The 144,179-nt window shown below is 37.1% G+C and overlaps 7 protein-coding genes and 1 pseudogene across 16 annotated transcripts; 3 read left to right on the top strand and 5 right to left on the bottom strand.

Annotated features, from left to right (window-relative positions):
• The first annotated feature begins 1,120 nt into the window (after positions 1–1,120).
• On the top strand, positions 1,121–1,600 carry LOC142606337 (uncharacterized). The gene has a single exon (XM_075777704.1). The coding sequence runs from the start codon at positions 1,121–1,123 to the stop codon at positions 1,598–1,600; it is 480 nt and encodes a 159-aa protein (XP_075633819.1).
• Positions 1,601–31,851: 30,251 nt separating this feature from the next.
• Positions 31,852–35,210, top strand: LOC142606880 (G2/mitotic-specific cyclin S13-7-like). 2 transcript variants are annotated; one of them, XM_075778244.1, is made up of 9 exons: positions 31,852–32,117; positions 32,996–33,116; positions 33,222–33,276; positions 33,368–33,616; positions 33,709–33,834; positions 33,915–34,163; positions 34,258–34,419; positions 34,518–34,699; positions 34,823–35,210. In XM_075778244.1, the coding sequence occupies exons 1-9, from the start codon at positions 32,072–32,074 to the stop codon at positions 34,965–34,967; spliced, it is 1,335 nt and encodes a 444-aa protein (XP_075634359.1). In that variant the 5' UTR covers positions 31,852–32,071; the 3' UTR covers positions 34,968–35,210. The 2 variants fall into 2 exon arrangements, with proteins under 2 accessions (XP_075634359.1, XP_075634360.1); XM_075778245.1 differs by having other exon boundaries at positions 31,923–32,117; positions 33,374–33,616.
• A 657-nt stretch (positions 35,211–35,867) lies between these two features.
• Positions 35,868–50,186, bottom strand: LOC142607761 (molybdopterin synthase catalytic subunit). Of its 8 annotated transcripts, XM_075779375.1 has the most exons (5): positions 49,832–50,186; positions 44,604–44,657; positions 38,575–38,672; positions 38,286–38,379; positions 35,868–36,861 (listed from the first exon to the last, which is right to left on the bottom strand). In XM_075779375.1, the coding sequence occupies exon 5, from the start codon at positions 36,725–36,727 to the stop codon at positions 36,119–36,121; it is 609 nt and encodes a 202-aa protein (XP_075635490.1). In that variant the 5' UTR covers positions 36,728–36,861; positions 38,286–38,379; positions 38,575–38,672; positions 44,604–44,657; positions 49,832–50,186; the 3' UTR covers positions 35,868–36,118. The 8 variants fall into 8 exon arrangements, 7 of the variants coding, with proteins under 7 accessions (XP_075635490.1, XP_075635494.1, XP_075635491.1 ...); XM_075779379.1 differs by lacking the exon at positions 38,286–38,379; XM_075779376.1 differs by lacking the exon at positions 38,575–38,672.
• Positions 50,187–54,448: 4,262 nt separating this feature from the next.
• Positions 54,449–67,061, bottom strand: LOC142607732 (stomatal closure-related actin-binding protein 1). 2 transcript variants are annotated; one of them, XM_075779337.1, is made up of 13 exons: positions 66,807–67,061; positions 65,741–66,045; positions 65,103–65,231; positions 64,605–64,697; positions 63,026–63,166; positions 62,569–62,637; positions 61,942–62,025; positions 59,921–60,101; positions 57,638–57,754; positions 57,174–57,232; positions 55,707–55,841; positions 54,920–55,069; positions 54,449–54,816 (listed from the first exon to the last, which is right to left on the bottom strand). In XM_075779337.1, exons 2-13 carry the CDS (start codon positions 66,020–66,022, stop codon positions 54,772–54,774), a joined length of 1,485 nt encoding a protein of 494 aa, XP_075635452.1. In that variant the 5' UTR covers positions 66,023–66,045; positions 66,807–67,061; the 3' UTR covers positions 54,449–54,771. The 2 variants fall into 2 exon arrangements, with proteins under 2 accessions (XP_075635452.1, XP_075635453.1); XM_075779338.1 differs by lacking the exon at positions 66,807–67,061 and adding an exon at positions 66,658–66,782.
• A 6,695-nt stretch (positions 67,062–73,756) lies between these two features.
• Positions 73,757–76,849, top strand: LOC142605635 (uncharacterized). The gene is made up of 3 exons (XM_075777067.1): positions 73,757–74,675; positions 75,390–75,553; positions 75,657–76,849. Exons 1-3 carry the CDS (start codon positions 74,057–74,059, stop codon positions 76,749–76,751), a joined length of 1,878 nt encoding a protein of 625 aa, XP_075633182.1. The 5' UTR covers positions 73,757–74,056; the 3' UTR covers positions 76,752–76,849.
• Positions 76,850–115,544: 38,695 nt separating this feature from the next.
• LOC142607144 (uncharacterized) lies at positions 115,545–117,917 on the bottom strand (annotated as a pseudogene).
• Positions 117,918–132,530: 14,613 nt separating this feature from the next.
• On the bottom strand, positions 132,531–134,867 carry LOC142606935 (uncharacterized). Its single transcript, XM_075778312.1, has one exon. The coding sequence runs from the start codon at positions 134,865–134,867 to the stop codon at positions 132,543–132,545; it is 2,325 nt and encodes a 774-aa protein (XP_075634427.1). The 3' UTR covers positions 132,531–132,542.
• A 2,319-nt stretch (positions 134,868–137,186) lies between these two features.
• On the bottom strand, positions 137,187–143,936 carry LOC142606715 (uncharacterized). Its single transcript, XM_075778052.1, has 6 exons — positions 143,804–143,936; positions 141,625–141,984; positions 141,029–141,523; positions 138,940–139,398; positions 138,255–138,752; positions 137,187–137,832 (listed from the first exon to the last, which is right to left on the bottom strand). The coding sequence occupies exons 2-6, from the start codon at positions 141,973–141,975 to the stop codon at positions 137,269–137,271; spliced, it is 2,367 nt and encodes a 788-aa protein (XP_075634167.1). The 5' UTR covers positions 141,976–141,984; positions 143,804–143,936; the 3' UTR covers positions 137,187–137,268.
• Positions 143,937–144,179: the final 243 nt, after the last annotated feature.

The following is a 144,179-nucleotide window of genomic DNA, read 5'->3' as shown; positions in this document are numbered from 1 at the left end:
CTCTTTTATCCAAAAAATATGTATATACAATGCTCTAGAAAAGTTTTTCTTTTTGGCAATAAACGGTTCATATCAAATCATCAGAACAGTCAAAGCAAAGTATCCCATAATATATGCCAATTGATGGGACTGACGAAGCTAAATACGGACGAGTTCGCCTCCACAGACGAACCTGGCCGAGTATCTGCATCATTGACGAGAACGTTAAGGTCATTCAATGCTGCGAATGATGTCCTGGACCGTTATAAGACTAGCTGGACGAGCCGTTGGGAACGTATTAAATCTTATTACTCTGCCGGAGACATTATCAAGGGGGACATTAACACCACAATGGCTATAGTCCAGAGGGATATATATAAAGCTCCCACAACACTAATAGAAGGTACACACAGAATCACAAGACATACTGAGCTATTTTTGATATTTTGACTGTTACCTTCTTCCATACTAACTTTGGCATCGAAGGCGTTGTGGCAAGCACCACACCGGTGACCATTTGAGTGAGTTCTTGCTTCCATCACGCCGCCGAAGCGTGAAAGGCACTGTTTGGACGAACCCATAGCGACTGACGAGCTTCTGCTTCATCAGTTTGGCGCTGTCTGTGGTAAACGAGATTCTCGTACTACGGTTCGAAAATGCGGTTCCTACCAGCTCCGATATCCAGATGGAATCTAACCAAGATTCAGCGGCCTTGGCACAGCAAGTTCAAACTCTCGCGGCCACCATTGAAGAACTCACCAAATAGAATCAGGAAATGAGACAAAGGCTACAACAAGAAGAGAACCGATCAAGAGCTGTCTAAGAGGACGAAAGGGACAGTCACGGGAGAAGTGATCGACGAAGGACCATTACTCTAGAGGAACAACATTCCAACCTCCTCCAAGAAATGAGAAAGGAGATGGACGAACTAAGAAATGCCATCAAAGAGAAGACGGATCGAAGCCTAGATAGAATGGTCAGGGCGATGGATTTTCCCTTTAACATGGCAGTCTTAGAACGACCAGTACCAGCAAAATTTTGGTTGCCTCAACTTTAGCCTTTCGATGAGCTCAAGAATCCCTAAGATCACCTTAATACCTTCAAGACGACCTTAGGCCTTCAACAGCCCCCTGATGAAATAATGTGTCATTCCTTCCCTACTATGTTGAGGGGAGCTGGAAGAGAGTGGTTCACGAGATTGCCCACTTCATCCATTGACAACTTCGAGCAGTTAAGTAGTGCCTTTCTGCGCCATTTCATCGGGGGGCAACGTCCCAAGAGACCAGTGGATCACCTACTCACTATTAAGCAAGGGGAGAGGGAGACCTTGCGGTCGTACGTGAAACACTTCACTCGAGAGACCCTAGAGGTGGACGACGCAGACAAAAAGGTGCAGCTAACAACATTTAAAGCAGGGCTTAAGTCCAGAGAATTTGTCGTCTCGCTGGCAAAGAATCCGCCTCGGACAATGGCAGAGATGCTACTGAAAGCCCAAAAGTACATGAATGCCAAGGACGCACTAGCAGCCATCGTGGACGAGGAAAGGCCAAAAAAGGAAGGAAGGAAGACGAATGCAGGGGACAAAAGAGGGAGTGTCCAGGCAATCGAGGAGGTGACGTAGACAAACGAAGAGATGAGAAAGCTCCACGACCGGTAAAATTCACCCCTCTAATTATGCCTGTTGACAAAATTTTGACACAGATCTAGGATCAACACTATCTTCAGTGGCCGAGACCTTTGCATTCGTCCCCTAACGTGCGTGACAAGAACAAATACTACTAATTCCACAAGGATCATGGCCATTACACAGAGGATTGCCGAGACCTGAAAGGACAGATAGAGGAGTTGATATAGAAAGGAAAACTACAAAAGTATGTGAAGAAGGGGGAGTCTAGCAGGTTCATAGACGGCAACAAGAGCCAACGCGAATCCTTTTCCAAGAATGAGATCCATCCATCCCAACCACCACAGGATGTGATCGGGGAGATAAGTACGATCGCAGAGGGGCCATTCTTGAGGGGATCATACAAGTCTCTTAAGAAAACATGCCAGAGACAAGTAAACATCGTCCATGTAGAGCCCCCATTGAAGCAAAGACGGACAAACCAAGATATATTTTTCAACGAAGAGGATGCTCGGGGAATAAGGCAGCCACATAATGACCCCCTAGTTATAACGCTCACAATCGAAGGGTTTAACACTAAGAGGATCCTCGTAGACAACGGCAGCTCCGCAGACATCATGTACTTACTGGCCTTCCAACAGTTGAAACTAGATCCTGGAAGATTGCGCTCGTTCGATTCCCCCCTCGTCAGCTTCAGTGGAGACAGGGTATAGCCCAAGGGCATAGTGACGCTAAAAGTCATAATAGGGACCTACCCGAAGCAGTTGACCCATCAATTGGACTTCCTGGTGATAGATTGCCCCTCCTCATATAACGTAATCATTGGGAGACCCGTTCTTAACAAGTGGAAAGTAGCTACATCCACCTACTACCTAAAGGTAAAATTCCTAACCGAGGACGGAGTCGGCGAGGTGAAAGGGGATCAAGTCTTGGCCCAGGAATGCTACCAAGCTGTACTGGCTGCAGGGGAAAACCACACGTGGACGATTGAGGAAGAAAAAGAAGACAAAGTGGAAGCTTTGGAAACAGTTGAACCCGTCGAGGGGGAAACTGCAAAGGTGACGAGGATAGAAACAACCTTAAGCCCCAAGATGAGGAAGAAACTCGTCCAATTCCTCAAGGAAAACTTGGACGTATTTGTATGGAGTCACGAGGATATGCCCGGCATACCACGTTAGGTAATCCAACACGAGTTGAACATAGATCTTGGGAAAAAGCCAGTCCAACAGAGACGACGAGTCTTTGCCCCCGAACGAAGCCAAGCAATCACCGACGAAGTTAACAGGTTGTTGCAGGCTGACTTCATCCGAAAGGTTTATTATCTTGAGTGGCTAGCCAACGTTGTGCTGGTAAAAAAAGCGAATGGGAAATGGAGAATGTGCGTGGACTTTACGGACCTAAACAAGGCCTGCTCAAAGGACAGTTTCCCCATGCCTAGGATAAACCAGCTGGTAGATTCTACGGCCGGGCATAAGTTACTGACGTTCATGGATGCTTTTTCAGGATACAACCAGATAAAAATGGCCGAGGAAGATCAGGAAAAAACTGCTTTCATCACAAGCCGAGGGCTCTACTGCTATAAAGTGATGCCCTTCGGACTGAAGAACATAGGAGCAACATACCAAAGACTAGTAAACAAGATGTTCAGCAAGCAAATTGGCAGAAACATGGAGGTGTATGTGGACGATATGCTCGTCAAGAGCAAAAAGGAGTTGACTCACTTGGACGATCTGAGAGAGACGTTTGATACCCTCCGAAAATATCAGATGAAGCTGAATCCTAGTAAGTGTGTGTTCGGGGTAGCCTCAGGAAAGTTCCTAGAGTTCATGGTGTCCCAAAGAGGAATAGAAGCAAATCCGGAGAAGGTACAAGCAATACTCAACATGGCATCACCGAAGACCGTCAAATAAGTCCAAAAGTTCATAGGAACGATCGCTGCACTCAATAGGTTCGTCTCTAAAGCAACAGACAAATGTATACCCTTTTTCAAGACATTGAAGCAAGCTTTTTCCTGGACTAACGAATGCGAAGTAGTGTTTCAAGAGCTCAAACGTTACCTGAGTAATCTGCACCTCTTGAGTCCGTCAAAGGTAAGGGAAAACCTTTATTTATACTTGGCAGCATCAACCACGGCCGTCAGTGCGGCCTTGATTCGAGAGGAAGATAAGAAGCAGCTTCCAGTTTACTACGTCAGTCAAGCCCTCCAGGGAACAGGAGCCAGGTATCCCAGAATTGAGAAGATCGCATTCGCCTTAATAGTAGCTTCACGGAAGCTACGACCATACTTCAAAGCACATCCTATCCTGGTAATGACGGATCAACTAATCAGGAAATCCATGAACAAACTTGAGGCAGCGAGGAGAATGGTCCAGTGGGCAATCGAACTCAGCCAGTTCGACATCGAGTACTATCCCAAAATGGCTATCAAGGCGCAAGCTTTAGCAGATTTTATTGCCGAGTTCACCCTTCCAAAAGGTGACGACGGCAAAGACGAGGCGGAACAATGGACGATTCAGACTGATGGCTCATCAGCCCAAAAGAGGGGAGGAGTAGGGGTTATCATAAACACCCCCGATGGAGAAAAACTCAGATATGGAGTCCAATTAAAATTCCCGGCAACTAACAACGAGGCCGAGTACGAAGGGATATTGACGGGACTGAGACTCGGAAAAGCACTTGGGATTAAGAACCTGCTTATTCAGAGCAACTCCAAATTGGCAATAGGGCAGATCAGGGAAGAGTATGAGGCAAAAGAGGAGAGAATGAAGAAGTACCTCAAGCTGACGAAACATCTAGCCCGCGAGTTCGATAAGTTGGACTTCGTTCGGATCTCGAGAGACTAGAATATGGCGGCAAATGAGGTAGCGAAGATGGCCTCGTCAGAAGAAGAACCGACGAACAGGGAATTACTCATGGAGATTCAGAAACACCCCAGCATCGAAGAAGTCCCAATATTTTCCATCCAAAGCATAAATAGCTGGATGGCACCGATCGTGTCATTTCTTTAAGATGGGCATCTCCCTCGCGACGCCCGAGAAGCCAGGAAGATTAAAACAAGAGCGGCTAGATTTACGACTTTGAATGACACCTTATACAAAAGGGGCTTCTCCCTACCCTATTTGAAGTGTGTCAACGAGGAAGAAGCCAAGTACATCCTTCGAGAAGTCCATGAAGGAATTTGTGGAGACCACGCTGGGCCTAGATCTTTGGTAAGCAAAGTTATTTGAACAGGATATTTTTGGCTGACCATGCAGGTAGACGCTACAGAGCTTGTCAATAGGTGCGATAAGTGCCAGAGGTTCAGGAACGTCCAGAGGCTGCCAGCAGAGAAGATGACGACGATAACCTCCCCGTGGCCGTTCACACAATAGGGGATTGATATCGTCGGCTCACTGCCCCTGGGAAAAGGACAGGTAAGGTTCCTGCTCGTTGCTATTGATTACTTCACAAAATGGGTCGAAACAGAAGCAATAGCAACTGTCACAGAGGCAAGGATCCGTAGCTTTGTGTGGAAGAATATAATTTACAGGTTCGGGATTCCAAGAACAATTATATCAAATAATGGTCATCAGTTCGACACCCAAGGATTTAGAGACTTTTGCTCGGGACTAGGTATCGAGAACCAATTCTCGTCCCCAAGACACCCACAGGTGAACGGACAAACGGAAGTAACTAACCAGACACTACTCAGAATTATCAAAGCCCGACTGGACGAGGCAAAGGGTGCATGGCCCGAAGAATTGCCCAATGTCTTGTGGGCCTACAGAACAACAGCAAGAACCCCAATAGGAGAAACGCCTTTCAAGCTCACTTATGGTACTGAGTCGGTAATCCCCAGTCGAGGTGGGCGTGGCCAGCATCAGGTGAGAAATATTCCGCGAGAAAGACAACGACGACCTACTCCGAATCAATCTGGATTGCCTAGACGAAATAAGAGACAAGGCCTCCAGCAAGACGATGAAGTACCAGCAGAAGATGACCGAGTATTATAACAAGAGGGTCAAGCTCAGACGACTTGGAATTGGCGACCTCGTCTTGCGTAAAGTCACCACAGCAACCAAAAATTCCGCCCAAGGGAAGCTCGGTCCTACATGGGAAAGACCTTATAGAGTCGTCTACTATTCCCGGCAAGGCAGCTATCATTTGGAGATCCTAGACGGGCGGAGGCTTCCACGACCCTAGAACATTGAGTACTTGAAGAAATACCATCAACAGATGTAACACAAGAATGTACTCATTCCTGAAAATTAATGAAATAAAGATTCAAATAATATCTTCATACAGGTCTCGTCAGTAGCAAATTCCGAAAACCCGATACGTCTAAGTAATAAGATTTCGCCTAGACGGATGTACATTACTGACGAAGGCTAAAAAGAAAAAAAAAAGTCTAAGTAATAAGATTCCGCCTAGACGGATGTACATTACTGACGAAGGTTAAAAAAAAAAAAAAAAACCTAAGTAATAAGATTCCGCCTAGACGGATGTACATTACTGACGAAGGCTAAAAAGAAAAAAAAAAGGCCTAAGTAATAAGATTCCACCTAGACGGAGTTACATTACTGACGAAGGCTAAAAAAAAAAAAAACCTAAGTAATAAGATTCCGTCTAGACGGATGTACATTACTGACGAAGGCTAAAAAGATTAAAAAAAAAAAAAAAAAAAGCCTAAGTAATAAGATTCCGCCTAGACGGATGTACATTACTGACGAAGGCTAAAAAGAAAAGAAAAAAAAAAGCCTAAGTAATGAGATTCCGCCTAGACGGATATACATTACCGACAAAGACAAAGAGATGAAATCGAACCCTGACGGATACGAAGAAGTTGACATGCTTTGAAGGATGCACACAGGGACAACATATGTAAGTAAATACAATATTATAAAAGCCCAAAAACCAAGGGCAATTACCATTGTTTTTACATGTAAAAACCCATAAACACTAGGCTAAAGATATACTTATCAAAAAAAAAACCAATTAAAGATGTTCTGGAATTTGAGCCTTAAACATGTCAGGCACCTAAAAAAAAAAGGGAAATTTTGAACAAGTAACAGGATCAGACATCCGGGATGGCATCGTCGTCGGCAGGGTCACCAAGGGCAGGAGCTTTGACGACTGGGACATCAACTGCAGGAAGGTCTCTGGGAACATCAGCAGCCGTTGCTTGGGCAGCTTCGTCAACAGAGATCTCCCTGTCCACTTCCTCCATGTCCAGCATCTCCAAATCTATTCCAGAAGGGTGCTTAATGCAGTATCTCCTCAAAAGCTCGAACCCTTTGAAATACCAGCTGAGGAGCACAGAGTTGTACTCCTCAGTCAGCTGGTAACCCTCAATAGCCCTGGAGGCGACGACCTTGATCTTCTCCTTCGCAGCTGCAAGCTGCTTGTCCTTTTCGAAAACCAGCTGCTACTCGACCTTAAGCTCGTCACTCAATTTCTTGACCTCCTCCCTGGCATGGTGAACATCCTCCATCGAAGCTATCAACTCCCTCTTCAGCTTCGAGTTCTCTATCTCCAAGATCTTGATCCGAGAAAGCGAGGACTCAACCTGAGCCCCCTGAGCAAGGTACTCAGAGGAGAGATGAATGGTCTCCCCCAACACCTAAAAAAAATAAAAATAAAAAAGAGAAAAACACGCGAAGGAATTTAACCTTAGCACACCTATGTATAAAAAAAAATAATAATAATAATAATAATAATAATAATAATATATAACTTAACACGAGCAGGTTACCTAGACGAGCTTATGGAGATGACGACTCATCAACTCATTTGGGGGCAAACCCGAGAACACCTTCAGGTCTTCCGCGGTCATGACCCCATGAGCTCGGTCCGTCGCCAACCTCTCGTCGTCCCAAATGGTGGACGAGCAAGTAGCCTCTTTCTCCCTATCTGACGTACGAGGCCTTTTCGAAGCAGGGGTCGAGATCTCTTCAACCGAGGTGGCAGGAGAAGCAGTCCTCATCGTCTCGGCACCGAAAATCACGGGAGTGGCCGAAGTAGTTGGAGTGACGGAGGAAACCTTCCCTTTGACACGAACCACCTTCTTCCCAATGTTGGACAGCGGTTCATCCTTCTTAGACAACATCTTCTCATACATGCCCTTGTTAAATTTTGTCATCATCTCTGCAAAGAAGGAAAATCTTACAAAGGAGCAAAGGAACTAAATACAGATATGGGGACCAAGTCTGACGAACTCAACGCTTACTCTTCTTTCCTTCAATGTCGAGGTTGCATAGGACGTAGGGGGACGGATTGGGGCCAAAGTTGTAAAAAGCAAGCGTCCGTGGATCTACTAAGTCGTCCTAGTTTTTGATGGTCCGGGAATACTCAATGGCCGTCTCAACATGCTTCTTGTACCTGCTTTTAAGCTTAGGCCTCCTTTTGACTGCACAAAAAGGAAAGAAGTTAATGACGATAATAGCGAATTCAACAAAAGTAAAAAAAAAAAAACACAAGAAAGGATACTGACGCACCTAAAGTCGAGGTTCCCCACTGACGAAGCAATCTGGGGATATCACCCCAATCCTGGCTAGAGAGGGTCTCAAAATCATCCTCGGACACAAAGACAAATCTGGACTTCCAGTACCTGAAGGACGAAGGTAAGCCCTTGACAATCCTGGTTCTTCTCTCCCAAGGTACTAGCTCATAATACCCATACTCTTTGGACTCTTTTAAACGATACAAATAGACAAGCTCATTCACCTTGATCATCTCCCTGTTAGCAGCCAACCATATTTCTATACAATTGACCACTATTCTCCATGAATTAGACATAAGCTGCCCAGGAGTGATACCCAAGTAAGCTAAGAGCTCCATCACAAACGGATGGACGGGAAGCCTAAGTTCACAAGTGAAAGCGGCCTCATAGAAGTACACTTCACCTGGAAAAAACTGACAAGCCCTCTCCTCGACACTAGGCCGACGAACACGAACCCATTCCGAAAATTGAAACCTATCCCTAAACCTACCCACGGCATCAAAGTCCAACCCACACGCCTCCACGAGGGCATGAAAAGCCCTAACTTCTCTAACGGTCGACGCGGCTGTGTCCCCCTCCATAAGGTCGCCGCTGGACGACAATCCAGTCTTGAGATCACTAGACCTAACCTCAGACATTGACCTTGGCTCCTTCATCAAGCACGCACCAGCCTAAAGGAAAATGAAGAAATAGGTGAAAAAGACGCTCAGAGGAATAAACTGAAAACTTGAAGAAAATGAAAGGTAAAGTAGGAGAAGAGTAGTTTAAAAAACCAAAAAGAAGAAAAATTGAAAATCGGCGGGAAACCCAAGGGTCATGCAATGAGGACATAAGCCCTCTCCAACTATATCATGCCACATGGCCACGACCTGCATAATGCCGCCACTACGCATTCAATGCAACACGAAATTCTAAAGGGCACTTAAAAAAAAAGAAAAAAGAAAGACTTTTCACCTTCCACGATCGTCAGGACACGCATGGGCAACCATGGAACCCGGGGGGCAACTGATGGGACTGACGAAGCTAAACACGGACGAGTTCGCCTCCACAGACGAACTTGGCCGAGTATTTGCATCATTGACGAGAACGTTAAGGCCATTCAATGCTGCCAATGATGTCCCGGACCGTTACAAGACTAGCTGGACGAGCCATTGGGAACGTATTAAATCCCATTACTTTGCTGGAGACGTTATCAAGGGGGACATTAACACCACAACGGCTATAGTCCAGAGGGATATATATATAAAGCCCCCACAACACTAATAGAAGGTACACACAGAATCACAAGACATACTGAGCTATTTTTGATATTTTGACTGTTACCTTCTTCCATACTAACTTTGGCATCGGAGGTGTTGTGGCAGGCACCACACCGGTGACCATTTAAGTGAGTTCTTGCTTCCATCGCGCTGTCGGAGTGTGAAAGGCATTGTCTAGACGAACCCATAGCGACTGATGAGCTTCTGCTTCATCACCAATAGTATCAAAATATAGTAGCATAGCAAGGTCCAATGGAGGACTATCAAAGCTAATAAAATCCAGTTGCCGGTATGCCTCCTTCTTTGCCTATTTCACTGCCTATTAATTTGCTTCTCGGAAATAATGACTTACCTTCACCCTTAGAATTAGACCTATTAGGTGCCTGCAATCGGAGATGAGAAGATAATGGGTCGTGTTAATGCAATACTAACCAGGACCCATTCCATGACAACTTTAGCATCCAATTATACTTCAATAGCTTAAAGGTTCTTAGCCAGACAAATATTCAAGCCATCTCTCAATGCCCACAGCTCCCCCTCCTATAGCTCTAGCAAAACCTGACACACAAACACCATTGTGCTCTCGGATGACTCCTCCAGCACCTACCATGTTACCAAAAGCTGAACCATCTGTTCTTAGTTTGCACCAATTTCATATCACCTAATATTCACTGGACTAATGGGAATAACTTGTTTAACAAGGCCAGCATAATGAAAGAAATTTAGAGCCAAGTTTCTCATCTCAACAACAAGATTGCTGTTAGGCTCAGCTTGCTTAAATATTCTCTTGTTTCGGTGCTACCATAATCCCCATATACCAAAAGCAAAGAAATAATTCCAAGACAGAGTCAACTCCCCAGAATCCAGAGAAGAATTCAGGTTGTTCTTCAACCAGTTGCACAAATGGGTCCAAAAAAAAAAATTGATTGTCACATCTTAAATAGCCTGAGGATAGCCAGAATTCTTTGGCAACTTTTCTAGCCTGAGGACAACTATAAAAGATAGAAGACAAATTATTTAGATTTTAATTATATATATATACACACACACACGCACATATATCCTCTTAGGGGTCCGGGGGCGTTGCCCCTAGGAAAATTTTTTGGCTCGTTTTGTAGCTCATTGTAAATCTTGTGCGCAAGATGTAGAAAACGATGTTTTGTGATTAGGGTTGTTGTTGTCGGTTTTTTGAGAGAGAAAAAAAGGACCATAGCCGCATTTTGTATTTTTTCCCCTGATAATAGTGAAATTCCTGTAACTCCATGGATATAGACAAATTGCCGAATCACGTAAATATTGTCTTGTGCGTTTGATTATTTTCTTTGGCGTGTGTTTTCTCTATTTTGTTTCACACAGGTTTAGGAATTCGTGGAAATTCCCTACAAAAATAACAGCTAAAATATGTTAATTTTATACACAATCATATAGGAGATCCTAATTCACAATCTACAATTACAAAGGTTAGACCATTTTGTAGTTGCACTCTGATTATATAATGTATTATAAACCCGGTTTAAAACACTATTATTTTTTGTGTGTGTTCTAATGTTTACTCAATATATATATATATATATATATATATGAGATCCTAATTAAAGACCTTATTTGCTTGTCATAAAACCTCTCATAATGTCACTCTCAAATTTCCCTAGCTATTTTTTTTTATACAAGATAGAATTTCTAGCTAGCCTAATTTAAGTGTATATGTGTGTGAAGCTCGCTCCTAGAGACTTGAACCCCGACCCTTGGCCCCCACACCCCACAAGCATTTATACTTGTGGAGTGACCATTCTTAATAGTGTTACATTCAATTTCTCTCTGTTTTCTATTACTCATTTTTTAATTTCTTAAAATGGGGTAATTGTGTAGTTATACATTTAAGGAAGTAATTGGGTCGAAACATATCAAATCTTTGGAATTGGGTACTCCTCATTTTCTTAATTTTAAAACTCATATTACCGCGCACTCTTGGTGCAGTGGTCACTCCACAAATATAAGTGCTTGTGGGGTGGGGGGAGCAAGGGCCGGGGTTCAAGCCTCCAGGAGAAAACTTCACACACATATACACTTAAATTAGGTTAAAGTAGAAATTCTATCTTAAAAAAAAAAAAAAAAAAAAAAACTCATACTCATTATTAGCAAAATGATTATATATGTAACTACTTTCCTTTAAAGCCAGGTTTTCATTTGCTCTTTGACAATGTCCGCAAGGCAAAGGGACCACCATTCTCTTTCTTTCTTATTCATTCATGATCATGTTCGACAAAAGGAGAGGTTGCAAAACGAGGTTTATGGCTTTGCCATTGAAGTAGGTGATACAAATATTTATTTACTATTTCGTGCGTTTCACTTTATGTTCCACAAATCATAATTTATCATGTATTTATTTGACTTTTTTATTATAAAATAAACACAGTTTAAAATGGAAAAAAAAAATTAAACATATAACATTTCATAATTGATGGAACATATTGTGAAATACACAAAAATGGTACAAAATATTTGTATTCAAAGTACAAAGGATCCCCTCCCCTCCATTTAGCCTATTATTTTATTGGGATTTCATGACTCCAAGTCTAAGACTCTCTCTCTCTCTCTCTCTCTCTCTCTCTCTCTCTCTCATCTAATTATTAATTTTGTCGTGGTTTATTATTTGATTCATCATTCATCACATGGGCTAGCTAGTCATTTACACCATTAGAGGTCTTAATGCTAATACGAATAAGTAGGTTGTGATTTGGATAAGATCCTAATCTTCAATATTTTTGGCGACTCAATGATTGGGTACATTTGAGATATTATATGTTTTATTAAATAAGCCTTACAAAATCAGTAATAGTTCAAATATTTATTTATTATGTTTCAAAGCTAGCATAAATCATATTTTATTAACACATTAGTTTATAAATGATTTGTAATATCCTATAGGCCCAAGTCTAGCAGGTAAGGTGTTATTATGGTTACGCTCAAATAGTAGAGCCAACTCAAGCCGTCCCTTTACTCATTTTTTTTTATTAAAAAAAAATGCTTTGTAATGATATTAAAAGTATCTTTAGTCTTTACCTATAAAAAATAATATTGATAGTATTTTTATTATTTTTCATGACCACATATGGTCAAATAAGTCCCAACCCCAATAAATCAGTTTCTACAGTTAATTTAGCACCAGATTATTCTTCTCCCCCCCCCCCCCAAAAAATAAGGCCACTTGATTAGCTTTGCATATTTAACCATATAATAAAGAAAAATGTTATATTCATAATATTTTTACAATAAATTCTAAGTGATAAGTTGTTTCTAGCAATTATTGGTAGATAAAAAAGTAATTTAAGTGATAAATTTAAGTTAGAACCAATAATAACTTACCACGTATAATTTCTCTTGAAAATATTGTGAAAATGTTGTAGATCTTCTCTGTAATAAAATCATTGTATTTTTTTTTTGGTAACTTCTAAAAATGCGTTCCTTACAATATTTTTGCACATGCTAATAGTAATAATCCATATACAAATCATAAGGTCTCCCCTAAAGATTTTTTTTTTTTGGCAAAAATGCAAAACTAACCCTCTAACTTTCACCTTTTTTTCATTTTAGTCCTCTAACTTTTAGTTTTGTCAATTCAGTCCTCTAACTTTCAATTTTTGTCAATTCAAGGCTCCGTTAAAACTCAGCTACTGCTGCCGTTAAAACCACCAAAACGATGCCGTTTTGCATGTGTGTGTGTGTGTTTTTTTTTTAATTCGAAATTAAAAGAAAATAATAAAAAATTTGGAAAAAAGAAAAGAAAAGAAAGCATTAAGGGGAATGACGACGACGTTCCCCTTCCCCTGAATCAAAACAAAACCAAGGACCCAAATCCCTAACCCGTGTAACTTTGAGAGAGAGAGAGAGTGAGAGAGTGTGTGTGTGTGTGTGTGTGAGCCAGTTTGAGAAAGAGAGACTGAGTTCACCAGCGACAAGGAACCTCAATGGGAGCACTCTGCTTCGACATTGAAGCAAATGACGCAAACACATCATCATTATTCGGAGCCGAAGCAGAGCTCTTCGAGCCAAGCATTCCACCAAACACATCATCAACACCATAAATAGGCACCGTCGAAGGCTTCCCATTCCAATTATTGGAAAATATCGAATCGTAATCGAACGAATTAGATTGGTTTGTGGATTTACCAAGTCCCCCAAATAACAAATCATCAAACCCACCAAAATTTTGGGTTTTGGAATCGCCATTGGATTGAAAGACCCCATTTTGATCATCGAAGAAAGACCCAAATGCAGAATTTGAATGCAGGGAAGATCTAGATGAAGAGGAAGAGGGTTTAGGGTTTTGACCCGAATTGAATTTGAAATTCCGAGTTTGGGCATTGCTTGAACTTGTGGGTTGTTTCTAAGCGGCCATTGGAGCAACTTTTCCTTAAGGCTTCAATCCAAACCGCGGTCATTCCCCTTAATGCTTTCTTTTTTTCTTTTTTTCCAAATTTTTTCTCATTTTCTTTCAATTCTGAATTTAAAAAAAAAAAAAAACAAAACGGCGTAGTTTTTGTGGTTTTAATGGTAGCAGTAACTAAGTTGTAACGGAGCCTTGAATTGACAAAAACTGAAAGTTAGAGAACTAAAATGAAAAAATGTGAAAGTTAGAGGGTCAGTTTTGCATTTTTGCCTTTTTTTTAAGGACATCCATTGAAGGTTCTTTTATTTTTAATTTTTGCTAATCATCAAGGGCTTTGTATTGTTCCTTTTGGAAGAAAATTTAATGGAACTGATTGTCTCAACTCTCAAATATATAGCTAGGTCTGTTGTTAATTATAAAATAGTACATAAGCTAGAAGATATCCTTCCATGATATGATGCTTGATAATTGATGTCCTCAACTTGCCAAAGGAGTAGGGGATTGTTAAGTTACCTAATCTATGGTGCCTAAGAACCTTTTCTCGTTTTGTAATAGTAAATACTAAGTAGGGTAACCTATCATGAGATTTAGGTTAATATCAGTCACGTCTAAGACATTTAAAACAGACCAACTTGGTCTCTAAAGATAACATGGTTCCTAAAAGGACCAAATGTCGTTATTGATACTCTTTTCTTTCTCTTTCCTCTCTTTCTCTCTTTCTCTCTCTCTCTCTCTCTCTCTCTCAATGAATCCTGGTCATTGATACACCCCAAAAAAATCTCAAAGTAAACCCACTATAAAACCTCAAATAATCCCAAAGTACTAGAAAAACCAACACGACAACAACCCAAAAATACCCAACTCTCTCTAAATCCATAAAAACAGTACCAAAATCTCTCTTTCAAAAATCAAAAACCCCTTTGTACACCCTGATGATGCAAAGAAGATCAGTAGGCTGAATGCTTCGGACTTGAAAGGACCACTTGCTCTCCCTACGGCCTGAAGAAAGAAAGAAAAGCGAATCAAAGGTGACCGGGGGTGCCGGCCAAAAACCCTCCGATGGCAAAGTTAGTTTTTCTCTCTATATTTTTGGAGTTCCAACTTTTTGGGAGTCAAATCAATGTACCTTTGCTTTGTCTGAATCAGTGTTTATATAGTGTTCTCATAGACGATTATTGAATACTGGAACCTCCCCTGGATTCAAGGAGGCACAAGGATTAAACGTAACTGCCATAACCGTTTAGGAGTTACGCTTCTATTTCACAACGGATACCTGACAGTTATGCGTGGGATAAGGGATTATCACATTATATTCGGAGATTTTCCTAAGTATGATACCCTCGTCCTGGAATTCCTTCGTCGAGTGTACTTTGGCACATGTGCAGGGGCTGTCTCGTCTAACAGACAAATTCCTTCAAGACGAGGTTGTCAGCACTCTGGACGAGCGCCCCATTCTCTGGTGGTGCTTATCTCGTCCAGAGCTCTTCTTTCCTTGGACAAGGTAGTTGCAGGTAGGTTTCCGAGGGTGTTTACAATCCCAGCCAGGTTACGGACGGCCAATCTAGGATTTAGCTCGTCTAGAATTTGGTACCAGCTTCTAAGGGACGCTAATTTTCTCTCGTCTGTCTTGGCTGGAACCCCTACAGCACAGCTGTATACAGTCTCAACCTCGTCCTTTTAAGTGGACAAGGGTGCACTAGAGGGACCAGCCCTAGAACCAGATGTCACTCTCGTCCTAAATTCCTCCTGGAAAACTTCTAAGGGAACCCCAGGAACCCCAAAAACATACTCGTCTGTGGTATTACCCCCGCTACTACTGCTATCACTACTAGAACCACTATAGCTAGTTGTGTTGCGATATTCATCTATCTCCTTGTCAACACTATTGCTAGACGAAGAAAAAACTTCGGACATTTTGGAAATGTAAGGGAAGCCTAAAGACGAGCGTAGAGAAAATACCTGGCTCTAGACGAAGGAAACTAGGGACGCTGGAATACTCCTAGACGAGGCGATGGACGAGAGATGTCAAACGAGGAAATTTGAAAAATGGAGAGGGTATGGGAGGAAATCCACTATTTATAGGCGTTGAAAAGTGAAACCCGAAACGAAATGTTCAATCAGGAAGAACCACGTGGTAATTTCCTCAAAAACTCAAATCGACACAACGGTTAACCCAAATAAGTGATGACACGTGGCACAATTTAGGGCCGTTGGAGCCCCATCCTCTACCTTGAGACGCGTGGGATGATATGTTAAAGCGTGTCCAAAAACCAAAGAGCTTTGGACGACCCTTGAACAGGGGGCAACTGATAGGGTACTGATTTTGCCTATCTCCAAGTCGTCCATACAGGTCGTCCGTAACCCGGCTGGGATTGTAAACACCCTCGGAAACCTACCTGCAACTACCTCGTCCAAGGAAAGAAGAGCTCTGGACGAGATAAGCACCACCAGAGAATGGGGCGCTCGTCCAGAGTGCTGACAACCTCGTCTTGAAGGAATTTGTCTGTTAGACGAGACAACCCCTGCGCATGTGCCAAAGTACACTTGACGAAGGAATTCCAGGACGAGGGTATCATACTTAGGAAAATCTCCAAATATAATGTGATAATCCCTTATCCTACGCATAACTGTCAGGTATCCGTTGTGAAATAGAAGCGTAACTCCTAAACGGTTATGGCAGTTACGTTTAATCCTTGTGCCTCCTTGAATCCAGGGGAGGTTCCAGTATTCGATAACCATCTATGAGAACACTATATAAACACTGATTCAGACAAAGCAAAGGTACGTTGATTTGACTCCCAAAAAGTTGGAACTCCACAAATATAGAGAGAAAAACTAACTTTGCCATCGGAGGGTTTTTGGCCGATACCCCCGGTCACCTTTAATTCTCTTTTCTTTCTTTCTTCAGGCCATAGGGAGAGCAAGTTGTCCTTTCAAGTCTGAAGCATCTAGCCTACTGATCTTCTTTGCATCATCACACCCCAATTGAAATCTCCTAAAAAACCCAACAGCAACCCCAAAAATCCCAGCCAAACACACAGAAACCAGGGGAAAAAAAAAATCACACCATGAGATTGACATTATCATCCCTTGAAGAACATTGCCCAAATTCGAAATCCAACAGCCATGCCTCGATCCATGACATCACTGCAAAGAAAATGAAAAAGTCTATTGATGACAAGATCCAGATTGAAGCACCACCACCATGTGGGTTCCGATGAGAGAGAGAGGGAGAGAGAGTGTGTGTGTGTGTGTGTCCATTGACAGTGCTGATGGCATCAAACTTGCGGTGTGAATCAAGGAGGCCTTTGCGGGATGGTGTTGCTAATACCGATTTGAATATGTGACAAAAATACAACATGTGTCCAAATTGTTTCAACTCCAATGCGCTATAGCACTAGAGCTAAGCTGAGTCCCTTAATTTCACTTTCTTGTTAATTTATTATTGTTTTAGAAGACACTTTCCTGATAGTGAGCATTTTGGCCTTTTTTCATCATCATCCACTTAATTTCAATTTATTCAATCATCATTAATATTCATTTCATGTTCAAATCTTCAGTGTGTCCTTTTGACAATTTAGAAAGCACTTCTCTATTATTCTAGCCTCATTGGCTAGACCCTAGGACTTAGTTTAGAATTGCACTTGAATTGTTTTCTCACTCTCTCTCAAGAAACTCTATTGTTTAGGCTTGATTTGAAGGACAAGGTACCACTATTCTTTGTGGGCTTAGGCCTTTATTTTCTAAGCACTTACAACAACCATAATCTCTGAAACTATCGTTTTTCTTTTTCAAGTTTTCAATTTTCATAATCAAATGATAAATCATAACTTAAAAAAAAAAAAAAAGGTTAATGGGTTTTGTGATTTTTTAAAAGTGTTTCTTAAACCAAAACACCACCCAAAATACTTGTCTTTCTTTCTTTCTTTGCTTGCTGTGTTTTTTCGTAATGGCAGAATAGTTGATTCATTCACACTTTGGGTGGGAGAGTTGTACTTGTAGTAAGAGAGCTTATTAACTGATCCGTTTATTTCTTGCCTAAAAAAATGTTGAAATTTTACTTATAAATAATGTTGTTGGTTAAGTGCCGATGTCTTCCATAAAGTAATGGTGATTAAAAGTGAATGATTTTTTTTTTTTTTTGGATAACACGATTAAAAGTGAATGATTAATATATTAGCATGTGAAATCGTGAATGGTAATGTTCCAACATATTGCAATATCATGCTTTCAAAGTAGCTCCTTGAAGTATCCTTGGTGTTAAACAATTCTCACAAATTTAAGTCCGAACAAGACCATCTGTTAAGGCAAAGAAGTTGGAATTTGGAAGCATGGTCATATAAACATACCGTGGGAGTTAGGTTTTAAGAGGACAAATCAAGCACGGGAAGCAAAGTTTACCACCTGCATTTAATTGCCATTATAGAGTGAATAGTGTGTGTGGAATTAGGAGGGGCATAATGATAATGAATAGCAGATGTATGAACTTGATAACACCCTATCTTGGTCAGAACACCTGCTACTCTATTTCCTTCCCTGTTGTTAAATTGTACTATATACTTTTCAAAGTTTTGAAGAAGATTCTTGCATTCCATCACAATGCTCTTCACTGATTTCTTTGTCTTAGCTAGACATGTTGGTGATGAGGTTTACTGCTACTTTTGGGTCAAGTTCAACAACTATCTTCGCAACCCCAATATGTTTTGCCATAACCAATCCATGCCATAAGGCTGACAACTCTGCTATGATACTGCTAGTAAAATCAAACTTGCTACCAATAACCCAATTTCCAAAAGCATAAAGAATAATTCCTCCTCCTCCCGCAAATCCTCGGTGTTGAATGGATGACCCATCAATATTAAGTTTAAACCAACCCAATGGTGGTTTAATCCACTTCACAAAAACTAATTTTTTTACTTCTTCATGTTCTTCAGTTGATGGCTCCAACATTCTTTCACAAACCATGATTTTGTAGAGAAGAAAATATCAGAGCTATGAAATAAAGGATACAAACTTTTATTTTTTTTATTTTTTTGAGAATGAGAGGATACGAATGTTTTTATTTAAAAAGTTTCCCTATTACTTTCGGATTTTGAACCGACCTTAGTTTCCGAAACCATCCTTAATAGAGTATGATTTTTGAAGAATGTTTCCTAAACAATATTGTTTATTAGCTTTGGAAATTTATGGAGTCTGCCTAAGGCCTTATAGCTAATTTGACACCTCTTTTGTACTTAGAGGTCTAGGGGAGAAAAGGTTCGAGTTACGGAGTTAGCAATGTATTGTAATTATCTCAAAAAAAAAAAAAAAAGGAAATTTATAGAGTCGGTAGCTTTAGTTTTATTTTATCTCATTTTTTTGAGTCTTAAATTAGGGAGAGGGGGCTTGGGTTATACTTTAACTCGAGGCCCATATCCAAGTAACCCAAAAAGTTATAAAATCCAGCGGAAAGCCCCTAATGCTAACGGCTATAAAATTCCCAAACTTGAAGCCTGGGGTTACTAAATAAGAGCCGTTGGATTTCACATCTATTTAACGGTTCGTATTCGATAAAGAAGTTAGACCGTTTGGGCATGGCCTCGGTTCATAATGTAAACACATTCACACACAGCAAAAAGAAAAAACAAAACCAAAACCAAAAGTTTTATAGAAATTGAAAAAGAGAAACTTTCAGAGAGTTGCACACATTGCACACATGTAACAACATATTCTCAGCCAAATTTATTAGAAAGAAAATTTTCCTCCATATCAAGTTAAATAATTTCTCTCATTCATGTTGTAACTTAGTACTTCTATTAAGTTGCTGCTCATCAACAAAACTAAATAAATTCATTTTCATTTGTTTGAAAATGAATTGTTAAATGAGCAATGGACCCCCATTGAAAAACCAACAACATTTAGGCTTTCGGTGTCAGCTATTGCATCCACTGCCTTGGAAATCGCCATTACAAGACCTTTGATTTCTTAACAACCGTTACAAGATTATTTTTGTTACTCAGAGTTTGTTTGGTTGTGTTGTTTAAATAACAGTTTTCATTAATCAAACAACACAACATGTATTTTCACAAAACTTAAACAACGTTACTAGAGCAATATTACCAAATGGACCCTCAATTTCGCAATATCTAGGTTTTTGTTAGCTGGGTTGGGGTTTGACATTTGGTGTTGGATTTGGTTGGGTTGATCTTGGTTTGATGTGGTTGAGTTTGGGTGTTTTTAGGGATTTCATGACTCCAAGAGAGCTCTCTCTCTCTCTCTCTTAACGCATCTGATTAATCTAATTATTTTGTCATGGTTTATTGTTTGATTCATCAATTCATTATAAGGGCTAGCTACTCATTAGAGGTCCCAATGCTAATTCGCACAAATAGGCTGGATTTGAATAAGATCCTAATTTTTAGTTCTTCTGGCATTAGTTGTAGCCTTTTAAAGTAATGTTAGAAATATTAAATATTTTATTAAATAAATCTTACAAAATCACTAACAGTTTGAATATTTATTTATTATGATGTAGAGGTGTAGAACTAGCATAAATCATATTTTATTAACACGTTGGTCGGTAAATGCTTTGTAATAATATTGATGGTATCTTTAGCATTTTCCATGATCATATATGATCAGATAGGTCCCAACCCCTTTGTAAGTGCACAATTGCACCTGGACCCAAAGACAACTACGGGCTCAGGCCCAATGAGCCTTAAACAATGAAATTTGTAGAGTGTGGGCTTGAAATCTAGGTTAGAGGTACTCAGAACTTGACAAACAGGCTAAGAAGTACAATCACTTGTAAATAGCAAATGATAATTGCAAATAGACCTCCTCGGACGTAAGCCGAGTACTACCTCTGTATTATTTCTCTTTCTTTCTTGAAGATTACAATTCTTAATTTTCTTTCTTTGTTTTTTTTGCCCCCCCTTTTCTTTAGCGTTCATCCTCCTTAAATACTTCTTGTCCTGATACTTTATCCACATATTGCTCCAACCCCCTCCCCCCTAGATATTTCTTTTTTTAGTGCCTTTGAATAGTGACCAGAAGTTTCAGTTCTACTGTTCAGGGGTCACTTCCCCATTAATGCGGCCAGGGAGGTAGGTGCAGAGTCTTTAATGTGGAGGTGGCAGCCTTTGCTTTTGGTATTTTTCTAACACCGGTGTACCTCGAAAGCTCAGGGTTTCCCCCTTTTAACCAACAGTCTTTCCGGAATATTGCCTTGACCTTCATAGTGAAGCTCCAAGTTTTCTTGGGTCTATCCGAGGAGAAACTTACCATCGGATATGTCCTCGGACCCTCGGCGTATGGCCGATTCGCAGTACTAACAAATTCTTAGCTCAAGAGCAGGTCGGCCCTCCTTGCTACAGCCCAAAAGGCCCAAATGCCCACTTGGGCTCCTTTACACCCCACACCCTTAATCAGTTTCTACAGTTGATTTAGCACCTGAGTAACTTTGTATATCTAATCATATAATAAAATCATATATATATATATATATATATATATATATATAATGTGTTCCTTACAATAATTTTGCACATGCTCAATTGCTAATCCATATACAAATCATAAGGTCTCCCCTAAAGATGTTATTATTATTATTTATTTTTTTTTAATTTAAAAGACATCCATTGGGCCTTCTTATATTTTTTATTTTTGCTAATCATCAATGACTTTTGTATTCGTTCTTTTTGGAAGAAAATGTAATGAAAAGGGAACAAATTTCTCTCCAAACTAATTTGGAGAGAAACTCTTCTTCAAACTTTTCATATATCTTTTTTTTTTATTTTTTTTATTTTGAAACTAACCGTTGAATTTCATATTCCTTAACATGCATATCAAATTTCATTCATATTAGATATATTTACTATTCAATCAATAAACTAATTTTTTATACACAATTTTAGATCACAAAAATTTGAAATTTTAACATTTAATTATTTGACGAGATAACAATTAATTTTTTATCTTCTTGAAATTTTGCAAGCATGAAAAATATAATAAGAATATACAATCTAACAGTTTAAGTTTCAAAATTCACACTCAATATAAAGATATATGATTGTAAAATTTCTCTTCAAACTAGTTTGGAGAAAATTTTTGCTCAAATTATTAAGAGCAGATTCCAATGCACACAATTTAAACGCATGGTAATTAAAAACCAGACATGTGTCTAAATTGTATTGACTCTAGTACACTAGAAGACTAAGGATGCGGTTGGATACTGCTTATTTTGCTGAAAACTGAAAACAATAAAAAATAATAATTTCCAGTTACTGTTCACACTAAAAAATATTGTTCATTTGCCTATTTGCACGGTTCATGTCTCATGAACAGTGCACCAGGCGCAAAACGCGTGGACGTGGACGGAATCCAAATGGTCACTAAAGCTAAGCCGAGTCCCTTAGTTACTTTCACTTTCCTGATACTTTTTTGTTTTGCTTTTCTGTATTTTTAGAAGACACTTTCTTGATACGTACGGAGCATGTTGCCCAGATTTCATCTTCGTCTCAATAATTTCAGTTTATTTTTCGCTCAAAATTTTTTTTCAGTTTATTCTATTTCATCATTAATTTTCAATTCATGTTCAAATCATCAGTGTGTCCTTTTGTCCATTAGAGTACCGTTAAGTTCCCAAAATGAATGTAATATATATTTATTTCAGCTTTCAAATTCAAAAGAAAAGCTAAAAATATATATATTTTTTAAAAATTACAATATAAGAACTATTTTTTTTATTGAATAATCAAATTATTTCAAGCAATACAATTACTACCATGTCACGAACCTATCTGCCAAAACTTCACCAAGAATCGGATCACGCAAAGCAAAACTAATTTAGTTGTCTTCTTTATTATTTCAATCTTATTAACAATAAATTTATTCTACGTTTATTTTTTTATGAGAATTTCAAGAACCTATACACCAAAAATTCACCAAGAATCGGATGATGTAAAAATAAGCTACTTTCGATTTTTCTTTATCATTTTAACAAAAAAACTCATTCTATGTTGTGTGACCATGTCAAAAACTTATCTGTCAAAACTCAACAAAAATCATATTACTTTTTTTTTTTATTTAATCAAAATCATATCACTTAAAGCTAAGCTACCATAGGGTCCATTTAGTTGGAGTAGAAAAGTGGGATGATAGAAAAGATTTGGTTTTCCTTTATGTGTATTTGGTTGGAGGGGTGGAAAAGTGGGAGGATGAAAAACTTTTTTGTTTGGTTGGAGAGAAAAATGGGAGGATGGAAAATGTAGTTTATATAAATTAACTATTATGTCCTTATTATATAATATATATAAAGAGAGGGGTAGATGAGTGCAATAAAGTGAGAGTATTTGTGTAAATTACATCTTTCAACATTTTTTCCTCCCCATTTTCTTATCCTCCCAATTTGGGAGGAAAATAGGGAGGATAAAAAAAATGTGGGCTCGGAGGGATTATTATTTTTTCCCATTTTCTGTCTCTCTTGTTTTCTCTCTAGAACCAAACGATGAAAAATGTCATTTTTCACCCTATTTTCTTCTCCCTATTTTCCATCATCCCTGTTTTCACCCCAACCAAACATACCCATAGCTTAATCTTTATCAGTGTTTCAATCTTATGAATAAAAAAGGTATGTGTGTGCGTGCGTGTGTGCACACTAAGTGTTAATCATAACTGCATATTTGAATAATTGATACAATAACCAATTTCCACTTAGAGTGAATGGTGTGTGTGAGGGAGTAGGGCACAAATCAATATATATATATATATATACATACATACATATATATATTATTGTAGGGGCGAGTTTTGATTCTTAAGCCCAAAAGATAAATGGATTAAGGCCCAAAGAGCTCAATACAATAAATTTGTATAGAATGGGCTTAAAAGCTAGACTTCAATGGATCCAAGAACATGTGCAATGAATCAAAGACAGCAGGAAAGTAAAAAAGAACAAGTTCCAAGCAAAGAAATGGTTGATGTATGTTTGGGGCATATTGCTGACATTGGTCACACTTTTTCGCGTACTCCTGTGCTTCCTTTTGCATACTTGGCCACCAATACCCTTGGGTAAAGGCCCTGTGAGACAGTGACCTGCCCCTTGTATGACTTCTGCAAATCCCTTCGTGTAGCTCCTCTAGGAGTGGGTCCACTGCCTCGGGATGAACGCATAGCAAATATGGCCCAGAAAAAGAGCGCTTGCATAACTTTTAATCCTCAGACAACCAGAACCAGGGAGCTCTTCTGCACTTTATCAGCTTTGCCCTTCTTCTCGAGTAAGATGTCATCCTTGAGAAATAACACGATAGGATCCATCCAACTAGGCCCCACCCTAGTCTGGTGGATGAGGACACTTTGCTTTCTCGTCTCGGCAGGCTTGTACAAATCCTCAACCAGGATAACCTGAGATAAACTCTACGTCGAGAAGGTTGCAAAGATGGCAAGAGAGTCAACATGCGTGTTTCTGCTCCTTGGGATGTGTTGTAGGAAGAAGGATTCAAACTCTGATTACAAGTGCCTAACTTGAGTCAAGTAGCCCTTCATTCTCATGTCCCTGGCTTCCAATTCTCCCTTTACTTGGCCTACAACCAACCTCAAATCTAAAAATATCTCCACCGTTATTTCTCCCATTTTCTAAACCATGGCCATTCCAACCAACAAAGCCTCATACTCAACCTCATTGTTCATGGCCGAGAAGTTCAAAGAAACGTATGAAATTAATTATCCAAAGTCAAAACCCCATTTTTCTCTTTGAATAGGAGGGAAAGAAAACCGGAGTTTTGAGGAGCTATTATGGGGTACAGGAATGCAAATAAGGAAATTGCACCACATGTCATATCCGTAGCCGAGAAGGGCCATTATCATGCCAAGGAGGTCACACCCTCAGATAGTAACACCACGTCACTATCACGTCACCAGAGGAGGTCACACTGTAGAGAAATGGCATTGGGGAAGGGGTTCGCACTAACATGACTGAAGGGATGGTGGCTGCCACCACATTCATGCATCTCACCAAACCCCTTGGCCGCATTTATGTGGAGAAGGCCTCTGAACAGTGCTGTCTTGGTTGCTGTAACTCACAGGAGACTGGGGAGGGCGTCTGATGGGACAAGCATTCAAGTAGTGGCCTGGACAATTAACAAATGGAGGGCCAAGATCATCTAAAGGGAGCTATATGATGTGAGAGACCCTCCAGGGAAGAAAGGATCGGAAAAATCTACCAAAGAAACACTGTAGTAACAAGAACTGTAATAATAGCCAAGTCTAAAAGAAATATATTTGAAGATCATCCTCCTCGGATTTTTCTGAGAAAGGTTTTCTTTGCTTGGAACTTGTTCTTCTTTACTTTCCTGCTATCTTTGATTCATTGCACATGTTCTTGGATCCATTGAAGTCTAGGTTTTAAGTCCACTCTCTACAAATTCATTGTATTAGGCTTTTGGGACCTTATTCCATTCATCTTTTGGACTTAAGAACCAAAACCCGTCCCTACAATTATATATAAAAGCAAAGACTTCATGTTGAAGAGTATGAGGTTGTGTCATATGGCGCATTTCTTGAAGTTCTCTTTATTTAGTTTTCTACTTTAACAAAGTTTACATTTATATTAAAGTATTAGTTCATTGAATTAGCTAATAGATCAATGCAGATATTAATTATTTATTGTTGTGCATTAATTATTTATATTAAATGAATTTATATGATTATTTTTATAAACTTTATATAGAAAATAATTTATAGTTTTAATAATAATAATAAATTTAGAATATGACATTCTTACTTATGTTTAGCTGCTTTGACAACAATTGTCACAAAAAGCCATAAAAAAATTAAATATTTGTGAATTCACTAATATTAATCTTAATCCTTTAAATTTCCTAACTCCTTTGTGTGTGTGTGTGTGTGTGTGTGTGTGAAAATAACACTGTAGTGTGTATTATATGTAATTAGAAATATTACTATTATAATAAATATGTTTATTTTGTTATATTGATTATTTTAAGTATAATATATCATTTTTCTGAGATTTATATGAGAAAAAATTGGTTTTTTTATGTGAGAAACAATTGATCTGAAATATGGCATTTTTACTCAAATTTAGTTTTTTTTGCAACAATTGAAACCATGTCCAACAGAAAAGGGGGGAAAATTTTAGTAACACACAATTAAGAATGTAAATAATAATAACTAGTTATTGACCCGTGCGATGTACGGGATAATTTAAAGCAAGTTGTTGACAATTACTTTTGTTGAAAGTAAGTAATTAACCTATTGAAAGAAATAAGTTTTTGTTGCCATTTTTCCTTCAGAATAATTTTCATAAACTTAGAAGAGTAGGTGTTGCATTCCATCAATGATCAATAGAATCTTTTTTTTTTTTTAAATCATACCCAACAGCTATATAAAGATGGCCGAATCCCAATTACACTACCAAAAATAACCTATAATTTTATATATAAATTACATTCCCACCTTTTTGTATTAGACGTGTATTGTGCATATTTTGAAAGAGGAATTTTATCAAACAGCTGAACTGCAAACCTTTTAAAGTCATATAAAATTTAAATAGTCAAGTCATTCTAAAAACATCATATAGCCAAGTTTCAACCAATATAATGAAGATACAACAGCTACTAAGAGGAACATACACCATAGTTAGCATCCAAGAGGGGCCTGTGGACTATTTACAAAATATTGTTTGTCCCTAGCTGCCAAAGTTTTTGCTAGTGCAGATCAACACAGAGACAGCCACACATGAGAATTCGAAGAGAGAACAAAGTGGATAGATGATGATCAAACCATATAAGATGAACTCATGCACAAACACAAACAATCAGAGCTCTAAGAGCCAAATATTTCAGAACCCATCACATGCACACCCAACCTGGATACCTTATCATTCACTTCCGAAGAAACCCCGTGCCTTGTCTTCATCTTCGTTACGTGGATTCCCACTTTTGTCAGATTCTCTTATGGTTTCCTGATATATTCTGAAATTTCAAAGATGAAAAACATATTAGATCAGTTAAACTCAAGACTTATTCAGACGCAAACAACGATTAGCAACTCAAGTAAACTCAATGTAAGATCACAAAAACTATATATAATATAAAACTGATGATAAATTTAAACGTTTGTGACAATTTAACGCATTAGATACGTTGATAATATACCAAGTTCCAACCTGTGTGTTTTTTCAAAATAATTGAAAGCCAGAAGGCAGAGAAGCAACTGGGAGGGGAATACCGGAGGCAAGCAAACGTGACCAATACCAAAATAGTGGAGAAGATACATGACTGGAGTGGAGACAAATAAGGCTGGCGTCTTAGGGTTTGAGAGAGGAGCGAGTGAATCGTGACTAAAAGATAGAAGAAAGAAGTAGATGACAAAAGGGGCTGCCATGGGTTTTAGGGTTTTATTATGTTTTTTTTTTTTTAATATTGTGCTGACGTGGAAAAATATGGAGCAAGCAAAGCTTCGGTTTTATAGATAATAATAATAATAATTGAAAGACATATACATTTTTTAGTAGGCATATGAAACATGCCTATCTATATTAGTTAATTCTTCATGCATTTTTCAATTTGTAAACACATATATATAGTATGATCAAATCACTATACTACTCTTAGTGCATTTCTATTTTTTCTATATATAAAATAAATAAATTTTTACAATGAAATTTATTAAAATATCTTTTATACACATCGATAGTTGGGGTGGGGATGTGAATCTTGAATATTTCTATTGAAAATTGAAATGTTAATCAGTTAAATTACATGATTTTGGGTATAACTTATTTAAATATTGGAAAAAAAACTATTAATAAATTGTACCGCACATCTAGCTAGTTAAAATAAACAAAGAAGTACTATTTTTACTAAATCTTGATAAAACTTTACAATTGGATGTCATCTTTTCCTTTTTACAAAGCTTTAAGGACGAAGGTCAATTTACTAGTATCATGGTACATCAAAAGAATAATGTCTTCAAATGTATTTTCTTGGTTTATGGATACATGCATAGTTATGATTGTGTCTATACACCTCAACTCTTCATAGCGCGAGCAGTAAGTACATTTATGTTATCCAAATCAAAAAGAAAATTGACCTGGGATTAGGAGGGGCATAATGATAATGAATAGCAGATGTATCAACTCGATGACTCCCATCTTGGCAAGGACATCAGCTACTTTATTGCCTTCCCTGTAGTTATGTTATACTAACCCCAATATTCTTTGCCATAAACTATCCATGCTGTAATATCGTCTCGGATAATTCCTCCTCCTTTTGCAAGATCTCAATATTAAATAGATAATCCATCAGTATTAGGTTTAAACCATCCCAATGATGGTTGAAACCACTTGATTCCTCAAAACCATTTTTCTCACGTCTTCATGTTTTTCAGTTGATGGCTCAAATATTCTTTCAGAAAGTATTAGTTTGTAGAGAAAAGAAAATATCAGAGCTATGAAATAGAAGATACAAACTTTTCAGAATGAGAGGATACTAACTTATATGTTTGTATTTAGAAAATTTCCCTATTACTTTCGAATTCTGAACTGAACTTAGGTTCTAAAACCGAGCCTTAATTAGTAGGATTCCTGAAGAAAGTTTCCTAAACAATATTGTTTTAGTTTCGAAAATTTGGGGTTGTTTGGTATGATATTTTAAACAACAATTTTTAATATTTAAACAACATTACATGTATTTCTACATGTCAATTCTCAGCTTAAAAACTAAAAAAAACTTAACTAATTTTTTTTTTTTTTAAAACAAAATGAAAACCAATCTTTGAAAGGGGAGGACTTACCATCAAAAAGAAAAAAATAAAAAAAATAAAAAAATAAAATTAGCTAAGCCACTAGTAGTAGTTTCATCGCAAATCAGCCAAGCCACCGCTTTTTTTCAGTTCTCAGTTTTCCACCACGTCTGATCATGTCACCTCCTCAGTCCTCACCATCTTCTCTTTCCTTTTCTTCATTCTTTCTTTCTTATTTTTCTTTTCTATTTCACCTTTTGCTTTCCCTCTATTTTCCTTGTTTTATCTACCGTAAATCTCTATGCAAAATTTGAAATAAGTGAGACGGTGTCTCTGTGATGTGATAAGTAAAAGAGAAATAATACATCCACAACATTTTTACAATATTTTTACAACAAATCTTAAGTGGTAGGTTGTTACTGGTTTTTATTGTTGAGGCAAAAAAGTAATCTTAGTGTTAGGTTCAAATTTGAACCAATAATAACTAATCATCTACGATTTGTTGTAAAAATGTTATAGACGTAACTAAGTAAAATACCCCTATATATTAAGAGGATTTGGAAAGTTAGTTATTATTATTTTTATTGTCAAAAATACCTATAATTTAATTAATCTATTCTTATTCCTTAAAAAGAGAAATAAGGTTAAGATAGTAAATCAACTAAGATTTTTTCACTACCCTCACACTTCCCACTTCCCACTTCCCAGCCTCCTTACCCCAAATTTCTAACCAAAAATAAGAAAGAAAGGCTACTCACCCATGGCCCCTAAAAATAAATAAATAAACTACCAACGGTTCCAATTAAAAAAAAACTACTCACATCACATAATATTAAAAAAATACTAGCCTTTTGAGCAACTACTCACATCACATAAAATTATTTCACCACAAATGTTTAACACTCGTCACACCCCTAGATTTTTTTTGTGATTGGAAAATATATTAATCCCAAATTATAATTTATACAAATTATTAACTTTTACCCAAAAAAATAGAAGGGAGCACTTGCTCAGAAGTTAGTTGTTGTTGTTGTTGTTGTTATTATTATTATTATTATTATTATTATCTTCTATATATATTAAGAGGATTCAAAAAGTTAGTAATGACTTTTAAAAATGTCAAAAATAGCTCTAATATAATTAGATAATCTTTATTCTTAAAAATTAAAAAAAAATAGGGTTGAAATTGTAATTCAGCAAAATTCAAAAAAAAAAAAAAAAACTACCATAAAACTTTTTTTCTAAAAATTAACACACTCTCTATTTAAATATATCTCACGCACATTTAATACATTTTTTTTCCTAAAAACTAAAACAAACTAAACCCATTAGTTTACTCAATTTCCAATTCTAAATTTTAGTTTCTACAAGTAGATAAATTCAAATTGAAAAAATACATTAAAGTCAAAATAAAAAAAGAGTCTCATCGCACACCCACAACCAAAACCAAACCAACAAAATCATCATCACCACACCCACAACCAAAGCCAACAAAACACATCACTACCACACCCTTAACCAGCCACAAAACCCATCACAACAACACCCACAACTGGCCATAAAGCACAACACCACCACAAAAGAGAGAAAAATAATTTTTGAAAGAAAAAAAAAATAGAGAGAGGTATTTTCGGCCATAGCTTAAGAAATTTAAAAAAAAATAGAAAAAAAGAAGAGGACGTAGGCAAGATATGGAGAAGAAGAGATGAGAAGCAAGGGAGAAAAAAGAGAGAAACGGATGGTCAGAGAAGAAAGAAAGAGAAAAAATATTTTTTAAAGAGAAGTCGAGAGAGAAAGGAATAAAATAATATTTTTGTTATAAGATTGGAGCTACAGTGAGCTGTTATCTTTGACATCTCACTGTAGCTCAGTTGCTATTTTTTTTAAGTTTAGTATCTTTGTTGTAGCTTGCCTTTTGGTGTTTTAGTTGCTAAAATAACATTATAGCATTTATATCACCTTTGATGAGAATGCTCTAACAGAATAGAAGAAATGCTTGAATTGAATGAAGTTATAATTTAGAGAACTAAATTGATAAAAAAAACAAAATCAAAGCAATGTTATTAAACTCGGCACAGCCCAATCAGTCGAACCGATGACCCGGCACATAGACCGATCTATGTCATCAATTGGATCAGATGTGCACAAGACCTGGTTAAAACCGGTAAAACCTAGCGGGTTTTAAGCAAACTGTGTGACCTAGCTGGATTTTAATGACCTAGCTAGGTTTGTGAATTTTGCAAAATTACATCAATAGGTCCATCCCATTGACTTCTTTATTGTTTAATGTGTGATAAATGGTAATTTAAATAAGAGAAAACCTAAAGAGATATAAAAAAATGCACCGTTCTCTCACTTCTCTGCCGATTCACACTACTCTACGCATCACTTTTTATAGTTTCAATTCCCCAAACATGCAACTCTACATCAATTTTTTGCTATAAACATATCACTTTTTAGTTTCACGTAGCTAATTAGCACATACATATGATTATATTAGTATATGTTATATAATTTATTGTTCAAACCTTATTTTCTCTTCTTTTATTTACTTTTTTGTGTTATATTTGTTTATTGCTTTAAGTTTAAGTCTTAAACATTTTTTTTTCTCTTCTTTAATTTACGTAGTTTGAGATTTCCTTTTTTAAAAAATTTTATTTTAATATGCAGAATTTAAAAACATGTAATAAAATTTTATTTAGCAAAAACTTTTTTGCAATCTTATAACATTGGCTTATTATGCTTGTGAATTTAATAGAATTTTTAATGCTAAACCTTGATTTTGAATTATAATAGCGAGTTTAATTTAGGCATATGACTTTTTTTTGTTAATTTACATATTTTATGTTATGATTTCTCAAACTTATATATATATATATATATATATATATATATATATCTTTTAAAAAAAATTTATTTGACTCTGTGGTTCGACCATTGACCCACTAGTTGAACCAGTGACCCAATGACCCAACTAATAAACTAAGTCAACCTCTGATCTGGGTTTAATAACTGTGAATCAAAATTAAATACCTGAAATGAATTCTAATAAAACTTAGAAAAACGTTTTGCATTTTTGCCAAAATAGTTTTACCTTATTCTTTTTTTTTTTTATGGGTCTTATTACCTTTTTAAAATTATGGGAGAGCGGGCTTGGGTTACTTTAAGCCGTGGCCCATTAAAAAAAACCCAAAAAGTACTAACCCAGCGGAAAGCCCCTAAAGCTAACGGCTATAAAATTCCAAAACTTGAAGCCTGGGTACTAAATAGGAGCCGTTGGATTTCACATCCATCTAACGGTTCAAATTCGATAAAGAAGTCGACCGTTGGAGCTTGGCCTCGATTCATATAATAGATAAACACATTGACACAGAGCCAAAAAAAACAAAACCAAAACCAAAAGTTCTATAGAAATTGAAGAAAGAGAAACTTTCAGAGAGAAATAGAGAGAGGGAGAATTGTGGTGGAACGAGGTGGCGACCCCAGACGGTGAAGGAGGAGAGACACGCAATAGTCGTCTCCAAGTGTTTTTTTCGTCGCTGTTGTCTAGCTTTGGAGGAGTTTTTCGCTATAATAATTCTCAAGAAGAAGAGCAAGATATGGCTTCTAGAGCTCTTGTTCCTCTGCAACAACAACAACTCAAAGGTACTATCTTTTTTCTTTTTAGATTTCTAAGCCAGTTCTGTTTTTTTGCCTTTTCTGATCTGTTAGCCACTATTGGGTTGAATCTGCATCTGGGTTTTCTTTTAATATATGTTCTTTTTTGGGATATGGAACAACTACGTTTTGAATCTGAGACTGGGTTTTCTTTTAAGGTTTTTGATTGTGATTTCTAAACCCATATCTGTTTTTTGATTTTTTTTGGATCTGTTAGCCACCATTGGGTTGAATCTGCATCTGGTGTTCTTTTAAGATGTGTTCTTTTTGTTCTATTTGTGGGATTTGTAGTAATTACGTTTTGAATCTATGTCTGGGTTTTCTTTTAAGGTTTTTGGTTGTGGATTTCTTCATTATCTTCTTGAGTTGTGTTGAATGATTTTGTGGAGACCCATGTAGTGATAATTTCCTTTGATTCTTTCTGAGTTCTTTTGAATTTTTCTTTTGCTCCTAACGTTTTAGGTTAGACACATCTTTGGAAAAAAAGAAAGAATTAGATCCAAAACAGAAAGGATCGTCTATGATCTATCTGAATAAATGTTTGGTTTGTGGTAATTTACAAATTTGAGGGATCTTTTGTTTTGCGCAAATTATTGATTTTTCTTGACGGCTAATTGGGTTTTGCAAAATATAAGGTTTCAGTTTCAGATTTAACATAGTTGCTTGTTGTTAATGTTCGGATATTTGTTGATGAGAAGCTCTCCTTGTTAATTGTTATTATTATAAATTGTATTTGGATCTCTTTGCTCAATTTGTATTTTGGGCTATTTCAGGTTCTCTTATGTTTTGCTCCCAAAGCCTGGTATTTGTGTTCTAGCTTTTTCTTTTGAAAAGCCTTTTGATTTTGAGATTACTGGTATTTTCAGGTGAAGGAATGCAGAAGAATGTACCTGCAGAAGGCAGGACTAGGCGGGTTCTCCAAGATATTGGTAATATGGTTGCTGAGAGAGCTGTGGAAGTGAAGCTTCAAGCTCAGCCCATTGCAAGGTCTCTCTCTCTCTCTCTCTCTCTCTCTCTCTCTCTCTCTCACACACACACACACTCACACATCACCTTGCTTACGTGCTTATATGTGTAATTCTTGTCTTGCAGGGCTTTTTGTACAGAACTACTTGCTAATGCACAAGCAGCAGCAGAGAAGAACAAGGTAGCATATCATTTATTTGAAACATATATGTTTTCAGTTAAGCCTTGAATTGCACCGTCACCAAATTAATAAATGTACTGAATTTGTGAAGTTGCAGAAACCAATTAAAGATGCTTTAGGTGCAGTAGCTGGATATGGGGTCGTTGTGAAGAAAGGCGGTGTAGCAACAAAGGTGGCGGCAGCTCAAAAGATTGTCAAGAAGCCTAATCCTGAGGAGGTGATTGTGATTAGCTCAGATGAAGAGGATGAGGGTAAATGTGCTGGTAGAAGAAAATCAAAGGAAGGGCCTTCAAGGAAGAATGTCAAGACCCTCACTGCAATACTCACTGCTCGAAGCAAGGTAATTTTTGTATTTTAGGACCCCCATTGTGGTTTCTAATTGTTGATCATGTTCTGTTACATTGTTTGTCCTAAACTTGATTAACCTCACAGGCTGCTTGTGGAATCACCAAAAAGCCCAAGGATCTGATAGAAAACATTGATGCTGCTGATGTTGACAATGAATTGGCGGTGGCTGAATATGTGGATGAAATGTACAAGTTCTACAAAGAGACTGAGGTACTGTTTTTATACCTTCTGGGCTCTCTCTCTCTCTCTCTCTCTCTCTCTCTCTCTAATATTAGAATTTTCTGATGCAGGATTTGAGTCAAGTGCATGACTACATGATTAAGCAGAAAGACATAAATGCTAAGATGAGATCAATCCTTGTAGACTGGTTGATAGAGGTTCATCGCAAATTTGAACTCACGACAGAGACCCTGTATCTCACAATAAATATTGTGGATCGATTCCTTTCGATAATGGCAGTATCTAGGAGGGAACTTCAGTTGGTTGGAATCAGCTCAATGCTAATTGCAAGCAAGTATGAAGAGATTTGGGCACCAGAGGTAGTATTAGTATTCTTTGCTTTCGTACATGCTCAATGACTTTGTTTTTAATGAAATGTTCTTTTGCCTAATCTTGGGTTTTCAAAATGTGCAGGTCAATGACTTTGTTTGCATTTCAGACAATGCCTACCTTAGGGAACAGATATTGGTCATGGAGAAAACAATCTTGGAAAAGCTGGAATGGTTAATGACAGTCCCCACTCCTTATGTTTTCCTTGTTCGATATATCAAAGCCTCTGTGCCATCCGATAAGGAGGTACACAAATTTTGTTGTGATCTTTGAGAATTTTCGTGTCTGATGTTCTGATTGTAAGAGATAATTGGGATTAATTATTTGATTTTTATGATGTGTAGATGGAGAATATGGTGTTTTTCTTAGCTGAACTTGGTCTACTGCACTATCCTACAGTAACTTCATATTGCCCTTCAAAGATTGCTGCTTCTGCTGTTTATGCTGCACGATGTACCCTTGACAACAGCCCTTTCTGGAATGAAACTCTAGAGCACTACACAGGCTATTCTGAATGCCAGCTAAAGTAAGACTACATACTTATTGTTTTGTTAGTCAAATAAGTACATAAGTTGATGAACATTTAAGTTATTATATGCATCTCTTTCCATGTACCACAATTGATGATGTTTACTTTTTAATGTAACAGGGATTGCGCGGAGCTCTTAGTAAGCTTACATTCTGTGGCTGCAGAAGGTAAGCTCAAGGCAGTGCATAGGAAATTCACAAGTTCAGATAGGGGTGCTGTTGCTCTGCTCACCCCAGCCAAAAGCCTGTCAAGCAAATCATCTTGAAGAACTTGTATTGTATTCAACTTAGATGATGGCATTAGTTACCAGTATGTCACGCCACTTTGTTAATTGGCTGGCAATTGTCAATAGGGAGGAGATCATTTTGCTGTTATGATCCGTCATTAAGCTTCTATTTGTTATATTCTTTCTTCACTTGTAGTTAGCAAAAACAAAGTGTGTGACGCTGTTCAACTTTTGTGTAATGATGATTACTAAAAGTATACTTGTGGCCATCCTTCATTGTTTTACCAGGTGTTCTTTGCCTCTTCTATGTTTGGTTACTGAATGTCATATAGCAAACCAAGACTTTTGGTGGAGAAGAGAAATGGACTTTTGGTGGGTGGCATTTTCTTATCATAGTTGAGATGGTGTGTGTAAAAGGCAATTTCTTCTCATTGCACATAAAAGGCAATTTCTTATCATATTGCACAACCTTTTTCACGGTTTTCCATTTTGTCAAATTGTGTACTAAATCACAACATTTCTAACGGTTGAAAAAGTAACAAGTTAATTTTTTTTTTTAGGGTAAAAAAAAAAAAGTAACAAGATAAGTTTTTAAACGGTTAGGGCCTTAGGGGTATTATTATTAAAAAAATTTGAAGAAAAAACATACTCCGTTGGTTATAAAGGAGCCTCAAAAGCACAGGAAATTCGAATAAACAAAAATATGCTGCCAAGGATAGAGACCCCAAAAGAGATTCCCCAAGCACTACGTTTAAGACAATATTCCTAATCCAAACCAGCCACCACCACCCAAGCACTACGTTCAAGACAATATTCCTAATCCAAAGTCACTCATGTGGGAAGAGAATTAAGACAATGCACCACCCACTTCAAGCGAAGTAACATTACAATAATAGTACCTTTGAGGGGGAAAGAAAAATGATAATAAAAAAATAAAAATAAAAATAAAAAAAGAAGAAGCGATTAGTAATTGTCTCAGAAGCGATTAGCAATTGTAATTACAAGAATAGTACTCCATTATTTTTAAGGGGAAAAGATAATGACAAATAAAAAAATAAAAAAAGGTGATAAATTATATAGATTACTCCCAAAGCTTAAAACTATTAGGAAATGTGAAATTTATTCACTTCACCATTATTAGAACCATTATTCTAATATAAAGTGATAATTGCAAATGAGGTGTCTTTCTCTTACTCAACTTCACCGGAGCCTTCATGACCGGTGCTGTTGTTGGCAATTCCTTCTTCATTGACCTTAACCTTAGCCCCACAGCAGCCCTTCTTGTCACGCACCTCAGGCTCAACCTTTTTCCCACAGCAGTCACCATCCTTCTTTCCAAGCTCCAATCTCCTCTCTAGGAACTCCGAATTCTCCTTCCAGACCTCTCCATTAGCAAGGACCTCCTTCTTCCATATAGGAACCGTCGCCTTTAACTCATCAATCACATACTTACAAGCATCCAATGCATCAATTCGATGAACAGACGAGATTGCAATGAAGACACTTGTTTCTCCCACTGGAACTGGCCCCAGCCGATGAGCAACAGCAATGGAGTGGAGATTCCAGGATGATCTAGCAGATGAACAAATGGATTTAAGGTATCGGATTGCCATCGGTGTATATGCCTCATATCTTAGCTCCAAGACTACTTTTCCTTCAAAGGTGTCACGTGTTGTGCCGGAAAATGTTGCTATTGCACCAGCTTGTGGGGCGCTTACATAGTTTATGTACTTGGCAAGGTCAATTGGATTATGCTCTTCCAAGATTTCCACTAAAGTTTTTTCCTCAGCAGCCATCATTTGAGAGACAGTTGGACTTATTCTGAGCTCTGAAGGATTAAGTAACTTATATTTTTTCACGTATATTTCCAAAGAGTAATAGAAACGTGTGGTTCAATGGTCCAGATTCCAGAAGGATGGCAATATCAGCCACACTGTTTGCATAAGGAAACAAGGGGGAAAATTGGTGTATGAATTTGGAATGTCAATATTATGACCCAAGCAACAAAACTTTAAAAAAAAAAAAAAAAAGTTTAATGACATCATAATCGGAGAACTTTTTCCTTTCTTCTTAAAAAAAAAAAAAAAAAAGAATATACATAAGCTAGCTTTAACTTCAAGGAGAGGACGAAGGGGAAGGAAAGATTCGAAATAATGACCTCTTCATGAGGTGTAGTTCATTAGGAATAAGATTTTATTGTTCCTTCTTATGATAAGAAATATGGCACCAAGTAAAAAAGTAGTATGACAAAAGTTTAGCGTCCACAATCAGAGATTCTTTGTGGAAAGTTGGAAAAGGCAGTTTTCATCTTAACTTGCACACAATTAAGCCTTTCGGAGCTCGTTCATAGTTCATAGAATTTATTCAAACTGACATCTAGACATAATCAGATCAAGTCGTAAAAGGGAGAAAAAACTCTTGCATGAAAATCCCTCATAAACTGAATTTAGTGTTCTGCTTAAAATAAAAATACAGACCATATATATAGTTTGGATTTGGAAGAAACACATTCTCTCACTCCCTTTTTCGGTAACAAAAAGAAACACTCTTATAAAGGAACAGGCCATCTAATATATGAAAGGGAAAATTCATGTATTAATTCTCAAGAAGTTCAATTGAGGTAAAAAAAAAATGCAAACCTTGCGTAGAGGTCAATAAGAAAAGTTCTGGCTTTAATAATCGCTCTTGTTCAATGAGAAAGCATAATTTTGTCTTTAAACTGAAATCTCTCTAATGGTCAAGATGTAAAATTCAGAAAATGAAATTTGTTAAAAGTAAATTTTAGCAAGCCGTGATTTTTGAACAGTCACAAAAACCAACAGCATGCCATGATTTTAAAACAGTCATTAAAGCCAACATGTCAATGAAGGCAATAAAGCCAGTGAGTGTGAGTTTGGGAAGTGCATTTTGCGCGTTTAAGTGTGGCTATGTTTTTTTTAGTGGGTCCATGAGCACTGTTTACGAGACTCACAAGTATGGAAAAATACAAATCTAACTTTAAAACTGGGTCCTACGGCACTATTCACACATTTAAAAATTATTTTACTACAGTGTTTTCAGTTTTTAACAATAAGCAGTATCCAAACAGGCTTTGAGACCATAGAAGATTAAATTTCACAAGTGAATAGCAGATGTTATATGAGTTTCTTAGCAATTTAACGAGGCACAAGACTAGATGGGGCCCCAATCAAAACTTTTCCTTACACAGAATTGAAGACAATGTTCACCTATAGGCAGCAGTAATCACACTTTTGAAAACACCCATCAATTTGACATATACAACAGTTACATAGACATTTGATAAATGGTTTAAACCCAAAATATCATGTGTGTGTGTGTGTGTGTATTTTTATTTACCAATAAAATAAGGTATGAAAAAGCCATAGAGTTCTTCAGCCAGTCACTGGTGCTTTGTCCATGTCATCTTTTGCAACTGAAACATTCAAAAACCCTACCAAGGCATATTTTCAATATTACCTAAGAGTACAAGCACAGACTGATGCAGGACAATGAACTCTAAGAGTGGGACTTGTGTTTGAAAAACAAAATTAAGAATAACACAAAGGACTAAGACCTATGAATCAACTAAGGTTTGCTTTAAATCAGCACAAAGATTTGGAAAAGAAAAATAGAACCCAAGACTCACCAGTTCACCACCTTGAGTTGCTTGGAATCAACAAGTGTAGGAAAAGGATAGGAACCTATCAATCAGCACCTAGGCTTCCTTGGAATCATCACCAAAAACTGAGAAAATTCCAACTCAAATTTTATAAATCCCTGATCAACTATCTAATGCTGATTGTTCAGTCCATGGCCTTTCGATAGGCTCTCCAAATAACATCAACATGGAAAGAAAATAAACTAATGCCAAGAGTACATAGTGATACTTATTGCCCAGCCATGTTGATCAATGTATAAAAAATTATGTCCAATTTTAAAATATATATACCTAAAAATAAATATTAATTAATTGTTGTATCCTAGCCATTTCGTATCCTAGTTTTTCAAGAAATGTTGTGTCGCCGTACTACATATCGTGACGTACTACGTATCATGTCCGTATCCATGCGACTTAGCATAGTATATGGAAATACAAATGAAATAAAATCTCTTTAACAGCATCAATATCATCATCATTAATCACAATCAATTAGGTCCAGCAAAATCAATCAAATGGGTCTAATTTAGTATCCACTCTTAACTCTCCTGCGGTGGGAGACACTCAACTCCTATCAGTGTAGCTCAAGTTGATATTAGATGGGTGGGAAACCTTGGGATTGAGTGGGGCCTTTTTTTTTCCCACATGGGCCAAGTTATGCTGAACTGTTTGTTTGTTTTTTTTTTTTTTTTTTTTTTGATGAGTCAGGTTGAGTAATGGGTGAACTAGGATTGGAGTTTTTCCCCCCTTCTAAAAGGTCAGGATGAAGGGATTGGGGATCGTTAATGGGTTTGGTTTTAATCTCTAGAAAATGGATTTTAAGGGCTTGGTGGTGGCGGCAGCTAGTCAGCCTCCCCAGTGGGCTTTGACAATGCTCAAAGATGTTTGGGATGTATGGCTTTGTGGTCAAAGTCAACAGTGGAGAGATGGGTCAATGCCAGAGCTTCAATTCGGTGTTTCAGCCGACATGTTCACAAGATTGCGATTATGTGAATCAGTAAATCTTTTAATTGCATACCCAGATCAAATCTGATTGGGGCTGCCTGTTAATGTGAGTTGCCAGATCAAGAAACCAAGTTTGAGCTTGGTTGCTGCTGATGGGTTGGGTGGTGCCCAAGAGTTTGAGTCATGAGCTTACGCTGGTTGGGTCTTGCTGTGACAAGTGAGTTGTTAGTGCTGACAGAGATGGGATGATAAGTCTGGTTTACTTCGAGGTTTTAGGGCTGATGGTAGATGTTGTGTCCCAAAGCCTTGTGTCTGGATTACATTCACCTGCTAAGTAGTAACAGTGGATTTGCTAAGAAGATTGCCTCTGCCTCCAAGAGTTTAGTTTAATAAAGGACTCCTTCAGTTGCTTGTAACTGGGAGATTAGGTTGCTGTTATCTTTTGATATTATCATTTGTTATTAGACTGTTATATTTATCTAGGATAGGTGTTATAGTTATTATCTAGTTTAGCCAAAGTTTTGGCTAAAGTAGAATAACTGTCATTGTTATCGGTTGTGGTTATTTGGTATGTATTTAAGTTGAGTCATGATGAATAAGAGGCAATAGAGAATTAAACCAAAATTTCCTTTCCTTTTCCTCATTCTTGGAGATTAGTCGTCTCGAATAGACTACAATTCCATTAAACCAACTGGGACAGATCAATAGACAGGGTGGAGGGGTATGTGTCTCGCATCTTTTGTTTGCGGATGATACGATTCTGTTTTGCGATGCAGATGAGGAGCAGATTCTACATGTGCAGATGCTTCTTCTTTGTTTCCACTTGCCAAGCTGTGACAGGTTTAAGGGTTAATGCTTTGAAGAGTGAGATGGTTCCTATAGGGGAGGTTCCTAATGTCCATGTCTTGGCAGAGATTTTGGGTTGCCGGATTGGATCTTTGCCTATGACTTATCTTGGTATGCCATTGAGGGCGTCCCACAAGTCACCTACTATTTAGAATCCTATTTTGGAGAAAATGGAGCGTAAGTTGACTGGGTGGAAGAAGATATATTTGTCAAAAGGTGGAAGACTGACGTTGCTTAAGTACATTGTCTAGTCTTCCTACTTTTTATCCCTTTTTACTATCACTACGCGTGTGGCTAATAAAATTGAGAGGTTGCAAAGGAATTTCTTGTGAGGGGATTCCAAGACACATTTGGTGGGATGGGATAGGGTGTGTGCACCTCTGGAAAATGGTGGATTAGGAGTAAGGAAATTAACTACTTTTAATAAAGCCCTACTAGGAAAATGGTTATAGCGGTTTGGGGTTGAGGAGACAAGGCTTTGGAAAAGGGTTGTAGCTCTAAAGTTTGGGGAAGAATGGGGGGATGGACTTCCAAGCTAGATAGAGGGGTACATGGGTGTGGGTTGTGGAGAAGTATTTGAATGGGTTGGGAGGCTTTTAGCAAAAATATTCGGTTTGAGGTAGGGGTGGGAGATAGAGTGAAGCTTTGGACAAATTAATGGTATGGGGATTCTCGACTTCAATTGACCTATCCGGGTGAGTATAGGATTGCTTCCAATAAAGAGGCCGCAATGGCCTCTTCTCTTGAGCGGTTGGGGACAAAGGAACAAAGAAGCTAGGATATTCGCTTCATTCGGAGACCAAATGACTTGGAGATGGGTGGTGTGGATGAATTTCTCCGTACTTTGGGTTCTAATTTACCTCATATTGAGAATGAAGATCGTACGCAATGGAAGTTGACGAAGAATGGAGATTTTGATATCCAATCATTTTACAATAAGTTAAGAAGTCCCTTGCCCATTATCTTTCCTTGGAAAAGTGTTTGGAATGTTAAGGCTCCTTGGCGTGTTTCTTTCTTTGTATGGACTGTTGTATGGGATAAGATCCTTACAGGTGACAATTTGAGAGGTAAAGAGAGGGATTTTGTTGATTGGTGCATTATGTGTCGTTGTAATAGGGAGACGGTGGATCATTTGCAACTTCATTGTGGTAAGACTTACCGGTTGTGGAGTTTGGTTTTTAGATCGTTTGGGATTTTATGGGTCTTGTCAAGACCGGTTGCAGATACTCTCTTTGGTTGGTGGAATTGGCCTGGAAAGCATTCGTTTAGCATTTGGAATTTAGCTCCGTTGTGCTTACTGTGGAGTCTTTGGAGGGAATGTAATTGGAGGAAGTTTGAGGACATGGAAAGTTTTGATGACCAGCTATTAGCTTCTTTCAGTGACTCCCTTTTTGACTGGTCTAGGGCTTGGGGACTCACCACCAGTGATTATCTCTCTATGTTCCTTAGCTCTCTCCTTTATAATTAGTATCTTTTCTTTCTTTTTGTCTTTTTTTTTTCTCTTCTCTCTTTGTAAATTTTCTCTACCTTATGTTTTTCTGCATAAGGTAGTGTTCTTGAATATACATCTTTATTACTTATCTAAAAATAAAATAAAATAAAAGATGAGAAGTCTTTTATGGTTTTGTCTGGCTATGAGGGTTTATTTGGGCAAGTAACACATTGTTGAATAAGCAATTTGAGGTTCAAATCCCGCCTACACTGAAAAACAATTGGTGTTTTGGGCTAATGATGATGATAAAAAGCTTTATCAATCATCATAGAGCAACCATAAGTTGATTTCTATCTTATCTATCAGAGGGGAAAAAAACCACATTTTTGAAAGGCAACAATGGCGGCTTAAGAAATTTTGGGTGGTTGGGGTGAGAGTGATACCACCCCCCCCCCCCAACCCAACCAAACCATTCCAATCACAATCAAGGAGGTATATGGTGGTTTTATTGTTGTTGTGGTTGCTATTTGGAGGTGAAAGGGTGACCAGAGAGGTAGGATTTGGGTAGGTTGGGGTGATTTTGGGTTTATGGGCATGGGTGTTGATATTATTGTTATGAATGGTGGTATCTTGGTTGTTGGTGTCAAAGGAGGAGATATCTCATATATTAGATATGTATCCTCCATTTCACGGTGTGAGTCTATGGCACCCACACACTGTAAGGAGGTTGCATATATCCAAGACATGAGATAATTATTGGCATCGAAGACAGGCAACTGATGGATAAATGCTTGTTTGCTCTAATACCAAAACTGATATAGAACAAAAAACTCTAAAAAGGGACTTGTGCTTGAGAAACAAAAAGAAGAACAAAACAAAAGGATAGGATCTAAAAATCAATTTCTAGGAAGAATGAGCTCTAGCTAAAGCGACACCTCCTTCCCTTGCAAGTGCTAAGTGGAGGATGGATGAGGTGGTGGATTCAACATCCACTGGAGGATGAGATTGTGGATTCAAAATCCACCGGACATGTGTGTAACTTAACAGTAATAATAAAAGCGACTTTTTTTGGGTAAATTGCACACCCAATGGTGGAACCAAAATTTTAGTTTAGAGGGGCAAAATTAAAATAGAAGATAGAAAACTAATTATCAACTAATATTATAATTAATTAATCAAAAATTTAATGGCTGTAAGAAGTATAATGTAAATGTGAACTATAATTGAAATCGGTACTAATTTTTTTCAAATTTAGAACAATATTGGAAAATCCTTTTCAAAACAAGTTCATTTAGGATTAAATTGGGACTCAATATAATTTAATTATGTACATGTTTCATAGCAAAATCAAATAGCTTTAGGTATATATTATGAATTTCATATAATTAAAATATATATATATATATATATATAACTCTATATAATCATTGTTGTATTAACTTAAAAGATTAATTTAGATATAAGAATTTTAAAATGTAACTTGATATGTAAAGAGCAAATTGTAATTTAGTAACTTTAAAAAAGGAAAATATAAAATATAAAACCAAATATGTCTATATGATATCACATTATTATGGAAAGAATTTTAAGAGAGATCAAGCATTGAAATATAACTTCAATATATATCAAGTTTCCTTTTATAGGTGGACAATATTGAGGATTTTTTTTTACTTAGAGAAGTCAGTCAAACAGTTTCTTAGGGGAAGGGACAAGAAGCTTATAAAGAAAACACGGTAAATAATTTTTTGGGAAGGGTCAGGTAGGGACAGGAGGGCAATTGCCCCCCTGGCCCTGCCCATGACCTCACCCTCCACCTAGACTTATAAGAGGAGGAGGTACCAGTTGAGCTACAGCTACTGGGAGAGGCCATTCAAAAAATAATATTACAAAAGAAGATTTCAACTAGATGAAGGATTCTCTTAACCTAGACCACAAATCATAAGATTGTAAGCCATTGAGTCAATAACAGTGAATTAGTCAGTATTCCACAATTCATTTAGGCTCTGGTTGTTTTGTTGTAAAACATTTTTTATGTAAAAATGTTTTCAATTGAAAATGTTTTATTTTCTGGTGTTCAGTCACATTCCTAAAAATGCTCTGAAAAATATTTCCAGGTGTTTGGTGTGACGTTTATTTCCTAATTTGGGAGTGTGCCTATTGAGGACTTTCAAGGGATTTGCAAAACCAATATAAGTGCTACATAAATTTGGTGCTAACTTGTGTACTCAAATGCTAATTTAAAAAAAAAATCAGCTAAGAATGCATTAGGGATGTCTAAAGACAAACTCAATCCACGACTCAGTGATTTCTTTTCATATTTTTGTTTGCAACATGTGGGATCCTCGAAAAATGAGAGAGAGAGAGAGAGAGAGAGATCACATTGCAGATTGAGAACCTGAAAGATAATTAAGGCAACTATAAGGATGAAGAGGGAGGAGGAAAAAAAAGGAGGGGGAAGAGGGGGGGGGGAGGAACACAAAAGGTACAGTGACTAGTAACAACATTTAAAAAAAAAAAAAAAGATAAAGAAGATATTAGCAACGGAAACTCCAAGATGTATGTAATATTCATGTAATAAACGTGATTCTGGGACCATGGGCATGGATATCTGCAACATGCCTTTTATCAAACACATACCATACAGCTTGTCCAACTAAGGACAAGAGAAGCATAATTTTGCTTCAGAAGAAGTTCCGTCAGATGTCACTTAAAATGTTTTGCAGTTTTAGGATATCAATGATGTACACACAATCAAACAGATTCTATTTCAGCGAATGATGTAAAGATCACATACCTTTAACAATGAAGCCTAATATCATAAGACTTGTGAATCTATCAAAGCACACGCCTATACCAACAGAAATACTCAAGTTAATTAACTATACAAAGAAGGCAAAGCATAAGTAGTACAAAACCAATTCAAAAAATATAAGAAGTGCTAGAAACTAGATAAAAAGAAGGCAGTTGCGCAAACCAAATGAACAATATACGCTCACAATTATTGTCAATTGAAGGTACCTATATGTTCTTTAGGCCAACACAAAATAAGGGCAAGAAGAGATGGTAACACCCCAAAAAAGGAACTACATAAAAGGTAATGGCCCCAACCACCCAAACACACCAAATCCTACCTTCCAAGGATCATATTGATAATTTTCTAAATATATAAATAATTAAAAATTATTGAATTATGAGCAGACTTTCCGCACTTTCATTAGGCATAAACATAATGCAGCTTAAAGTGCACCAGTTTAATAAAATATCCCAAATGGAAATAATCACGGAAGAACAAAATGCAAATGCAAGCAACCAATATTTGGAATATGGAGCGAAATGCAAAAACAAAAACCAAAACAATTATGAATTGCAGGGTAAGTTTAACAACTATAGAACATAAAGGCACAGTATATAGTCTAAAAATTACTACCAACTAGATGGGAGCTACTATAAAATTAGCAAACGACACCTTTTTCTTCTTTTTTCACGGGCTAAAATGAACGAGACCAAGTAGAATATGGGCACAAGCAGAGAACCTTGTATCAATCAATGATACAGGTTTGCACTTGATCATGATTTACTAACTAGTAAATAATGAGTGCATCTGGGCACCACAAAACTTGAAATAAGATCCGCCAGCCAATTTTCAGGCCTGACGCAAGTAATGAGTTGAAACCTAATTTCTTTCCTGTTGATTGTTTCAACTAAAAGTTATTAAGTCCTATACACAACTGGGTAAACATATCTCAATTGCTTTGGCAGTTGGCCCCAGCTATAGAATGATGCATTATTAATGTATTAGAGAAAGTACCTCTAGAGAGGCTAATAGGTCGGTATGAAAAATTAAAAAAAAATAACCCACACCTGTACTCAAATTATGAGAGATACTATTGAGATGGTTCAGCTACAAATCAGAGCATACTAATCCACCTAAAAGTAACCTCACTAATTATGATAAATTATATATTTACAACATATGTATGGAATGCATACTAGTGAACTGTACTACAAAACTCAACTGTGGTTGGATGAATTCAGGTATGTGACAATTCACATCGATAGCTTTCCACAGATATCAGAGGGCAAATTGGATATTTCACCGTCTACTTACGCCATGCATTAACAATACTACCACATAACAAAGTTCAGTTTACTGATCCATGCTAAAAACAAATGCACTACACTGTTTATTTAGCACCAGTCCACAAGCACATTATAACAGGCAGCCAATATTGATAGTGAAAACTAGAAAATAAAGTATTTTACAAGAGTTGACAGCCTTAAGACTATCTCTGCTCATGTAAACTCCACTAATATCCAAGCAGAATTGATCATAAAAACAATATCACGCTGAATAGTAGTATAGTATTTCGGTGAGATATGACTAGGCCGAAAGTGCCAAAAGAACAAAAATTTCAAAATAAAAACACACACACACACACACATATGGCAATGAAATTTTTGAAGTTTTAAAAAAATGAGTTGCATCTTTTAATGTTCAATGACCATGTTGCCAGAATCTGCAATTTGTTTGCTTAACAATAATGGAAAAATGAGGAAAACATTCTTTTTAAAATAACAAAAGAAATAGACAAAGACTCAATCATACTTACCTAGGGCAATAAACAGCAGAAGGAGCAAAATGAAATACATGAACAAATAAATCAAAATTAATTGCATCTAAAAACCATTATAATACAGAACAGTACTTGACCCCATTAAAGTATCCAACTCCATATAAAGATATCACTATCATAAATTCACTATCCATCATTCAATCAAGGAAAACAGATCATTGAAAGTAAAACTAAAAATTTCTTCCATTGGGCCCCACTTTAATAGGCTCAACATCATAGCCATTTCCTGCATCGGCAAATACTTCAGCCTCCAACTCTGGTTCATCAAGAGAAAGACATACAGTCTCAAGCATGCCAGCACCCTCAAATGATTCAAAAGCATCTCCTCCCACATCCCACATTTTGTTCTCTCCTTGCATGTATTGTGGACTTCTTCTTGACAAGAGACGAAGATTGGTATGCACAAATAGTAAATCTTCAGCAAATTTTGGCTTAAAATTGTTCCTCTTGATCAAATTTATAAACGAATAAGTACTCCAATTCCTCTCACAGCAAGATAAGGAACAAGGTTGTCCAAGTAGTTTTATGGCTAAACTTTGTAGTTTGGGCGCTGAAGACCCATGGACAATCCACCAAATCTTTGGATCCATGATTCCTCTATCATGCGAGGAATCATGATCTCCAAACTTATCATACTTAGCTGCAAACTCTGCAAACTCAGTATTGACCCTTGTTCGCTCCTCAATATCTGGAAAATATCTTTTCATACATTTGTTCCTTTCACGAGAAATTTCTGCATCCCTATGGGGCGCAACACGATTAGGAGCCTCATCAAGCCACATTCTGCTATAGTACCTAGAAAACAAGAAATGACAGCTCCTTGTAAGAAATCAATATAATACACTTATCCGAGTATTGATCTAATTATGATTATAAAACCTAACAAACATTAAGCACGTTGGAGCTCAGAATTCACCTTGGGTTCAATGAATGTGCCAAGCAATGAAGAGGTGTGTGACTTTTGTCCCACTCATCAACTAGTACTTTGTGCATTACGGAATAAAAGGTTGAATCCTCATCTTCCTGCGTCCCTTCATGTTGATATATAGCCACATTTACTCTTTCAATTGTCGAGTCCCACATATCATATACACAATGAAGAGATGGCTTCTCTGCAATAGCAACCCTTAGCATTTGATATATGGGATCCATAAATGAAAGTATGTAATCAATCTTTTCCCACCATAAGTGATCTAGTACTTTTTCCTTCACAAATTGTGCCTTTTGAACATTATCAACTTCCAAACAAGCCCATCTATCACTATTAACCATGTTCTCAAGGTCGCTTTTAATGAGTTTAAACCTTTTGAGCAAGACAATCATTGTGGCAAAGCGTGTATCTGCTATTGCAAGTATCTTCAAATTAGCAAACAGTTCAAAAATGACTGTTCTCATTGAGTGATGCATAATGAAATTTTTCACTACCATAGCATCTGCAATAATAGTTGTAATCCACCTACATTCATCATATGTAACATCTTTAGCCTCTCTGTCTTTTGCTTCACATATATTTTTTATAACAAGATTGATGCTTTCAACCACACACGGTGTCCAAAAAATGTGTGGATATTGAGCCTCAACAAGCATTCCGGCAGCCCTACAAACAGGAGCATTGTTTGTTATCACTTGAACCACATTTTGGGGTCCAACCTCAGCAATGGTCTCCATAATCAAAACAGCAAGAAAATTTTCATCTTCATATTTACCTTCACAGTTAATGGCTCTCAAAAAAATTGGCCAACCTTCTGTTACTGCCATTAAACTTACAAACGGTTGCTCTTGTTCGTCAGTCCATCCACCGATTACGATACTTACACCCTTCTCCTTCCATGTGTTTTTGATGGGTTCCAACAACCTCTCAATATTTGCTTTCTCTTTTTGAAGAAGTGTTGTCTTCAACATATTGATATCAGGGGGACAATAATTACTGATTAGATTTTCAGCAGCAAAAGAATATGCACTTATGTAGAATGGATTTTGAGCAAATTGAAACGGCAAGCCTGCTGAATAGAACATCTTGGAAATCATAGCATCTAAGTGTTCCTTAGCCTCAAGAGTCGACGATTTCCCTACAATTGCACATTCTGCGGCCTTTCTTTTCTTTGGCTCTAAACTCTCCTGCTTAGATGAGCCAATGGCAGATGCCCCAATGCCAGAACATGCACTAGAAGACCATGAGGTTGCATTAAAAGGAGGCGGTGGTGGTGGTGGTGGTGGCGGCGGCGGCGGAGGCGGTGGTGGCAGTAGCAAAGGAACCAGTTCAAGGAGATTTTTTCTAACCTTCGGTTCAGCTTGATCCATTACCACTCTTCGCATTTCTTGAATATCTTGAGGTGTCACTTTGGAGCATCCTCGAATTCCTTGACCCGGTATTTTTAGCAAGTGAGACTTAACTCTAGTATATGACCCTTTAAAAATCAACTGACAATAACTGCATTGGAATTTACAATTCCCTCCCCCTACACCTATCTTGTCTATTTTTGTTACATACTTCCAAAGCGGGGAAATATCATCCTCAGCCGTGGGAGTGCTACTACCCGCAACACCGGTCATATTCCTAAAACAATAGGTACAAGTTAATCCATTGACAACCATCTACACCATAAATATCAGACACAAACATTCACAAGCAACAATTAGAAACACAAATACTCCTCTATCCCAAATTGTTAGTACTCTATTCTATTTCAAGATGCCCAAAATGTAGTCTTCTTCGAAAAGCTAATAAATAAATTTCCTGACTACCCTTTTTACTTCATTCAAAAAGTGAATACCCCTCTTCCACTAGAATCTAAATTAAAGAGGGTAAGTTTTCGAAAATCGTATCTTTTCATTAAAAAGACATTGCATTAAACAATGTCCCCTTTAAAAATTTGAACTTTCTAAACATGACCAACAATAGGGAGCAATCCTTAAGAGCTTCCGTCATACTAGGAAAAGCGGCTAAAAACACATGATAATTGGCAAATTTAGAGCTACACAGAGCTATATTCACATCGTTTCAATCGTTCCAGAATGCATTACGCATTGCTTCCGAATTCTAAATCTATTCTATGGCATTTTGGGTCCCCCACCACCAACAACAACAGCAACAACAAGTTCTAAATGGACTTATTTTCATACCATGAACATGTTCCTGAATTGACAACTCTAAAGACCGAATTTTATCAACTCAATTCAGAATTTCTAGTGGTATTGAGAGAGAAAGAATGCGTTTTTCTCAGATGGGTATCGCAAACTTTAACAGAATAACAAACTTTAAAAGAAATATTACAAAACAGTATAAAGATACAGAGACTCAAATCGATATTGAACGATGTATACAATAGAGTAGCTTAAAATTTGTAGCAAGAAAAATGAAAGAGAAGATAGAAACAACATAAATCACCTTTTAAGGTTTTTGTCTTCTTCTTTTCAAGTGCTTGACAGCTTGAGTGAGTCCAGCAGAAATGTAAGGGTTTCGTTGCCCACTCATAAACCTCGCTACTTCAAGCGCCCTTTTTTCCTTTTTTAACGCCTTCTATTAGTATTATATGGGAGTTTATGAAATAGACCCAGTTTTATTTTCTAGTATTTTATAAAAGGCACTCGTATTTAACTTTAATTACAATAAGGTGCAAACCCTTTTTCCAATGTTCCACTATCAAGTTCAGGTGGTGTTGGCTTCCAAGGGTATCTTTGGGAGATATAGATTTGCATTTAAGGACATACTTTGGGAGGAAGGGAAGAGGGGGGAAGTTCCCTCCCAATTATAAAAAGGCAGTACAACAATCGGATTAGGGTGTCTCGTCTCCTCTTTATGACTAAGAGGACTTGTGTGAAGTGGGAATAGAGTAGGGTGGGTTTGACTTGTTTGAGGTTAGTTTTAGGTATTTAATTGATCTTGTTAAATTGGCAAAATTAGATTTTTAGCCGCCCTTGTTGAATTGGCAAAATAATGTAAGATTTTAACTTGTATGACGTTTTGGTGCAAAGTTCAAGAATATTTGAGGGGTTTGCGGAACAATATAAAATTCAAAACTCTTAGTAGTGAAATCAACATAAATTGAGTACTCCTAGTACCGACATATGCTTATGTTGCTAGCAATTTCATATTGGACGATGTACTTTATATATTTGAATTTGGACCATGCATGGAAACCAACTTTCAATATACACAATAGCGAAAGGATTTTTTTGGTTAAATATTTTTCCTTATCACCAAATTGTAGTTAGAATTTAGTCGAGAAATCTTCTTAAAATTTAAAATATTTTGTTATTATTATCAATGGAAAGACTAGAATATTAATTTTTTCAAGTCTCAAGGAAGAAATGTGTCATTTTTGTGGTGAAATATCATCCTCCCAGCCTCGAGAAATATTCATGTAATTTACCGTCTCTTTTTTTCCCAATGCATTTCACTATTTTTTATTCTTACTATATTTCCTATCCCGCACTTGTAAACCACGAGTATACTAAGTTTTTTCAATTTCTGATAATTCTTTTTCTTTTTTCCTTTTGTTATCATTTTTTTATTTTTTGGTCATTTTGTTATCATTGGATGACAAGTCACAACAATTAACAAAAAGATCGCTTTCTGAAAATGTAAGATGAGACACTTTGTCTCTTGTGGATGCCTTTTTTTTATAAACTGCAATTATATTCAATCAGAAAAAACCTAAACTAACAAGGCTGAACATGTTCCTTACAAACAAGACCAATACTATCTAGAAGATTGTCCAAGGACCAACAAAAAGGACACAAAACTCTTAATGCGTACTTTGCTGCCTCATGGGCAGCAACATTTCCACTTCTTTTAACCCAACAAAACAAAAAAAGGACAAAAGACTTTGCCCAAAAAACAAATATCTAAAAGCATCCACATCAGTCCCTCTAAAATCCTCTAAAATAGAAATAACTACCAATTTTACATATTTTGAACAAAAAAATTCCTACATCAATAGGTGTAAAAATATGCAAAATTATGTAAATCCATCCCCGAGCTACAGTAACCGTATATATTAACACGATTACTGTAGCTCGTTTATCCTTTTTTTTATTAATTTCCGTTCGCTCCTTTTTTTCTCTCTCCTATCCATACTCAACAAACCCAGTTAACTGCTCATCTTCGTTTTCCTCAGATGCACACAAACACACCCACACACAAACACACAGACATATCATCATAGAGATACACTTGCTCAAAAAAAAAAAAAAAAAACAAAGAGATACACACACAGATAGTGGATCGGAGCTCGGATTGGAGCTCGTGGCTGGTGGATCGTGGATCGGACCTTGTGGATCGGAGCTCGGAGCTGGTGGATCGTGGATCGGAACTCGAAGCTCGGATCGGAGCTGGTGGATCGGAGCGGATCGAAGCTCGGAGCTCGAATTGGAGCTGGTGGATCAGAGCGGATTCGAGCTCGGAGCTAGTGAATCGTGGATCCGAGCTCGGATCCGAGCAGATCGGAGAGTTAATCAAGAGAGAGAGAGAGAGAGAGAGAGAGAGTTGATCTGAGTGGATCGGAGAGTTAATCGAGAGAGAGAGAGAGATGATCTGAAACGGGTGATGATCTGAAACGGGTAGAGAGAGAGAGAGATGATCTGAAACGGGTAGAGAGAGAGAGAGAAAAAAATCAGAAAGGAGAAAGGAGAGAGAGAGAGAGCGAGAGAGAAAAGAATCAAAAATGAGAAAGAAGAGAGAGAAAAAAAAATCAGAAATGAGAAAGGAGAGAGAGAGCGCGCGTTTTGTAAAAGTTGTTAGGAGAAATAATAAAAAATTGTGAGAGTGTTGATTATTTAATTAAAAGATTGGTAGAATAGATGAACTAATATGGGTATTTTGTAAAAATGAATGTGTAAAATATAAAAAAGTAGGTTTTTAGTGTAAAAATAGATGTGTAAAATAGAGGGACTGATGTGGATGCTCTAAGAGAAGGGCAGATATGGTCCCTAAAGGGCAACCCGTGTTGTCAAGGATGGCATCGATGCTGTACTTTGAATCACTTTCAACAAAGGATATTGCTCCAGAGTTCTCCTTTAGCAAGCTACAATGCCCATAGAATCGCTTCAGTTTCAGCAACAAGGGGGGAGAACTTTGGCATTATCTTGGCCCAAACCTTGAGCACAGCTCCATGTTCATTCCTAGCAACAACTGCCAAAGCCATGTTGGACAGAGATACGGCCGTACCGACGTTTACTTTGATAGTGCCTATAGGAGGAGAGGACCAACTAACATTTGAATGAGCAGACATTGTGGGCTTCAGGATGGGAGAAGACCAGTGAGCATTCCTTTAGCCTTGTACCAATTTTATCAATGGATGCCTGCAGGTCAACTGATCCTTTAAGATGGAGCACCACATTTCGAGTATGCCATATCTCTTCTAGGGTGAACGCCATGTTGAGTGAAACGAGCTAGGAGTCCTGAGCTTGACATAGGCCTGTTGGAGGGTCCAAGATAAGTTTAATGATGTCGTTGGTGGAGCCTAATTAATCTGACTTAAACCCCCAGCAAGCTACAAACCAAATAGCTCTGGCTATTGGGCATCTAAAGAAGAGATGAAGGGCTGATTCTACCTCCATGTTACAAAGAACACATGCGGAATCTGGTATGTCCATGCGACCTATAAGGTTTTCTCTTATGGGAAGGGCATTAACCGCTACTCTCTAAAAGAACATTTTAATCCTTTCTGAACCTCTGATCTTTTAAAGCTTTGACTAGTTCACATTGATGAAGCTTGTGGAGGAGGAGTTTGCAGTAGCTCTTTGTTAGCAGATTTTACCAAGAACAAACCTTTTGAGTCAAGGATCCACAAAAGTCTGTCTGGTTTAGGCCTAGATGGGATGGGGGTGGATAAAATGGCTTGGGCAGAAGTGGGATTGAACATATCCCTAACCAGAGAATTCTTCCACGTATGTAGCTCATTGGTCAATCAGTTAGGAAACCTTCATAGGAGATTGAGCATAGGATTCAACCCTTGGTGATGGGAAATTTTTTTGAATCCAAGGCCCCCACGAGTCCCGCCAAACATCTACTGACTCGCCATCACTGATTAGGAAACAGGCTCCCTTCCTCACAATTGCTCTTGCTTTCTCAATGGCCTTCCAAATGGGGGATGCATGTCTAGTTGCTTCTGGCTGTAGCCAGTCATCCTTGACCTTATACTTTGTTCTGAGGATCCTCATACATAGACTATCTATTGGATGCTATCATCCACGCCAACTTGGCCAACAAAGCATAGTTTGTGTTTTTTGTTTTTTTTGAAACCCAAGCCACCAACATTTCTAGGATGACAAAGGTCATCCCTGGTCTCTTGTGGATGCTTTGAAGAGAGATATAGCTGCACTCTCATTCAGCGGTGTTGGCTCAATTTTAATTCAGTCTAAGAAATTGTTTGGCCTCAACTTATAAGCTCAACTTTTAGTTTTTAGTTTTTTTGTACAATTTTTTAAAACTTCTTTTTTTTCCGCTTTTTTTTTCACATTTTCAAAAAAATTTCAAAATATAAGCATATTTAGTACACTTTCGGTAAAAAGTTTTCAATAAAAAATTAAATAAGTTGTTCTCAAACGGACACTAAACCTATATGATCTTAAGAGCCCTAGTATATGACTAATTGGCAAAAGCTTTAGGAAACCTTCATTCTCATTACTTTTGAATTTTAGACACCAGTTTTTTTTTTTACAGTTTCTATGCATGCCTCCCTTGTATCTTTCCCCCATTTTTCAGTAAAACTTCGCAACCTTAAAACGCATAAACATTCCCATCCCCATCCTGGTGCATCCAACACGTGCAACCACCAACATAATTAGATTATTTTACTATTATAGTGTACATAGATTGAAGTGTTGAATAAGGCATCATCAAAGAGAAATGTAATATAAATATAATGAACTGTCATATTAATCCATAAACAACAAAGTTGCAAATTGTTCCATTCCATTTCCTTGTCCAGATGGCAACTAAACGTGTAATAAAAATGAGCTGCAGTGTCTTCAGTGAAAAATGCTGCATATAGAACCCCAATAGCAATCATCAATCATGAACCAGTCATCAAATATATCAATCATTCAAAACCTCAAGTAATGTTTTACAGATTTACAATGAGCTGCAACCATTCCGCCAAATGCAAGCGGGAAATTCTGTTAACACTCAGGACAAAAAGGCAAATAAAAAATTGCCTTGATGTTGGAAAACAAAATGGTAAAAAGAATCGAGGTAAAAAAAATGTGGAACACCATATCACAATTATACAAAGCCATCTCTACCATTACAAACTTATAATACATGATATGTGGGAAACTCAAATTAATTACATTTAGCAAAAGTAAGATATCAATGGAGGTCCATTAGGTTCCTAAAGGAGCTCTGTCGTCTGGGCCAGCTAGCATGATCTGACATTTTAAGTGTTTGGAATCAATAACACAAGCAAGAAAAAAAGAATAGAGACTTAATTGCTAGTAAGAAGTTTTAACATAGGCCATTGAGAACACATACATTGCAGTCAAAAGCAAACCTCCTAGCCAGCATAATGGCTGCATTTCTCTCTCTCTCTGATTCAAAAGCTACTACAAAAGACAGCCCTTTTTTTGCTTGCCAAAACAGTGCCTGTGCTGCGGCATTCCCACCTCCTCTAACTCCACAGAGCTAGAGCAGAAAAACAGTGTCAGAAATAACCAACAAAATTTGTGACACATCAAAACAAAAGAAAAGATGTTTTGAGTTCTTCAACACAATAAAAAAGTTCCATTCAAAATGAAAGAGAATCTAGTCTACAATAGACTTCATATCATTATTGCCAAGAATACAAGACCACTCAAATAATGATCTCAAGAACACCGATTTCAGCTCGACAACCAAGGTCTCCGCTTCCTTAAAAAGTCCAGTTGCTCCTCTCTCTCGATGCTACTCACATCAAGCATAGGGGAACTATTTCCAAGTAAAAGAACTACATATTTACCAAACCAGTTCCCCCACCCAAACAGAAGATCCGCAACTCTTTCAGGCACTACCCACTGAACTCTGAACATGGAGAATACAAAGGACCACCACTCATGAACTTTGTAATTATACTTTCCTAGACATCCTTCAATTTCGTCCAATACACTCACAAGAAAAGGAAAAATCAAAATTTTCCATTTTATTTGAGCCCTCAAATACATCTTTTCTTTTTTGATAAATCAAATGCTTAAACAATATCTAGAGAATGAGTGACAGGAAATGCATGTTACATCACTCTTGGCCCTTGTATTAACAGAGAAAACAAATTTGAAATCTGCTATACCTGCATTGAAGTGGAGTAGTACTCTTTAGCAATTGTTGTCTTTCCTTTACGAAGCTTTATCCTCATCCTTCCCACATGAAGCACATGAATTGATTCTGACGGGTGATTTACACCATTCATCTGGGTAACAACCACCTGCAAAGTGTGATAAACAATGTCAAAACAGACAGCAGATCTACAGGTTCTAAAACTAGACTCAAATCTTTTCCACAATATTCAGATATATAGAAAATCTAAACATCAAAAGATTTAGACATGAAACAATGACATTACTCATGTTATATAAACATGCAAGATGGAAACACTTTCAATAAATCTAAATGATCCTGTGCTGTCAGTTAGTTGCACACCAATCTTGTACATCATAACTCGGATCCAGATAACTCAAGGTGCTGCACACTGCCTCATTCTATGAAGGGTTCTGATAGGTACACCATATAGAGTGATAAGCAGTTCAACAAATACATAATCAAATAAGGTAAATAAATCTATCAAATAGAGCTATGTAATAGTGAGGTAACATCATAGCGTTGCTTTTTAATGTATACTCCCTCCATTCCTCTTTGTTAGTCCTCTACTTCATTCCCAAAATATGGTCTTCATTGTAGTAAAGGCAACATGAATAGTTGCTTGGAGGAAAGAAAAATCATGAATAAAAAGTGCAAAGAGAAAAATCATGTCTAAAAAGTGCAAAGATGCACCTCTCAAATAAACTTGGTTCATAAAGAGTAGGCCAGAGGAGAACACCATTTAATTTATAAAGCCTAAAGATATTTCCTTATTGCTTTACCCCAAGGCAAGCATCTGAATTGCTTTATGTGACCTTGTACATAGTTTTTTTTTTTTATATAAAGATTTTCAGGCTTTAAAAAAGTGTATAATCAGCAGGCAAACACTATATTTTTAGGGCCTTGATCTAGATATGCGTTCAAACCATGCAGGAATTGACAAGCTATGAGCATGATGTAATCAACAAGTCATGAGCTCTGTGAACTATATGCTTCAAAAAGAAGTTGTAAGCATGAGTTGTGAGAGGTTGAAATCCAGGCTTGTTAGGATCATATTCAATTGGGCTTCTTTGTAAGGGTGTAGACCTTCGAACTTATGTGATTTCATAGTCATTGTGTCCTTCATTTGAAGGGAAACTTATGAGTAGCTGGTATACTCCATAATATCCCCTTTGTAATTATTTGTTTCAAATTTCAATAACATTGACTCTAGTTTTTTTTAAATTCCCTTTGAGACCTACTCATGATATTTGACAGCATAAAAGTTGACCAACTGCACACACTATAAATAGAATGGTGGACAGAGTATCATCAAGATCACCATGAAAATGATGCACACCACCCAATATAAAAGAACTTTAAAGGTTTTGACAATATATATCAATATGTTGACATTGAAGCTGACATATAAGTAGCTATGTACAGGAAAATAAATTTGAATAGAACTAGGACAGCATACATTGAATTCAATGTCGTGCCTTCGCACAAGTGCCTCCACATGGCTTCCCAAACCAGCAGCTGCATGAGAAAATACAACATAATTACACAAATTTAGATTTGACAAACAACTGCTAGTCCCAAAAGCTTAAGCTGATAAGAAAGTGTTAATTTAATCATTTAGTCATTATTCTAACATTATACCTAACCAAGTGGAGCCCAACATGTGAAATTTGTAGTTTTTTAAATGCAAGACAAATAGAGACAAGGTTGGAAGTTGGAACTCAAGACTAACAGCTCTTATTCCATGAGAAACTACTACTATTCCCAAAAACTTAAACTAATACAAAAAAAAATATTAATTTAATCATTATTATAAAATTAAAATAAAATTTTTGAATGAAGGAAGAGATTGAAACCTCACAAATTGATAATCAAACTCAAAAAAAAAAAAAAAACTATGGAGAGTCAAGATCAGTACAAGACCTGGATCAATGGGACCTGCGGTTGTCAATGTGATTTGTTGTCCTTCCAAAACAATATCGGCTTGCAAAATTCTCCCAACATCAAAAGGTTCAGGAGCATAAACTGATTTGGTAGCTCCTGAGGCATGACGGAAAGTTAAATCAGAAACATACAAAGATTGGACAAAAGAAGTACTCAATTTTGCAACTCTATGCATCTGATTCGATATCTTAGAACAATGTAGGCAACACAATTACCATCATTAACAAATTTTCCATTTTAAAAACAACAGTTGATTTGGGTACAAAAGGGTAAGTGATTATTATGTGAAACCCACGATAACTGACCACAAATATATAGAAAGTAATTCTAAGAATATGACGTGTTAACCCAACCAATAGATATATAATGAAACAAGTACATACAAAAAGAACTTGCAAATATTGGCTTATCAATGACAGATGATCATAGGCCCAGTGTCAGGCTCGTGTGTGTGTGTGCATATATATAGTTGGGTTTAAGTTATACTTGCCGTAAGTTATGTCAATATTACACTGCTTATTAGCTATATGTTTTTTAAAAACCCACCTTTGGATCACATTGAGTCCGTTTGGATAGAACTTATTGCTGAAAACTGAAAACTGGAAACTGAAAACACTGTAGCAAAATAATTTTTTAATGTGTAAAAAAACACTGTTCACTCTTTTTTTACTGTTTATATGCCTTGGTGCACTGTTCATGGCCCTTTAACAGTGCACCAAGCGCTGGTCTTTTAAAAAAAAAAAAAAAAAAAAAAAAACGCAAACGCAACCTGTAAAACGGGGATCCAAACGGGCAAATTGTCTCCTTATACCCAACATCATACATTAGGGGGGGGGGGGGTGGAATCTCATCTACAGAATGTAAATTCTAATTATTTTCGAAATTTAAAAACTATATACAAAACATGAATTTTTTAATTAAGTAGTAAATAACAATTAATTGATACATAAGTTGGCATGCTTGTTAAGAACATAGAAATATGTAATCTAACAGTGCGATTTTTATAATATTAATCTAATAAAAAGTTACTAAGTGGTGTACCATTAAGAAAAAACTTAAATCAAGTTTAACTTGATCCTGATCCACATATATATATATATATATAAAATACGTAGTGATTGGAATCAACACAAAGCAATAGTCAGCAGCCAAAATAGGTCTCTTGACAGACGGATGAGAAATCTTGCCCTCTCGAGTGATAGTTCAATGATCCCAACAGCAACTTGTTGGTCAAGCTTGGATGTCCCTACTCCCAGCAAGCTGCCAGCCAAGATCGTAAAACTATCGCTCAAGAAGTAAGCAAACCACTTCAGGTGAAGCTTACTGCTGAATTTCAAGAAGCACTCACAAATAGAATTTGAGTACCATAAAGAAAGGTCATTTTAACCAGTTTCAAGCCAGTGGATGATGTTCAGCTTTTGGAAGGTAAGCAGAGGGTGTCAGGCTATCCTAAGAAAATACTGCTATGTCTTTAAATACTGCATGTTTGGAATAAGAGAGGACATAATGGACGTGACCACTCCCCTGGTTGCAAGATAGACAAAGGAAAAAAGCACAGGAATTTTCATGATATTAATTGATTAACACAACAATTTGCTTCTGAAGTGGTTCAAGCTTTACTAATAGATAGAGGTGGCAAGGATGGCAAATTGGGTAGGAGCTGATATGTTCTCCTTGACACCAACCCCAGCGTTCTTGTAGTCCATTGAGTCCCAAGAAGGTATGAATTCCTACCTGTCCTCCCTATCTAGTACCACCAAGGCTGAGCTCTATAGTGGCTGTTCTCGTTCCTCCCGTTGATTGAGCTGAGCAGGCAAGATTAATGGAATGGGCACTTCCACACCCAGGATGAAGCTGCTAATATATGGAGAGAGAGAGGGTACAAAGGGAATAGGCCTGTAGGGCAGTGCTGGTTTGCATTTAAAGGTCCCATTGAATTTCTGGTTTTTTTTTCCATTTAAATCAAAATTTTATTTTATATTCTTTGGGGACCATGTGCCCAACACCTTCCATGACTATATTACATTCTCTGATTCTCTATGTAATTATTCCAATCTTACATTCTGAATAACAAGTCAAGGATTTAGCCACTAAATATGTCTGAAAAAGGAAAAAGAATTCAGAGAGGGAGCATAATCTCTTACACAGAGATGTTTGCATTTAGAGAATAGCACAAGAGTGCAATTGCTATGGTAATCTATTCTCAAAAGACAGCACTAAAGTCCATAAAATGCAAAGCAGCAAATATTACTGCATATATACCTGATATAAGTTCTTTTTTGCCGCCTTCTGATGACACACGATACCACTGAATCGAACATTTAGAAATTTCTGGAGCATTGTCAGAGCAAGGTTGAATCCGCAAGTATGAACCTAAAGCTTCATGCCCATCTAATTCAAATGACTGGGAACCGTTCTCCACAACCCTCTTGCTCTTTGCCAGCTGAACAGATATGAGGAATGGAAATTAAAGAGCATAAAAAATTTAGGAACAAAAGCTACATTTCCATACAATATACAATTATTTATATAGCACACCACATAAAGTAAAGCAAAGCAAAGCAAAGGTTACATCAGAAAACCACATACACATTCACCACAAAGAGTAAATATAAATAGTAACAGAAACAATTCACCAGCAAATCCCTACAAACAACAATAATATTCTATCATTTCTTGCTGTGTGAAACCCAATGACACATCAAATACTAATAGGAAAGCCTTGAGAAATAGGAAAAGTACTAAGCAAACCTAGGCCAGAGATTTCACTATCATGCCCTTTTGGTGTTTTGAAGAATTTATTGAGAGTAGAGAAAATAACAATCATCTAGAAACTCCACTACAAGTCCATTTGGTTTGCGAGTCCACATCTCACGTTTGCATCTGCTTTCTTCTTTTTCTTTTTTCTTTCTTCAGCTCAGCGCCTCTTGCACTGTTCATGGGACATGAACAGTGCAAATAGGAAAATGAACAGTGCAAAACAGTAGTGAACAGTAACCGGAAAATATCTTTTTTATTGTCTTCCGTTTTCAGCAAAATAAGCGGTATTCAAACGCACACTACATCAGTCATGACATCACAAAGGAAGTCTAGCATAAATAATATGATAGATTCAGATGCATATAAATCATCGTGTGTTGTCTAAATACAATACTACCTTGACCTAAGTTTTTGCAATGATGAAAATGAATTTATTCAATAAACTTATCATTTACCCCAGAAAGATCTTCAATACACATTATTGGCAGGCGGAAATATTAAGTTTGATAAGACAAAGGGGACTAAAGACAACGTTAGAGTTATGGGGGATATTTAAGAGGGACTGGTGCACACCCTATTAGCATATGTCACCCTTGTCTTTTTCTTTTTCTTTTTTTGATAGGTAAGAAAACTTGTATTAAGAGAAGACTACTTCATTAGAAAAATGAAGCAGAATATATGTACAAACAAATGTCACCCGTCTTCAAAACAGTACTAGAAGCATTTAAAATAATATAAAATTCTGGCATGCCTATGTATTGTATATGCATCTCCATGTGTGAGAAAAGGAGAGACAGAGAAAGGAAAAAAATGCCATTTGCTCAGATTGAATAATTAATATCCATTAACATAAATGGTTATTGAGCGTGAGAGCATGGAAGACAGGAATCATATATGCCACCACAATCTTCCATTAGGATAAATGATTGTTCCTATTAACAAAAATTGCAATTCCTTATGCAAAAACAAAGGTTTTTTTTATTGGTAATGTACGCATGCACCCAGTGGATCTCAAACCCATGACCACACCCTCCACCCCATTATAATAATTTATTTTTTTTTTTAAGGATAAACGGATTGCTTCAAGCTTTTAACTTAAGAACCCAATTAACTGCAGACTACCATATGCTCATACTAAAAGATCAACTAGCTTTAATACTCGTTGCTTCCAGAGATGCATGCACTTGGCTCCCTCAAAAAATTCAAACAACTTCCCAAAACAAATTATTCAAAACCCCTATAAAATAGATATGCTAAACAATACAACACTAATAAATTTTTTGCAAGTAACAGAGCACTCTAAATACAGACAAAATAAATAGAAAACTTAAAGCAATAAAAAAATTGATGGAGGAAAACTACAAAGGCAAAACCGTGACTACTTCACACATGGATAATGCAGAAAAACAATGTGCCACCAATATATTAGGCATATATTAACACGTTATTGAGCCAAGAATACATGGGAAGCCCATGAAGGTTATATCAAATCCTGCAAACATGGTGTAAAATAATAAACAAACCTCTTTCTGAAGCCTAAGAGAATGCTTAGACTTCTCTGCAAGCTGTGTCCTCAATGCTCGAAGCTCAAGTTCCATGTCCATAACCTACAAATTAATTATGATTCACTCATTAATCAACAAAAGAGCATCCAATCAATACATTTTAAAATCAAAACAGAAGTATGAAAGTAAAATAGAAATAAAAGTGTTCTAATTCACCACATGGCTTGAAATGTGACCACTTATATTTAAATTGCAACAAATTAAACATACTCAGGAGAGTTCAACTTTAATGGATACCTATAATAATTCACTGACAGAGTTATACACGAGCAATTGTCATCTGATAGTTGAATAGCTGGTCTTTGCTAGAACGTTATATCTGTAACACCAGATATAAGACCAGCTATTCAACTATCAGATGACAAATTTGCTGGGAAATCCATGACCAGCCTCTTGGCTGGGTTGATGTCTAATACGGTTCTAATGACAACAGGAAATGAATTTCATGTAGATCTCCCAAAAACTAAAGCTCTTAACAATAAGTTCAACTTAATTGCTAGTACAAAGCACGCGGAGGGAATATTCACAAGGGAATTCTTGAGTTTATAATAAGCGACAGATTTAAGACCAAAGGCTAACAAATACCTTGCTTGGCTGATGCAGCATGATAATTCGTCTAGCCTCTTGAACCTCCTTCATCAGTTCTTCCACATCCTAAAGGAACCAAATAAAAGATATTACTTAAAAAGTACAGAATATAGAATAAAGATGGTGTTCTGTATTAAACATGCACTGATTATTATGCATACAATAATCAAACACTAGACACCAGCATCAAGACATAAACCACAATGCAACTATCTTCCTATATCCTCTGACAAATCAATTTAATCACCCATCCAGATCCAAACATAAAAAAGTATTGCAATAGCTTACAAAACAAAGGACACGCGTGCATATACACTGTAAAACTGGGTGCGTCCGAACATTTTCAAATTAAAAAAGGCCTGAATACTGCATCATTACAGTCATGATCAAGTGCTCTAAAAAATACAGTAATAACACAAACCTACCAAAGAAAAAAAAAAGTAATAACACATACCTGCTTCCCAGAGGCCCTAGACGTTCGTTCATGTTCCTGAAGCGCCTCTTCCACTCTCTGAACTGCTGCTCTGGCATTTTCTATTTCAGCACGAGCAAAAGCTCTTTCCTCATCAACAAGTTTCTTAGCATCTTCTGATGCCTATAAATGGATATAAACAGTTAAAGTAGGAAAATGTGAAAAGGTAGAGGACTACAAATATTTTTCTTCAGATAAAATATAAACATATAAGAGCAAACATTTCAAGTAACACAAAACTAGCGCAAATTACAAAATAAATTATATTAGAAAAATAACGCAGGTTTTTGGAACCGTATCAAGGAGCTCAAGGCTAGAATGAAGTCACCAAACTGGATTAAATAGTTCAAAAGAGGGTGGGGGAGTTCTAAAGAAGGCCTTGTGAGGTGTATCTGTTAAAAGCAATAATGAAATAGAAATGGTTTGTGTTTGTGAGATAGTAATTTTTGAAAAAAGCACAATAACATCAATTATACAATTGTTTAATTTGTCCATAATTGAATATTATGCGAAACCCACAAAGAGTGCAAATATAATTTTATTTGGGCATTTTACGAAATTTGAATTGGAATATGATACTATTCCATCATCTTCTCATGTTGTACTAAATTATGAAATAAAGATTCAAGGTTCTCTTCGTATATTATCACCAAACAGATAAATAGGAATTGTTATTCCATTACAGCTTCTTGCATTCCTTTACTTACTCCCATTCTCATGTAATCACCATTCCAATGTACCAAACATGACCTAACATTAATATAAAATCTTTTTTTCTTGTACGCATCTGATGGGTGCTTCCTCAACCTTCCAGGATAGGGTAGTACAGATCAAAGTTGCTGAGATTTAAAGAAAACAAAAATATAAAAAAAACACATTCCTATCACATTTTAAAAATATTTGAACCCAACAATTAGATCACTAGAGGCCATACATGGATGATATTGAAGAAGGTGTTAGTATCAAAAGTGATATATGTACTCCACTTCAAGACAAACACAAAGCTCCCACAAATGGGTACATCATCCTCCAATACCATAGCAATAACTACTTGTGAACTGAAAAAACTAATCAGCCAAAACTAGGGACCACACCTCATTAAGAAAAAGTCACTGCTCGCTAGTTTGAATCTCCCCTCACCTTCCCTTGAGGCCAAAAATTACTTATCTACCCAAAATAAAATAAAATACCTAGTCAGCCAAGACTTCTATTAAAAAAAACACTATAAACTCTAAGACGCTTGGAGGAAATACCATTTAGGAATTGGATGGGCTCAGTCCCAAACAAACTTCCAGAGGATTTGATATGTGATAGTAGTCATCAAAACAACATCATAACTAGTTCATTATAGTTTTACATGAATAACAAACTCACAACCTAATTAACAAACAGAAAATTAACTCCACACAAGCATTAAACTTATAATTTATTAGATTTATCATTTACTTAAGTCATTAAGATGTATCTGACTAAAATTAGTGATTAAAAGAATTTGCTTATAAAAATACACAACACAGACAAATGTCAAATTACCCAACTTCTACTAAGCAATTCAGATCACCTGCTTAAGAAAATTTGCTAGCTTCTTAACTTCAGCCTTTTCTTGTATTAACTCCCCTTCCCTTTGAGTCAGCTGTACTGCTAAAGCTTCCACCTGCAGGAAGTGAAAATAGTTTGGTAGTCATTATTTGCTTCACTTATAAAGAGAGGAGATTTCAATTGATCTAAAAGACCATTGGCTAAACAATGAGGGAAACCAACACCCACCCCTCAAACACCATATTTGAACCCTAGACCTCCTTTAATAAGTAACACCAAGCTACAAGGCCATTGGTTGGAATTTAAATACTTATTGTTTGTCTTCAGAGATGCAAGAAACGACTATGGTTTTTAAGGGTTGAAGGCAAAAGGAAAATTTTTATGGCTCTTTCCTCTTTTTGCAGTTTCTTATATAAAATTACTTTTGAAATCAGGAACTCAAAGAATCATGAATGATAGGTGGCATAGGAATGCTGAAAGGAACAAATTCAATAAAAAGAGAACAATATAGAAAACTAACCATACAAATAGCTTCCTCTACATCATCCTTGTTTCTACCTGCCACACGCCCTTTCAAGGACTCCAGTGCATCTCTAAGCTTCTTCAAAAGAACATGTTTTTCCAACGAAGCTGCCTCTCTTAGTCTAGCCTGAAGTCCACAAATGACTGCTTATTATTTGGTTATCAATATCATCCACACTTCTTTGAAGTTTCTTGCAGTTGGGGAAAAAAAAAAGGAGAAGAGAGAAACATTGCTTATATAATACAAAACACGCATTAAACCAGTTATTTATGCCCTTTACTATATATCAAAAGAGAAAATATAAATTCTTTGCATCTAGGATTCTTCAACAATTGAATTAAGAAAGACAAACTCTCCTAACAACAGAGCTTAATACCCACTAATTGACATATCAGAAATGGGTTTATTAACCTTCCAAAACTTTAATAGAAGATATCATAAGTTTCAAGAAACAATTTCCATAACTTTCCTTAGTCTCCTCAGTGACCAGAAGCTCCCAAAAAATAATAATAATAAACATTGAAAATTATGTGAATGAAACAAAATTCTACCGCTATGAACAAGTCTGGTACAATCGAAGCCGTTTGTAATTTCTGAGATTAGCAGAAACAAACAAAATTTAGAAAAAGCTTAACCTCTTCAGACAACTTAGCAGCAGCAGCCAACCCCTTCTCAAATTTACTAGCAAGGTCTCGAACTGAGAGGCGTTTCTGCTGTTCCAACAGTTGTGCAGTCTCCCGGGCAACAACCTCCTTCATGGATAGCACTTTGGGGTCATCCGTTGCATCCACTATCTGATTGTTAGCTCCGATTTTGTAATTCGGAAACCGACTGGAATTAAACATCACATCAGCAGATACTGCGGGAACCGCATCTTTTTGCATGGTGTCACCAAAATCACGAGTCACCCTCGTCATTATTTCAATTCAGACCACCTACACTGCAAATCACCAAAAGCTAAGCTTAATGGAAACGAATTAACCACAAAACAAGTCTAAAAAAAGGCCTGTCAACCTCATCACAATAGTGGATTAGAGTCTGCCAACCATATTGCTTCAATTACATAGTCAATTTCTAAAATTCATCTGCTTGGTCAGTATGAAAAACCCAGGAAATGGAAGAAATGAATCGCTTTAAAATTTTAAAATATATAAAAATTGCACAAAAAAAAAAAAAGGAAAAACCTTTATATCACAGCTTAGTTGAGGAGTTTAACCATTTCTAAAAAAGCTCATCATTTTCATATCCTTCTCATTTTTTCCATTGTCTTCTAGGAAACCAAACAGTTAGTAACAGCAAAAACCAGAACCCAAACAAACAAACAGAACCAAGAAAGCCCAAATTCAATACCTTTTTCCTAATTTCACCACTGAAATCAAAACAAAGCAATTTTTATTTTCAAGACACTCACACTGATCATCGCTAACTCAAACAATTACATATAAAATAATTTTTTTTTTTTTTTTTAAAAACATAGTATTCACATAGCCATGATAAACTAGATTAAAATACACACAAAAGAAAAGAAAAAAATAAGACCAAATGCAATTACCAAATACAGCTTAGAAGTAAAAACAAGGGCTAAGACAACAGAAGCAAAACCCTAGTTCATAGAATTCCCTTTTTTTTCCCTCAACTTTTATAAAAAAGAGAAACAGAGAAAAGTTAACAATGGAGACAAAAAGGGAGACTTGGACTTACAGATCATCACAAAAACATTTAACTGTGTAAGGCTATAATAGATTCTTGGATCAGATGCAAGCCTAGTAGCTTCAACTTGATTATCCAATAACCTTTGCCTGTGACAATGAAAGAGACAGAGAGAGAGAGAGAGTTTTGTGAGAGAGAATATGCAAAGAAATATGGTGGTGTTGCTTTTCAAAAAGCAAGGAAGAGAGAGAGAGAGAAGGTAAAGCCGTCCTCTTATGTTACGGTTTTAGTAGCAACAGTAAAAAAAAAAAATTGGTTGCGATTTGTTTTTTATTGGAGCTAGTTTGAGTTGAAAAACTTTATAATTGGATACTGTGTTGTGTCATGACTCATGCTTGTGCTTTAAACTTAAACCTCTTTGGCGGTCCCCGCGTGTTGTTCTATCCCTTTTTTCCTGTGTTTGCGTTTATGTTTCTCTTCTTCTTTTTTCTTTTTTTTCTTTCTCTTAGATTTTTGTTTTTTTGAGAAATCCTAGATTTTTGTTTAAGTATTACCGCTACAACTTTTGTCACAACTTTTACTATAGCTTATTCCTATGTTGAGCCCTAAACAGTGGAGTTATATACCCACTATTTTTACTCTATTATTCACGTCTTAACACGTAAGCAAGTTTCGGTAAAAATTGTTGCCCTTAATCTTTTTTATTTTGTTTTGAATTGACTAGATTGCCCTCGATTTGTGGTTGACTACAACTTTTGGGTTTTTTATTTCTTTCTAGCATTTGGTGGAAATTATGGTTGACCAAAGTCGTTATAACAATAGCTGGAAGTTTGACACGGACGGGTGCTGAAGCATGAAGGACAGGAAACAGTTTGATTTTGATTTTTTCAATTTTTTTTGTTTGATAAATGAATTGTTGTGTTTGATTATAATTTTTTTTTTTTAATTCAAAGGTTATGGGTTTTATTTTATTTTATGTTTGGGCCGGCTAACTAAACATTATTTTGATACAGAAAATTAGATTTGAGCTGTTTTTTTATATTTGGTCTACTTCAAGATTTGAACAAAATTTGGACATTGAAACTTGTACATTGAAAAATTAAGATGACTCACTTCTCTTTTTCTTTTTTTCTTTTTCAGGAGAGTTTTATCTTAATGATTCATTTTGCAACAAATGGGGAAAGAAATTCCAACTTAAGTTCTCCAAATGAGAAAGATCCAATGGTACTATTAGGTGGCGTTTGGTATGGGGTAATGTTTTAGGATTCCTAGGAATGTTAAAAGATTCCCATGTTTGGTTGCAAATTACGCTAGGGAATCAGATGTCAGGAGAATCCTTAAACCCCTCTCAGTAGGAATGTGGATTCCCTTTAAAACAGGTGGGAATCCAGATTCCCAAACTTAAAATAAATTGTATTTTTTATAAATTGACAATTTTAACCATTTTTCCTTATCATTTAAGCAATTAAGATAAACTATAAAACAAATTATCAATATCTTCTCTCTTGTCTTTATCTTTTCCCGCCAAAACAACATAAACAGGATAAATAACTCTGTTAATAGTTATTTTTGTATTATTCTTATCATTTTGAAATGTTAGATCACAGTTTTAATGAATGTGTTGCTAATTGATAGTTTATATAATGTTTTTTATCTATCTATTTAGAGTAAGATTTTTTTTAAAGGACTAATTAATAGTTTATATATATTTTTTCATTATTTATTTAAAGGAAGATTTTTTTTAATGGGCTTGGTACTTCACATTCAAATATAAGGACAAAATGGGAAAAACAAATAATTCATTTAAGATTCCTGGGAATATACCAAACATTATCATCTCACATTCCTGGGAATCTCCCAATGAAACCAAACATAGGAATAGCTACATTCCTGGGAATCTAGATGCCAGGAGTAATGTGGATTCCCCGTACCAAACGCCACATAAAATTACAAAACTCTTATAATATGATTTATTGGGAGGAGGGGAGAGAGATAGAGGCGTAACAAGTACAATTTCTTAGCTATAGTACATATATTAAGTTCTAAATTGTGTTTAAATACATTGTTGTATTATCAATATAATACAAATAATAATTTTTTAAAAGGACGGTTAAATTTTTTTTTTTTTTAGAGAGTTTCAATCTATGGCGTCCGCTCCAGATGATAGCTCTTTATCATCAGACCAAGACACCAATCAGTTTTTGGTGTAAGCGGGGATTGAACCCCAAATCTCTTATATAATCATCAGAGACTTTACCAGTTGAGCTAACTGGAGCCTACAATGACGGTTAAATTCTATTTTCGAGAATAAGTAATTGTTGGAATTTGTTGGTGCATTTAATGCTAATTAACAAATATATTGAAATGTTTCTATACCATTTATTTATATTGAATTTTTTGGTAATTGGAATTTCAAATATAATGGAGAGTTATTTTATTATAAATAACTCTAATCTTTAATCCTAGAAACTCCTATCATTATTTCTACTAAAAAAAAAGAAACTCATATCATTATAATAACAAGTATAATTGTAAGAACACAATTCGGGCCCAGACCCACAATTAGAAGGGGATGAGCCTGAGAGGCCTTTTTACAATGAAATTTGTAGAGAAAGTGGGCTTGAAATCTAGGTTATAATGATATTTAGGTAACAAAGAATGATGGGTTTTGATCACAGTGGCACACATGAAAAACTGTTTATATGAATACGAAAGAAATCTTCTCCTCGGATATAAGCCGAGGATAATTTGTATTACTACTTCCCAATATAGATTACAATTATGAATCGTAAAGTCTATCGTGTCTTTTTTTCCTCCTCCCTTTGCTTAAGGTCCCCTCTTTCTTTTATACTTCCTCATTTATTTCCTCTTCATCCTCCATGTCACGGTTAGATTACTCGTTTAGATACTTGTCTCATCCACCTCCCCTAAAGTTTGTGGAGATAGGAGCCAAGTTCCACCATGATGCTCAGGTCTCACTTCCTCATTAATGCGGCCAGAATATTAGTTGCAGAGCATTCAATATGGGGTCGGGGGCGATGGCAACAACTTTATCTTAGATATTTCATCGCCCTTCTTCTTATCCTCCACGTGTAGTGTGACTACCCTAACTTATAGGAATTTCTAGAACATAGCATGTGGATATTAACCAACCCTTCTCCTACCTCGGTTTCACATAGCCGATGACACGATCTTCCTCGGACATATTTATTCACACATTATCTCTTCTTTTACCTAGTATTTTCTTATGAGTTAACATTCATACACCCTCGAACCATTTAGTGTCCTCGAACTGGGCTTCTAGCCCAAAGAATACTCTTGGGCCACCCCACATATATTATTGGGCCCAAGGACCTTACAATAATATTTATGAAAATAAATATGGTGATAATGCTCATTTATTTTCAATAATTTCTATGAACTTATATATAGACCTTTCCCTCTCCCCATGTGTGTGTTAATACTTAGTATTCTCAAAAGAAAAAATAGTGGGTTAATCTCATATTAGAAAATGAGTGTAAGTTAAAGAGGTTTAAAGTCTGTGCTGTATATCCAAGAGTTCGACCCTTTTAAATATACACTACTATAAGTTTTTTTTTAACAAACATTTTCCCCTCTCTCCGTATGTATGTGTTAATACTTAGTATTCTTAAAAGAAAAACAATGGGTTAATCTCACATTGGAAAATAAGCGTGAGTTAAAAAGGTTTAAAGCATGTACTGTGTATCTAAGAGTTAAACCCTTTTGGGTATACACCACTGTAAGTTTCTTTAAAAAAATCTACTTCCCTCTCTCCGTGTGTGTGTGTTAATACTTAGTATTCTAATATATATATATATAGACCTATATGCACCATTTTTTTATAACACGTGTCTATATGTATAACAATATATATGTATATTAAAAGTGATTTACAATTATATATATTTTAAGAATGATTAGACAAAGAAAGGTGTTATTCTGGTGGAATTTTTGCTATATGAAGTGGTATATGTTCAATGATTATATTATTTTAGTGATTAAAATAACAAGCTAAAGTTTATATAATTTGTTGTGAGCTTGTTACATGATTGTGAATAATCAAATTGTTTTATTATATATATATTTTTAAAAATGGTTTTATTATTTATAGACCGTAGTAGATGCAACAAAATTTGTTCTAGTAGTTTTGTAATTCAATTAGTTGAAACTTCTTTGTGTTTCTAATAGAAAAATATAAAGTTAAAATCTCACTTCCCAATTATTGACTTACTAACCAATCGAATAAATAACTTCAAATCCATCTCCCCTATCTCCCCTACTTGTTTAAGAATAAAACAAAACACTCAAAGTAGCCGTAGCTACGAGCATTTATTTTAAGCTAAAATAGCTACAAGCATTTATAATAGTCTAATACTTTCTAGAAGCATACTAGTAAGTTATTGTAAAAGATTATATTAGTGCTTAATCTAAAATAAAAAAAGTTGATACACATTAGTCTTCTGAGGAAAGTCAACAAACCCCCCAAGACTCAAAATAGTAATAACTAAAAGCATCTATGATTGTCTAATGCGTAACATGCGTTCACGAAGCATACGAGTAACTGAATATTCTTTGAATTTGTCTATTGTGGTTACTTTTTTCTAGTTTTCTTGCAATAACGATAACACTTTTTCAAAATTTTTTTTTTTTAAAGTTTATAAGTTTCTTCTTTCTCACCCACAAAAAAAAAAAAAAAAAAAAAAAAAAAAACTATACAAGTTTCTAATGTATGTTGTAAGGACCAAAAACGCATAAAATCAGCTTTGAGACTTTGTTGTTCGTTTATTCACTAAAGGTCCAAATACAATATATTTGGTAGAGAGGATTCAACAAAAAAAAAAATCCCCTTTCCGTAGTTTCCTGACTCCTATTTATATCATTTGTTCCTTTCATCATGGCCTTACACCTTGCAATCTACTATGTTTTTCCACCTGACACCTGTCTGTCGATAATGGAGCAAAGTTCTAGCTTTGCGTTCAACACTGTTCAGGTCATATCTACATTAATGCAGCGGATTGAGTTGGTATCTTCTAATTAATGCGGCCAGAATAGTTGTTGCCGGGCATTTAATGCAACCCTCTAAATTAGCCTGCCACATTCAGATATTTGCAACCCTTATGTCAGCAGTGCCCATGCCACTTCATCTTCGGGTATCTCCGGGTAAATTCCCTTACCCCTTTACTCCATCTTGCTTAATGCATGTCGGCCTTCCTTTCCTCGGGTCTTCGGGTTATTGGGTCCTCGGAACCTCACATATGTTATATATAGGTTAATTTTTGTCCACACTTTCACCAATATATACGTATTGTCGCGTAATCACTAATGCATACATTAATTTAAAATCATGTTTTCAAAATACAATTCAATTAATATTATGAAATTATGATATAAATTTCAAACTTTTAACTAGGATGGCTGTAAAAGAGAGTTTTGCGTTAATCTTGGGAAGTTCATTTGATAAGAAGACTTGGATTGCAATGTATTTAGATGTGCCCAATGAAAATTTTCAAATTGCTTAATTGAGCTTTGCTAGTTGCCACACACACACATGTATATATTATGGGCGTATTTGTCATACACAGAATCATATTTTAACAAATGTTGGTCTAAAATTATAAGCATAATAAGGATGGACTATATGGGAAGGGGTGCCATGACCACAACCCCAATACTAAAATATTTGTAATTACACAATCAACCAAAAAAAAAAAATTTCTCAAAAACCAAGACCACAAAAAATACAAAAGTATTTTTCACCAAAATGTTTTGAATTAGTTTAAGTAGACTTAGATTTCACCGCGTTAATAATATTTAGGATGAGTTTGGTTGAGTTTTTTATATTGTATCTTTTGAAAAAGTGGTAGTTTTAATAAGTGCCGTTTGGAATTGGGGTTTTTCAAAAGGATTCAGATCTTCTAGAGTTCCTAGGGAACTCTACCAAGTAGATTTCATTAAATCCTAACCACTCTTAAATGATTTAATGGTATTTCTAAGTATCGGCATTTCATTAATAATAATCTTAATTGTTTTGTTTTCAACATTATTTTATTATTTCAAGAATATTATTAATGAAATGCTGACATGGCAGAATTTAAACCATTAAATCATTAAAGAACGGTTAGGATTTAATGAAATCTACAAGTAGAGTACCCTAGGAACTCTAGAAGATCTGAATCCTTTTCAAAAAGCATATAGTGTATTGGTAAAAGTTGTTAAAAGTTTTTAGTTAGCCTTCATTTTCTTTATAGTTTGTTCTTCTTTCTTTTCTCTATTTCCATTTATAGGCACACCCTTAATCTTCAGAGTTCGATAGATGGATATTATTTTATTTTTAGAATTAAAAAGCTTATTTGAGGCTGAGGACATTTAAGAGAGTTCCCTCTATCTCCGTCAAAGAGAAAGAGAGAGAGAGGCAAAGATGCCACTGGTATGTCTGACAAGGTGTTAGGTAGCAATAACAACATTTCAAGCAAGGCACAAGACAAGTAGATTTAGATGATTCCGTCGAACTGTGAGGCGTGGCAAGTCCGATAAAGAGTTTGGTCACCACCAACATTGATTTTGTACGGTATGTGTCTAGTTATTGAGGTTTTAGTGCGTTTGGCCTTTAGAATGGAGGGGTAAAATTGAGTTTTTAAGGAAAAAAAAAAACAGTGGACAATTTAGGAAAGGAGTGCTGTACCTTACCAACGGTAATATTTATGATTAAACTAACTACATTGTTACTTTTGATTTTTATTTAAATTATTAATGGATGGAAAAGACCATTCTTAAAAAATGGAAAAGATTTTCAACAACTCCCCTAAGTCCTAAATAATTTAATCGGCACCAGGTGTAGTGTAGTAATCATAACTTATTTATTCAAAATTTGAAATTTATTATTATTATTTTTTTAAAAAAAGTTAATGATAATGATGGCTCGTTAATCATTCTGTTAACTGACATCACATTCGCATCACTCACTCACTCACTCACCCTCACCCTCACCCTCACCCTCACCCAGTCTTCTTCCTTCCCCACCCAATCTCTTCGCACGTGTGAGAGACAGAGAGTCTGCGATATCCACACGCGCGCGCACGCACATCCTCTCTGTCACTTTGTACTGTAAATTCATAACCAATTCACAGTCACACACACAGTATCAATCAGAAATATGATAAAGTTTCGAACAACAGATTTAAGTTTCGTTCTCGTTTACGCTAAAAATTGATTAATTTCTTAATTTGATAATAAATAACGCGATTATCAAGGTTCGACGACGAACATCGAATTTCTCTGAAATGATGGGTCCCAAAAGACAGTTCCTCCCACTTCTCCTTCTCTTCTTTATCTCCGCCTTCTTCCTCCTCTTCCTCCACTGCTATTTCTCCACCTCTAACCCTAACCCTAACCCTAATTTTATCAATTCCCTCAAAAACCCAAACCCTAACCCTAAGTCCCCCAATTTCACTTTCATCATCAAGGTCCTCGCATTCAACCGCCTCGATTCTCTCTCCCGCTGCCTCCGCTCCCTCGCCGCCGCCGACTACCTCTCAGATCCAGTCCACCTCCACATCCACATTGACCATTTCGCCTCCACCAACAACGATTCTCTCCAACTGGACCGCAATCTGGGATCCTCGCACCGGATCTTGGAGTTCGTCGATGATTTCGAGTGGAGGTTCGGCGAAAAGCTGGTGCATTATCGGACCGGGAATGCCGGGTTGCAAGCGCAGTGGTTGGAGGCGTGGTGGCCGAGCTCCGATAACGAGTTCGCGTTCGTGGTCGAAGACGATTTGGAAGTGTCGCCGCTTTATTACAGGTTTCTTCGGAGCTTGATTGTGAATTTCTATTTCAACGCTTCGAATTACAGTCCGTACATCTTTGGAGCTTCGTTGCAGCGACCTAGGTTCGTTCCAGGTACCGCTTGTTACTAAATGCGAAAATTTTCAATTTTTTTTGCTTCGAATGCTAAGAATTTAGAGGATTGTGGAAAACTAGCTTGGACATAATAATAGATTTATAGAGATTGTAATGTGAATGATTTGTCTGAACACATTGAAATTTATTGAATTGTGAGTTATGAGTCCAACAAAATGGGACAGAAAGTAGAATATCCCTATATATTCTAAATGACATTGTGGTTTAGCTTTCATTAGCCCATTACAATTCACAAGGAACTCTTTTGATACCTGATCTTATCATAAAAGGAGACTTGATCAAAAGTTCATTGTCGAGTAGCCACAGAATTGTGATTATTCCTATCACATTCGTGACATTATAATCAATCAAGCAACAAAATAGCCACCCTAGTTGTCGGGTTTTCATTGTTTGATTGTTGAAAAAAGGTCGAAATGAAAGTACTTGCCTTGTGTTACCTTCAATTTAAGTCAATGTGCTGGTTGACTCATTCTTTCTTTTCTTTTTTTGATCATGCAAAAAGGGCTATTGTATCTATGTTTGCTCCCTATTGTATTTTCATGAATAACTATTATGCCAGTGACCCTTGTTACGCATTTGCCTAGACCCAACTTGTGGTTTGTTAGTTTTCATCCTTTTATGATTTCCTCTTGAGTTACTTATTGAAAAAAAAAGAAAAAGATTTCTTCTGAGTGAATTGGTTGCTGGCTACAGGTAAACATGGAAACAAAATAAAATTAGATAACAATGCACGGCTTTTCTTGTACCAGTTGGTTGGCACTTGGGGCCAGCTTCTCTTTCCCAAACCTTGGAAAGAGTTCAGGTTGTGGTATGACATTCACAAGGCAAAAGGAATTAAGCCATTTCTTGAGGGGATGGTAATCAAATTTAAATGTCACTCATATTTTGTTGACTTTTATCTTTCTTGGAAGGCTTTTGGTATTTACAACATCTTGAATAAATTTTAAAATTTTTGTGCAGGTGACAACAGGATGGTACAAGAAGATGGGAGAGAGAATATGGACTCCTTGGTTTATTAAATTTATTCATTCACGTGGTTATTTTAATATCTACACCAATTTTTTACATGAGAGAGCGCTTAGTGTCTCTCACAGGGACGCTGGTGTTAACTACGGAAAAACAGCTGGTCCTGATTCTCATTTATTGGATGAAAGTTCTCTTGATTTCAATTTTTTGGAAATGCAACCGTTGAGTTATCTGAAATGGTATGATTTCTGTTTCAAAGAAGTACTTCCTGGAAGAGTTGTAACAAGCGATGCTGAACTTGGATCTGTTCTTTATGGTGTGCAGAATCAGAAGACCATTATTTTGGTAAGCCTCTTTGGGGTATCAGAGCCGGTCACTAGGAACTTGCTATGTCATTTTGAGAGGCTAAATATTTGGAACTACATATTTATGGGCCCTGAATCCGACTTCCTACTTGGTCTATCAAGAAGGGGACATCCAGTGATTAATGCTGACAAGTTTCTCAATAGTGTCAGAGCTTACAAATCAATGACATCTCAAGATTCTAATGCAGAGCTGATTAAGGAGATTTTAATGAAGGCCTATGTCATCAAGAAGTGCTTGGAGTATAGGTATAATTCTTGGATGGTGGATGGGAATATGCTTTTCACCAGTAGTGACCTGTTTCTTCAAACCGTTGATCCCACCGTTGATTTCTATGTTGGGAAAAGATTGGAACTTATGCATGTCAGAAGCTCATCTTCTGCTGAGAAATTCTGGACTGGTGCTTTCATGTCCAAGGTTGCTGAGACGGTGGACTCTTTGACGAGGAAAGCTTCAATATCAAGAGATGGGATGAGTTTTGTGTATGTAGCAGCAAACTTATTGGAGCAGAAGGGTGTGAGGATTAAAAGGGTTGATGAGTCAAGCCTTGGCCTGAATATTGGTACCAATAATGTCAATCAATCCTCTTTAGGGGGTGAAAAGAAGATGGTTTTTTGGTCTAGTGAGATAGTTCTAGATTTAATTCAGAAGCGGCTTCAAGAGTTGGGTATGTGGATTGTGGATAGTGACTTTTCATGCATAGCTGTTGTTTGTCACAAGTCATAGCACATGTAGCAGCAATTAAATTTGGAATATTTTGTATTTTATTTGTAAAAATTTTGCTCATATTCTTTAATGCCATTTTATCTTAGATGTAAACCAAATCAAGTCTGGCAAATTTTGGAACATTGGCACTCTTCAAATTATTTGCTTGACCTTTACTATTTTGTAATGGAGGCATGCTTCCAGGCCAACTTGGACAACAAAGGGTAGATATGGTCCATAAGGACTACACCAACAGTGTATTTGGATGGGGGAGATCTGAGAGGAGTATAGAGGAATGTGGGGGTATATATGCCCCTCTGTTAGGATACCCCTTTTTTGAATTCCCCATATCAGTGGGAGGGATTCTGAGTTTCGTAGACCCTTTTTTAATTTTTTTTTTAATTTTTATTGTTTCCCTCAATGTTTTCTCAAAATTACAATTTTATTCTAAGCCTAACCAGATCAAATATCCTCTCAAACTCAAACCAAGTTCTCTTGTAAAGGTAAACATGCTCAGCTCAGAGGTGCCACTGAGTCCTCTTGCACGACGTCAAAAGATCAAGCTTCACAACCTTCAGGTTCTCTCTCTCTTTATGTTTCTCGCATGTTTTTGATGCTAGCTGGATTCACTTTTTTTTTGTCCCTACTTTTTTTTTGTTTGTAGATTTGTTCAGTTTAATGCAAAAAATTTCAAATTTGGGCTGATTTTAGATCTGAATATTGTGTGAAAAAAATGTCATGTTATGAAAGTCATTGGTTTAAACCCTTGTTTAAAGTCAATGTGTTCAAACACTTCAGGGTTAAGGCTGTGGCAAGTTTCCCTTTGTCTTCAGTTGTGTCACTAGATACCTTTCTCAGCCTTTTGGCTAAGAATGAGAATTGTCAGTTGTCACTAATTTTGTGTATACAACATGAACCTCAACAATACATTTTATTGGAAAAGTGTAAAATTTGGAATGAGTTCCTTATAGTGGTTTTGAATCTTTTGATCTCTTTGCTCTTTCTTTTTTTGTTGAAGAAAAACAAGGGCCATCTTATATTGCTCTCAATTGGCATGTAATTTTACTCGAACCTCTTTAACTTCTCTTGGGAAGAACATCATTCTTGCTTACTACCCCTTGATGTTATACTTTGGATGTAGAACATTGGATATGAACATAATTAGCTTCTCAGTTGAGGTCACTGTTTGATATATTCTTATAACATCAGCTTAATTTTAAAATTTTTTGTTGAAGGTGATATGCATTTCCTTATATTTTTTGCATGATGCCAAACCTTTGTCAATGTGTGGGTGGATGCCAAATTGCGACACGTAATGCTCTTGTTCACAGAACCTGCTTAACAAGTTCAGTTCACATATAATCAGAACAGTGTCTGATATAGTGTCCATGATATAATTTGTGTTATATGCATTGTTGACACCACCAGAACCTTTTACTTTGCCAAAGAAGAATCATGATAATAGGAGTATGGTGATATGGTGCTCCGTCCTCTTACATTTATGGGAGTACCTATTAATTATTCCCTCAACAGCACTAGGCCTCGTCTCCACAAACAACCTTGACAGAGCACATATGCCAGTGGTCTCGGCTAACAATCTTAGAGTCTTGACAGAACACACATACCAGTAGCCTGGTGGCAATTTTTTAAAAAAGAAAAAAAAAATTAAAACATTCAGAATACATTGTGAATAGAGTTTTTAATGGAACTATATCTGTGTGTTAATTTGTGTTTTGTTTTGTTTGATATATATATATATATATATATATACACACGCGCTCGCTGTTTCATTAGAGGATCTAAAGTTCTAAACAACAGCTTTTACACGGAATCCCAATGAATTTTTTTCTGGGGGAGAAAAAAATGGGGATTTTGGACCAAGCCCAGCCCAAATGGGTAGCACTTTTTTGGGCACAACACAGGCCGCTGAATGTTTTGGGTTTCACCAATTTGTATCTAGGCATTACGAATTTCTTAGTGAGGACCGTAACAAGCGAGCGTGGATGTTTTGGCAAAAGTTGCCGAACAGAAGCCCTGCTAAAAAAAAATTTAAATAACAAATTATACCTTTAAAGTTTGGATTAATTTTGATTTTGTCCTCTTAAGGTTTTAAAATCATGATCCACTTCCCTAATGTTAAATAATATTTGGATTTTCTTTTGTTAATCTCCATTATTAAGGTGGCAGTTAAGTGTCACTTAAGTTTGTATTCTCCATAATTGATCAAATTATACATGACATGTTTATAAATTCACAGCACCTTTTTTGAGGGGAATGCGCTTCACTAAATAGAAAAATATCAAAATCTAACCCAAAAAAAAAGAGAGAATGCGCTTCACTAAATAGAAAAATGTCAAAATCTAACCCAAAAAAAAAAAGAGAGAATGCGCTTGACTAAATAGAAAAGTATCAAAATCTAACCCCAAAAAAAAGAGAGAAGCAAAATTTATATATACATAAATATATTATCTCTTCTCTTTCCTCTGGTCAACATGATCCACCCCGCTTTCTCTCCCTCTCTTCTCCAATTTGGTATCATATTTTTGAGTAAAAAGATTGAGCATGCGTATCATATTTCATTGAAACCACAAATACTAAGTCTAAAGGGATAATACTTTATTTATTTATTTACTAAGGTGACAAATTGTGATTGTTATACAATAAAAGTGATGTTAGTGGTGGTCTTATGTAAAAGTGACGTTACACAAATCATAATCTATCACCTCAATAGTAATGAAATTTGTTATGTTTGCAGCATTGTTAAAAAAAAAAAAAAAAAAAAACCATCAATATAAAGCAACCAATCAAAGGTTCTACTAACATGGTTCAAGAGAGCAAAAGATATCATTCAAAAACTAATTTATTTGTTTATTTGATACTTTTTAAGTGGGGAGAAAAAATTTGAATCATGAACATCTTCATCAAACACTAAGGGTCCGTTTGGATAGAACTTATTGCTGAAAACTGAAAACACTGTAGCAAAATAATTTTTAAATGTGTAAATAGTACTGCGAGACCCATTTTTAATAAAAAATTACTAAAAAAGTACATAAACAGTACGCGCACAGTACGCGCATAGTGCGCGCACTGCGCGCTTGTCCCCTGTAGAAGCGGAAAAAAAAAAAGAGCAAAACGTGGACGCAGCAAGTTTAAGCTGCATCCAAACGCCCTCTAAGAATACACCAAAAGAATCATTGGTCACTCTAAAACTTATTTATGTTTCTACGGTATGTTTATGATGACAGATGAACAAATATTAACAATAACAAAATCTTTAAATCAATCACCTAAGAAAAAATATATCTTAAAAAGTAAGCCTACGACTCTTATGAGCCACAAGCAATGATTCTCTCCCTCTCTCTTTTTTATAATTTGATAGTTACAACAATAGGAGAGAGGGGGGGGGGAGGGGGGTTTGAACCTTCGGCATCTCATTGAAAAATATAAGAAACTGCCAATTGAGTTATAAAACTCTTGGGCATTAACAATGTTCCTCTCTTTTTCACAAATTTCAAAAAACTATAGAGTGTGATTCTTATTGTCTGAAGACATTATTAAGTCATAGTTCTCATTATTCAAATTACTACATAGTTTCTATGCTTTTTTTTTTTGTTAACCATAATCTCTAAGCTTTGAATATTTATAAATGTAGATTTCAATTAGTTCAATTGGTAAATTCTTTTGTGGTCAAATAAGAGACTTTGGATTGAATCTTACACCAAAAAAGAATCCATTAATATCTTGGACAAATAATAAAGACAAATCATCATGGAGCATATATGATATAAGTTTGAAAATTATTAGTTAAGATTAAAAAACTAAAGTTAAAATGACTGATGACAGATTATGATTTAATCTTATTCGGATGATTTAATCTTATTCAGTTATGCACAACTAAATAAGATTATATTCCATTAATTTAATCTTGGACTGAAGTTGTGGTGTTTGTATTATATAGAAACGTGCATAACTGAATGAGATTAAATTACGCCCAGTCATTATATGAATAGTCAAGTACAAAAAATGAAAAAATAATAATACAAACACCACAGCTTCAGTCCAAATATAAATATCAAACTCCAATAAAAAAAAAAAAAAAAGCAAGTTATGAAACTGGGATTTTTAATCCACAGTCCAAGATCCCGCTCACTAAGCTCCGGCATCATTTTACTCATTCTAAAACCACCTGTACAAACTCATGGAGTGCCTAAGAATTTTCTTATGGAGTGTATAAATTAGGAGAAAATGAGCTTTTGCCCTTTTAAAAAAAAATATATACAGCAAAATGACCCCTTAGTGAAACTATATAGAGAAATGCCCCTGTTTTGAAACTCAATTTTCTAAAAATCGAGTTTCAATTATAAACTCGATTTTTGGACAATCGAGTTATAGTGAACTGAAAATTAAAAAAAAAAAAAAAATTCTAGAACTTGAGTTCCTCGAAAAAAATCAAGTGGAACTTGAGTTCCATGAACTCGAGTACTTTACAAGGAACTCGAGTTCCAATTTTTATTTTCTAAGTCCATGTTCGCTATAACTCGATGTTCCAAAAATCGAGTTATACATTTGAAACTTGATTTTCTAAAAATTGAGTTTCAAAATAGGAGCATTTTCCTAATTAGTTTCAGACATGAGGCATTTTGCTGGAAAATTTATGAGAAATTGGTAAAAACCCATTTTGGCCGTATAAATTAGATAAAGATGAGTGCGGAAACTAGTAGTAATATTGTGGAGAATAAACCTCCAATTAGACTAGTACCCCAAATATATGTCAAAAGCCAAAATAATCTATAGATGCCTTTAGCAATATCTCTTTCTCTCCTACTCTTAGATTAGACAAATTTGTAATTCATAATTTAACTAAATATGTGAGACATATTTGTGGTTTTAGTATGAGGATGAAGGATGTTCCTTCACACCTTTATCATGTTCTTATCGCCAATTATGGCTGAGTTTTTTTTTTTTTTTTTAAAAAAAAGTAATTTTGAGATATTTCTTCTAAAAAAAAAAAAAGTGTGTGTGTGTGTGAAAATGGGAAAAGAATATTTTAACTTATGATAATCTATATATATAGGCGTAAATGCACTTTTGGTCCCTACATTTTGGGGTCATTTCTATTTTGGTCCCTACATTTTCATTTCACCACTTTTAGTCCCTAAATCAATTAATGCGTTCCATTTTGGTCCTTACCGTTACTCACTTAACATAATTTGCTGACGTGGCTAATGGAACAGTAAAATAATAATTAAAAAATCTATTTTGACATTAAAAAATTGTCACGTTAGCATCTAAATTAAAAAAAAATTATTAATTTTAATTAAATATACAAAATTAAAAACAAAAAATCATATTAATTGAGATCTAAAAGTGTTTGAACAAGAACAACAAGAAGACAAACCCAGATCTAATAACACAAACCCATAAATTTAAAAAAAAAAAAAAAAAAACAACAACAACAAACAACCATTCAAGATCGTCAAAAATGCAGATCAAAAACCAGATCAAGCCCACCTGACACAAATCAAAAACCACACATCAAAACAAATCAAATAAAAAGTCTGTATGATAGTCAAGAAAATGAATAAATCTCTTTTATTCAGCTGAACCAACATTCATCATCTGCTTCCAATACCCAAGAATTCATTTTTCCATTTCTTTTCATTGTTCTTCGGAACCAAACAAAGCACAACTAGATCAGCACAAAAAAAAAAAAAATCATTCTTTCGAAAACTAAATAAACCCCAGCAATTAATTTTCTTTCTAACCATTATATTTCCCCAGCAAACAAACAGAACACAAGAAACTCAACAAAACCAAAACTTTAGCTAAAAAAGAAGAAACCCAGATCAGAAAGAAACCCAGAAGAAACTCAACAAAACAGATTTGCAGACGGAGACGCCTCTCTCCCCGTCGACCACCACCACGACCCAAACCCAAACCCAAATCCAAACCCAGACCCGCCATAACCCGATCTCCCCACCCAAATCTTCTCAATCCTCTCACGGCCCGATTGGCGAAAACACCCATCTCTCAAAAAACTAGTCCATTCCATATCCCCATCCCATGTCTCCTCCGTCTTCTCTCTCAATCTCCACTAGCTCGATCCCCAAACTACTCTCTCTTTCTTCTATTGGATTTCCCTTTGAGTCAGAATCAGATGCCGGTTCTTGCACTAGATGTCGGTCTTACTTGGCTTGACGCCGTTTTGATGGTTGTTGATGGCATTGGCAACTTCCTCCGTCGTCGTTTTGACGGTTCTTGCACTGGATGTTCTTCCCACGCTTCGATTAGAGTCTCCGCCGCTCCAACACTCCAACAGTCCTCGCATCACCCTCCTCCTGCTCCGCCGCCGGATTCGGATCCGGGGCTGGGTCAAGTGGTGTGGCGCAGACCTAAGCGATCCATTTAGGAGATGGGTCGGAGGTTTGAGTGGGTTTGGGGATTGAGAGAGAGAGAGAGAGAGAGAAATGGTGAGAGAGAGAGAGAGTGAAGAAGAAGCATTGGATCTGACTCAAAGGGAAATTGGCCATGCATTGTGTTTTGAATCTTTGGTCTTTGTATTTTGTAGATCTGTGACTTTTTTATTTTGGGTGTTTCATGATTTTGGGTGTTTCATGTTGGCATGTTCTTGATTTTGAGGAAGAACTACTGGGAAGAACATAATGTAATTTTTTTTAATTTAATTAATTTAATTTCTTTTTTAAACAATCTATTTTTTATTTTTTTATTTAGTTAAAATAAATAAATAATTTTTTTTTTAATTTATAAGCTGACGTGGCATTTTTAATATTATTTTATTGACCACGTCAGCATTTAATGTGCCAACAGTGGACGCCGTTTGCCATGTCAGCAAATTCTGTTAAGTGAGTAACAGTAAGAACTAAAATGAAACGCGTTAATTGATTTAGGGACTAAAAGTGGTGAAATGAAAATGTAAGGACCAAAATAGAAATGACCCAAAAATGTAGAGACCAAAAGTACATTTACGCCATATATATATATATATATATATATATATATATAACAGATGAAGCAGAGAGAAACTCTAATTGCAATTCCAAATTAAAATTCTAATCTATATTGTGTCACGTGTTATTGTAAATATGAAATTTGAGTCTAATTTTCCTCCCTTTGCTGTAATTCTGATGTGCTTTTTTTTTTTCTTTTTTTTTTTTGTTTTCCTACACCCGTGTATTTTCAGGTTCACCTCCATTTTTCACATTTATTCAAGCACCTTAACATACAGCTCCCCTCTTCTTCAATCAATGCTATGGAATTTCAAAAGAATCTCTTGGTATCAGTGATGCATGTATTTGGGTATTTCTGTATCTTATATAAGAAGAGGTTCTCCAGATATTTCGATTGTACTTGTCTTTACAATTTTCATGGTCCTGGTTTATGCTCTGCAAAACAAATACCAACTATTCCTAAGGTTTGATTACTACTTTCTTTCATCTGCCTATACTGCCATTCCTTTTTGTGTAAATTTTTTATTGTTTAATTATATAATTTTGTGGTTTTTCTATGATTGATGTTGCATGTTTATTTTCTTTCATCTGCCTATACTTTCTTTCCTTTTTGTCAATAATTTTTATTGTTTAATTATAATATTGTTTTGTTTTCCTATCATTGATGTTGCATGTTTCTTTTCTTTTTCATAACACGTTATCAGCACGAGTCTCTACCCAATTTCGAAAAAAGTTGTAATCCCATTATTCTTCAAACATCAAAGATTATTTGTGTAGTTTTCTCTACTCACTATAAGTTTTCTTTTAAAGAATTAGTACTTATCCTATTTGTTTGTCTTTACGTTTTATGCTCATAATTTTAGAGATTTTTAATTGATTAAAAAAAATTATGAGATTCATGTTATTCTATTGTTATATATTGTTATGAGATGCACGTTATGAGATTCACATTTAATTGATTAAAATATTTTGTTAAAAATGGTTTGTAATAAAGTAACTAAATCTTAGTTATATGTACCGTGTATGAATCAACCTTGAATATATATGTCTATGTAGCACTCTTTCATTAGAATTTTGTATGATAAAAATATTTGTTAAAAAATTACATAAAGCTAAGTTTTATTAAACACAAATAAACTAAGTCTTTTAAACATGACTAAACTCATGATTAATAAAATAAAAAAAAACCAATAGTATCACTTAAATAATAAAATGCAATATATTTATTTCCATTATTTTATTAAATTATATCCATTCCCATGCGGTAGCATGGGTTACATACTAGTAATAATAATTCAATAAGATAAGCACTTCTCATATAATTATATAACATGGGTCTGCCAATTTTATTCAACCAAAAAAAAAAAAAAAAAAGTCTACGAAGGCATTACCAAACCTAGTAGCTCATTGATTAGTTATATGTACCGTGTATGAATCAACCTTGAATATATATGTCTATGTAGCATTTTTTTCATTAGAATTTTGTATGATAAAAATATTTGTTAAAAAATTACATAATGCTAAGTTTTATTAAACATGAATAAATTAAGTCTTTTAAACATGACTAAACTCATGATTAATAAATTAAAAAAAAAAACCAATAGTATCACTTAAATAATAAAATGCAATATATTTATTTCCATTATTTTATTAAATTATATCCATTCCCATGCGGTAGCATGGGTTACATACTAGTAATAATAATTCAATAAGATAAGCACTTCTCATATAATTATATAACATGGGTCTGCCAATTTTATTTAACCAAAAAAAAAAAAAAAAGTCTACGAAGGCATTACCAAACCTAGTAGTTCATTGATTTAACCTATATATAACATCACAAAGCTTATTGATTAGAGATGGGGAAATTTTTCCTGTCTATTTCTTGTGGATTAAATCGATGATTTGACCTTACGTCGTGTTATTGCCTCCCTATTCTTAATGAGCTTTTCAAAACATTTAGGCCCCGTTTGGTACACCCACTCATATACATATTTTTAGTTTTTAAACAATATTACACGTATTTCTACACACTTTTTCACACATGTTTTCAAACAAATGTTTTCAGTTTTTAAATGCATGTATCAAACACCCCCTTAACTAAGCAATTTGCCAAATGAAGTCTTGAATCTTTGCATTTTTCGAGGCAAGTGTTTAGGCACTCTTTACCAATCTTATTGGTTTCAATTTCTTCTTTACTTCTAAGATGTTTACGATTTTTAGACAAGCAACTGAAAAAACTCTTAGTAATACACTCATGAAATTCGACACTTTCAGGTTTATACCGTTTACAACCTTCATTTAATATCAAGGCAATTGTATAATGGGCGACGAGCAGATCATCAAGTTGAGAGGGATAAGGAAAGTGGATGGGAAGCGAAAGATGGAGAGTGGGAGACATAAGGTCATTAGCTTTTACTTTGAATAGTATGAGAATAGCCAACTCCATTATCACTATTGTAAGTGCACAATTTGTACCCGGTCCAATCACTAGGTGGATTCAGGCCCAAAGAGCCTTATACAATAAAAATTTGTAGAGTGTGGGCTTGAAACCTAGACTGTGAATGTTGGACAAGGGAAAAACAAGCTAGATTGCCGTTATCCGCATGTTCAATAGATGAGAACAGTAAAGAATATCTCTTCGAACATAAGCCGAGGACAACCTGTATTGCCTTTCTTTCTTTTAAGAACAATATTACAATTACAATTCAACTATTCGATCCCCCCTTCCTTCTGCCCTCCTCTGCCTTTTATATCTTTCTTCTTCTCTTGTATCCATCTTCTTCTTCCTTCTTTCTTCCACGTGTATCAACAATCTCCTCCCTAGATACTTGTCCCATCCAGCACCTTTTTTAAACCTCAAAATACCAGCTGGAAAGCTGAACCTCACTGCTCAGAGGTCATTTCCCCATTAATGCGGCCAGGGAGGTAGGTGCAAGGTCTTTAATGCGGTGGCAGCAACTTTTTCTCCTCTGATATTTCTCACACGTTCTTCCTTCTAACCACTGCGTGGATCACGCCTTTACCCAATAGATCTTCCGGAATTCTGTCTCTAAATCCATTGGTATGCCCCATGACCTTTACTGGGCCCGTCCGAAGAGGTACTCTTTCTCGGACGACTCCTCCACCTCTCGTAGTGCGCACTGGATTGTGAGCCTCAAAAGCTCTGCTCGGACAGACTTACACCACCAAATCAGGCCCAAGGCCCAAATAAACATTTTATCTATTTTACCCCCACAACTATCATAAGTTTTCTAATAAGGTAATACTTAGGTACAGTACTTAAGTACTCTTTATTAGGTTCCTCTCTTAAAATTCTGCAATGTAAATTTTTTCTCATGAAATGGAAGACAATTTTTTAATTAAGTAACCACATGGCTAAATCTTAAGAAGAGAATCTAATATATTTTCTAGTCATCAAAATTCTCTATAGATATTTTTTTAATTATTGGTCGCAGGTAAATATTTTGACACCATTGAAATGAATATAATTTAGTTTTTATATTGCTTGCCCTTTAAAAAATTAATTAAAATAATAGCAGTTTAAGAATCAAGACTTTGGAAATATTATAAATTTTCAAGTACCTAACTTTTGGTTCAAGGCAATGTCTTTTGGCTAAAGATCATGAGAATTTTTACATTCTTAATAAGTAATTTTAGTTCAGATATACTCATATACATGTAAGTATTATGATTTAAGTTAAGTTAACAATGATATATGGAATAAATTATTTGAAATATATTACATCAAAGTCACATTATGCTAGATTGGAATAGCCATTTTAAGTTTTTCAAAATAAATTATTTTAAAAAGTAACAAGGGTGTCATAATCGAGAGTGCAAGTCATCATACTATTCTTCTTCTTTTTTTTTTTTCTTTTTTTTTTGTGAATATTTATTTTTCAAGGCATTATTGTAAAAGGGAACTCTTAGACCCAAAAAGTGAAATATCTCTCTCTCTCAAAAGCCACCCTCTCAAATTTTTTTAATTTCTTAAAAGCTATGAAGAGAAATTTAAACTGAAATTTAGTGACATAAAAAAAAAATGTGAAAAAGAAAGGAGGTAAAAATAATTGTTTGTAGTTACTAGTTACCTCCTCTAAAATACTAACCTTATTTATTTATCTGGCTACTGATTACAAAATCAAAACTTTAAAATGATAAAAGAATATAAAATATAAGCATGTGACATCGACACCTTCCTCGAACATACCAAAGCTGAGGAGGTTATAATTCCTGAAACAGACAATAACACTAGTACTATACACTTTCATACACTTTATCACAACTGTCATATATGACAGACTATAAATAGTGGAGAAAAAAATGATGAGTCAATGTGATAGTGATAGAAAATTAATTACAGTATATCATATAAGACAGTTGCTACAGAGTGTATATGAAAATATATGGTATTAACATTATTAACGTAGCTAAGGTCATTTTAGATGGTAATTCACTAATAGCTATCAAAAGCCCTTAACAGCCCCTATTGTTTTATTAACTTGGAAATTAAGTTCACTGTCTGATCCATATTCCATACTATCTTCATTCATATCTTCAGCGGTTAAAAGATCCACTGGTAAGCTAATTGGGCTTGTCTAATCTTTTCGGCCCCATTGATGTAAGCTCTCTCAAGGCCCATTTTTCTCTTGTTGTGGCTTGCAAGCAATTTGTGTCCCTTTGCTTAGGGAAAGAAAATGTGGCCAGTGGATTAATCTCAAATCAAATACATATTTCTATCAAACTAATACTAAGAGGGAAAAACATAGGAAATGTTGCTTCTTTATTTTAGTTTTATACTTGTCGCAACCCACGCGAAGAGGGAATATCCGATTATTTTTAAATAAAATATAATTTATAATTTATTTTTTAAAATATTTATAAAATTATTTATTAGAACTAATCATCAGTAATATAGTGTTTTCTCATAAGAGAATTTCATTTTAAATGTATTAAAGTATTAACTAAGAAATTTTATTTTTTATATAACTGTTTACCAAACCAAAAAAGGCAAAGAGCCTTTTTTTTTTTTTTTAAGTAATGAATTTTGTGTTCCTTACAAGTAAAAAATTAAAATTTTCCAATTATGACATTTAGAAACGAATGAGAAAAATAGATTTTTCCCACCATTAAAAAAGTTCAACTTGTAGCATCCTATTTAATGTTTTCTTTTTAATCCCAAATCAATCTATCTCATTTGAAGTATACAGAGTATAATCATGATCTCTCTTCTTGAATACATTACTTATCTCAATACATTAATAAAAATACATCGAATCAAAACATACCTATATGAAGATGTTTTGCAAAAAAAAAAAAATGTCATATTAATTATCACTTTGCAAAATGTCACATCAATCACCGCTTAACAATGATTAATTTGTTCTGTAAAAAAAATGATTAATTTGATCAATTAGGAAAATAATTTGTTGTTTATAATCTATTAAGATTTTTTCTCTGCAGAAATTACAAATTTATCCACCCAAAAAAATTATAAAATAACAATTGTAAGTGCACAATTGCACCTGGACCCAAGAACAGTTATGGGCTCAGGCCCAATGAGCCTTAAACAATACGAATTTGTAGAGCGTGGGCTTGAAACCTAGATTAGGAATGGGTGGGAACCAAATAACAAACTAAGGGTGGTAAATAATTGGAAACAACAAGGAATATTGCAAAAATTGGCCTCCTCGGACGTGAGCCAAGGGCTGTTCTTATATTATATCTTTCTTTCTTTCTTTTCTTTTTTCAGGTTACAAAGAAGTCCTCCCCCCTTTCTGTCTCAGGTCCTCTCTTAAATACTCCTCTTTCTAATACTTTATACACGTGTTGCCCCATTTCCTCCCTTAGCCTAGATATTTCTTTTCTTAGTGCCTTTGAACAGTAACTAGAAGCTTCCCTTCCACTGTTCAAGTGTCACTTCCTCATTAATGCGGCCAGGGTGGTAGGTGCAGGGTCTTTAATGTGGAGGTAGCAGCCTTTATCTTTGACATTTCGTCAACACCGGTGCTTCTGGGGTGTTCTAGGGTTTCCCCCTTTTAACCATTGGCTTTAACTGTGCCATCCCCTAACCTTTACTATGAAATCCCGAGTTCTTCGGTGCTCATCCGAGGGTAAGTTCACCCTCGGCTGGGTCCTCGGATCCTCGGCGCATGGGCCGACCCATAGTATTAACAACTTCTAAACCCAGGGTCAGGTCGGCCTTCCTTAACACGGCCCAAAAGGCCCATGTTCCCATCAGGATCTTTTTACCCCCCACAATAGCCCCTCAAAACTCTAATTTTCAACGTCCGAGGAGAAAAATAGGGTTTTGATCCGACGAGAACCTGCTCTACTCACTTTGCGAGTAATAGCACGTGTGGAAATCGTTTCGCCTCCCAAAGTATGCCATCTGGCGGTTTTATTTTGAACAACGCGCGTATTTATTACTGCCAGTTACATTTGTCCCTCACGTTTAACGGTGAGATGGACATCCAACGGCCCTCATCACTCCACGAAATTTTAGGCGGGACAAATATAATTTCGAGGCCGCCTTTTCGCACGTCGTGACGCTTCGGGAACCTGCGCCTTCATTTAAGTCTTCAGGGATCAATCCCATCAAAACAACAACAATTATTCTTTACCAGCAGAAAACCGTGGAAACCTGTACATTCAACTTTGTAAGTTCTTGCTCTCTCTCTATTCTTAACCTTTTCTCCTCGGATACAGTCCTCGGCTGTCTTCGTAAACACCCTCCCCTTTAGAGTTTAGTCTATCGTTCCTCTGTAATGGGAAAATTAAAGTGTCTAGTTGATACCACCGCTGGTATGGAGGGCTTTAGAGCCAAGTACCGTATTCCCAGCGATGTAGGACTAAAATACTGCCCGGCGACAGCCGTGGCTGGTTCTAGGAAAGAGGGAGAGGTTATCATTCCTATGATAGCCTTTCTAGAGGGTGGGATGACCCTTCCAATGAAACCTGTAACTAGGGAGTACCTTCGCAACCATCGGTTGTGTCCCGATCAATGCCTCCCAAACGTTTTTAGAGTTCTAGGTAGTGTAGATGCTTTAAACGAGCAGATGGGTTTAAACCTCACATGGCACGATGTCGTGTTCCTATATGAGTCCCACAAACTTTCTAAAGTAGGTTATTACATTAAATCTCGGTCCAGCACCGTTAGGCTAATCTCCTGTCTGCCCAAATCAAACAAAGGCATGAAGGACGACTACTTGATCGTGTCTGGGAACTGGCACGACGGCTTCCACTGCCCAGTTGAGTGGGGAGATCCAGGTGCGACGCCGTAGGATTAACCTCCCCACAACACCACTTCTCCTAACACACACACAAAAGCGTATTCATACTTGCTTAAATTTGTTAAACATCTATGTAAATCTGACCAAGTTTGCTTGTATTGATGTTTTTTTTGCAGATAAGCAACACGTGCGTCCTCGTCTGAGTCATTGTAACGTCGCAGATCTAAACCGGGTACTTCGCTCCGAGGTGTTCGTTAGTGAAGACCTACAACTCCGGGCTGCTCACCTTATTCTCGGGTACACCCCTCTTTCCAAAGACTTCCAGGAGATAGAGAGTGCCATAATTGCGGGCGACCGGAGACGAAAGAGAATAAACGTAGCTCGGCCCCACTTTTTGGACGACCGTGACCTCCCAGACGCTCCTAACACCATTTTGTACAACCGGCCGATAGCAGCAGTCCCACTTGCCGTGCACTCACAAGCGACTGTCGTTCCAGAAGAGCAGGTGTCTTCTTCACACACACTTGACGACGAGATAGACCAATTCCACCTCGAAGACACCGAGAGACCTCGCGGAAACCAGTTCGTGGTACTTTCCGACGAGGAGGAAGAAGCCACCGAGGCCTCTGGAATTGCAGGGTTTGTAGTTGCCCTTCCCGAGGACGAATTTGAAGAAGACATGGGACGAATGGAGGGTCTTCTCACTAATAGGGCTGCTAAGGTCGCAGAGAAGAAGAAAACGGGGACGTCCCAAGTTCCCCCAGCTTTACCTCCTCCTCCTCCTCTAGCTGAGCCAAAACTGCCAGCCGAGGATCCCAAGAAGAAGAGAAAGGGGGATAACGAGGGAACGATTACTAAAGACCCCAAGAAACCGCGCCAACAACTCCCACCGGCCCAGCAGCAGAAGCCGGACAAGGGCAAGGGTAGAGCCCGTTCGGCTGAAATTGGGGAAATCAGGGACGAGGCTGAAGTGCGACGAGCACCGACCACCTGGTCCCCCGACCTAAGGCTGGATGGCGTACCCGTCTCCTGCCAGTCCAGTATAAGGGCTGTTCAACAAGGCCATGCCCACCACCTGGCCGAGGTCTTGGAACGCCCTCTTCTGCTGCCCAAAGACATGGAGACTTTGGAAAAGATGGGCCAGCCACAACTATTCCTCTCACTGAAAAGAGACTTAGCACTGGTAAGTTTTCCTCCCTTTTTTAGGTAGATTCCACTTTTAACAATGTTTACAGGCAAGTTTCTTTTTTTATTATTCCTAACTTCATCATACTTTGTTACAGGCTATTCAGGAGGTCTTCGTAGCTGAAAAGTTTATTGAAGACGCTCGGAAAGTAGCGAGGACTGAGCTCGAAATCAGGATGGAAACCGAGAAGTCTTTGGGCACAGCCCTTTCTGCGAATGAGAAGTTGACCTCAGAGGTGGCAGATTTGAGGAGAGAGAAGAATGGGGTCGAGTCAAACTTGAAGACTATGAAGACCCAGATAGAAGGACAGCGCAAGCTCCTTCGTGAAAGAGATGAAGAGCTTTCCCATACTCAAAGGGAGTGCTCGGATCTGAGGGAGCAACTGGCGCTGATGAAGGAAGAAGCCAGCTCCTTCCAACTCTCTCTTCAAGCTGCCAAGCAGGCAAGTTTTGACGAAGGGGTAGCAACCACCGAGGAACAGCTGACAGAGGAGTTCGCGGCCTTATGCCGCGAATACTGTCAAAAAGTATGGGGGGAAGCTTTAAACGTAGCAGGAGTTCCCCAGTCTTCGGATTTGAGGAAGTCCGAGAACGTTTGGCTTCCCCTAGAAATACAGGAGATTGAAGGGACTCCTGCTGTTACTCCTACCCTTGAGACAATTCTTCGTGATCTACCTCCAGTGGTCACACAGCAAATTCCTGATCCTACAGAACCTTCCGGTTCCAATAAAGAAAAGGAAGGAGGAGTGGATGCAGAGAAGGACTTGAACCAGATAGTGGAACCCAACGTCCTTCCAACAAAGACAGCGGATAAAGGAAAGCAGGTTATGACTCCTTTTGAGCTGGAGTTGAGAAAGATCGAGGGCACTAGTACCTCTCAGCAAGATCCTCCTCCAACAGCTTAGGACTTAGCTTAGGGCTTCTCTTTTTCCATTCTTTTTTGTTTTTGAATTATATATTGTAATGTATATTCAACTTGATTAATGAAGAACGATTTCGTTTACTTTTCAGTTGGATGGTGTCTGCTTTTACTTTATTCTTTTTGTACTTATTGCAAAAGTTTCCCATTAAGTCATATCAGAAGTTTCTCAGAGCATAAAAATCTAACTCCAAGGATTGCACAATCATAACTTCCACATAATTATGCGTATATTATTAAAGATTTAATACAAGGTGACATGGTTAATTCATTTGTATAATGCCTCGATTAAGAAGAAGAGAGGGCCTCACATAACGATTAAACCCTTGTAATGCATAGCTCTATTTCTAGTGAGATGTAAGAGCCGAGGACCATTCCTTACACAATCAGAAATTAACTTTACGATTTGAGTTAATAAACAGTAACGTATTAAGCAATCTTTCGTTTAACTCTTAAAAATGGTAACTGTAAATGTTAATTTTCCCAAAGTAGGAGGTAGGAGGACCCAGCATAACTAAGGTTCTGTTTAACAAATGACAAGACATCAATTTCCACAAGGTTTGTGATCCGAGGACTGCACTTAACCAAGTTTCTGTTTGATTCTTAAAAATTATCACTTCAAATGTTAATTTTCCCAAAGTAGGAGGTCCGAAGACCCGGCATAACTAAGGTTCTGTTTAACAAATGACAAGACATCAATTTCCACAAGGTTTGTGATCCGAGGACTGCATTTAACCAAGTTTCTGTTTGATTCTTAAAAATTATCACTTCAAATGTTAATTTTCCCAAAGTAGGAGGTCCGAAGACCCGCATAACTAAGGTTCTGTTTAACAAATGACAAGACATCAATTTCCACAAGGTTTGTGATCCGAGGACTGCACTTAACCAAGTTTCTGTTTGATTCTTAAAAATTATCACTTCAAATGTTAATTTTCCCAAAGTAGGAGGTCCGAAGACCCGGCATAACTAAGGTTCCGTTTAACAAATGACAAGACATCAATTTCCACAAGGTTTGTGATCCGAGGACTGCACTTAACCAAGTTTCTGTTTGATTCTTAAAAATTATCACTTCAAATGTTAATTTTCCCAAAGTAGGAGGTCCGAAGACCCGGCATAACTAAGGTTCTCGTTTAACAAATGACAAGACATCAATTTCCACAAGGTTTGTGATCCGAGGACTGCATTTAACCAAGTTTCGTTTGATTCTTAAAAATTATCACTTCAAATGTTAATTTTCCCAAAGTAGGAGGTCCGAAGACCCGCATAACTAAGGTTCTGTTTAACAAATGACAAGACATCAATTTTCACAAGGTTTGTGATCGGTGGAGTGCACTTAACCAAGTTTCGGTTTGATTCTTAAAAATTATCACTTCAAATGTTAATTTTCCCAAAGTAGGAGGTCCGAAGACCCGGCATAACTAAGGTTCTGTTTAACAAATGACAAGACATCAATTTCCACAAGGTTTGTGATCCGAGGACTGCACTTAACCAAGTTTCTGTTTGATTCTTAAAAATTATCACTTCAAATGTTAATTTTCCCAAAGTAGGAGGTCCGAAGACCCGGCATAACTAAGGTTCTGTTTAACAAATGACAAGACATCAATTTCCACAAGGTTTGTGATCCGAGGACTGCACTTAACCAAGTTTCTGTTTGATTCTTAAAAATTATCACTTCAAATGTTAATTTTCCCAAAGTAGGAGGTCCGAAGACCCGGCATAACTAAGGTTCTGTTTAACAAATGACAAGACATCAATTTCCACAAGGTTTGTGATCCGAGGACTGCATTTAACCAAGTTTCTTTTTGATTCTTAAAAATTATCACTTCAAATGTTAATTTTCCCAAAGTAGGAGGTCCGAAGACACTGCATAACTAAGGTTCTGTTTAACAAATGACAAGACATCAATTTCCAAAAGGTTTGTGGTCCGACGACTGCACTTAACCAAGTTTCTGTTTGATTCTTAAAAATTATCACTTCAAATGTTAATTTTCCCAAAGTAGGAGGTCCGAAGACCCGGCATAACTAAGGTTCTGTTTAACAAATGACAAGACATCAATTTCCACAAGGTTTGTGATCCGAGGACTGCACTTAACCAAGTTTCTGTTTGATTCTTAAAAATTATCACTTCGCGCGTCAGAGCTACTCATAACTTTGAAATACAAACTGACAAAAGCTCATCTTATTAATAATAATACCTTCTAAGATTATTTACATTCCATGGACGCGGTACAATCCGTTCGTCTAGGTCGGCTAGCCTATATGACCCTATGCCTGCTACTGAAACAATGCGATAGGGGCCTTCCCAGTTAGGTCCCAGCTTACCCCAAGCCGGGTTCTTAGAAGTGCCTACAACTTTCCTTAGTACAAGATCACCAAGTGCAAGTGGTCTTAGCTTCACATGGGCATCATATCCTCGTTTTAGCTTCTGCTGATAATAGGCCATTTGGACCATAGCTGCCTCACGCCGTTCCTCAAGTAAATCAAGATCTTTCTCTAGAAGTCCCTCGTTATTTTCTGGGCTAAAAGAACTTGTCTTCAGAGTAGGAAAACCAGATTCCAAAGGTATCACGGCCTCGGCTCCATAAGTCATGGAGAATGGCGTTTCTCCAGTGGATCTGCGCGGTGTGGTCCGATACGTCCACAGGACATGAGGGAGCTCCTCTACCCATCTACCTTTCGCATCGTCCAACCTCTTCTTGAGCCCGTTAACTATGACCTTGTTAACAACCTCGGCCTGTCCATTTCCCTGAGGATAAACAGGGGTGGAATATCTGTTTATGATACCCATGTCACCACAATACTTCCTAAAAGCCTTACTATCGAACTGGACACCATTGTCAGAGATGAGTGTGTGTGGTATACCAAATCTGGTAACGATGTTTTTCCATATAAATTTCTTCGAATCGACATCTCGGATATTGGCTAGGGGCTCAGCTTCAACCCATTTAGTGAAGTAGTCTGTTCCTACCAGCAGCCATCTTTTGTTGCCAACAGCCCTCGGAAATGGCCCTACAATGTCCAAGCCCCACTGTGCGAAAGGCCAAGGGCTGGAGAGAGGGTTAAGAACCCCTCCAGGTTGGTGGATATTAGGGGCGAACCTCTGACATTGATCGCATTTTCTAGCATAGTCCTGAGCTTCCCTTTGCATATTAGGCCACCAATAACCCTGCGTCAGGGCTCTATGGGCTAGAGACCTTCCCCCGGTGTGGCTCCCACAAATTCCCTCATGCAATTCCTCCAGTAATGTCTCTGTTGATTCAGGGTGCACACATAACAAATACGGTCCTGAGAAGGATCGTTTGTACAGCTTCTGGTCCTCGGACAACCAGAAACGCGGCGCCTTTCGACGTATCTTTCTCGCTTCAACCTTGGCCTCGGGGAGAATGTCATTTTTAAGAAAAGATATGATCGAATCCATCCAACTAGGACCAGGCCTTATTAGATGGATGCGAGGTGCGTTAGCAGCTACAAGAGAAGGTTCTACCAAATCTTGAACGAGGATCACCCTTGGTAACCCTTGAGCCGAGGACGTTGCCAAAGTGGCCAAGGAGTCTGCATGAGTGTTTCCACTCCTAGAAACGTGAGCTAAGGAAAAGGAGTCGAATTCAGCCTGCTGGCGTTTGACCTGGGCCAAATATTCACACGTGCAGGGTCTCTAGCCTCCATGGTTCCCATGACCTGGCCGACCACTAACTGAGAGTCCGAGAACACGTGGATTTCCTTGCCACCCATCTTATGTACCATTTGCATGCCTACCAAGACTGCCTCGTACTCGGCCTTGTTATTAGTAGCCGAGAATGCCAATCTCAAAGATTTTTCGAAGACAATTCCTTCAGGGGACATTAGAACAAGTCCAACACCAGACCCTCTTTGATTAGCAGCCCCATCCACATGAACTCTCCAGACCGAGGGCGATACGTCTGTGATCACACCAACTGATTTCTCGCCCATGTGTGCTTCTTTTGAAGTTTCTTCTATCAATGGTTCAGTAAACTCTGCCACCAAATCTGCGAGGACTTGTCCCTTTACCGATGTGCGAGGCCTGTATTTAACATCAAAGGCTCCCAAAATGGTTCCCCATTTTGCCACCCTGCCAGAGTAATTAGCACTACGCAACACAGCCTTAAGAGGCAACTGGGTCAAGACAACCACAGTATGAGATTGGAAATAATGAGGAAGTTTGCGCGTGGCGTGGACTACAGCCAGAAGTGCTTTTTCCAAGGGCAGATAGCGCACCTCGGCCTCATTCAAGGACTTACTAACGTAGTAGATCGGTCTCTGTACCCCGCTTTCATTCCTTATAAGGACTAAGCTCACCGCGTGAATAGCCACGGCCAGATAAGCGAATAGAACCTCGTCCACTTCTGGGCGAGATAAAATAGGTGGCCGAGAAAGATATTGCTTAAGCTGTTGGAAAGCTAATTCGCAGTCTTCGGTCCATTGAAACCCTTTCCACTTGTGCAACAACTGAAAGAAAGGACGGCACCGGTCAGCTGACCGAGAAATAAATCTATTCAATGCAGCCACCATCCCTGTCAATTTCTGAATCTCTTTTGGGTTCCTAGGCGGCTGCAAATTCTGAATAGCCTTAACCTGCACCGGGTTTACCTCTATGCCCCTATGAGTAATCATATATCCCAAGAACTTTCCAGATCCCACGCCAAAAGAACACTTGGAGGCGTTAAGGCGCAACTTATACTTCCTTAGCATCTGGAAGGTGTCGGCCAGATCTGTCATGTGCGATGGCAATGCCTTACTCTTCACCACCATATCATCCACGTATACTTCGATGGTTTTACCCAGTTGCTGTTCAAACATTCGGGTCATCATTCTTTGATAAGTAGCCCCAGCGTTTTTTAATCCAAACGGCATGACCTTATAATGATAGTTCCCGGTTGGAGTAATGAAAGCAGTCTTCTCCTGATCCTCCAACGCCAAGGGAATTTGGTGGTAACCCTGGAAGGCGTCCAAGAAACTCATCCGAGGATGTCCAACAGTGGCATCTACCAGTTGATCAATCCGTGGCATTGGGAACGAATCTTTAGGACAGGCCTTGTTCAGATCAGTAAAGTCCACACATACTCTCCAGTTACCGCTCTTCTTTTTAACAACAACAGTATGAGCCAACCATTCAGGGTAGAAAACTTCTTTGATAGCCCCCGCCCTTTTCAGTTTAAGAACCTCTTCCTTCACGGCTTCAGAATGTTCTCGGGAAGATCGCCGAGGTGGCTGCCTCCTCGGAACAATGGCAGGATTGACGTTTAAACGATGACAAATAAAGCTCGGATCTACACCTGGAGCCTCATAGGGGTCCCACGCAAAAACATCTAAATTATCTTTCAGAAATTTCAACAACTCCATCTTCTCTTGGTGTGGCAAAAGTACGCCAACTTGGAAAAACCTCTCTGGATCATCTGTTATTACAAACTTCTCTAAATCCTCACAAGTAGCCTCGTCTCCTGTCATCGCTCCAGGTGCCTCCGGAGCTGTTAATTGCTATGACTCCTGGATGGGCAAGGTTGATGACTCAATTTCTGACTGACGAAGCACCGCAGCGGATATGCATTGCCTAGCCACCACCTGGCTGCCGAGGATTTCCTCAACATGCTCCCCCGAGGGGAATTTCACCTTAACATGTAAGGTAGAGGAGACAGCTCCCAAGGCGTGCAACCATGGCCTGGCGAGGATGGCTGTATATGGAGAGTACGCGTCAACCACAATGAAATCTACCTCAACCGTTTCGGTGCCGGATTGAACGGGCAAGCGGATCTGTCCTTTCAGCATAACGGCCCTTCCTTCGAAGCTTATAAGTGGGGAGTCATAAGGGGTTAAATCTTCCAACTCCAATCTTAGCCCTTTAAACAGATCGGGGTACATGATATCTGCACCGCTGCCCTGATCTATCATCACCCTTCTCACATCATAGTTGCCTATTCTGAGGGTAACCACAAGAGTATCGTCATGGGGCTGGATAGTCCCTACCTTATCCTCCTCAGAGAAACCCAAGACAGGTAAAGTGCTCTTTAATCTCTTCGGCCTGCTACCCCCATCCTCGGCCTGCGGATGGGAAACCGCCATAACCCTAGTGGGACCTGAGCCGGTCCTACCAGGTGCAGCGAAGATAACATTAATTGTTCCCAATGCTGGCCGAGATGAACCGTTCCTCTGATTGTTTGAACCAACTTGACTAACCTGCCCGGTGGGCTGACACAAGTGCTGCTTTAACTTTCCCTCACCGACGAGCTGCTCTAGATGGTTCCACAGGGTCCGACAGTTCTCGGTAGTGTGGCCCACATCCTGATGGTACTGACAGAAAAGGTTTTGATTTCTTCTAGCAGGGTCCCCTGCCATCTTGCCGGGCCATCTGAAGAAGGGCTCTTTACGAACCTTTTCTAATAACTGATGCACTGGTTCTCGGAACACAGTATTTACAGCCTGGGGTGCTGCCGAGCCGGATTGTCCGAAGTAATCCCTCCTCGGCTTGTTGTGATATCTGTCCGACCTGAAATCCCTTCTCTCCTGCGGGATAACCTTCTCCTTTCCTTTCCCCTGCTGCTGGTCTTCCTCTACCCTCTTATACTCATCAATACGATCCATAAGACGGCGTACGCTGCGGACAGGCTTCTTCGTCAAGGACTTTCTTAGGTCGTGGTCAGTAGGGAGACCCACCTTAAAAGTATTAAGCGCCACCTCATCAAAGTCGCCATCTATCTCATTAAACATCTCCCAGTATCGGTCGGAGTATGCTTTCAGTGTCTCCCCTTCCTTCATGACCATGGATAGCAACGAGTCCAATGGCCGAGGGACTCTACTACACGTGATGAACCGCGAAGCAAATGCCCTAGTTAGTTCCCCAAACGAGCCTACAGACCCCGATTTGAGACCGTTAAACCATCTCATAGCCACCGGTCCCAAGCTGGAGGGGAAGACTTTACACATCAGGGTCTCGTTGTGAGAGTGCACTGCCATCCTTTGGTTGAAGTGACTTACGTGCTCCACCGGATCAGTCCGGCCATTATAGATGGTAAACGGGGGCTGGGTGAACCTCCTGGGAAGCCTTCCCTTCTCAATCCTCCGTGAAAACGGAGATTTAGAGAGTTGGTGCAACGCCCTACTCATGGTATCGTTGCCTAAGCCCCTAGAACGAAGCTTCTTACGTCTACGGGTTGGCTGGTCGTTCTCCTCACCAGAGGATGTTGCACTGGTGGGGGAATATGACCTTGAATTGTAGCCAAGTTCCCTATCCTTCTCTGAGGAAGAACTAGACGAGGATGGGGAAACCTTACGCTTAGCACGGCGTAACTTCCTCTTCAAACGATTGATTTCCTTCTGCATGGATTTAGAACCCTCATCGTGAGCAGTGCTACCTCCTCCATGAGCGTGGCTAGCCCCTGGGTATTCTGTATGGACGCTTCCTTCACGATCCCTACGATGTTCGAGACGTTCGAAATGATCTTCCGGTTGTGATCCTTGTGACTCTGCATGGTGAGAGCCTAAGCCTGCCATAATATCTCTACCTCTTCTAGACTAGGTTTCCCACAGACGGCGCCAATTGTAAGTGCACAATTGCACCTGGACCCAAGAACAGTTATGGGCTCAGGCCCAATGAGCCTTAAACAATACGAATTTGTAGAGCGTGGGCTTGAAACCTAGATTAGGAATGGGTGGGAACCAAATAACAAACTAAGGGTGGTAAATAATTGGAAACAACAAGGAATATTGCAAAAATTGGCCTCCTCGGACGTGAGCCAAGGGCTGTTCTTATATTATATCTTTCTTTCTTTCTTTTCTATTTTCAGGTTACAAAGAAGTCCTCCCCCCTTTCTGTCTCAGGTCCTCTCTTAAATACTCCTCTTTCTAATACTTTATACACGTGTTGCCCCATTTCCTCCCTTAGCCTAGATATTTCTTTTCTTAGTGCCTTTGAACAGTAACTAGAAGCTTCCCTTCCACTGTTCAAGTGTCACTTCCTCATTAATGCGGCCAGGGTGGTAGGTGCAGGGTCTTTAATGTGGAGGTAGCAGCCTTTATCTTTGACATTTCGTCAACACCGGTGCTTCTGGGGCGTTCTAGGGTTTCCCCCTTTTAACCATTGGCCTTAACTGTGCCATCCCCTAACCTTTACTATGAAATCCCGAGTTCTTCGGTGCTCATCCGAGGGTAAGTTCACCCTCGGCTGGGTCCTCGGATCCTCGGCGCATGGGAATTTATTTTGCTAATAATTATATTATAATAATTGTAAGGACACAATTCAAATTCCCAAACCACGACTGGGAGGAAAATGGGCTTGAAAGGCCTTTCTTCACAATGAATTTGTAGAGGATGGGTTTGTAATTTAGATTTCAAGGATGGCTTTAGACAATCACAAAAAGAACGGGCTTTGGGCCCAATGGAACAAAACAAAGAATTGTTTGCAAAAAGTAAGATTGAGAATTCCTCCTCGGACTGTTTCCGAGGATAGTTTCTAATAGTATTTCTCAAGTTTGGATACAAATATTGATTATCATATACTTTTTCTTTCTCCAGAAGCCTCTCCCTTCTTCGTATGCCTTCCCTCTTATTTATACTCCTCCTCTTCTCTTCATCATCTTCCACTCTCTGACTGCAACCCTGATTTTTGGATACTTGTCCCATCCATTCTTCCCTAAAGCCCGCTGGGATTTGGGACCAAGTTCCAAGCTCTATGCTCAAGTCCCATCCTTCCATCTATGCTGTCCGCGTATCAATTACAGAGTCTTTAATACATGGGCGGTGGTAGCAGCTATACTTTAGACATTCCACCGTTCTTTCTACTGTCTTCCACGTACACTGTGTATCCTCGGATTCACATTCCGAGGACAAATCTACTCCTCGGACGGTATGGGACACTTAAATACTCCACGATCATTTTGATGTTTTCGGATTTGGGTTTCTAGCCCAAAAGACCTTGTTGGGCCGTCCATTATAAATTATTGGGCCCAATACCCCTACAATAGCCCCTCGAGATTCTTTATTTTTCTTTCACCTCGGGAGGAAAATAGGATCTCGATTTAAAAGACCTTTTCACCCTGCAGAATCCTGGAATATTACTAACGGAAATAACTTCTGAATTACCCATCGCGTGTTCCCGATGCTTCGGTATACGAAACGCCCCCGTATTTATTATTGGCGCTTCTATGTCCTCCACGTTTCATTCATATGACACATATCCAACGGTCGAGAGCGATTCCTGTGTTGAGGCGGGAATTCGCCCGCTTCAAAACACTTTTTGACATATAAATACTAATTTTCTTCAAACTTCTTCACACTTCAGAAACCTGATAACGTACCTGCCACACTTTCCATCTTCCCGTACTCTCTCTTTCTATCAAGTACTCTGTCCGAGGTGACGTGCTTTCTTCTTTTTTAAAAGTAAGTTCTTCAATACTCTTTCCCCTCCTTACCAGCTTTTTGTTTCTTTTGTTTCTTTTCCTTCCCGTCTTCTCTTTTTCACTGTGTCTTTCATCCTCGGCGTAGTTAGTTTTCTTCCCACCCCCCCCTTTTTTCAAAAAAGAATGGGTAGGTTTGCGTCCCTGGTAGATTCAAACGAAAATATAGAGCAGTTTAAGGTTAAGTACAATATTCCCTCGGATGTATCCATTAGGTACTGTAACGAGGAAGAGTATTATACAAAAAGAAAAACGGGGGAAGTCGTAATCCCGATGATTGCGTTCATCGAAGGGGGAATGAAAATCCCCATGGGAACCGTGACTAGGGATTATCTTAGGGCTTTTAGATTAGCTCCGACCCAGTGCGCCCCAAATGTCTTTAGGATTCTAGGTTCCATAGATGCCTTAAATGAGAAGATGAACTTAGGGCTCACTCACCACGACGTGAACTGGGTTTACAACCTCCATTACCTAAGCAAAAAAGATGAGTATTATCTAAAATCTAGATACCCAGAAGTTAGGCTAATTCAATGTCTGCCTGAATCAAATAAGGGCCTAAAAAACGACTTCCTGATCATATCAGGAAATTGGCACGACGGCCTCCCCTGTCCGACAAGGGAAGGGACTCCAGGTGAAATTTCTTTTACATACTATTATCCTCTGTCTTTTTACTTTTTCTTACCCTCTTTTACTTGGATAACTCTTCAGATCCACACGCCGCGGATCGTCATCCCAATCTCGTTGACTTCGGACGATTGGATAGGATCCTGCAAGCTGAGGTTTTTGTGCACACGGACGGCCAACTCCGAGCAGCTCATCTGATCCTCGGCTACACCCCGATATCCAAAGCTTTTCAGGCGCCGAAGTGCGTGATCAAAGCCCATGATCCTCGTCTTCCTCGGATCAGTGTTGCTGTTGAAGGTTTCTTGCTACCGGAGGGGACTACCATTCCTCAAGGCACCTTGGTCACCCAACCAATCCAACCACCACAATTCGTTCCGGTTGGGATTCCCACAGTTCCTTTCTCCACAAAATTAACTTTTGGTGAAGCCGCGTCTTCCCACTCCACTGTAAAGGAAGAAGAAGAAGAAATAGTTGAGGTATCAGATTCCGAGGACGAGTTTGAGGTTTTTAATCAACCCTACTCTCCTGAAGATTCAACTTCCATCCTCGGCACCTCTACCCATATCTCAAAGGCTACTACTGAAGAATTTGACAGTATGGGCATTCAACGAAAGACTAAGCCCAGTTTAAAGGATGTCCTTGAGGGCACTGATAAGGCCCCTCGAGTCCAAGAACCACCCAAAGAGGTGCGCCCTCGGACTCAAGAAAAGGGTGCTGACAAAGGCCCTGAAGCTAGGCTTCCTCCTCCTCCCCCATCCTCCCAAACCCAACGTACCAATATAGCTGATCTCAAAAGAAAAAGGGATCAGCCGAAAGGAAAGGAAGTGGTGGAGGCAGGAAAGGGCTCTGTTTCCAAGGAGCCCGAGGTGGAAAAGGGTGGAAAACAGGCCCGCACCATGCAGACTAGGTCGGAAAGAAGAACCGACCAACAGGTGGCCGTGCGCGCCCCTGCATGGCTCCCTGACATGTCTATGGACGACGAGTTCATTACCGTGGATGCGTCCATTACAAATTCCGATGAAGGGACAGCTGCATGCGTCGCGGATGCATTGGAGCAGGCGCTGTTACTCCCCGAGGATATGGTTGAGCTGAGAAAGAAAAGGGACCATACCGTCTTCATGACTTTGAAGAAGGAGCTTGCAATGGTAAGTTTTCTTCCTCTAAAACCTTGGCTCTTTTTTTTTAATTTATTTCCTGTATACATATGTCTAATTTTTATATGTTTTGTTCATAGGCCGTTTAATCTGCCCATAGGGCAGAGGAGATTGCCATCAACTCCTACAAGTCTCTGAGGGCCGAGGAATCCAGGCGTGAAACCGCTCAGAAGATCTCGGACCTTCACAAGAAAAAACTGCAGGAGGTCACAGCAAAGTTGGCCAAGGCAGAGAGTGATAAGGCAGGCTTGGAGGCTGATCTGAAGACAACGACTAATCAAGCCGAGGATCAGCGCCTAAAGCTCCGTGAAGCCGACAACAACCTCTTAGCAGCACGAAGGCTCGTAGAGGATCTCAAGAAAGATGCGAACGAGGTACGAGAAGGCCAAAGAGGAAGCCATCAAGGGCAAAGAGGAAGCCATTGAGGAGAAGAAAAAGGCCGAGAAAGCAAAACAAGAGGCCGAGATCTCAAGGGACCAAGCCGAACAAGACGGTTATGATATAGGCGTGAAGGAGGTCACCGAAACCTTCAAGGCTCAGGTTCCCGAGGTATGTAGGCATTACTGCCTCCAAGTGTGGAATGAGGCACTTTCCCAAGCTGGGGTTGATGCCTCTTCCACTCTTTGGAAAGCAGAGAGTGTCTACTATCCTCCCGCAATTCGCGCTTCTTCCATTGCTGAAGTTGCCCAAGAAGCTGTCAAGGGATCATCTGAGGATAAGGGGGGTGATTTGGTTGAGGATTCAACTCTTCCTGAAGATGCTCCTAGGCAAGCTGACCCAGTACAAGAAAAGGCGCTTGAAGACGTACAGCCCTCAAGTGACCTCCGGGAATCTTCGAAGGATGAGTTGGGTGATCAAGCTAATCCAATACCCTTGATAGATGATCCCAAAGGCAAAGGAACTGCCGTTGAGTCCTCGGTCCAGCTTCCATCTCCTAAAGACCCCAAAGGCCCTCTGAAGATCAAGCTGAAACAATGAATGCCTGCTGCCTTTATTTTGATGTACTTTATTTTTTGGTGTACTTTATTTTGAATTTAATATAAGCACGAATGTTGTTTTACTTGTTTAGATGATTCTTACTTTCTACTTCGTTTTGATCATATCATTTCATTAATATCATCTCTTGGTATTTTACCAAAGTTATTAGCAACAACTTGAATTGAAATTGATCCTCCAAGAAGGTTTAATTATGCCGGGAATTGCATTAAGTGATGCATTTTAAGTATCTGATGTTTTTGACAAAAAAGAAAAGAAGTGTTAATCTTTCCCAAGTAAATGATCCGAGGATCTAGGCATACCAAGCTTCAGCTTGGTACTTAGATAAATAAATTTAAAAATGTTAATTTTCCCAAAGTAGATGATCCGAGGACCAGACGTAACTTAGGTTCTGTTTAACACTTAGTAAAGAGTATCAATTTAGACGAGGAATGTGGTCCGAGGATCCAGGCATACCAAGTTTCAGCTTGATACTTAGACGAATAAATTTAAAAATGTTAATTTTCCCAAAGTAGATGATCCGAGGACCAGACGTAACTTAGGTTCTGTTTAACACTTAGTAAAGAGTATCAATTTAGACGAGGAATGTGGTCCGAGGATCCAGGCGTACCAAGTTTCAGCTCGATACTTAGACGAATAAATTTAAAAATGTTAATTTTCCCAAAGTAGATGATCCGAGGACCAGACGTAACTTAGGTTCTGTTTAACACTTAGTAAAGAGTATCAATTTAGACGAGGAATGTGGTCCGAGGATCCAGGCATACCAAGTTTCAGCTTGATACTTAGACGAATAAATTTAAAATGTTAATTTTCCCAAAGTAGATGATCCGAGGACCAGACGTAACTTAGGTTCTGTTTAACATTTAGTAAAGAGTATCAATTTAGACGAGGAATGTGGTCCGAGGATCCAGGCTTACCTAGTTTCTGCTTGATTCTTATACGAATAAATTTAAAATGTTAATTTTCCCAAAGTAGATGATCCGAGGACCGGACGTAACTTAGGTTACGTTTAACACTTAGTAAAGAGTATCAATTTAGACGAGATATGTGGTCCGAGGATCCGGGCATACCAAGTTTCGGCTTGATACTTATACGAATAAATTTAAAATGTTAATTTTCCCAAAGTAGATGATCCAGAGGACCGGACGTAACTTAGGTTGTTTAACACTTAGTAAAGAGTATCAATTTAGACGAGGTATGTGGTCGAGGATCCGGGCATACCAAGTTTCGGCTTGATACTTAGACGAATGAAGATAACGAATATAATGTAGTTTACAACAAAGAACGGCCGAAGTGCCTTTTATTTAGTAATAGTACCTTCGTAGATTATTTACATTCCGGGGACGTTGTACAACATTTTCGTCCAAATCTTCCGGATTGTAGGCCCCTATTCATGCTACGAAGTAATACGATAAGGTCCTTCCAGTTGGGCCCCAATTTTCCCCACGCAGGATTCTTCATCGTGCCCAAAACTTTCCTTAATACTAAGTCACCTGGTCCAAGAGGTCGAAGTTTCACATGAGAATCATACCCTGCTTGAGCTTATGTTGATAATAAGCTAGTTGAACCATGGCGCTTTCTCGCCGTTCCTCAACTAAGTCTAAGTTTCTCATTAATAGATCATCATTGCTATACGGAATAAAGGAGCTTTTCTTCGGGGTTGGGAACCCGGTTTCTAAGGGGATTCTTGCCTCGGCTCCATAAGTCATGGCGAAGGGTGTTTCACCTGTGGATCTTCGTGGTGTAGTTCTATACGTCCACAAGACATGTGGCGATTCTTCCACCCACCTCCCCTTGGCGTCACCCAACCTCTTTTTGAGTCCGCTCACTATTACTTTGTTGACGGCCTCGGCTTGCCCATTTCCTTGGGGATAAGCCGGAGTGGAATATCTATTCGTAATGCCAAGATCACGGCGGTATTTCCGAAAGGCTTTGCTATCAAATTGTAAACCGTTATACGAAATGAGAGTATGAGGGATGCCGAACACGGTAACGATATTCTTCCATACAAACTTTTTTGCTTCCGTGTCTACGATGTTTGATAATGGCTCGGCTTCAACCCATTTGGTGAAGTAATCTGTTCCCACGAGAAGCCACCGTACGTTTCCCGTTGCTTTGGGGAAGGGTCCAAAGATGTCCAAGCCCCATAGGGCAAAAGGCCATGGGCTAGATAGAGGATTCAGGACTCCCCCTGGATGATTTATGTTCGGAGCGAACCTTTGACATTGGTCGCACTTCTTTGAAAAATCTTGAGCTTCTCTCTGCATATTTGGCCACCAATAGCCCTGAGTGAGGGCTCTGTGAGCCAAAGACCTTCCCCCTGTGTGACTTCCACAAATCCCTTCATGTAACTCTTCCAAAAGTAGCTCCGTTGCCTCGGGGTGTATACATAACAAATATGGTCCAGAAAAAGAACGTTTGTACAATTTCTGGTCCTCGGACAACCAAAAACGAGTGGCTTTCCTGCGAACTTTATACGCCGGTCTTTTCTCCAGGCAGGATGTCATTTCTGAGAAATGTTACTATTTGATCCATCCAACTAGGCCCAGTCCTAATTTGGAGAATTTGAGTGGAGTTACCCTCCGTCCCAGTGGGTTTCAACAGATCTTCAACAAGGATAATTCGTGGTAGACTTTGTGCCGAGGACGTTGCGAGCGTGGCTAATGAGTCGGCATGGGTATTGCCACATCTGGATATATGCAATAGTGAAAAAGACTCAAATTTAGGTTGCATATACCTGACCTGGGTTAGGTACTCTCGCATTCTGGAATCCCTTGCTTCTAGCTTCCCTTCTACTTGGCCTACCACTAATAGTGAATCCGAGAACATCTACACCGTCTTTCCTCCCATTTTATGAACCATGTTCATCCCTGCGAGGACGGCTTCATACTCTGCTTCGTTGTTGGTGGCCGAGAATCCCAATCTCAAAGATTTCTCAAAAGTAATTCCCTCTGGGGATATCAAAACTAGTCCGATACCCGATCCCTACGATTTCTTGCTCCATCAACATGGACTTTCCATAATGGAGGCCCTTCACACGAAATCATGCCTACTGATTTTGTACCCATGCCTTCTTGATAGTCTTCTAATGAAGGCTCAGCAAATTCCGCCACAAGGTCCGCGATGACCTGTCCCTTTATAGAGGTGCGGGGCATATACTTGATATCGAAAGCTCCTAGGACGAGTTCCCCATTTGGCAATTCTTCCCATGTAATACGCACTTCGCAGAATTGATTTAAGAGGGAGTTGTGTAAGAACAACAACCGTATGAGGCTGGAAGTAATGGGGAAGTCTTCGTGTAGCATGTACCACCGCCAAGATAGCTTTCTCCGGTGGCAAATAACTCGGCTCGGCCTCGTACGAGAGATTTGCTTACATAATAAACCGGTCTCTGGATGTTATTGTCATCTCGGATAAGAACCAAACTAACGGCATGGTTAGCCACCGCAATATATGCAAACGAGAATCTCATCAACCTGCGGTCGAGACATAGCTGGTGGTCGCGAGAGATATTCTTTTAGGCGTTGGAAAGCTCTTGCGCACTCCTCGGTCCATTCAAAACCCTTCCATTTATTTAATAATTGAAAGAAAGGCCTGCATCTATCCGCGGACCGAGATATAAATCGGTTGAGAGCGACGGTCATACTGTTAGCCTTTGCACTTCTTTAGGATTCCGAGGTGGGTGTAAGTTTATTGCCTTAACCTGAGCAGGATTCACTTCGATTCCCCGGTGAGTTACCATATATCCTAGAAACTTGCCCGACCCCACACCGAAAGAGCATTTAGAGGCATTGAGCCGCAATTTATACTCTCTTAGCTTCTGAAAAGTGTTGCTCAGATCTTCCAGATGTGCAGAAACTTCTTTACTCTTTACCACCATATAGTCCACGTATACCTCAATAGTTTTTCCTAGCTGTGCTTCAAACATCCTCGTCATCATCCTTTGGTAGGTAGCCCTTGCGTTTTTCAGACCAAAAGGCATTACCTTATAATGATAATTTCCTGTAGGAGTGACGAATGCAGTCTTCTCCTGGTCCTCGGCGGCTAAGGGTATCTGGTGGTAACCTTGGAAAGCATCGAGAAAACTCATCCGAGGATGCCCAACGGTAGCGTCAACTAACTGGTCAATCCGAGGCATTGGGAATGAGTCCTTCGGGCAAGCTTTGTTTAAATCTGTGAAATCTACACAAACTCTCCACTTCCCATTCTTCTTTTTCACCACCACAGTATGGGCTAACCATTCAGGATAAAACACTTCTTTGATAGCCCCTGCCGCTTTGAGTTTGAGCACTTCCTCTTTTACGGCTTCGGAATGTTCCTTTGAGGACCTCCGAGGTGGTTGCCTCCTCGGCACTACAGTTGGATTGACCCTTAAATGATGACATATGAAGTTCGGATCAACCCCAGGGGCCTCATACGCGTTCCAAGCAAACACATCCATATTTTTCTTTAAAAATAAAATCAGCTCTGTCTTCTCTTCCTGCGGCAATTGAACTCCAACCTGGAAGAACTTTTCAGGATCATTGTCTATGATAATTTTCTCCAATTCTTCACATACTGCCTCATCTACCTCGGCTATGGGAAGAGACTTTGATTGCTATGCTTCACCGTTAGCCGAGGACGGGGAGTCTGGTTACAGTCGACGCGAATTGCAGCCGTGACACCTTTGTCGAGCCACGGAGCCCGGCTCCCAAGTAACTCCACCACCTGGTCTCCAGAATGAAATTTGATTTTGACATGCAAGGTTGAGGAAACAGCCCCTAACGCATGCAGCCAAGGTCTCGCCACAATAGCCGTATAGGGAGAATAAGCATCGACCACGATGAAATCTACGTCTACCACCTCCGGACCTGATTGCACAGGCAGTCTAATCTGTCCCTTTGGAACGACGGCTCTCCCTTCGAAGCTTATCAAGGGTGAGTCATATGGCATAAGATCTTCAACTCTTAACTTCAAGCCTTTAAATAGGTCGGGGTACATGATATACGCACCACTACCTTGATCATCCATTACCCTCTTTTCATCATAGTTCCCTATTCTGAGGGTAACCACTAAGGCATCATCATGAGGCTGGATGGTCCCTATATTGTCCTCTTCAGAGAAACTTAGGACTGGCGGGATACTTGCCTTAATCCTCTTCGGGCGATGCCGTGACTCCTCGGCCAATGTTCGAGCAGCGGCATTACCACGAAAGGAGGCGAGCCGGTCCTACCGAGTCTGCAAAAATGACATTGATCGTACCTAGAGGAGGTACGGATGAAGGACCGTCGTGGTTTGCCACTCTGATTGGTTTCCTCGCCCGTTGGGTTGGTACGAAGCGCTTCAGCTTTCCCTCCTTAACCAATTGTTCCAGATGATTCCACAAAGTGCGACAGTCCTCGGTGGTATGACCTCTCTCCTGGTGATAATGGCAGTGGAGATTTTGGTTGCGTCTCAAATGGTCCCCTGCCATTTTATTCGGCCATTTGAAAAAAGGCTCATGCCTTATTTTCTCCAACAGCTGCTGCACCGGCTCCCTGAAGACGGTGTTGACCACTTGTGGGGGTATGTGACCAGCCTGCCTGGAAAAATCCCGCGTAGGCCTATTGTTGTTGTATCGGTCCGACCTGAAATCCCTCCTTTCTTGTGGGATAACCTTCGCCTTGCCTTTTCCCTGCTGCTAATCTTCCTCAACCCTTTTGTACTCGTCGATGCGATCCATCAGCCGACGTACGCTTCTGACAGGTTTCTTCGTTAAGGATTTCCTCAAGTCATGCTCCGTTGGTAGGCCGACCTTGAAGGTCCTTATTGCTACATCGTCAAAGTCTCCGTCAATTTCGTTGAACATTTCCCAATACCGGTCCGAATATGTTTTCAGGGTTTCCCCTTCCCTCATGGCCATGGATAATAAAGAATCCAATGGACGAGGAACTCTACTGCACGTGATGAAGCGAGAACCAAATGCCCTAGTAAGCTCTTTGAAAGAATCAATGGAGCCTGCCCTTAAGCCGTCAAACCATCTCATGGCTATGGGCCCTAGGCTAGAAGGAAAAATCTTGCATAACAAAGTTTCATTCCTGGAATGCACTGCCATTCTACGGCGAAATGTCTTACGTGCTCCACAGGATCCGTCCGACCATTGTAAATAGTGAAGGCCGGTTGTGTGAAGCGCCGAGGTAACCTCCCTTCTTCCAATTTGCGCGCGAAGGGTGACCTGGAGATTTGGTGTAACGCTCTTCCCATTGCGTCATTTCCTAAGCCCCTAGGGGGGTAGTCTCTGCCACGCTTCCCATGCAGATTGTCTTCCTCGGAAGAGACATATTCACCTAGGGGAGTTCTGGATCTCCGCCCGTAATTGTCATCCTCGGATCCTTCCGAAGAGGGGTCAGAGACCGGAGGAGTTCTCCTTCGCCTTTCGTGGCGCAATTTCCTCTTTAGGCCGTCAATCTCCTTCTGCATGGCTCTGGCATTTCTTTCATAAGGAGCTCTGCTTCCTCCTTGCGAATGACTTGCACTTCTGATGGTATGTGTAGTATGTACACTTCCCTCTCGGTTCTCTCCTTGATCAGGATGCAAGGAGTGATCCTCATGCTGAGAGCCCACGGACTCCGCACTGCGTTGTGGTCCTGATCCTACCATGATGTCCTAAACTTCCTTAAAGACTAAATCCCCACAGACGGCGCCAATTGTAAGGACACAATTCAAATTCCCAAACCACGACTGGGAGGAAAATGGGCTTGAAAGGCCTTTCTTCACAATGAATTTGTAGAGGATGGGTTTGTAATTTAGATTTCAAGGATGGCTTTAGACAATCACAAAAAGAACGGGCTTTGGGCCCAATGGAACAAAACAAAGAATTGTTTGCAAAAAGTAAGATTGAGAATTCCTCCTCGGACTGTTTCCGAGGATAGTTTCTAATAGTATTTCTCAAGTTTGGATACAAATATTGATTATCATATACTTTTTCTTTCTCCAAAAGCCTCTCCCTTCTTCGTATGCCTTCCCTCCTATTTATACTCCTCCTCTTCTCTTCATCATCTTCCACTCTCTGACTGCAACCCTGATTTTTGGATACTTGTCCCATCCATTCTTCCCTAAAGCCCGCTGGGATTTGGGACCAAGTTCCAAGCTCTATGCTCAGGTCCCATCCTTCCATCTATGCTGTCCGCGTATCAATTACAGAGTCTTTAATACATGGGCGGTGGTAGCAGCTATACTTTAGACATTCCACCGTTCTTTCTACTGTCTTCCACGTACACTGTGTATCCTCGGATTCACATTCCGAGGACAAATCTACTCCTCGGACGGTATGGGACACTTAAATACTCCACGATCATTTTGATGTTTTCGGATTTGGGTTTCTAGCCCAAAAGACCTTGTTGGGCCGTCCATTATAAATTATTGGGCCCAATACCCCTACAATAATAATACAACAACAACAACAATAATAATAATGAAAATACAATGGTGAAAGCTAAAATATGTTACTCATCCAATTATATCCATTTGATTAATCTTTGCTTTTATCTAATTAAGTGGCAATATATAGTTTTTCTAATACAATTATTAAGAGTACTTTCTCTACAAAAGCTACAAATTTGTTCACCCAAAATGATTAAAAAAAAAAACTTAGTAAAGTCTCATTGTTTAACACCTAAATGGATCACTAAAAAAATCAAATTCTAACTTGCAAAATAACTAATTATTGACCTAAATCAAATAAAAAAATGGGATAAAGAAAAAAATTGTGATCAAGAATTGGAATACCAAAATACCTAAATATGCATAAAAGTCGATACAAATTTTCCTAAAAGATAAACAAATGTGAAGTGACAATTAAATCAACAATAACAAAAATAACCAATAGTAGGAAAAAAAAGTGGCTGAAACAAAAAAAAAATCATCAAAAGAGAAAAAATGAGAGAGAGAGAGAGAGAGAGAGAGAGAGAGAGAGTATTGAACTTTTTACTGTGAACAACTTGGAAGGAATAGGAGAGAAAGGTGGAAATGAAGTAAAAAGAAATTTATAAGATAATCAAGTTGGCAGAGGATGGGTGGAAGTAGATTAAAGGTTCAAAAAATGGTAGAATTTATGAAGATATAAAGGAGAAAGTTTAAAAATTTATAAAAGAAATCAAATGAAAAATTTAAGAAGCCAATGATTGGAGAAAATGAAAAATTGAACTAAAAAGAAAATGGTTGAAGAAGATGAAAGGTTGAACAAAGTAAAAATTGCAAAAAATAAAAAATGCTGCTAATGTCGTGGCACAAAAAAAGCTTTGTAAAATTTATTTTAAAGCTTCCATTATTATATAATAGTATAGATAGATATGTATAGACATTGTTTTTGGTTATAAATTCTTCATTGATTTTATTGCTTAGTTATAAAACATTTAAATTAAAGTAGATAAATTTGTAAAGACAAAAAAAAAAAAAAAAAATATATATATATATATATATATATATATATATATATATATGTGTGTATGTATGTATGTATATATATTAATAGGTGAAGCTTAGAGAAAGTTTAATTAGAATTTAAAATTAGAATCCAATTTTGTGCCATGTGTCTAAATTTATATGAGGACCATAACATAATTATCGACTTAAGTTTTTTAGTTTTTGTGCCGAATGAGTTAATGAGTGCAAAATACTAAGAATCTAATTTTAATGAACAATAAAATTAACAAAAAAAAAACCAATCACATATACTCATTAAAAATCACCACACAATAATAATCACCACACGTTCTATCTTATTAAAAATTAGAAAAAAAAAGATCATAAGTAGTATTAAATTTAGGTAAGAATTTTAATAGTATTTACATTTTATTTAAAAAAAATTAATTTAACTAATTAATTATATTTTTATGATAAATTGTTTTTAATTTTAAATATATCCATACGTATGCATGTATTACATGCTATTTTTTAAAAATAATTTGACTAATTATTTATATTTTTATAATAAAAATTGTGTTTAATTTTAAACGCATGCATACGTTTGTATGTGTTACATGTTAATTATATATAAAGTTAAAACTGTTCAAGATGAATGTATAAAGTTAATCTATTTATTTATTCAATATCTTCTCAAAAAAATATTTATATATTTAATATTGTCAACAAAATTTAGGAATAAAAATTAAATAAGAAAAAAAATGATTATGCAAGCAATGATGTGGCGGATGGGGTGATGCAATATGAGCATAGGAGCATATAAATGCTACATTTTAACTTTTAATTTTTAAATATATATATATATATATATATATATATATATATAGATATAAATTAGTAAAAGGAACCATAATTATGGTGAAAATTAAAAATAATGTTGATATTTTAGATTAGTCATTTATCACATGGTTTCGAGTCTTTTACTGCTAGCATTTAACACAAAATTTATTTGTTAAAAAATTAAAACTCTGTTTACTTGTTCTTGCTTAGTATCATTGTTACCATCAACAAATCATACAGAACATACCAAAACCATAATCGTTGCTAAATGCATTCTCATTCAGTAAACCTTTGAGTTTTGCAATGGGCTATGCCACCTTAACCAATTAAGGGAAGTTGCATCTATGATGTGAAACATAAAAACATAACTGCAGAATTACCTACCAACAGTTCCAAACAACTTGGCGGAACATTACAGCATCATCTGAAGGTCTTGCAATTTCAACTTAAGCCCATTGTTCATATGTAATCTTGAAGATGAAATGCCAGTATGCCCAGCATGTACTCCAATGACAATAGTTTCTTGTAAACATTTGTAAAATGACTACAGATTTTATATCTTTTGGCTAAAGAGAGAGGGAAAAAAAGAGAGTAAAAAGGAATCATACAATGAGAGCGAACAATTTACGAGGATTTTATATCTGATATCTTTTCAGACTAAGACTTGGTTGTTGTTATTGTCATATCTTATATATTCCTTTTCATTTGCTCTCTCACCTTATTCTAAAATTTTAATGACAAATATTTTTTTGGATGAAAAAGCAAGATTTTTATTCAGCATCAATAATCCTACATTAACAAGCAACCACACAACTTGCAACGAGGTGCAAACAAACAAAAAAACCGCTGCTTAACAAAAATAGAACAACACTAAGACAATAAGAAATAAGCCTTACTGTCTACTATACTACACTAGAAACAATAATCTGTAGTAATTGTAAAGGGATTCCCCATAAACAACATGACACCCTGTTCTAAACGCTGTTCTTAACCTTAGTTATAGTTGTTAGTCTGCCTCTTACATTTGAATTGAAAACCTTTATAAAGCTAGGATTTTATTATTTGACCATAGACTGCATGCATAACTTGTGAGACACTTGAAATTTATACCTTTTGCCTTCTTTGTTGACCACGGTGATTTGGAGGTTTTACACGTACACAATACTCAGTTAGATATAGGATTGCCACTGTTTCAAAGAAGGCAACCGCATATCCAATTACCATTCCTTCCCATGAGAACCATGTTTCTTTTCTCTCAACCTCTGGTGGATTTGTTGATGATGAGTCTTCTGGACATAACACTTGGATTTGCATTCCACACAATCCACTATTATTGGCATAAAAGTTTGGATCATTCATTGTATCCATCTGGCTACCAATTGGAATCTTACCTGTGAGCTTGTTGTTACTCACATCCAAAATAGTTAGGTGTAGCAACATTGCTAGTGACTGTGGAATTGAGCCTGATAGATTGTTACGTGACAAGTTCAAACCCTCTAGATTTTTTAAATCACCAAGACTTGCTGGTATTCTCCCATAAAAATTGTTAAGTGAGACATTGAGGTGCTTTAGAGCCTTCAGCCTTCCAAATGAAGTCGGAATTTTACCAGAAAGTTGGTTCTTTGACAAGTCTAACAAACAGTAGATCTTGAGGTTGTGAAATGATAGACATTGTTTTGACTTCTTCCAGATCACTATCATATCATTAATCTTGGTAGCATTGGTGTAATAATTTGTTCCAAAACCATTAAAATTCGAAAATCCATCAGGTGTTTCAATCATACCAGCAAGATTTCCAAACTCTTTAGGGATTTCTCCAACAAGATAGTTGCTTGAGAGATCAAGAATTTTGAGGCTGGTAAGATTGGAAATACAAATAGGGATTGAACCTTGGAGAGAGTTGTATTGTAAAATTAGAAGATGAAGGGTGGAGATTTGGCAGATAAAGTCAGGCAATTCACCTTTGATTTTGTTGTCATAGATGTCTAGGTATTCAAGCTTGCTCATATTAGTCAAGTTTCTAGACAATCTACCAGAAAACTTATTTTTTCCCAAAGCTAGGATTATAATTTCTTGGGAAAAATTGGTTGGAATTTCACCTGAGAATTCATTTGAAGAAAAATCAATGAATTGGAGTTGTACGTTGGAACTAAAATCTGGTAAAGTGTTGCCAGAAAATTTGTTGTGTGACAAGTCCAATAAATAGAGGCCATAAATCTTGGAGATGGATTCAGGAACCTTCCCTGAAAAATTATTTCTAGCCAACGTAAGAATCCCAAGTGCAGTGGCATTACCAATGTTGTTTGGAAGTTCCCCATTAAAGTTGTTTCGGGACAAGGAAAGAGCATGTAACTTTTGAGAGTCGAAGAGGCGTGGTGGGAGAGTACCTGTAAGATTGTTATCTGACAAAATTATAGTTCCAACCTCCATTTCAGCAAGCCATTGTGGGAACATTCCTTCTAGCTGGTTCTCACTCTAGTCCATAATTTCAAGTGTCTTTTGTGTAGAAATCCAACTTGGAATTTCTCCTGTAAGACCACAAGACCTCATAGACAACTCAGATAGTGTAAACTTTGGCACTATCTTTGCATTGTTATTCCAAGTGAGATTATTTCCTCCAAGAAGAAGGCTCTTCAAGCCCTTGATATTGAAAAGCTTGGATGGAATATCTCCAGTGAGCAAGTTGCTTTCCAGACGAAGTATTTCCAATTTCGTCAAATTCTGTATGGATGATGGGGTTGTACCAGTGAGCTTGTTGCAACTCAAGTCCAAATTGGTCATGTTGACTAGATTGCCAACATCAACAGGAATTTCCATTGACAATGAATTTAAACTCAAATCCATTGTTTTCAATTCCTTTAAATTCAGAATTGAAGATGGAATTTCCCCAAATAATTTGTTGCTGCGAAGAAACAAATGCTGCAACTTTGTCATATTCCCTATCTCCTTAAGGATATTTCCCTGAAATGAATTGAAACTTATATCAAGATATTGAAGATGCTTCAAGTGAAAAAGCTGAGAAGGAATGGAGCCTTTGAAGTCATTATTCCACAAATCAAGATGAACCAATTCTGTCAGATTGGCGAAGCCATCACCTGGCAATTCTCCTTGTATTTGATTCCAGGACATGACAAGGTGCGTCAAGCTTCTAATGCTAAAGAGCAGTGTCAAGATGGTGGAAGACAGCACTATGGGCTCCTTCGACCAGACGAGGTCCTTCAGATAAAGAGCAACCACATTCCTTGAATCAAAGCGAGAACTACAATTGACCTTGTCCCAGTGGCAACAATCTAAGCTGGAATTCCATGATTCTAACAAAGCAAGAGGGCTTTTTGGTGAAAAAGAAGTAGTAGCATTGATGAGAGAGGCTTTAAATTGAAGAAGGGCTTGTTTTTGATGTTCAGGACAAGAGAGAGAAGGGGTAAACAAGATGAGAAGTCCAAGTAGTAGTTGTAGTAGTAGGCTAAGTTTTGCCATTGTTGAGTGTTTCTTTCTCCTTTGTTGGGAGGAGTTGGCTGTTGTGGGATAAATATAATAGAGGTTCAGTTGGTGCACTGCTGAGAACTGATCACGGCCATGGTCTTGAAGTTTCTTAGAACAAGGTGGGAAAGAATACAGACTTGAAGGCACTTTAACATGTTAAGGGAGAAACGTGATTCACAGAAGCATATGATCATGCAGCTAGCGCCTCCATGAAACAAAACCCAGCTTATTGAGCTTATTCTTGATGTGACTCATATCTCCTATTTCAAACAAAACACGGAGACTTGGATGAGGCGGCAAGTTTTCAGCTAGCATACATAGCACCTTGTCCTTGACTTGAAAATTTCGCAAGAAAGACTACCGCAGCCCGCAAGCCAGAGAGAAAAAACAGAAAGAAATAAGGGTGGAAAAATATGGGGGGGGGGGGGGGGGTTTGATTTCTCTGAGTTGGGCCATTAGTTCTTTGTTGGATGGTTATGAAAACTTGGGGAGGAGAATGTACCACATGCAGTACCACTAATCAAGATGTACACAAAGTCTGCAGTCATAGAGTAGTGTAGTTTTTGGAAAGGGCGGTACTGTTTCCTTCCCACAGTGTTTTATTAATATAAAGTGTGAAAGAGTCTCTCTCCCTTTTGGAAAGTCTATGGGAAAGGTAAGACCTCTTCGGCTATAGCCGGAGAAATGAAGATTATTGAAACACTGTTCTCATTTTTTTTTTTAATAAATTTGCTGACTTCTCTTTTATTGACTAACTTTTCTTCAAAATGTTAAAACCCAGGTCTGAATCGTCTGATCGGTTTCTGCCGCCTTCTTTTTTTCCTTCTTCTTCTTCTTCTTCTTCTTCTTCTCTACAGCTTCAGCGGAAAGGGTATTAAGAGACACGTGTCACAAGTTGAGTGGTGGTACATGGTGTGGGACAGGAAATTTGAGACAGAGGATGCGCGTTCACTTACAAGCCTTGTTTTATAGTTGAGAAACAGTAACAACTACCTGTAACTAACTCCATTAAACTAAGAGACAGATGCACAAGTGGACGACTTGTAGTTTATCCGAGAAGATAGATGCAATATTAAATATGACATGTCATATAGCAGCATGAACTCGGATAAGCTTGTATACACGCTGTTTCATTGGAGGATATAAAGTTCTAGACAATAGCTTTTACACGGAATCCCAATGAATTTTTTCTGGGGGAGAAAAAAAAGAAGGGATTTTGGACCAAGCCCAGCCCAATTGGGTTGCACATTTTTGGGCACAACACAGGCCACTCTGAATGTTTTGGGTTTCATCGATAGGCATTAGGGTCCGTTTAGTTGGAGAAGTGAAAAATTATGGGAGGATAAAAAAGTAGAATAATAAAAAATATTTTGTTTTCTCTTTTGTGTGTTTGGTTGTAGGGATGGAAAAATGGGAGGGTGGAAAACCTTTTTATTTGATTGGAGAGAAAAAGGAAAGGATGGAAAATGTAATTTATATAAATTAACTATTATACTCTTGTTACATAATATGTGAGGGGTAGGTGAGAGGGTATTTGTGTAAAATGAATTTTTCATCACTTTTTCCTCCTCATTTTCCTCCCAATTTGGGAGGATAAAAAAAGTGGGTTCAGGAGGAAAAACTTTCTCCCCTATTTTTTGTCTCTCCTATTTTCCTTCCTCAACCAAACAGTGAAAAATAACATTTTTCACTCTATTTTCCATCCTCTCTGTTTTCACCCCAACCAAACACACCCTTAGTGAGAACTGTAAAAAGCGAGTGTGGATGTGTGGGCTAAAGTTGCCGAATAGAAGCCTTGCTAAAAAAAATTAAATAACAAATTATACCTTTAAAGCTTGGATTAATATTGATTTCGTCCTCTAAGGTTTTCAAAATCATGATCCCCTTCCCTAACGTTAAATAATATTTGGATTTTCTTTTGTTAATCTCCATTATTAAGGTGGCAGTTAAGTGTCACTTAAGTTTGTAATCTCCATAATTGATCAAATTATACATGACATGTTTGTAAATTTACATCACCTTTTTTGAGGGAAATGCGCATCACTAAATAAAAAATATCAAAATCTAACCAAAAAAAGAAGAAGAGAGAGAAGCAAAAAAATTCATATATATATACATATATTATCTCTCCTCTTTCCTCTCGTCAACATGATGCACTCCTCTCTCTCTCCCTCTCTTCTCCAATTTGGTATCATATTTTTGAGTAAAAAGATTGAGCATGTGGTATCATATTTCATTGAAACCACAAATACTAAGTCTAAAGGGATAATACTTTATTTATTTATTTACTAAGGTGACAAATTGTGATTGGTATATAATGATATCAATGGTGGTTTTATGTAAAAGTGATAGTACACAAATCATAATCTATAACTTTAACAATTATGAAATTTGTTATGTTTGCAGCATTGTTAAAAAAGAAACCATTAATGTAAAGCAACCAATCAAAGGTTCTACTAACATGCTTCAATAAAGCAAAAGATATCATTCAAAAACTAATTTATTTGTTTATTTTATACTTTTTAAGTGGGGAGAAAAAATTTGAATCATGCATGAACATTTTCATCAAACACTAAGAATACACCTAAAGGATCATTGGTCACTCTAAAACTTATTTATGTTTCTATGGTATGTTTATGATGACGTATGAACAAATATTAACAATAACAAAATCTTTAAATCAATCTGTAAGGACCAAAAATCATACAACAAACTGACTGCCACAATACGTTTTATGACTAGAGATCCGAATACAATGAATTTGTAGAGAGGGTAACAACAACAAAAGTCCCCGTTTCTGTGTCTCTCCTCTCTTATTTATACCCTTTGCCCTTATTATCTCAACCCTACACCTCTCCATCTACTTAATCCCTTATACTGACATCTGTCCAATCCTTTGCAGTCGGTAATGAAGAAAAGTTTTAGCTCTGTGTTTTGTACTGTTCAGGTCATGTCTACATTAATGTAACGGACAAAGCTGGTATTCCTTTATTTAATGCGGCCAAAATGGTTGGTACAGAACATTCAATGCAATGCTCATAGTTATCCAACCCCACCCAGATATTTGCAATATGTCTCATACATCATCAATCTCTCTTTCGTCCCTTACCCAACCATCCCACTTCGTCCTCGGGCAGGTTCCTATATTCTCCTCTGCTCATTATACCTTCTAGTATGTCTCCGGGTCTTCAGTTCTTTGGATCCTCGGGTCTTCGGATCTTCGGGTCCTCACACAATCAACTAAGAAAAAATATACCTTAAAAAGTAAGTCTACGACTCTTATGAGCCACAAGCAATGATTCTCTCCCTCTCTCTTTTTATAATTTGATAGTTACAACAATGGGAGAGAGGGGGGAGGGGGGTTTGAACCTTTGGCATCTCATTGAAAAATATAAGAAAGTGTCAATTGAGTTATAAAACTCTTGGGCATTAACAATGTTCCTCTCTTTCCCACAAATTTCAGAAAATTATAGAGTGAGATTCTTATTGTCTGAAGACATTATTAAGGCATAGTTCTCGTTATTCAAATTACTACATAGTTTCTATTTTTTATAATCATAATCTCTAAGCTTTGAATATTCATAAATGTAGATTTCAATTAGTTCAATTAGTAAATTCTTTTGTGGTCAAATAAGAGACTTTGGACTTAATCTTACACCAAAAAAGAATCCATTAATATCTTGGACAGATATTAAAGACAATTCATCATGGAGCATATATTATTAGTAAAAAACTAAAGTTGAGATGACTGATGACAAATATGATTTAATCTTATTCAGTTATGCACAACTAAATAAGATTATATTCCTTCCTCAAAAAAAAAAGAAGATTATATTCCATTAATTTAATCTTGGACTGAAGTTGTGGTGTTTGTATTATATAGAAATGTGCATAACTGTGGATTCTAGTTAGCTCAAGTGCTCAACTAGTAAGCTTACACCAAAAAGTAATTAGTGTTTTGGTTTAATGATAAACAGTTATCATCAGGAGCGGACGCCATAGGTTTAAACTCTCTGAAAAAAATGTATATAACTAAATGGAATTAAATTACACCCAGTCATTATATGAATAGTCAAGTACAAAAAAAAAAAAAAAAACAAATACCATAGCTTCAGTCCAAATATAAATATCAAACTCCAAGCAAAAAAAAAAAAAGAAAAAAAAGCAAGTTATGAAACTGGGACTATTAATCCACAGTTTAAGATCCCGTTCACTATGCTCCGGCATCATTTTACTCATTCTAAAACCACCTGTACAAACTCATGGTGTGACTAAGAATTTTCTTATGGAGTGTATAAATTAGATAGAGATGAGTGCGGAAACTAGTAGTAATATTGTGGAGAATAAACCTCCAATTAGAGTAGTGCCCCAAATATATGTCAAAAGCCAAAATAATCTATAGATGCCTTTAGCAGTATCTCTTTCTCTCCAACTCGTAGATTAGACAATTTTGTAACTCATAATTGGAGAGATATTAGTGAATTTAGTGTGGATGAAGGATGTTCCTCCACATTCTTATCATGTTCTTATTGCCAATTATGGCTGAGTTAAAAAAAAAAAAAAAAGTAATTTTGAGATATTTCTTCTCAAAAAAAAAAAAATATACATATATATATATATATATATATATATATATATATATATATATATATATATATATATATATATTAGGGATGACAATGGGGCGGGGCGGGGCGGGGCCAAATGATGGGATCTTCGTCCCCACCCCGCATGATGGGGAAAACTTTCTCACCTCATTCCCGCCCCTTGGGGCCCCATGAAGCCCCGCCCCACCTTGTAAAACTCTACTTTTTGTTAATTTGCCTTACAATTAATACAATTTTTTTAATGAAACTTATTTCATTAATAAAAATATACTTGAAATTACAACTAAATTTATCTCATCAAATCAAATCAATTTTTAGAAAAAATTGAATAATATATCCAAGCGTTTAACAAGACAATCACAAAAAAAAACAAAAAAACAAAAAAAAACTCATAGTATAATACATAACAAAATAAAGGCAGAGAATTACATTTGGTAGAATAAAATAAGCTAATATTGATGTGTTATTTAAATAGTAGAGTTTTAGGGTATGAAAAATTTACAATTATAACCCTTAGCAACTCGAGCGGGGCGGGGTGGAGTGAGTTTAAAAAGTCTAAACCCATCCCCTCCTCAACCTGTGATGCGGGGCTAAAATCTTGCCCCATCCCCGCCCCATCACCTTTGCAGGGCGGGGAAAACTCGTGCAGGGCGAAGCTGGGGAAGGGCGGGGGAAAATTGTCATCCCTAATATATATATGTGTGTGTGTGTGTGTGTGTGTGAAAATGGGAAAAGAATATTTTAACTTATGATTAGGGGCGGCTTGATGCATTTGGAGGCTTAAGGCGAAAATTGATTATCTTATTTTAGATGCAAAATTTCTACTAATTAATATGAACTACATAGAATTTTTTCTTTTTTTAGATATTTTATAGATAGAAAAAGTTTGACAAAATTTTTCATACTTGTAGATGTGACAGATTGATAGTAGTAAGTAAAAAAGCAGTGTTAGTTGTAGACTTAAATGAGAACTAGTAAAAGTTTGCAAACTCAACTCTTATTATTATTATTATTTTTTTTAGAAATGCAACATTCACAATATTTTTTACAACAAATCCTAGGTTTTAATTTTCTTTTTGTTTTCTATTTGAAAATATCACTATAATTATTTTTTTGTCATCAATAACAACCTACTACTTAACATTAGTTGTAAAAGTGTAGTGAAAAATATTGTGGACGTTGCATATTTCTCTCATTTTTATTATTTTTTTATCTGGTAAAAAAATATTATTTTATTTATTGATTATAAATAACCCTATTACTTAAAATTTGGGAGTTTTTTTTTACTTGGGGCCTTAGGCGACCGCCTTTCTTGCTCTAACATTCAGCCGGCACTGCTTATGATAATAATAATAATTCAATAAGATAAGCACTTCTCATATAATTATATAACATGGTTGTGCCAATTTTATTCAACCAAAAAATAAAAAAGTCTACGAAGATTAGGCATTACCAAACCTAGTAGCTCATTGATTTAACCTATAGGTAACATCACAAAGCTTATTGATTAGAGATGGGGAAATTTTTCCGGTCTATCTCTTGTGGATTAAATCGATGATTTGACCTTACGTCGTGCTATTGCCTCCCTATTCGTAATGCACTTTTCAAAACATTTAACTCAGCAATTTGCCAGCAAATGAAGCCTTGAATCTTTGCATTTTTTGAGGCAAGTGTTTAGGCACTCTTTACCAATCTTATACGTTCCAATTTCTTCTTTACTTCTAAGATGTTTACGATCTTTAGACAAGCAATTGAAAAAACTCTTAGTAATACACTAATGAAGTTCGACACTTTCAGGTTTATACCGTTTACAACCTTCAAGTTTAATATCAAGGCAATTGTATAATGGGCGACGAGCAGCATCTTCAAGTTGAGAGGGATAAGGAAAGTGGATGGGAAGCGAAAGATGGAGAGTGGGAGACATAAGGTCATTAGCTTTTACTTTGAATAGTATGAGAATAGCCAACTCCATTATCGCTATCATAAGTTTTCTAATAGGGTAAGATTTAGATACAGTACTTAAGTGCTGTTCATTAGGTTGTTCTCTTAATATTCTGTCATGTAGATTTTTTCTCATGGAATGGAAGACTATTTTTTAATTAAGTAACCACGTAGCTAAATCTTAAGAAGAGAATCTAATATATTTTCTAGTCATTGAAATTCTCTATAGATTTAAAAAAAAAATTATTTTGACACCATTGAAATGAATATAATTTAGTTTTTATATTGCTTGCCCTTTAAAAAATCAATTAAAATAATAGTAGTTTAAGAATCAAGACCTTGGAAATATTATAAATTTTCAAGTACCTAACTTTTGGTTCAAAGCAATGTCCTTTGGCTAAAGATCATGAGAATTTTTACATCATTAATAAGTAATTTTAGTTCAGATATACTCATATACATGTAAGTGTTATGATTTGAGTTAACTTAACAATGATATATGGAATAAATTATTTGAAATATATTACATCAAAGTCACATTATGCTAGATTGGAATAGCCATTTTACGTTTTTCAAAATAAATTATTTTAAATAGTAATAAGCCTGTCATAATCGAGAGTGCAAGTCATCATACTATTCTTCTTCTTCTTCTCTTTTTGTGAATATTTATTTTCAAGGCATTATTGTAAAAGGGAACTCTTAGACCCAAAAAGTAAGTGTATCTCTCTCTCTTAAAAGCCACCCTCTCAAATTTTTTTAATTTCTTAAAAGCTATGAAGAGAAATTTAAACTGAAATTTAGTGACATCAAAAAAAGAAAATGTGAAAAAGAAAGGAGGTGAAAAGACAATGTTTGTAGTTACTAGTTACCTCCTCCAAAATACTAACCTTATTTATTTATCTAGCTACTGATTACAAATCAAAACTTTAATATGATAAAAGAATATAAAATATAAGCTTGTGACAACAACACCTTCCTCAAACAGACCAAAATTGAGGAGACTATAATTCCTGAAACAAACAATAATGTTAGTACCGTACACTTTTATACACTCTATCACAATTGTCATATATGACAGATTGTGAATGGTGGAGAAAAAAATGATGAATCAATGTGATAGTGATAGAAAACTAATCATAGTATATCATATAAGACAGTTGGAACAAAGTGTATATGAAAATATATGATATTAACATTATTAACGTAGCTAAGGTCATATTAGAGGGCAATTCACTTATAGTTATCAAAAGCCCTTAACAGCCCCTATTGTTTTATTGAGTGGGATATTAAGTTCACTGTCTGATCCATATTCCATACTATATTCATTCATATCTTGGGCGGTTAAAAGATCCACTGGTCAGCTAATTGGGCTTATCTAATCTTTTCGGCCCCATTGATGTAAGCTCTCTTAAGGCCCATTTTTCTCTTGTTATGGCTTGCAAGCAATTTGTGTCCCTTTGCTTAGGGAAAGAAAATGTGGCCAGTGGATTAATCTCGAATCAACTACATATTTATATCAAACTAATACTAAGAGGGAAAAACATAGGAAATGTTGCTTCTTTCTTTTAGTTTTATACTAGTCGCACGCGAAGTGGGAATATCCGATTATTTTTAAATAAAATATAAAATATAATTTATTTTTTAAAATATTTATAAAATTATATGTTAGGATTAATCATCTGTAATATAGTGTTTTCTCATAAAATAATTTCATTTTAAATGTATTAAACTATTAACTAAGATTTTTTAATATATATAACTGTTTACCTAACCAAAAAAGGCGAAAAGTCTTTTTTTTTTTTTAAGTAATGAATTTTGTGTTCCTTACAAGTAAAAAATTAAAAATTTCCAATTATGACATTTAGAAACGAATGAGAAAAATAGATTTTTCCCACCATTAAAAAATTTCAACTTGTAGCATTCTATTTAATGTTATCTTTTTAATCCCAAATCAATCTATCTCATTTGAATTATATAAAATATAATCATGATTTCTCTTCTTGAATACATTGCTTATCTCAATACATTAATAAAAATACATCGAATCAAAACATACCTATATGAAGATGTTTTGCAAAAAAAACAAAATGTCATATTAATTATCACTTTGCAAAATGTCATATCAATCACCGCTTAACAATGATTAATTTGTTATGTAAAAAAAAAAACAATGATTAATTTGATCACTTAGAAAAATAATTTGTTGTTTGTAATCTATTAAGATTATTTCTTTGCAGAAACTACAAATTTATCCACCCAAAAAGATTATAAAATGAACAATTATTAGCAAAATATCGCAAATAAATTTCTATGCACATCATTATATTATAATAATAATAATACAACAACAACAACAACAACAACAACAACAATAATGAAAATACAATGGTGAAAGCTAAAATATGTCACTCATCCAATGATATCCATTTGATTAATATTTGCTTTTATCTAATTAAGTGGCAATATATAGTTTTTTTAATACAATTATTTAGAGTACTTTCTCTACAAAAACTACAATTTTGTTCACCCAAAATGATTAAAAAAAAAACTTAGTAAAGTCTCATTGTTTAACACCTAAATGGATCACTAAAAAAATCAAATTCTAACTTGCAAAACAACTAATTATTGACCTAAATCAAATAAAAAAATGGGATAAAGAAAAAAAATTGTGATTGGGAATTGGAATACCAAAATACCTAAATATGCATAAAAGTTGATACAAATTTTCCTAAAAGATAAACAGATGTGAAATGGCAATTAAATCAACAATAAAAAAAAAGGAACCATTAGTAGGAAAAAAAAGTGGCTGAAAAAAAAAACCATCAAAAGAGAAAAAATGAGAGAGAGAGAGAGAGAGAGAGAGAGAGAGAGAGAGAGAGAGAGAGAGAGAGAGAGAGAGAGAGAGAGAGAGAGTATTGAACTTTTTGCTGTAAACAACTTGGAAGGAATAGGGGAGAAAGGTGGAAATGAAGTAAAAAGAAATTTATAAGAAAATTAAGTTGGAAGAGGATGGGTGGAAGTAGATTAAAGGTTCAAAAAATGGTAGAATTTATGAAGATATAAAGGAGAAAATTTAAAAATTTATAAAAGAAATCAAATGAAAAACTTAAGAAGCCAATGATCAAGAAAGTGAAAAATTGAACTAAAAAGACAATGGTTGAAGAAGATGAAAGGTTGAACAAAGTAAAAATTGCAAAAAATAAAAAAGGTTGCTAATTTCGTGGCACAAAAATAGCTTTGTAAAATTTATTTTAAAGCTTCCATTATTATATAATAGTATAGATAGATATGTGTAGACATTGTTTTTGGTTTTAAATTCTTCATTTATTTTATTGCTTAGTTATAAAACATCTAAATTAAAGTAGATAAATTTGTATAGACAATATATATTAATAGGTAAAGCTTAGAGAAAGTTTAATTAGAATTTAAAATTAGAATCCAATTTTGTGTCATGTATCTAAATTTATATGAGGACCATACCATAATTATCCACTTAAGTTTTTTAGTTTTTGTGTTGAATGAGTTAATGAGTGCAAAACTCTAAGAATATAATTTTAATGAACTATAAAATTAACAAAAAAAAAAACCAATCACATATACTCATTAAAAATCACCACACAATAATGATCACCACACATTCTATCTTATTAAAAATTAAAAAAGAAAAAAAAAAAGATCATAAGTAGTGTTAAATTTAGGTAAGAATTTTAATATGTGACTATTTACATTTATTTTAAAAAAATTAGTTTGACTAATTATTTATATTTTTATGATAAAAATTGTTTTTAATTTTAAATGTATCTATACGTATGCATGAGTTACATGCTATTTTTAAAAAATAATTTAACTAATTATTTATATTTTTATAATAAAATTGTGTTTAATTTTAAATGCATCCATACGTTTGTATGTGTTACATTTTAATTATATATAAAGTTAAAACCGTCTAAGATGAATGTATAAAGTTAATCTATTTATATATTCGATATCTTCCCAAAAAAATATTTATATATTTAATATTGTCAACAAAATTTAGGAATAAAAATTAAATAAGAAAAAAAATGATTATGTAGGCAATGGCGTGGCAAATAAGCTGGTGCAATATGAGCTTAGTAGCATATAAATGCTACGTTTTAAGTTTTAAATATATATAGATATAAATTAGCAAAAGGAACCATCATTATGGTGAAAATTAAAAATAATGTTGATATTTTAGATTAGTCATTTATCACATGGTTTTGAGTCTTTTACTGCTAGCATTTAACACAAAATTTATTTGTTAAAAAATTAAAAATTTGTTTACTAGTTCTTGCTTAGTAGCATTGTTACCATAAACAAATCATACAGAAAACCAATAGTTCCCATTCGTATGGAAGAATTTTACCAAAACTACGTAATTTTAAGTTGTTGAAGATATTATAGAAAGTTATGGCTGCTGGCAAAAAATGAGATAATTCATAACACAGCTAGGCTTAGAAATAATGAAGAGATCGAATGCCACATGCATGGCAAACCGAAAGGTGTATAACACGCCATTTGAACTGGGTATATTCAGTACTCATTGGGTCATCATCATATTCATTACTAATTCTCAATGCCTATTAAATTTGGGCCTGAGCAACTTCAAATGATAAATACTACCACGCCGAACGGTTAGCAAGCAATCAAAAGAATATGCTCAAGGAAAGTTTCTGTGTGTTTAGAAGTGGGGTCTTTTCTCTCTATTTCCTTTACACAGTAGAAGGTGTTCTAGTATCCTGGGAGTAATACTGTTATTCCTAGGCTTGTTGGGTATTTTTTTGGGGTTTTGGGAAACAGTTTTGAGTGCTAGTGAGGATGGACGATTTGGCTCAATCATGGAATTGGCTTACTCTTTCGGATAGAGAGGGGCCAGGGTGTTGTTTACTTGATGATGAGAAAGTTGACAATTTCTCCATTGCTGCAAAGTTTTTAACTAGACGAGCCATCAATATGGAGATTATAGCTAAGACCTTCACCTCATTATGTAGAGCCAAAAATGGTTTCAAGATTCAGAATTTTGGAGACCATAAAATTCTTTTTACTTTCGACAATAAGGAGGATGTGGACAGAATTTTAGATGGAGAACCATGGAGCTTTGACAAACACCTAGTGGTGATGTGTCGATATGAAAATGATTCTCCGCTGGAAGACATCCAATTTGAGAAGACTAAGCTTTGGGTTCAGGTACATGGAATTCCAATTAAATATATGACAATTGAGGCGACGAAGAAAATTGTAGTGTACTGGGAGAGGTATCAACGCTGAAGGATCCAAAAATCTATGATGGTGGTCACTTTATTCTTGTTCAGGTTTCCATCGATTTGTCCTTACCTTTGTGCAGTGGAAGATTGATATCGGTTGGTGAAGGAGGTAAACAGGTGTGAGTTGTGGATTGACAGTGAGGGTACACTTAAGTTAGAACAGCGTGAGTACGGACCACAGCTGAGAGCTCCACCATTCGTAGCTGCCAGAAAAAATGCAATCATGGTCCCTGGTTATTATGCAGCGAAGAAGAAGCAGGGTTCAGGGGCATCAACTGATCATGTTTCTGGCCAGAGTTCAGTTTCAGGCAGGGGGAAGCTACCGGAGCAATCACAAGGTGTAACGGTCAGCACAGCAGACAGCATTGATGGTGATAATATTTCCTCATTAATACGCAATAAGATAAATGGAAATAGGAAGGAGGATTCGGTTTCAAAAGCTTAATGAGGAAATAATGGAGGAATCAAACAAAATTAATGAGTCTGTTTCTGATTTGGAAATAACGGTGGAATTAAACAAAAATAATGTGACCATATCTGATGTGGAAGCAAATAATGAGGAAGTTTGTTTGGCTAAGGAGTTTGGGGCGGCTGCACTTCAGGGGTCGGGCAAGAGAGCAACAAAAAACCCTACCTCACGTGACAATTTAAGGCATTTATCCCAACTTACACAATCACGTGACTCGCTACAAGCTAGTTCTCTCCATTCAGATCCAATCCGTGGTGCTTCTACGTGGACACGCAGAGAAAGAAAAATAAAGGGTAACACGGTAGAGACAATGAAACCTCTTGGAAAAAAAAAGTTACAAGAATAGAGGCAGACCTTCCTGTAGTGTCAGCAAAGAGGTTTCAGGCTGACCCCAGGAACGAAAAATCACCATCAGTAGTGGCGGGAGCTGTTGTCCAGCCTCGCCAACAGCAATGAGTTGTTTAGCATGGAACTGTCGCGGGCTTGGGGACCTGCGTACAGGGAGGGAGCTCGTGGAAATCATACGAGCAAAAAATCTCGCTGTGGTGTTTTTGGCCGAGACACTTACAGATGATGCAAGGCTAGAGTTTGTTCAAAGGTGGAGTTTATGAAATTTCAGGTCTGCAGTGGAGTTTATGGATGTCGAGGAGCTGTTGTCTTGGCTGATTGCAGAAGAGAAGTCACTAGAACTGTTTGCATACATGGCTTGGTTGGTGTGGAATCAAAGAAATAAAACCCGACTGCAATTACAAGTTGTTTCGCTTCATCAAGTGGCTGAGCATGCACAGGAAATGTTGGCACAATTCCGTGACAATCTGCAGGTCCCAAATGTTCAGGCAGTTACCAATGGCAGTGGAGGGACGAGGTGGAGTTGTCCGCCAGTTGGGTTGGTGAAAATAAATTTTGATGGTGCTGTTTTTGGTGCATCTAATATGTCCGGTATTGGTGGGGTGATACGGGATAGTAATGAGGATATTTTGGCTTCTTGCTCACAAAAAATCCCTCAAGCATACAAGGCTGAAGAGATTGAGGCGCTGGCAGCCTTCAAGGCTTTGTCTTTTGTGTTTGAGTTGGGATTTCGTAGTGCTATCTTCGAAGGTGATTCTCTTGGCTTGATTCAAGCTTTGAAGTCAGAGGAGCGTAGATTATCACCAACGGGCTTACTGATTGAAGTAGGGAAAGTGCTTGCAAACAATTTTGTAAGATTGTTGTATTCTCACATTAAGAGAAATGGCAATAGGGTTGCTCATAGTCTGGTTAGAAATGCATTATGCATACCAGATTTTCAAGTATGGATGGAAGATGTCACATCTTATATTATTCCGATTTTACAATTGGATGTAGTTGAAGTACACTAATAAAATCCATTAGTTTCCTTCTCAAAAAAAAAAAAAAAAAAAATCATACAGAACATACCAAAACCATAATCGTTGCTAAATGCATTCTCATTCAGTAAACCTTTGAGGTTTGCAATGGGCTATGCCACCTTAAAAAATTACGGGAAGTCGCATCTATGATGTGAAACATAAAAACATAACTGCAGAATTACCAACCAACAGTTCCAAACAACTTTATGGAACATTACAACATCATCTGAAGTTCTTGCCATTTCAACTTAAGCCCATTGTTCATATGTAATCTTAAAGATGAAATGCCAGTATGCCTAGTATGTACTCCAATGACAATAGTTTCTTGTAAACATTTGTAAAATGACTACAGATTTTATATTTTTGGCTAGAGAGAGAGGAAAAAAAAAAGAGTAAAAAGGTATTGTACAATGAGAGCGAACAATTTACGAGGATTTTATATCTGATATCTTTTCAGACTAAGACTTGGTTGTTGTTATTGTCATATCTTATATATTCCTTTTCATTTGCTCTCTCACCTTATTCTAAAATTTTAATGACAAATATTTTTTTGGATGAAAAAGCAAGATTTTATTCAGCATCAATAATCCTACATCAACAAGCAACCACACAACTTGCAACGAGGTGCAAACAAACAAACAAAACCGCTGCTCAACAAAAATAGAACAACACTAAGACAATAAGAATAAGCCTCGCTATCTACTATACTACACTAGAAACAATAATCTGTAATAATTGTAAAGGGATTCCCCACAAACAACATGACACCCTGTTCTAAACGGTGTTCTTAAGTCTTAACCTTAGTTATAGTTGCTAGTCTGCCTCTTACATTTGAATTGAAAACCTTTATAAAGCTAGGATTTTATTATTTGACCATAGACTGCATGCATAACTTGTGAGACTATAAATTTATACCTATTGCCTTCTTTGTTGACCACGGTGATTTGGAGGTTTTACACATAATGCTCAGTTAGATATAGGATTGCCACAGTTACAAAGAAGGCAACCACATATCCAATCACCATTCCTTCCCATGAGAACCATGTTTCTTTTCTCTCAACCTCTGGTGGTTTTGTTGATGATGAGTCTTTTGGACATAACACTTGAATTTGCATTCCACACAATCCACTATTGTTGGCATAAAAGTTCGGATCATTCATTGTAACCATCTGGCTACCAATTGGAATCTTACCCGTGAGCTTGTTGTTACTCACATCCAAAATAGTCAGTTGTAGCAACATTGCTAGCGATTGTGGAATTGAACCTGATAAATTGTTACGTGACAAGTCTAAACCCTCCAGATTTTTTAAATCACCAATACTTGCTGGTATTCTCCCATAAAAATTGTTAAGTGAGACATTGAGAAGCTTTAGAGCCTTCAGCCTTCCTAATGAAGTTGGAATTTTACCAGAAAGTTGGTTCATTGACAAGTCTAACAAAGAGTAGTTCTTGAGGTTGTCAAATGATAGACCTTGTTTTGACTTCTTCCAGTTCACTATCATATCATTAATCTTGGTACCAATGGTGTAATAATTTGTTCCAAAACCATTAAAATACGAAAATCCATCAGGTGTTTCAATCATACCAGCAAGATTTCCAAACTCTTTAGGGATTTCTCCAACAAGATGATTGCTTGAGAGATCAAGAATTTGGAGGCTGGAAAGATTGGAAATACAAAAAGGGATTGAACCTTGGAGAGAGTTGTTTCGTAAAATTAAAATATGAAGGGTGGAGATTTGGCAGATAAAGTCAGGCAATTCACCTTTGATTTTGTTGTCATGGATGTCTAGGTATTCAAGCTTGCTCATATTAGTCAAGTTTCTAGACAATCTACCAGAAAACTCATTTTTTCCCAAAGCTAGGATTATTGTTTCTTGGGAAAAATTGGTTGGAATTTCACCTGAGAATTCATTTGAAGAAAAATCAATGATTTGGAGTTGTACGTTGGAACTAAAATCTGGTAAAGTGTTGCCAGAAAATTTGTTGTGTGACAAGTCCAATAAATAGAGGCCATAAATCTTGGAGATGGATTCAGGAACCTTCCCTGAAAAATTATTTCTAGCCAACGTAAGAATCCCAAGTGTAGTGGCATTACCAATGTTGTTTGGAAGTTCTCCATAAAAGTTGTTTCGGGACAAGGAAAGAGCATATAACTTTTGAGAGTCGAAGAGGTGAGGTGGGAGAGTACCTGTAAGATTGTTATCTGACAAAATTATAGTTCCAACCTCCATTTCAGCAAGCCATTGTGGGAACATTCCTTCTAGCTGGTTCTCACTCAAGTCCATAATTTCAAGTGTCTTTTGTGAAGAAATCCAACTTGGAATTTCTCCTGTAAGACCACAAGACCTCATAGACAACTCAGATAGCGTAAACTTTGGCACAATCTTTGCATTGTTATTCCAAGTGAGATTATTTCCTCCAAGAAGAAGGCTCTTCAAGCCCTTGATATTGAACAGCTTGGATGGAATATCTCCAATGAGCAAGTTGCTTTCCAGATGAAGTATTTCCAATTTCGTCAAATTCTGTATGGTTGATGGGATTGTACCCGTGAGCTTGTTGCAATTCAAGTCCAAATTGGTCATGTTGGCTAGATTGCCAATATCGACAGGAATTTCCATTGACAATGAATTGTAACTCAAATCCATTGTTTTCAATTCCTTTAAATATAGAATTGAAGATGGAATTTCCCCAAATAATTTGTTGCTGCGAAGAAACAAATGCTGCAACTTTGTCATATTCCCTATCTCCTTAGGGATATTTCCCTGAAATGAATTTGAACTTATATCAAGATATTGAAGATGCTTCAAGTGAAAAAGCTGGGAAGGAATGGAGCCATTGAAGTCATTATTCCACAGTTCAAGATGAACCAATTCTGTCAGATTGGCGAAGCCGTCACCTGGCAATTCTCCTTGTATTTGATTCCAAGACATGACAAGGTGCGTCAAGCTTCTAATGCGAAAGAGCGGTGTCAAGATGGTGGAAGACAGCACTATGGGCTCCTTCCACCAGACAAGGTCCTCCAGATATAGAGCAACCACATTCCTTGAATCAAAGCGAGAACTACAATTGACCATGTCCCAGTGGCAACAATCTAAGCTGGAATTCCATGATTCTAACAAAGCAAGAGGGCTTTTTGGTGAAAAAGAAGTAGCAGCATTGATGAGAGAGGCTTTAAATTGAAGAAGGGCTAGTTTTTGATGTTCAGGACAAGAGAGAGAAGGGGTAAACAAGATGAGAAGTCCAGGTAGTAGTTGTAGCAGTAGGCTGAGTTTTGCCATTGCTGAGTGTTTCTCTCTTCTTTGTTGGGAGGAGTGGGCTGTTGTGGGATAAATATAATAGAGGTTCAGTTGGTGCACTGCTGAGAACTGATCACGGCCATGGTCTTGAAGTTTCTTAGAACGAGGTGGGAAAGAATACAGACTTGAACGCACTTTAACATGTTATGGGAGAAACGTGATACACGAAAGCATATGATCATGCAGCTAGCGCCTCCATGAAACAAAAGCCAGCTTATTGAGCTTATTCTTGATATGACTCATGTCTCCCATTTCAAACAAAATTGAGAGACTTCGATGAGGTGGCAAGTTTTCAGCTAGCATACATAGCACCTTGTCCTTGTCTTGAAAATTTTGCAAGAGAGACTACTGCAGCCAGCAAGCCAGACAGAAAACAGGGTGGAAAGCTATGGGGGGTTTTTCTCTGAGTTGGACTATTATTGTTCTTTGTTGGATGGTTATGAAAACTTGGGGAGGAGAATGATTAGAAGAGGTTTTTTTCACATGCAGTACCACCAATCACGATGTACACAAAGTCTTAAGTCATCGAGTACATAAGAGTAGTTTTTGGAACGGGCGGTACTGTTTCTTTCACACAGTGTGCTTTATTAATATAAAGTGTGAAAGAGTTTCTCCCCCTTTTGGAAAATCTATGGGAAAGGTAAGACCTTCTTGTTTTCCTTCTTCTTCTCTACAGTTCAGCAGAAAGGGCAATAAGAGACACGAGTCACAAGTTGAGTGGTGGTACATGATGTTGGACAGGAAATTTGAGACAGAGGATGCGCGTTCACTTACAAGCCTTGTTTTATGGCAAAATTTGCCAAACAATATGTTTTTAGAAAAGCAGCACACGAAAGAAGTTATTTAGTTAGTTAAACTGTTTTTGAAAGTCGAGTTTGGCAAACTCAAGTTTGGGCTAGAATTCAAGTTTGACAAACACAACTTCCAAGCAGGACCAAGTAGGATGCATCAATATTGCTTGGAAGTCGAGTTTGTAAAACTCAACTTCCAGCCCAAAGTCGAGTTTGCCAAACTCGACTTACAAAAATAGTCTAACTAACTAAAAAACTTCAAACATATGCTATTCACCCAATTTTGTTCTAAAAAAGTACTATTAAGCAAATTTTGCCCTTGTTTTATATTTGAGAAACAGACTACCTATAACTAACTCCAGTAAACTAAGAGATAAATACACAAGTGGACGAATTGTAGTTTAACCGAGAAGATAGATGCAATATCAAATATGACATGTCATATAGCTGCATGAACTCTGATAAGCTTGTATACGAGATATCATGCATTATCAAGTTTTACTCTGTTGATCAGTCTTGATCTACAGAATATAATGTCAGCATTCTAAGCTTGAACATGCTCTAAGTTTCTTGCTATGCAGGTCACTCTATGTTGAGCATTGGAATCGGAGAACTATCCTTCTGGTAATCTTCTGATAAACGCATTTGTAAGTTACTATTTTTGGTAGAAAGGCCCATGTAACGAAAATAAGTGTGGCAAGTGATTGCCTTCTAAGATATTGTTTTAAAAAAAAAGGGAGGTGGAGGAAGGGAAACAGAACAAAATAGAGCAGAAGTATAAGACAAAATTTAGCTACACAATTAGTTGTAATCTAAGACTACAACCTTACTCAATATCACTCACATTATTACATATTTTGAAAATCTAACTGTTGAATTACATGTTGTTTATGTTCTTAATACACATCAAATTTTGTGTCAATTGAATATTATTTACTATACAATTTATAAGTTTACATTTTATGCATAATTTTAAACTACAAAAACTTGCAATTTAAAAAATTTATTGATGACATAATTATTGATCTTTAATTTTATAAAAATTTTGCAAGTATAGAGTATATAAGAAGAAAATGTGATCCATCAATTGATTCGTCAAAATTCATCTCCAATAAAAAGATATTGAATAAGGTTTGTAGCTTTATACTACAACCAATTTTGTAACAAAACTTTGTCCAGAAGTATATAAGAAGTTATCCCTAGGCCGTGGCTCATTTCAATGAGCCCATAGGTGTACATCACAAACTGATATAACCCTGTTTTATAAGCACCAAATTGTCCCTAAGCTGTGCTGCACACACAAAAGTTGCATGCTTTGTTAGAAAGACCTGGTTTTAGCTTCAGACTAGTCTAGAAAACCCCCAAGATCTGAAAGAATGGGCTATAAATCAATTCATATCCAGTCCCAGCAACCCCCAAGATCTGAAAGAATGGGCTATAAATCAATTCATATCCAGTCCCAGCAACCACAATTCCAATAGGCAAGCCAACAAAAGTGGAGAAAAATCTATGAGAGGAAAAATGAATATTTTATTCATGTTCAACCCATTCACAAAATGAGAACTATATATCGACAAAATTAACAAGGCATTCTAATTACCCTGACCACGCAAACGTTTTAATAACCACTTTTTTCTTAACCTCTCATTCAACTTCATGAACATCATTGCCCTCCTCTCATCAAAAGAAAGATATTCACATGCCTCAATAATAAGATCGTCATCAAAGCCAGGTATTGTTTGTACCATTTCAAACAGTTCATCCAAGCACACGGTCTTATTATTTTCCGCCAATGCATCGGCTATTCTACCAATATCTGCAGCCATGGCACTCATCATTTTTAACATAACATCACTTGAACGTCTCCTCTTCAACAGCCGTTTGGAATGAGATGATGAAGAAGGCCTAGCCCTTGTCTGCTGAGATGAACCTTGCATGCCATCACTAGTATCTTCATGTGACATTTCTTCATTAGGAAACATCTGTACCGGGGTTTCAACGTGCTCTTCATCGTTGAAAGTAGAATTGCCTTCAAGTCTAAGTGTGGCACCAGCTTCAAACCAATGTCCATCTGGTGCCTCATTGCCAACTATTATTCGCAAGTCATCATAATTTTCAATAGACCTGGCTCGCAATTGCCTTGCATCCGGAGACCTCTGAAATTTGTACACATTAATTAAGTAATGCATGACAAAGTACGAATCTGAAAAGATTAAGAATGTTTTAACGCAACTGGAGAAAATCATTCTCTAGAGGTGCACTCAGCACTCCATAATCACAATTAGGTTTCAGTTTTTCTTTTACTTAAAAAAACATCAGAAAAAAGAAAATGGGAGAAACAAAATTTTGGAATTTAAAAACAACAGGCAAAATAGGCTCATCCAACAACACTCAAGTCTGATCATTTACAAAGATGAGTTTACATCCAAACATTTTTACCGGTGGAGTCCAAGAGACTGAAAAGTGAATTTATCGTCATATTTAGAAGTTGCACATTGAATTGCAATGGTGGAACTACATAAATGATTGAAAAAATTGCATCTGTAACACTGAATCTTTGAAGGAACAAAACATGTACCTTGATGTATTCATTCCAATCAGAGTCAGTTGCGACAACCATCTTATATCTCTCATCCCACTCAAACCCACCATGGGAGAGGAGTTCCTTAACAAGTCCATACTGTTTCTTCCATGTCTTCAACCGGTTTCTTATGTTTTCCTTTGTCAAGTCCAACCCAAACTTCTCATTGAGAACTGTAAGAGCAGCCATATAAGCTACAGGCTTAAAAATTTTATCAAGCTTATTTCCCAACATCACTTGCTGGACTAGCAACTGTGTTAAGCATCGATCCATCTCATCTGTCCAAGATATGTACTTTCCTTTATCTTTTGCATTGTCAACCTCATTATAGTACCTTTCCTCAGCAACTACTGCTTCATTCTCAGCAATTAAATCCAAATTATTCTCAGCTATATTTACTGAGCTTTCAGGTGGATCATTGCAACCAATAATAACACACAACTCCTCATAGTTGTTGATGACTCGTCCTTGAACAGTCCTAGCATCAGGGTTTATCTGTATAAAAACAGTTAAAAATCAAAATCATCCCCCTGTACGTATTATGATGAAAAGATCCACATGCAACTTTGTATATGAAATGCTTCTTTTCAATAAGATTCATTAAGAAAGTGCAATAAAGGGCGCAGCCCTAACTTTCTATATGAAGTATTATTATAACAAATTTATCAAGCATGTTAGGTACCTTGACATATTCATTCCAAGCTGAGTCATTTGCAATTACCATCTTCCGTCTCTCATCCCATTCAAAGTCCCTCTGATCCAAGAGTTCTTGCAAAATATCATACTGTTTCTTCCATGTTTTGAGACGGTTCCTAACATGATCCTTTGTCAAGTCAAGATGAAATCGCTCCTTTATAGCGAATACAGCCGCTTCATATGCGGCAGGTTTGAATTTATTATCTAATCTGTTTTTATTTCCAAGTATCACTTGCTCAACAAGAACTTTGCCGAGGCAGCGATCCATTTCAAATGTCCACCTCACGTTCTTCCCTAGATCTTTTGCCTTTCCACCACATCGAACAGGGGAGACATCAATAACATCAACAGGCTCTGCAGCCTCATGAGAATCACCAAAGATAATGAACAACTGATCATAGTTTTGAATAAATCGATTGCGGAAAATCCTGGCATCAGGGTGAGTCTGTAGAGTACATAGAAGACTTAGCAATATGACATGGTCATAGTCAAGCATTACTACAACAGGAGGAAGGACCCAATTTGAATACCAACATAATACGTACTTGACATTCATTTTGAGAAAACAGAGATCATTTTTTATCACTAAATTTACATCTGAAAAAGAGAGTTACCACTTTAGCATAATAGAAATCAACTTCAAACTTGGATTTCAAGAACTAGAGGCTTTTATATGTCCTGTCAATTGAGTATGTTTCTGAATTGACTAAATGGTTTTTGTCATTGTCTGATTGGTTTATCTCCCTCCCATTTTGTAATAGGATATCATAGTGGCACAATGGCAATTTTATTCTACAGGCAATCAAATTATATGACCTCCTAGATAAACTCTGACTAAATCAACACATTCTGTAATGGATGTCAACTAGGTTATGACAGATGACTGTTTCAGATATAAGATTTTACCTTCTCTTTTTTGGTTCTTTTGGCTGTTCAGATGATAGGATATTTTTAATAGAGTTTTGGATTAATGATGCTCTTTCTTTTGTTGTTGGTAATTACACAAGCACTATTGGGTCTTTGAACCCACGACCTTATCCTACACCTTGCTCTTACAACAAAGATACCATCTGAAACAGTCATCTGTTCAGATAATAGAATATTTTCAGGGACTTTTGGATTGATGATACACTTTTTTTTTTTGGTAATTATACACACGTCTTTGACCCACAACCTTATCTTGCATCTTGCTCTTACATGGGAAGGAGGTACTGTATGAGCTAGAGTTCAATGGCATTAATGGTAAACAAATTAGGAATTGAGTTGCAAGGAAATATGCTTATACACTTTATTGGTAGTTAGAATGATTTGTATGATAAATTTGAAGTTAGAATGTGATGGGATACTTCAAATTTATTTTTTCTCATTGTGGCTTCACATCCTTTATTTCTCTTGACCTTCAAAAAGAAACTAAATGCAAGCCAAATTTTATGTGTGTGTGTGTGTGTGTTTTGGGGGGGGGTGTTTAGAATTCAGTTTAGTACTACACCATTTTCAATTGCTACATTTTGATCCCCAAAAGTTTGGATTAAAATAAAATGGTTAGGGTTCTGTGCAATGACACATTAACGATTTAATTTTAATCCAAACTTTAGGGGGTCAAAATGTGGCAAATCGAAAATGGTGTAGTACTATGTGATACGATCAAACCAAACGGGGTAATTTGTATGTGGATATTATTTATAAATTCATAATTTTATAACACCATTCACTGTAATTCGCCAAACATTCAAAACGCTAAAGAGCTTTTCAGTTAAAACTATATCGCAAAAGCTCTACTTCCTATAGCGAAGTGTGCTCATAGTATGCATGTTTCTCCCTTTCGCCATAGTGCTTCATATGTTATCAGCTTTCTTTTCATTCTTTTTGTTTTTTGCCTTCAAGAAGAACAAATTATTTGAAACAGTTCATTTGCTACACACAATTATTTGCTACAATATAATTATTATTCAAAAAGATATTACATACGCAAATAAGTGTTACCAAAAAATGAGATTTGAAAATTTCAATGTATGAATTCTTAAAAGGTCCCACAAATATCACACCTACAAGTGTTTGTTCAAAATGAGACATACCTTGACATAGTCATCCCATACTGAATCACTTGCAATGATCATCTTCTGCATTGCATCCCATTTGAAACCACTATGAGAAAGGAGTTCCTTCAAGATCAAATACTGCTTCCTCCAAGTCCTCAGGCGATTTCTAATGTGTTCTTTTGTCAAATCAGGCCCAAATCTTTCATTTAAAGCCAAAACAGCAGCATCGTATGCTTCCCGCTGTAGAATTTTATCTATTTTATTTCCCTTATTCACTTGTTCCACAAGAATCTTACCAAGGCAACGATCCATTTCTTCTGTCCACCTTAAGTTTTTTGTATGCCTGTCATCACTCTGAATCTCAGACACAATGCCTGCATCCACACCCTCCCTACCGACTGTCAAGTCCACATTAATTTCAGTATCACTATCAGAAACGCTTTCCATTGCTTGATCATTGCCAATAATAATACACAATTCATCATAATTTTCAATGAACTTTGCACGGAACTGCTTGGCATCAGGATGTGCCTGCAGGTAAAATAAGACTATGAAATAATTATAACCAATTAGAGTTTAGTATTACCCTGATCAAGTGCATAATTATAGCATCATAGTGCATGAATCCACACCTTGCTGTAGTCATTCCAGACAGAATTATCTGCAATAACCATCTTTCGTGTCTCATCCCACTTAAATCCTTTATGAGAAAGGAGCTCCTTTAAGATCCCAAATTGCTTCCTCCATGTTTTTAGCCGATTTCTAATATGTTCTTTTGTCAAATCAAGGCCAAAATTTTCATTTAAGGCTGTAAGTGCTGCTCTGTAAGCTGCAGGCTTCAAAGTGCTGTCTATCTTGTTTCCCTTTTTCACTTCCTCAACAAGAATCTCAGCAAGGCAACGGTCCATCTCACTCGTCCATGCCACGTATTTTACCTTGTCCTTAGCATTGTAACTTCGAGTCTCGTATACTTTATGATACATTCCTTGTTCCTGAAAATTTTCAATCATGTAGTAAAAACCATGTTGACATGTTCTGTTAATTACATTTAAAAGACAAACAATCCTAGGCTGCCAATAAATTCATTCTCATTGATTCTGATTGAACATTGCCTAACATCATATGGCAGGAACACCAACATGTCACACCAGTGGCCGAATGGGCCATTGAAAGGAATTATATGCAATGCATTTTTTTTCCTATTTGCTACATTTTCTGGTTTGAGGGGGGTAGTCAAAGGCAAAAGGTGACCTTAAGGCACCAAGGCCTTGCAAAAAGGCGCTAGCCTGATTAAAGCAAGGAGCCAAATTCTAAATATAGTTATTATACATAAAAAACTTAATCATATGTATCTAATATAATGAAATGTTATAATCAAGTGTTTCTGACATGTTGGCACAACAAAATTAGGTTCATTAATTGATTTCAAGGTAGGCTTAAGCCACTTAACACAGTTTAGGCTCCATTAATTAATTCAAACAATAAGTTTTACAACAAGCTTTATAAATTAATTAAAGGTTTTACAACAACAATCTGTAAATTAATAATCTAACAATATGTTTTACTATAAACTTAAAAATAAATTAAAATTAAAACACACACAATCTAAGCTGGTGCTCTTTCCTCGCTTGCCTAGGCTCTAAAGGCAAGTGCCTCGGTAAAGGCACCTTGCCTTGCCCAGGAGCCTAGGAGATTGCTTGGCTCGTCATTGACTTCCATGGGGGGAATAGGCCTACCATGGTACAGACCAAAAGTAATCTTTGGCTGGAAGCATTTCTAGTCAGCACAACACAACTAAAGATATTTCCCAACCTCCTCAACATCCTTCCCTTTAATTTCTAGTAATTAAAACTCAATTCAAGAATCCTTCAAGTACTTATCGAGAACCCTATGCATCAAATTGGCATCAGAACCCTCTATAATTTCAGTCCTACATCACTATATACAAATGATCATCTACTCAAACACGCTTTAAACCACAAGCTAAGAATTCCCTTTCCTCCTCAAAGCGAACACCATCCAAGAAGCTCTTTATATCAGGTTTTCCATATTACCCTTTCACGGGCAAGAATCGACACAACGTAATAAAATTTACAAATGTATGAGCCCCCCAAATAAGAGAAACCTCAATCCAACTCCAAGACTAAAGTTCTCAACAATCTCAATACAATTCCTATGTTCCGGCCTTACTGTTTGCTATAACATACAATGTAATTGCTCGCAGGCAACAGATTAATTACGGTTAGTCACATGTATTCTTTTCTGCAACCACACAATATGTACATTATTCTCTACCTATTAAATTCAAACTATTTGAATTTATAACTTCATTAACATACACTTAAAAATAAATATAATATATATAAATATAATTATATAATTATATAAAATAAAAAATAAAAAACTTCATTGTCATGGCTAACAAGCAAACATATGCAGTTCAAAATAATAATAATAAAAAATGTAGTAAATGAGTGATATAATGAAGAATTATAAGCTCAAGTTTTTAGTATACTTTTATAATCACTATTTAGGAAAGGCCACAATGATATAACAAACATAAACGGTCCAAACTCCAAGCCCTATATATTGTTAAGCTCATCGTTAATAATTTATATATATATATATAGAGAGAGAGAGAGAGAGAGAGAGAGAGAGAGAGATTCACACAGAGCCCGAAGGCTTAGCAGAACAGTTTTTAGGGAATGATCGCTTAACAAACCGAAAGAAAAAATTTAACGTAACGAATCAAATAGAGATGGAAATTCGAAAACGGAGATTGGAGAGGAAAATGGAGAGAATAGTGATTACCTGAGAATGCGGTGGAGAAAAAGGACGGAACAGTAGTAAGTCTTCGTCTCCGCCTCCGTTCTCTTCTTTGTTTCACAGTTTACCTTCTCATGCCAAAACTCCTATTACTAATATCCTATGTATGGCTATGTATTTTTTTTTTTTTTTTTTTGGGGGTTCTTTTATTACATTTTGTGCACTTGCGATTCACGTGCGTGTATAATACAAAGCAATGGTTTTATTACACCGATATGATGCAGACACGTGCCTAAGATTTTACACGTGGCACAATATTATTGACCGTAATAGTAGACTTTGAGTTGGGCACGGTGGTGGTGGTGGTGGTAGTGGTTGTGGTGGTAACCATAAAGGTGAAGGTTTTTTTTTTTTAATTTTA

This window comes from Castanea sativa, chromosome 8 (assembly GCF_040712315.1).
Source record: "Castanea sativa cultivar Marrone di Chiusa Pesio chromosome 8, ASM4071231v1".
NCBI classification, from domain to species: Eukaryota; Viridiplantae; Streptophyta; class Magnoliopsida; order Fagales; family Fagaceae; genus Castanea; species Castanea sativa.
Note: the sequence above shows the minus strand (reverse complement) of the source record. Positions and strands in the feature narration are given on the sequence as shown.

What these genes read in the sequence shown, in the direction of transcription:
- LOC142606880 (XM_075778244.1), top strand. Translation starts at nt 32,072, where the DNA reads ATGGCTTCTAGAGCTCTTGTTCCTCTGCAACAACAACAACTCAAAG. An exon ending in AAGAGATTTGGGCACCAGAG is followed by an intron (nt 34,164 to 34,257) that starts GTAGTATTAGTA and finishes CAAAATGTGCAG; the next exon opens with GTCAATGACTTTGTTTGCAT. An exon ending in CTGTGCCATCCGATAAGGAG is followed by an intron (nt 34,420 to 34,517) that starts GTACACAAATTT and finishes TATGATGTGTAG; the next exon opens with ATGGAGAATATGGTGTTTTT.
- LOC142606337 (XM_075777704.1), top strand. Translation starts at nt 1,121, where the DNA reads ATGTGTCATTCCTTCCCTACTATGTTGAGGGGAGCTGGAAGAGAGTGG.
- LOC142606935 (XM_075778312.1), bottom strand. Translation starts at nt 134,867, where the DNA reads ATGGCAAAACTCAGCCTACTGCTACAACTACTACCTGGACTTCTCATC.
- LOC142605635 (XM_075777067.1), top strand. Translation starts at nt 74,057, where the DNA reads ATGATGGGTCCCAAAAGACAGTTCCTCCCACTTCTCCTTCTCTTCTTT. An exon ending in GCGACCTAGGTTCGTTCCAG is followed by an intron (nt 74,676 to 75,389) that starts GTACCGCTTGTT and finishes TGCTGGCTACAG; the next exon opens with GTAAACATGGAAACAAAATA. An exon ending in AGCCATTTCTTGAGGGGATG is followed by an intron (nt 75,554 to 75,656) that starts GTAATCAAATTT and finishes ATTTTTGTGCAG; the next exon opens with GTGACAACAGGATGGTACAA.
- LOC142606715 (XM_075778052.1), bottom strand. Translation starts at nt 141,975, where the DNA reads ATGTATCATAAAGTATACGAGACTCGAAGTTACAATGCTAAGGACAAG. An exon ending in CTTGGAATGAATATGTCAAG is followed by an intron (nt 138,753 to 138,939) that starts GTACCTAACATG and finishes GTTTTTATACAG; the next exon opens with ATAAACCCTGATGCTAGGAC. An exon ending in ATTGGAATGAATACATCAAG is followed by an intron (nt 137,833 to 138,254) that starts GTACATGTTTTG and finishes TACAAATTTCAG; the next exon opens with AGGTCTCCGGATGCAAGGCA.
- LOC142607732 (XM_075779337.1), bottom strand. Translation starts at nt 66,022, where the DNA reads ATGACGAGGGTGACTCGTGATTTTGGTGACACCATGCAAAAAGATGCG. An exon ending in TAGAGGAAGCTATTTGTATG is followed by an intron (nt 64,698 to 65,102) that starts GTTAGTTTTCTA and finishes CACTTCCTGCAG; the next exon opens with GTGGAAGCTTTAGCAGTACA. An exon ending in GGTTTGCTTTTGACTGCAAT is followed by an intron (nt 54,817 to 54,919) that starts GTATGTGTTCTC and finishes TTAAAATGTCAG; the next exon opens with ATCATGCTAGCTGGCCCAGA.
- LOC142607761 (XM_075779372.1), bottom strand. Translation starts at nt 48,996, where the DNA reads ATGACCGGTGTTGCGGGTAGTAGCACTCCCACGGCTGAGGATGATATT. An exon ending in GCACATTCATTGAACCCAAG is followed by an intron (nt 47,239 to 47,359) that starts GTGAATTCTGAG and finishes CTTGTTTTCTAG; the next exon opens with GTACTATAGCAGAATGTGGC.